General features: G+C 42.5%; 6 protein-coding genes, 2 pseudogenes and 1 gene segment (V, D, J or C); 5 read left to right on the top strand and 4 right to left on the bottom strand.

Annotated features, from left to right (window-relative positions):
* Positions 1-24,118: 24,118 nt before the first annotated feature.
* LOC135541404 (casein kinase II subunit alpha-like) lies at positions 24,119-38,173 on the top strand. Of its 4 annotated transcripts, none has more exons than XM_064967620.1 (13): positions 24,119-24,222; positions 26,412-26,687; positions 26,855-26,966; positions 27,104-27,205; positions 27,303-27,353; positions 29,401-29,460; positions 29,771-29,854; positions 30,168-30,278; positions 30,599-30,700; positions 31,716-31,816; positions 31,937-32,085; positions 34,750-34,839; positions 36,678-38,173. In XM_064967620.1, exons 2-13 carry the CDS (start codon positions 26,587-26,589, stop codon positions 36,794-36,796), a joined length of 1,182 nt encoding a protein of 393 aa, XP_064823692.1. In that variant the 5' UTR covers positions 24,119-24,222; positions 26,412-26,586; the 3' UTR covers positions 36,797-38,173. The 4 variants fall into 4 exon arrangements, with proteins under 4 accessions (XP_064823692.1, XP_064823695.1, XP_064823693.1 ...); XM_064967623.1 differs by having other exon boundaries at positions 24,121-24,222; positions 26,551-26,687; XM_064967621.1 differs by having other exon boundaries at positions 24,126-24,247; positions 26,551-26,687.
* A 2,143-nt stretch (positions 38,174-40,316) lies between these two features.
* Positions 40,317-42,787, bottom strand: LOC135541025 (solute carrier family 2, facilitated glucose transporter member 10-like). Its single transcript, XM_064967166.1, has 2 exons — positions 42,782-42,787; positions 40,317-41,273 (listed from the first exon to the last, which is right to left on the bottom strand). Exons 1-2 carry the CDS (start codon positions 42,785-42,787, stop codon positions 40,317-40,319), a joined length of 963 nt encoding a protein of 320 aa, XP_064823238.1.
* Positions 42,788-44,140: 1,353 nt separating this feature from the next.
* Positions 44,141-50,788, top strand: tp53rk (TP53 regulating kinase). The gene is made up of 2 exons (XM_064967624.1): positions 44,141-44,404; positions 49,834-50,788. Exons 1-2 carry the CDS (start codon positions 44,179-44,181, stop codon positions 50,325-50,327), a joined length of 720 nt encoding a protein of 239 aa, XP_064823696.1. The 5' UTR covers positions 44,141-44,178; the 3' UTR covers positions 50,328-50,788.
* A 77-nt stretch (positions 50,789-50,865) lies between these two features.
* On the top strand, positions 50,866-61,211 carry LOC135541403 (Ig mu chain C region-like). The segment is given in 6 exon segments: positions 50,866-51,142; positions 51,928-52,269; positions 52,712-53,056; positions 55,202-55,543; positions 55,828-56,145; positions 56,648-61,211. Coding segments are annotated over 6 exon segments (1,761 nt in total).
* Positions 61,212-62,084: 873 nt separating this feature from the next.
* Positions 62,085-64,082, bottom strand: LOC135541465 (GTPase IMAP family member 8-like; annotated as a pseudogene).
* Positions 64,083-73,993: 9,911 nt separating this feature from the next.
* si:ch73-267c23.10 (serine incorporator 3) lies at positions 73,994-108,239 on the bottom strand. 4 transcript variants are annotated; one of them, XM_064967617.1, is made up of 12 exons: positions 108,166-108,239; positions 96,022-96,375; positions 94,696-95,861; positions 90,245-90,406; positions 86,129-86,322; positions 82,743-82,822; positions 82,328-82,465; positions 80,000-80,169; positions 77,684-77,774; positions 77,110-77,311; positions 75,967-76,203; positions 73,994-75,392 (listed from the first exon to the last, which is right to left on the bottom strand). In XM_064967617.1, exons 3-12 carry the CDS (start codon positions 94,732-94,734, stop codon positions 75,254-75,256), a joined length of 1,452 nt encoding a protein of 483 aa, XP_064823689.1. In that variant the 5' UTR covers positions 94,735-95,861; positions 96,022-96,375; positions 108,166-108,239; the 3' UTR covers positions 73,994-75,253. The 4 variants fall into 4 exon arrangements, with proteins under 4 accessions (XP_064823689.1, XP_064823687.1, XP_064823690.1 ...); XM_064967615.1 differs by lacking the exon at positions 108,166-108,239 and adding an exon at positions 99,814-100,114; XM_064967618.1 differs by lacking the exon at positions 108,166-108,239 and adding an exon at positions 99,814-100,114 and having other exon boundaries at positions 95,732-95,861.
* On the top strand, positions 106,018-113,724 carry LOC135541464 (CCN family member 1-like; annotated as a pseudogene).
* A 6,277-nt stretch (positions 113,725-120,001) lies between these two features.
* LOC135541401 (P2Y purinoceptor 1-like) lies at positions 120,002-122,524 on the top strand. The gene has a single exon (XM_064967613.1). The coding sequence runs from the start codon at positions 120,153-120,155 to the stop codon at positions 121,170-121,172; it is 1,020 nt and encodes a 339-aa protein (XP_064823685.1). The 5' UTR covers positions 120,002-120,152; the 3' UTR covers positions 121,173-122,524.
* A 13,210-nt stretch (positions 122,525-135,734) lies between these two features.
* LOC135541252 (fibronectin type III domain-containing protein 11-like) lies at positions 135,735-136,727 on the bottom strand. Its single transcript, XM_064967351.1, has one exon. It carries the CDS (start codon positions 136,725-136,727, stop codon positions 135,735-135,737), a length of 993 nt encoding a protein of 330 aa, XP_064823423.1.
* Positions 136,728-144,179: the final 7,452 nt, after the last annotated feature.

Raw genomic sequence — 144,179 nt, 5'->3', positions numbered from 1 at the left:
AGACGGGTCTGGACATGTACTGGCTTAAGTAGGGGGACACGTCTGGCACTGCAGGATTTGAATCCCTGGCGGCGTAGTGTGTTACTGATGGTAGGCTTTGTTACTTTGGTCCCTGCTCTCTGCAGGTCATTCACTAGGTCCCCCCATGTGGTTCTGGGATTTTCGTCACCGTTCTTGTGATCATTTTGACCCCACGGGGTGAGATCTTGCGTGGAGCCCCAGATCGAGGGAGATTATCAGTGGTCTTGTATGTCTTCCATTTCCTAATAATTGCTCCAACAGTTGATTTCTTCAAACCATGCTGCTTACCTATTGCAGATTCAGTCTTCCCAGCCTGGTGCAGGTCTACAATTTTGTTTCTGGTGTCCTTTGACAGCTCTTTGGTCTTGGCCATAGTGGAGTTTGGAGTGTGACTGTTTGAGGTTGTGGACAGGTGTCTTTTATACTGATAACAAGTTCAAACAGGTGCCATTAATACAGGTAATGAGTGGAGGACAGAGGAGCCTCTTAAAGAAGAAGTTACAGGTCTGTGAGAGCCAGAAATCTCGCTTGTTTGTAGGTGACCAAATACTTATTTTTGCAACATAATTTGCAAATAAATTCATTAAAAATCCTACAATGTGATTTTCTGGATTTTTTTCTCTCATTTTGTCTGTCATAGTTGAAGTGTACCTATGATGAAAATTACAGGCCTCTCTCATATTTTTAAGTGAGAGAACTTGCACAATTGGTGGCTGACTAAATATTTTTTTACTGTTTTTCTTTTTCTTTACGCAATTCAAAAACGTTCCATTATAAATTGCAAACTGGGTCAGGTGGGAATCATTTGAAAGCGTCTTATCTTGCCGATATGGTTATAAAGTTGGTTAACAAGTTATAAAATATGATCTTACAGTGTTAGGCTTTCAAATGGCACTTCAGACAAACATATTGTAAATTTGGGGCTTATAGAATGGAGTTATGACATGAGTGCATTCAAGTGTGTGTTCTGCAGCATGCAACATGACAAACATAGGCTCATTCTGTTCAGGACAACCCAGGCAGGGTATAACACATGGCAGTCATCCTTTTAACTGTGGATCAAACATAGCGATCATAAACGTTGATACTGTAAATTAAATTATTTTTCAAATATGGAAATGTGATGTGCACATTTGGACTCACGGGTGTGTGGTTTGCTTGTATGACATCAACGCTGTATTTATTATAATCCTCAATGTCTCATCTTTCAGAACACATCGACTTCTAAATTTACAGCATTTCCCTCAATCAGAGAACAACAAATGTGCAAAAGTGGCACAATTAGTGGGAGCGAGGGGGGGAGGGGGGTTGCTCAAATTTATATTGTTTGTTCGTCAAAAACCATACAGAACAGTGAAGCGGAAAACCGTAACTCTGACGTCATGTATAGCATGTTACTGTACAGCGACTGCGTTCCAATTTAGGACAAGATCTGCCATTTTCAACCCGTTTACGTGATGTCAGGAGTGGAAAGGGCTACCGAAATTTCTACCAACAAGGTGATGTAGTGAATTCTTTGAAGATAAAGTATATATGGGAATTTTAAGTACATACTTGAGCAATGCTAAGGAATCTCTGAAAGGAAGTGTGAGATGGGGCCTTTCCAAAATAGCTGAGCTGGCCGATTCTAAAGTGGCCAACCAAGGGCCCTTTGAGCCTAGTAAGGATAGGACATAGCAAAGTGTGTGAGGAAAACATTATTCACTCCCAATCATCATTCTCTGAATTTGCTGTACAAAGTTAAAGGGAAAACAGGAAAGGCAACATGAGTAGATCTATTGTCAAGACTAATGATTACTCATGGAAACCATCAAAACGTGTGGCACATTGCTGAACCGATGCCCAATATCAGGAAATAATGGTTCAAGGTAGTGAGCTGAACAATTGGTAGCACTTTAGTTAAAGCCTCCACCAACTCAGGGGCTTTTGGTTATAGTGTCCACCATGAGATTGGAAGGTTGGCACTTCAATCACCGGCCAAGTCATACAAAGACTGTACAAATGGGACTTGATGCATTTTGCCGGGCGCTCAGCATTAAGGAGATTGGGGGTAAGGCCCTGCGATAGACTAGCGTCCTATCAAATCAAACTTTATTTGTCACATGCACTGAATACAACAAGTGTAGACTTTACTGTGAAATGCTTACAAGCCCTTAACCAACAGTGCTGTTCAAGAAGAGTTAAGAAAATATTTACCAAATAAACTAAAGTAAAAAATAATAAAAAGTTAACACAATAACATAACAATAACGAGGCTATATACAGGGGTACCGGTACCGAGTCAGTATGCAGGGGAACAGGTTAGAATGAATTTGTAAATGTAGGTAGGGGTAAAGTGACTACGCATAAACAGCGAGTAGCAGCAGTGTACTAAACAAATGGAGGGGGGGGGGGGTCAAATGAATACTCCGGTGGCCATTTAATTAATTGTTCAGCAGTCTTATGGCTTGGGGGTAGAAGTTGTTAAGGAGCGTTTTGGTCCTAGACTTGGTGCTCCGGGTATGGTAGCAGAGAAAACAGTCTATGGCTTGGGTGACTGGAGTCTCAGACAATATTTGGGCATTCCTCTGACACCGCCTATTATATAGGTCCTGGATTGCAGGAAGCTTGGCCCCAGTGATGTACTGTGCCGTATGCACTACCTTGTGTAGCGCCTTATGGTCAGATGCCAAGCAGTTGCCATACTAGGCAGTGATGCAACCAGTCAGGATGCACTCGACAGTACAGCTGTAGAACTTTTTGAGGATCTGGAGACCCATGCCAAATGTTTTCAGTCTCCTGAGGGAGAAAATGTTTTGTGCCCTCTTCACGACTGTCTTGGTGTGCTTGGACCATGATAGATCATTGGTGATGTGGACACCAAAGAACTTTAAACTCTCAACCCGCTCCACTACAGCACCGTTGATGTTAATGGGGGCCTGTTCGGCCTGCCTTTTCCTGTAGTCCACGATCAGCTCCTTTGTCTTGCTCACATTGAGGAAGAGGTTGTTGTCCTGGCACCACACTGCCAGTTCTCTGACCTCCTCCCTATAGGCTGTCTCATTGTTGTCGGTGATCAGGCCTACCACTGTTGTGTCATCAGCAAACTTAATGATGGTGTTGGAGTCGTGTTTGGCCATGCAGTCGTGGATGAACAGGGAGTACAGGAGGAGACTAAGTACACACCCCTGAGGGACCCCAGTGTTGAGGATCAGCGTTGCAGACATGTTGTTACCTACCCTTACCACCTGGGGGCAGCCCGTCAGGAAGCCCATGATCCAGTTGCTGAGGGAGGTGTTTAGTCCCCGGGTCCTTAACTTAGTGATGAGCTTCGTGGGCACTATGGTGTTGAACGCTCAGAGCGTTCCCCCTGTATATACCCCCTGTATATAGGCTCGCTTTGTTATTTACTGCTGCTTCTTAATTATTTGTTTTTGTTATCTCTTTCTTTTTTTAGGTATTTTCTTAAAACTGCATTGTTGGTTAAGGGCTTGTAAGTAAGCATTTCACTATAAGATCTACACCTGTTGTATTCGGCGCATGTGACAAATAACATTTGATTTGATTTAACATCGGCTACTGAGACCGATATCACACAGTTATCCAGAACAGCTGGTGCTCTCGTGATTGCTTCAGTGTTGCTTGCTTCGAAGCGAGCATTAAAGGCATTTAGGTCGTCTGGTAGGTTCGCATCACTGGGCAGCTCGCGTCTGGGTTTCCCTTTGTAGTCCATAATAGTTTTCAAGCACTGCCACATCCGATGAGCGTCAGGTCCTGTGTAGTAGGTTTCAATCTTAATCCTGTATTGACTCTTTGCTTGTTTGATGGTTCATCTGAGGGCATCGCAGGATTTCTTATAGGCGTCTGGTTAGTGTCCTGCTCCTTGAAAGCGGCAGCTCTAGCTTTTAGCTCGATGCGGATGTTGCCTGTAAACCATGGCTTCTGGTTGGGATATGTACGTATGGTCACTGTGGGGATGACGTCGTCAATGCACTTATTGATGAAGCCGATGATTGAGGTGGTGTGCTCCTCAATGCCATTGGATGAATCCCGGAGCATATTTCAGTCTGTGCTAGCAAAACAGTCCTGTAGCGTAGCATCCGTGCCATCTGACCACTTCTGTATTGAGCAAGTTTTTGCTTGTAAGCAGGAATCAGGAGGTTAAAAGTATGGTCGGATCTGTCAAATGCCGGGCTTGGGAGAGCTTTGTATGCATCTCTGTGTGTGGAGTAAAGGTGGTCTAGAGTTTTTTGAGTCTGGTTGCATACTGTATGTGACATGCTGGTAAAACTGATTTAAGTTTGCCTGCATTAAAGTCCCCTGCCACTAGGAGTGCCGCTTCTGGGTGAGCATTTTCTTGTTTGCTTATGGCCTTATAGAGTTGGTTGATTGCGCTCTTAGTGCCAACATCGGTCTGTGGTGGTAAATAGACGGCTACAAATAATATAGATGAGAACTCTCTTGGTCGAGAGTGTGGTCTACAGCTTATCATAAGGCACTCTACCTCAGACGAGCAATACCTCGAGACTTTAATATTAGACATTGCGCACCAGCTGTTATTGACGAAAAGACAAACACCACCACCACTCGTCTTACCAGACATAGCTTCTCTGTTCTGCCGGTGCATTTCATATCCCTCCAGCTCCGAATTCTCCATGTCGTCGTTCAGCCACGACTCTGTGAAACATAGGATATTACACTTCTTAATGTCCTGTAGGTAGGATAATAGTAGGTCATCCATTTTATTTTCCAATGATTGCATGTTAGCAAGTAGGGGTTCATTTACCCCCACCCCCCTTTCTTTTTAAACTGTTACTACTCGCTGTTTATTATCTATCCATAGTCCCTTTACCCCTACCTACATGTACAAATTACCTTGACTAACCTGTACCCCCACACATTGACTCTGTACCGGTACCCCCTGTATATAGCCTCATTATTGTTATTTTATTGTGTTACTTTTCATTTATTTTTTACTTTAGTTTATTTAGTAAATATTTTCTTAACTCTATTTTCTTAAAACTGCATTGTTGATTAAGGGCGTGTAAGTAAGCATTTCACAGTAAGGTCTACACCTGTTCTACACATGTGACAAATAAAAGGTGATTTGATATGATTACTTGTACATCAGGCTGCCAAATGCTACAGAAACAGGAGAAGCTCGTGCTCCTATCAGTCATTCCAGCTCACTCGTGCAAGGCTACTTACTTAGTTAAAGCTTGGAGGTATAATTAAACAATAAGGCCCAAGGGGGTGTGGTATATGGCCAATATACCACGGTTAAGGGCTGTTCTTATGCATGACGCAACGCAGAGTATATATTGGCCATATACCACAAACCCCTGAGGTGCCTTATTGCTGTTATAAACTGGGAATGACCAAAACTACTTGTTTACTGTTCTATTTATGGTTAGAGTTTGGCCACTTAGCAAAATCTTGCCGGTTTGAAAACCCAAGCCGACAAGGTGACATTTTTAAAATCTTAATGCAAGAAGGCACCGCAAGGTAGTGGGAAAATAAAAACAGTTTCGCATTGTGCATAAGAACAACCCTTAGGGGTGATATAGTCCCAGTCGGTAGATAGAACACACGCCTGTGGGGAAAACAACCTGTGGTTACCCAGGTTACCCCATTGCCTCAGCAAAAACCTGACCTTTTTCAAGGTCAGGTTATATGAATACGGGCCTTGACTTCCATTTTTTTGTTGTATGCTTGTTTTAACCAATTACAAAACTACATTTTAAAAAAGTACAACATGTCTAAAGATGACTTTTCAACTTTGCCTTCTGCAGAGCATTCTCACTACTTAGAAAAAAACATAATATTGTAGCTTCTCTCATGCCCATTTTCATGATGTTGCTAGCAGCCATGTGAGTCCTTGCTAGCTACCGCCAGAACATTAAGCTAGACAAGACCAACAACACAAACAAACGGACTATACAACTACAAGTTGTAAGTGGAGTTACAAACGGACTATACTAAACAAGTTAAACGTCTTACCTGTGATGAAATGTTTCCCATACACATAGCTATGTGTAGACTACTTGGGCACGGGGTCCCTACATTTCCCACTCTCCCACCCCGAATAGCCTGAAGCCACAGGGCTCTTCTTGCAGGCTCTGTTTCCCTCCATGGGAGGATTGCGAACCAAAGGTCAGAATTTTTGACCTGGTTACATGTATACCACGGTTTTCAGCCAATCGGCATCCAGGGCTCGAATTGCCCAGGTTTATGATGGCCATTATAAAACGGGTTGGTTGAATCCTGGATGCTGATTGGTTAATAGCATCCATTCCTGAAAAATGTCATAATGCCATAATTCCATTTCAAGTATCAATGCACATCCACTGTTACTTCCCCATGCTTCTTCCATAGCATTGTGCCTTTCTGTATTTTGAAAGTCCTATATCTTGGAAACATGATTGGTGACATGCAACATTTGTTGGGACTATATCAACAGTGGACTAATGAAACAAATACCAAAATATTGTTTTTGAGTGGAACTTTCCTTTAAGTAAAGTGTTTTTAACTGAACAAATTACATGTTTGAGTTACAGATCCACAAGTCTATCAATTCTCAGGTCTGCAGTACATTGTACTTAGAGTAGAAAACCATTCAATGATTTTAGCTTAGAATGTATTGAAGCTGCATTTCAAGAGCTGCAAAGGATCCAAGTAAGCAGTAAGTTGCATGGTGTTCTTTGGCACTGGTGTGTTTCAGTGAATCTCATGGGCTTTTCATGCACATGTGCTATTGATCAGTCACACCTAATATCACCTAGCAGCCTGTGTCGAGCAAAACACAGCTGCTGATATATTAATGGTGTAAATCACAACTCTAGTCCCCGGAGCTGGAGCGGTATGGGGGGATGGGGTGGGGGGGTTAAGAGGGGAGTTGTTGCTTTGTAAGCACTTCTAAACTGGTGCAAGTTGTGATTTAGCCCTTTTTTTATATAATCATCTGTCATAAAGACAACTTATTGCTGTCATATTGACTTATATGTCTTTTCTCCATAACATACATGAGGTCATCTTGTTTGAATAGTTGGTTACCTCAACTCTGATAATATAAGGACAAAAAAAATCGATATTTGCAGTTAGTTAGTTATCAGATTATCAGATTTGGAATGTTGTCATGTCACCAAAATTACTACATTACTGTAAATGACAGGTGTCACAAAGTGGCATTGCAGTGGTGCGTTACGTTACAGCCAGTCCCACTCCCCTCTCTATCTGCTGTCCAACAGATGTGAGTTCAAACAAATTTCTAATACTGTAGCTGGGCTCAAGTGAGCTTGCCTGGTTGCAATGGGACCAATGGAAGAGTCCTAAACCACGCCCACCTGGCACACTAAAGCAAACACTCAAATATATGAACAATTTCAAATAGTATTTGAACCTGATATGCTGTCAAAACAAATCTAAATAGAAGCTGCTGCTGCCTGAGCTTATCCTGAAAGTCTGGGTCTTGGGCCCACAAGGGCCCCTTCAAATGGCTCCCAGAGGGCCCCAAGGCAGGAAGATGTCACGGAGGAACAGGAAGGAAAAGCCGGAGCAGCCAACACGGCAGAGGCCCTCCCTGTGGGGCCAGCAAGTGCTGGGTCAGTGCCAGTACTGACATCAGCCTGCCGAGCTGGGGTCCAGATGTCCAGCTTCTAATTTTAATTCCTGGGTGGGAAAACCTGGCATTCCATCATGTATTATACAAGTCTAGAGGGATAAACTGTAACACCAAGTCCCTAACAGCTGATAAGGTTACAGGAGAAAAGATGTTACACTGTAACAGTATGGCAACCTGTACTGTAATACCGCCAGACATGGAGGCTGTTGTTTTTATTGTTACTTACTTTTATTTTACCGAGTAAGTTGACAAAGAGCAGATATTTTCAGCAGCAACCTGTACGTCGTTGAGAACAGAACATTTAACTGCCATGGGGTTAAGACGGAATAAAAGGAACTGTAACGGAATTCCTCTTCTTCAGAGGAGGAGTAGCAAAGATCAGACCAATGTGCAGCGTGGTAAGTGTCCATAATGATATATTTAATAAATCAACAGAACAAAATAACAAAAGTACAAACAAACTGTTATGTACTTGAGTGAAGACCCAAAAGCAGTTTTAACAGAAAACAGAGTTCTTTAATGAAAAACAGGAATGGCATAAATCCTCTTCCAACGTTGTCAATGGAACAAAAAGAACGTTAGTATAATGCAGGATGCACCTGCCAGGCAGACTCCGACAGGATAGGACAAGGTGGAAGCAAACGAGACGACAGCTTGCTTCTGGCATCAAAAACACAAACAAGAATCAGACACTGAAAGTAGCAGGAACAGAGAGAGAAATAGAGACCTAATCAGAGGGGAAGAGAGAACAGGTGGGAAAGAGTGAATGAGCTAGTTAGGGAGATGTAGAACAGCTGAAGAATGAGAGACAGAGAAGGTAACCTAAAAAGACCAGCAGAGAGAGACAGAGTGAAGAGAAAGGACAGGAACAGACATAACAAGACATGACAGTACCCCCCCACTCACCGCGCCTCCTGGCGCACTCGAGGAGGAAACCTGGCGGCAACGGAGGAAATCATCGATCACGAGACGGTCCAGCACGTCCAAGGGAACAACTCCTCTCCTCAGGACCGTACCCCTCCCAATCCACTAGGTACTGATGACCACGGCCCCGGGCGCATGTCCAAAATCTTACGAACCCTGTAGATGGGTGCGCCCTCGACAAGGATGGGGGGGAGGGACGAGCGGGGCGCGAAGAACGGGCTTAACACAGGAGACATGGAAGACCGGGTGAACGCGACGAAGATAGCGCGGGAGAAGAAGTCGCACTGCGACAGGATTAATGACCTGAGAAATACGGAACGGACCAATGAACCGCGGGGCCAACTTGCGAGAAGCTGTCTTAAGGGGAAGGTTCTGAGTGGAGAGCCATACTCTCTGACCGCAACAATATCTAGGACTCTTGGTCCTACGCTTATTAGCGGCCCTCACAGTCTGCGCCCTATTACGGCAAAGTGCCGACCTGACCCCCTTCCAGGTGCGCTCGCAACGCTGGACAAAAGCCTGAGCGGAGGGGACGCAGGACTCGGCGAGCTGAGATGAGAACAGCGGAGGCTGGTACCCGAGGCTACTCTGAAAAGGGATAGACCGGTAGCAGACGAGGGAAGCGAGTTGTGGGCGTACTCTGCCCAGGGGAGCTGTTCTGACCAAGACGCAGGGTTACGAAAAGAAAGACTGCGTAAAATGCGACCAACAGTCTGATTGGCCCGTTCGGCTTGACCGTTAGACTGGGGATGAAAGCCGGACGAGAGACTGACGGAAGCCCCAATCAAACGGCAAAACTCCCTCCAAAATTGAGACGTGAACTGCGGGCCTCTGTCGGAAACGATGTCAGACGGAAGGCCATGAATTCGGAAAACATTCTCAATAATGATCTGAGCCGTCTCCTTAGCAGAAGGGAGCTTAGCGAGAGGAATGAAATGAGCCGCCTTAGAGAATCTATCGACAACCGTAAGAATAACTGTCTTCCCCGCTGATGAAGGCAGTCCGGTGATAAAATCTAAAGCGATGTGAGACCACGGTCGAGAGGGAATGGGAAGCGGTCTGACGGCCGGCAGGAGGAGAGTTCCCAGATTTAGTCTGCGCGCAGACCGAACAAGCGGCGACAAATCGACGGCGTCACGTTCCCGAGTGGGCCACCAGAAACGCTGGCGAATGGAAACGACGTACCCCGAACGCCGGGGTGGCCGGCTAACTTGGCAGAGTGGGCCCACTGAAGAACGGCCGGACGAGTAGGAACGGAACGAACAGAAGGTTCCTAGGACAAGCTCGCGGCGACGGAGTGTGAGCGAGTGCTTGCTTTACCTGCCTCTCAATTCCCCAGACAGTCAACCCGACAACACGCCCCTCAGGGAGAATCCCCTCGGGGTCGGTGGAGACCTCAGAAGAACTGAAGAGACGAGATAAAGCATCAGGCTTGGTGTTTTTGAGCCCGGACGATAAGAAATAACAAACTCGAAACGAGCGAAAAACAGAGCCCAACGAGCCTGGCATTAAGTCGTTTGGCTGAACGGATGTACTCAAGGTTCCTATGGTCAGTCCAAACGACAAAGGAACGGTCGCCCCCTCCAACCACTGTCGCCATTCGCCTAGGGCTAAGCGGATGGCGAGCAGTTCGCGAGCACCAACATCATAGTTACGTTCTGGCGGCGATAAGCGATGAGAGAAAAACGCGCAAGGATGGACCTTGCCGTCAGAGAGAGCGCTGAGAAAGAATGGCTCCCACGCCCACCTCTGACGCGTCAACCTCAACAACAAACTGACTAGAGATGTCAGGTGTAACAAGAATAGGTGCGGATGTAAAACGATTCTTAAGAAGATCAAAAGCTCCCTGGGCGGAAACGGACCACTTAAAGCACGTCTTAACAGAAGTAAGGGCTGTGAGGGGAGCTGCCACCTGACCGAAATACGGATGAAACAACGATAGAAATTAGCGAAGCCCAGAAAGCGCTGCAGCTCGACGCGTGACTTAGAACGGGCCAATCAATGACAGCCTGGACCTTAGCGGGATCCATCTTAATGCCCTCAGCGGAAATAACGGAACCGAGAAAAGGGACAGAGGCGGCATGAAAAGTGCACTTCTCAGCCTTCACATAAAGACAGTTCTCCAAAAGGCGCTGGAGGACGCGTCGCACGTGCTGAACATGAATCGAGAGAGACGGTGAAAAAATCAGGATATCGTCCATGTAAACGAAAACAAAAATGTTCAGCATGTCTCTCAGGACGTCGTTAACTAGTGCCTGAAAGACAGCTGGAGCGTTAACGAGGCCGAAAGGAAGAACCCGGTATTCAAAGTGCCCTAACGGAGTGTTAAACGCCGTCTTCCACTCGTCCCCCTCCCTGATGCGCACGAGATGGTAGGCGTTACGAAGGTCCAATTTGGTGAAAAACCTGTCTCCCTGCAGGATCTCGAAGGCTGAAGACATAAGAGGAAGCGGATAACGATTCCTAACTGTTATGTCATTCAGCCCTCGATAATCCACGCATGGGCGCAGGGACCCGTCCTTCTTCTGAACAAAAAAAACCCCGCTCCGGCGGGAGAGGAGGAGGAGACTATGGTACCGGCGTCGGCGAAACCGACAAATAATCCTCGAGAGCCTTACGTTCGGGAGCCGACAGAGAGTATAATCTACCCCGGGGGAGTAGTTCCCGGAAGGAGATCAATACTACAGTCATACGACCGGTGTGGAGGAGAGAAGTGGCCTTGGAACGACTGAACACCGTGCGCAGATCGTGATACTCCTCCGGCACCCCTGTCAAATCGCCAGGCTCCTCCTGTGAAGAAGAGACAGAGGAAACAGGAGGATAGCAGACATTAAACAGGTCACATGACAAGAAACATTCCAGGATAGGATAGTATTACTAGACCAATTAATAGAAGGGTTATGGCGCACTAGCCAGGGATGACCCAAAACAACAGGTGTAAAAGGTGAACGAAAAATTAAAAAAGAAATGGTTTCGCTATGATTACCAGAGACAGTGAGGGTTAAAGGCAGCGTCTCACGCTGAATCTTGGGGAGAGAACTACCATCTAAAGCGAACAAGGCCGTGGGCTCCCTAACTGTCTGAGAGGAATGTCATGTTCCCGAGCCCAGGTCTCGTCCATAAAACAGCCCTCCGCCCCAGAGTCTATCAAGGCACTGCAGGAAGCAGATGAACCGGGCCAGCGGAGATGGACCGGAAAGGTGGCGTGATCCAGAAGGAGAGGCCTGAGTAGTTGCGCTCACCAGTAGCCCTCCTCTTACTGATGAGCTCTGGCTTTTACTGGACATGAGGTGACAAAATGACCAGCGGAGCCGCAGTAGAGACAGGCGATTGGTGATTCTCCGTTCCTTCTCCTTGGCCGAGATGCGGATACCCCCAGCTGCATAGGCTCAGCATCCGAGCCGGCGGAGGAGGGTGGCAGTGATGCGGCAGGTGGCAGTGATGTGGAGAGGGGAGCAGGAGGAGCTCCCTTCCACGAGCTCGGCGACGAAGATCAAACCGTCGCTCTATGCGAATAGCGAGAGCTATTAAGGAGTCCAGACTGGAAGGAACCTCCCGGGAGAGGATCTCATCCTTAACCTCGCGCCCTCCAGAAAACAGGAGCAAAGCCGGCTCGTTCCAGTCACTAGAGGCAGCGAGTGCGAAACTCAATAGAATAATCCGTTATGGATCGATTCCCCTGACATAGGGAAGACAGGGCCCTGGAAGCCTCCTCCCCAAAAACAGAACGGTCAAAAACCCGTATCATCTCCTCCTTAAAGTCCTGATACTGGTTAATACACTCAGCCCTCGCCTCCCAGATTGCCGTGCCCCACTCACGCGCCCGTCCGGTAAGGAGAGAAATGACGTAGGCGATGCGGGCTGCGCTCCTGGAGTAAGTGTTGGGCTGGAGAGAGAACACCACATCACACTGAGTGAGGAATGAGCGGCACTCAGTGGGCTCCCCAGAGTAACACGGCGGGTTGTTGATCCTGGGCTCCGGAGACTCGGAAACCCTGGAAGTGGGCGGTGGATCGAGGTGGAGTTGGTGAACCTGTCTTGTGAGGTCGGAGACTTGGAGCCAGGGTCTCAACGGCATGTCGAGCAGCAGACAATTCCTCCTCGTGTCTGCCTAGCAGGATCTCGACGGCGGAGTGAAAAGGGTCCGGGCCGCTGGGTCCATTCTTGGTCTGATTCTTCTGTTATGTACTTGAGTGAAGACCCAAAGCGGTTTTAACAGAAAACAGAGTTCTTTAATGAAAAACAGGAATGGCATAAATCCTCTTCCAACGTTGTCAATGGAACAAAAAGAACGTTAGTATAATGCAGGATGCACCTGCCAGGCAGACTCCGACAGGATAGGACAAGGTGGAAGCAAACGAGACGACAGCTTGCTTCTGGCATCAAAAACACAAACAAGAATCAGACACTGAAAGTAGCAGGAACAGAGAGAAATAGAGACCTAATCAGAGGGGAAGAGAGAACAGGTGGGAAAGAGTGAATGAGCTAGTTAGGGGAGATGTAGAACAGCTGAAGAATGAGAGACAGAGAAGGTAACCTAAAAAGACCAGCAGAGAGAGACAGAGTGAAGAGAAAGGACAGGAACAGACATAACAAGACATGACACAAACAACCGAAACAGTCCCGTATGGTGAAAACACTAACACAGGATACAACCACCCACAAAACACAATAGAAAACAAGCTACCTAAATATGGCTCCCAATCAGAGACAACGACTGACATCTGCCTCTGATTGAGAACCATACTAGGCCAAACACATAGAAATATAACAGAACAAAACATAGGAAAACAACATAGAATGCCCACCCCAACTCATGCTCTGACCAACTAAAATAAAGACATAAAAATGGAACTACGGTCAGAACATGACAGTACCCCCCCCCCCCGGGTGGGCATTTACCGCGGTGGCGGCTCTGGAGCGGGACGTGGACCCCACTCCACCGTAGTCTCGGCCCACTTATGTGGCACCTTAGGAGTGGCAACCCTAGCAACGGGTCCCGAATGGACGGGAGATTCCGGCAGCACCGGACAGGCGGGAGACTCCGGCAGCTCCGGAGTGAAAGGCGATTCCGGCAGCTCCTGACTGACCGGCGGCTCCGGCAGCTCAGGACAGGAGGGAGACTCCAGCAGATCAGGACAGGAGGGAGACTCCAGCAGCTCAGGACAGGAGGGAGACTCCGGCAGCTCAGGACAGGAGGGAGACTCTGACAGCGCTGGACAGAAGGGAGACTCTGGCAGCACTGGACAGGAGGGAGCACCTGTAGGGAGGAGACGGAGAGACAGCCTGGTGTGGGGGGCTGCCACCGGAGGCCTGGTGCGTGGTGGAGGTACCGGATAGATCGGACCGTGGAGGTCTCGAGCACCGAGCCTGCACAACCCTACCTAGCTGGATACTCCCCGTAGCCAGGCCAGTGCGGCGAGGTGGAACAGACCGCACTGGGCTGTGCTGGTGAACCGGGGACACCATGCGTAGGGCTGGTGCCATGTACACCGGCCCGAGGAGACGCATTGGAGACCAGATGCGCTGAGCCGACTTCATGGCACCTGGCTCGATGCCCACTCTAGCCCGGCCAATACGAGGCGCTGCAATGTAACCCTCGCCACGACCCCATATTAGGGACCCTAGCAACGGGTCCCGACTGGACGGGAGATTCCGGCAGCACCGGACAGGAGGGAGACTCCGGCAGTGCTGGACAGGAGGGAGACTCCGGCAGCTCCGGAGTGAAAGGCGATTCCGGCAGCACCGGACAGGAGGGAGACTCCGGCAGCTCAGGACAGGAGGGAGACTCCGGCAGCGCTGGACAGGAGGGAGACTCCGGCAGCGCCAGACAGGAGGGAGACTCCGGCAGCGCCGGACAGGAGGGAGACTCCGGCAGCTCAGGACAGGAGGGAGACTCCGGCAGCGCTGGACAGGAGGGAGACTCCGGCAGCGCTGGACAGGAGGGAGTCTCCGGGAGCGCTGGACTGGAGAGAGACTCCGGCAGCGCTGGACAGGAGGGAGACTCCGGCAGCGCTGGACAGGAGGGAGACTCTAGCAGCGCTGGACAGGAGGGAGCACCTGTAGGGAGGAGACGGAGAGACAGCCTGGTGCGGGGGGCTGCCACCGGAGGCCTGGTGCGTGGAGGAGGCACCGGATAGACCGGACCGTGGAGGCGCACTGGAGGTCTCGAACACCGAGCCTGCACAACCCTACCTGGCTGGATACTCCCCGTAGCCAGGCCAGTGCGGTGAGGTGGAATAGACCGCACTGGCCTGGCTGCGGGGAGTTTCCAGCCAGGTAGGGTTGTCCTGGCAAACCAGGGACACCATGCATAGGGCTGGTGCCATGTACCCCGGCCCGAGGAGACGCACTGGAGACCAGATGTGCTGAGCCGGCATCATGGCACCTGGCTTGATGCCCACTCTAGCCCGGCAGATACGAGGCGCTGCGCTGTAACGCACCGGGCTATGCCTGCACACCGAGGACACCGTGCACCTCACGGCATAACACGGTGCCTGCCCGGTCCACCTCTCTCCACGGTAAGCACGGGGAGTTGTGGTGCAGGTCTCCTACCTGACTTAGCCACACTCCCTGTGTGCCCCCCAAATACATTTTTGGGGCTGCCTCTCGTCCCAGCCGCGCTGCCGTGCTGCCTCCTCATATCGCCGCCTCTCAGCTTTCGCTGCCTCCAGCTCTGCTTTGGGGCGGCGATATTCCCCAGCCTGTGCCCAGGATCCTTTGCCGTCCAGAATTTCCTCCCATGTCCATGAGTCCAGAGATTTCTGCTGCTGCCCAATACCACGCCGCATGGTCCTTTGGCGGTGGGTGGTTCTGTAACGGAATTCCTCTTCTTCAGAGGAGGAGTAGCAAGGATCTGACCAATGTGCAGCGTAGTAAGTGTCCATAATGTTATATTAAATAAATCAACAGAACACTGAACAAAATTACAAAAGTACAAACAAACAACAGAAACAGTCCCGTATGGTGAAAACACTAACACAGGATACAACAACCTACAGAACACAATAGAAAACAGGCTACCTAAATACGGCTCCCAATCAGAGACAACAACTGACACCTGCCTCTGATTGAGAACCATGCTAGGCCAAACACATATATAATATAACTACAGAACAAAAATATGGAAAAACATAGAAAAACAACATAGAATGCCCACCCCAACTCACGCCCTGACCAACTAAAATAAAGACATAAAAAAGGAACTAAGGTCAGAACGTGACAGGAACATATACATTTAGAAGTAAATTGTCTTGTCAACAAGTCCCAATGCATCAATTCCCATCTGCTAGACATTTGCTAAGGAAACCATGGGACAAATGCATGGGGCTAATATTGTGATTCAGTGCCCTCCACCATACTTCAACCAAAACAAACACTTATGCTGCTGTATCTCAGACAATCGAGCAGGGAGCTTGCCCCCCCCCCCATTCAACTTAAAGCTTCCTGGCCAACTTGCATGTCAGGAGAGCTAATCGCCATCAGACACGGCAGTGCGGCCCTTTCATGAGACATGGCTTTGGATACTCTGCTTCCGAGTTTTTATGATCCTTTTTCCATGGTAGGAGGGTGGGGAGCCACCCAATCCAGCCAAGCAGTCCCAACCAGAGCCAGACAGAGGGAGGGATACAATGTGTGCGTGCATGTGTGTGTGTGCGTGGCTGTGTGTGTGCGCGTACCGTAGAAGCGATACTGTTGACACACTCTCCACCCGACGGACACCCTGTGGGCTATTGTTTCTCTACAGTGTGAGGAAGGGAATGAATGCTCTGAGACATTAGCCCAGAGACAATGTCATTCTACCGGGGCCGGGCCCTGATTGCCATGTGTCCCTGGCTCCCGCTTCTGCCGCTGGGCCTCAGACCCTGGGTGGGGTCCTTAATGCAGAGGTGAAAAGACAGCTAATTTCTAGCCTGATTTCTTCCCTGTCAAATTGTTTAAAAAATATGAGTGCACAAGTAGCCCTTCAGGAGGAAGTTTTTTAATTTTATTTTTAATTTCACCTTTATTTAACCAGGTAGGCTAGTTGAGAACAAGTTCTCATTTACAACTGCGACCTGGCCAAGATAAAGCTTAGCAGTGTGAACAGACAACAACACAGAGTTACACATGGAGTAAACAATAAACAAGTCAATAACACAGTTGAAAAAAATAGTCTATATACATTGTGTGCAAAAGGCATGAGGAGGTAGGCAATAAATAGGCCATGGGAGTGAATAATTACAATTTAGCAGATTAACACTGGAGTGATAAATGATCAGATGAGCATGTGCAAGTAGAGATACTGGTGTGCAAAAGAGCAGAAAAGTAAATAAAATAAAAACAGTATGGGGATGAGGTAGGTAAATTGTGTGGGCTATTTGCAGATGGACTATGTACAGCTGCAGCGATCGGTTAGCTGCTCAGATAGCAGATGCTTAAAGTTGGTGAGGGAAATAAAAGTCTCCAACTTCAGCGATTTTTGCAATTCGTTCCAGTCACAGGCAGCAGAGAATTGGAAGGAAAGGCGGCCAAATGAGGTGTTGGCTTTAGGGATGATCAGTGAGATACATCTGGAGCGTGTGCTACTGGTGGGTGTTGCAATCGTGACCAGTGAACGGAGATAAGGTGGAGCTTTACCTAGCATGGACTTGTAGACGACCTGGAGCCAGTGGGTCTGGAGACGAATATGTAGCGAGGGACAGCCGACTAAAGCATACAGGTCACAGTGGTGGGTGGTATAAGGTGCTTTAGTAACAAAACGGATGGCACTGTGATAAACTGCATCTAGTTTGCTGATTAGCGTATTGGAAGCTATTTTGTAGATGACATCGCCGAAGTCGAGGATCGCTAGGATAGTCAATTTTACTAAGGTAAGTTTGGAGGCGTGAGTGAAGGAGGCTTTTTTAAGAAATAGAAAGCCGACTCTAGATTTGATTTTGGATTGGAGATGTTTGATATGAAACAGTTGAAAAGCATGCATTTGGTTTTACTAGCGTTTGGAGGTTAGATAGCACAGTGTCCAAGGAAGGGCCAGAAGTATACAGAATGGTGTCGTCTGCGTAGAGGTGGATCAGGGAATCGCCCGCTGCAAGAGCAACATCATTGATATATACAGAGAAAAAAGTCGGCCCGAGAATTGAACCCTGTGGTACCCCCATAGAGATTGCCAGAGGACCGGACAACATGCCCTCCGATATTTGACACACTGAACTCTGTCTGCAAAGTAGTTGGTGTACCAGGCAAGGCAGTCATTAGAGTAACCATCCATCACGGCGTAGTCATTCATCGTTGTCTTGCGCATGAGCATGGGCTCATTGGGGGGTCAAGTGGAGCTGCCCAACCATCAGGCCTGCTTGTATAATACCAGACACTAGGCACAAAGTCTCTCAGAGTAGGAGTGCTGGGACAGGAGGGTCAGGTTCCTCCTTTCCATGCCATCTTATTCATTACGATCTCAAATATTTGTTTTAATCCTAGATCAGCACTCTGAGGCGCTTTATGAATACGGGCCTTGACCTCCATCTACCATGAACTTAATGTTCTTTTCCTCTCTTGTAAACTTTAAGTGTATCTAATGGTTGCATCACCACAAAAGTGTAACTCTGTGCAGTACACTCATTGACCAACTCTTTTCTGTATATCCTAACTTCGACATTAGGTAGTGTAAATTACTTAAATGTGTAAAATTAGGTCGAAGAGCCTATAAATCTGATATTTTTGTTGTCACTCAGGACAGTGATGGCTGACTCTTTCCCACCAGTTCCAATGTGTGTGTGAGAATGTGTGTGTTTTATTTTTGTTTTTACAGTAGCTTGGAAACTCTTCTGGCTGGGTAGATGACTAGACATCTAAAACGTAAAGTAAGGTGGGCCACATTTCATTTTAACACCAGGAGCAATTGTTAGGAGGATATCCTCAAACCCCAAGGACCCAAAGACCGCAATGAATAGCCTCACTTCCAGAAACAAAATAAAACCCTACATAATGTGGGATAATTGCTATGAGGGTGCTTATTGTTGTTCTTAAGAATTGTCCGGCCAAACGTCTAGAGTATATCTGAAACATCTGCAAGCAGCATGGTGACATTTCACATGGATCCAGTCAAATCTAACCATTTTGAAGTGGGAAGTGGCCATCATAAACAAAAGGGGACAGCAACACAACACACATTTACAACTGTGTGTGGGCACAGCTAGGTTCAGTAGGCCGACTGCAGCCTACTTATAACTCACTGGCAGAGCATTCACAGATGCAAGTTCCATATTGCCCCCTTGTGGTGTAGCCTAAATAAAGTTTCTGTGGTGTTATATATAACATCTATCTATACTCTGGAGTGTGGTGTAAAGAAAATTGCACGTTTGTTTAATGCAACTATATTAGAATTATGTTTTTATTCATTGCTCTTTGAATTAATTACCATTTGACTGTTGTCTGTTAGTTGATGATACATGTCCAGCTGCCTCTTTTTATTTACATGTTTTATTTGACCTTTATTTAACCAGGGAGGCCAGTTGAGAACAAGTTCTCATTTACAACTGCGACCTGGAAAAGATAAAGCAAAGCAGTGCGACAAAAACAACAACACAGAGTTACACATAAACACACGTACAGCCAATAACACAAAAGAAAAGAAAAATAGAAAAATCGATGTACAGTGTGTGCAAATGTAGAAGAGTAGGGAAGTAGACAATAAATAGGCCCTAGAGGCGAAAATAATTACAATTAGGCATTAATACTGGAGTGACAGATGTGCAGATGATGATGTGCAAGTAGAGATACTCGGGTGCAAAAGAGCAAGATGATAAGTAACAATATGGGGATGAGGTAGTTGGGTGTGCTATTTACAGATTGGCTGTGTACAGGTACAGTGATTGGTAGACTGCTCTGACAGCTGATGCTTAAAGTTAAAGAGGGAGATATAAGACTCCTGCTTCAGAGATTTTTGCAATTCGTTCCAGTCATTGGCAGCAGAGAACTGGAAGGAAAGGCGGCCAAAGGAAGTGTTGGCTTTGGGGATGGCCAGTGCAATATACCTGCTGGAGCACGTGCTACGGGTGTGTGTTGCTATGGTGACCAGTGACCTGAGATAAGGCGGGGCTTTACCTAGCAAAGACTTATAGATGCCCTGGAGCCAGTGGGTTTGGTGACGGGTATGTAGTGAGGGCCAGCCAACGAGAGCATACAGGTCGCAGTGGTGGGTAGTATATGGGGCTTTGGTGACAAAATGGATGGCACTGTGATAGACTACATCCAGTTTGCTGAGTAGGATGTTGGAGGCTATTTTGTAAATGATATCGCCAAAGTCAAGGATCGGTAGGATAGTCAGTTTTACGAGGGTATGTTTGGCGGCATGAGTGAAGGAGGCTTTGTTTGCGAAATAGGAAGCCAATTCTAGATTTAATTTTGGATTGGAGATGCTTAATGTGAGCCTGGAAGAAGAGTTTACGGTCTAACCAGACAACTAGGTATTTGTAGTTGTCCACATATTCTAGGTCAGAACTGTCCAGAGTAGTGATGCGAATCGGGTGGGCGGGTGCGGGCATCGATCGGTTGAAGAGCATGCACTTAGTTTTACAAGCATTTAAAAGCAGTTGGAGGCCACGGAAGGAGTGTTGTATAGCGTTGAAGCTCAGTTGGAGGTTTGTTAACACAGTGTCCAAATAAGGGCCAGATGTATACAGAATGGTGTCTTCTGCGTAGAGGTGGATCAGAGAATCACTGGTGCCAGAGCGACATCATTGATATAAACACAGAAAATAGTCTGCCGGCGTTCAATGATACCGAATTCCTAGCTGCTGACTAGTAATTAATATCAAAGACTTGTTTTTATTCTGTCGGTATCGATAGTCTAAGAGTTTAACCACGTGGTATGGTTAAACGATTCAGCAATGGTCTGCATCCTTTCTACTCCCGTGATTGAGAGAAACATGGTCTACTGAGAATTTCTCAAAGTTGGGTTTTATTCGGAAATGCAGAAAAGGGGCTGTCCCAGGATGCCTGACCCTAACTGGGCTCATGGGCAGTCCTCTGATTTTAAACTCAAAAGGGAATTGGAATTTCCTTCATTAAACAGTCCAAAATCACATTACACAATTTTACAAACAGTATCATACTCACTCATTCATCTTATACAACAATTAGATGTAAACCTCATATCTGAGGCTATTATATAAACAGCGTTATGGTAATGTGGCCACACCGTCTCTCATGAGTTTCACCAATTGTACCAACCGGACCAGTTTGTAGCTGGATTCTTCACCGATCTTTTATACCTACTCCGGAACGTAAACGTTGTTCGGACCTCAAGTTCTGTGAGGTGGAAGAAATTCCTTTGTTCTCTATGAAACTTCACTCTATCTCTATGTAACAGATGTATATGTACTCTCCGTGCATTGTGTTTTCTCAAAATAAATCACTTCGGCCAGTGGTCCCAGTTGAGCATTTATTTCTGTTGTTAAATGGGAAACACCACGTTAGTTGTGCAGGGCTGAACGGTATTGATGGCTGTCGATGGCAAAATCCCTTGCATCACATTTTCATACTGGGCGAACAAAATACACAAATACAATACAAAATATAACATGTGTAAATACCTGTTGTTAAATGGGAAACAGCACGTTAGTTGTGCAGGGCTTAACGGTATTGTTAAATGGGAAACAGCACGTTAGTTGTGCAGGGCTTAACGGTATTGTTAAATGGGAAACAGCACGTTAGTTGTGCAGGACTTAACGGTATTGATGGCTGTCGATGGTAAAATCTGTAGCATGAAGACAACTGTGTTAGCGGTGGTTAATGTGACCATTACGTCGGTGTATGCTAGCGAACACACTTATTTACAACAATCATATGCCAAAGCACATCCCGGAAAGCCCCTCAATCCCTAACAGGTATGTCCTGGTTGGTGATCGCCGTTGCGGTCCTCCCCCTCTGGCGGTTTACCTTGGTAGGCTCTCTGACAGCGGGGCATGCTGCCACAAGGATGGGCCGTGGGTGTCCGGGTTTGGGGTCGCCGTCCCGGACCCGGCGTCTGGTCGTCGTCCAGACTGGAAGATCTGGGCAGTAATTTAGGCAGATGTTAACAACGCACACACACACACTCATGAAATATATATAATTACATTAATTCCCCAATGAGTGGCGTTGTGGCACTAAGTGATGGTTGTATGGGGACTTTGTTTATGGCTCAATCACTTCCTAAGTGTCAAAGGAACTGAACCGAAAAGGAATGAAAGCATGAAAACAAAAGATATACAAAATATAGTTCTCACACAAAAATCATCTAATTGGACTGTATTCTATATACGTCCAATGTTCTGGCAAAATGACTATCATGGCATTGTCTCTAATGCCATATCTAGGGTTTTCCTCATGGTGTGTTGCTTAGGCACTATCCTAAATTGATAAATATATGATAAGTTTACAGCTGTAAGGCACTAGTTTTGGGCAGTCTACAGGGATGACCTATGGACTTCTGGGAAGAAAACTGGTGAGTGCTGAAGAGTCAAAGGCCTAGAAGTAAATGTTCAACTTTACTAAGGCTGGTATTTTGCTTGGATCCTTACGTGATCCTAGCATAAATCCTAATTGGATGTTCCGTTGTGCATGTGCATTTATTCGTACACAAACGCGCAGGGTAGCCTAGTGGTTAGAGCGTTGGACTAGTAACCGAAAGATTGCAAGTTCAAACCCCTAAACTGACATGGTACAAATCTATTGTTCTGCCCCTGAACAGGCAGTTAACCCACTGTTCCTAGGCCGTCATTGTAAATAAGACTTTGTTCTTAACTGACTTTCCTAGTTAAATAAAGGTTAAAAAAATAAATAAAATAAAAATGTCAAGGGAAGAAAACCAAGTATCCTGGCATATTACAACTTGTTCAGAATGAGTCTGACGAAGTCGGGTAGTTTTCAGGTCAATGCCTGGAGGTCAGTCAGAATTGGTGTCGAGGGAGACTGTAGTAGTTTTTACTACAAGTCACTGTGTCTTCTATTGTAGTGGTGATAGGTATGAAGTCTATTTCATAGCTATGCTATCCACGGAGGACCTAACCTCACGATGGAAGTACTCTTTAAGTGTTGGACCAGTCGTACGTGGTGTGATCATGGTTAATGATTCTAATCATTTTCCTCCTGAATGGAGGATTCTATTTATTAGTGACGTGTGTGTTAACCATTGGAAGAGTGCACTGGAGATTCCCTTCCACGTGTTGCACTCTGAGTGACTCCTATGTCGCTATTGTCAAGGGTAATTTGATTGGTTAGGTCTCTAACCATCTCATTGACACTGCAATGGGGAAAATATTGGGCCTTTACAATAAGGTGTGGCAGGAAGGGAAACTGCCTGGAAGTTGGAAGCAGGCGGAAGTGGTGCCAATACGGAAACCTGGGAAAGACCCTACTAGTCCTTTAAGCTATAGGCCGATAGTGTTGACCTCTCACGTATGTAAACTATGAAAAGGATGATAACGGAAAGACTGACATACTTTCTGGAGAGTAGAGGACTAATGTCACCTGATCAAAGTGGGTTCAGGAAAGGCAGGGGAACAATGGATCCTGTACTGTGCCTTGAGTCAGTCATACGGAAGGCACAGGCAAATAAGGATGTGGTGGTAGCCATTTTCTTTGATGTAGAGAAGGCTTATGATATGATGTGGAAGAAAGGCCTATTTATCAAGCTGGATAACATGGGGGTAGGAGGAAGGGTTTTTAACTAGATAAAGGATTTCTTTTTGGATGCAATCAATACAACTGAGGGTGGAGAGCTCTATGTCAGAAAGCTCTGAGGTACCCCCCAGAGAAGTGTCATTAGTCCTTTTTTGTTCTCTATTATGATTGACGATGTGTTCTTAGGTGAGACCTGACATTGTGAGGTCATTGTTTGCGGATGATGGAGCGATGTGGAAGAGAGGTAGAAATATTACCCATACAGCCAGAAGAGTTCAAGAATCGATTAGTGAAGTAGAGCAGTGGTCCCTCAGGTGGGGCTTCAAGCTTTAATAAGAACAATGGTTAAAAATAATTGGCAAGAGTTGTGGAACAGGGAGAGAGAGGGAAGATCCAGGAAAAGGTGGGGGCGGGGAGGTCCTCAGGCTGAGAGAGAAGGGAGGAAAGTGTAGTCACAAGGCTGAGACTGGGACACACAAGTGCATTGCAATTGCTGCGGAAACATCCAATTGAGGAGGTGTGATCATTGTCAAGAGGAGATGGAGACAGTGGAATATGTTCTATTTCAGTGCCAGAAATATGTGAGAGAAAGGGAGCGATTATTATTTGATGTGAGGAGTAATGTGGTTGAAGAGCCAGGATTAAGTGAACTGCTGGGGAAATCTTCAGGGGATGTAGTATTTAATTATGTATTTTGTTTCCTTAGGGAGATGAGATTATTGGGTTGGATTTAGAACATCGCTGTCTCTGGTCCACATTCCAGTCCAGTTGGTGGCGGTTATGCACCTGAAAGTTGGTTGCCAACTGCCATATAAAATCCACAGAATAAGGAGGAGACCCGCCTCACACTCCAGTACAGTAGATGGCGGCATATGCACCTTTAAATTGGTTGCGATCCGCCAAAAGAAGAAGAACAGCCGTGAGTGGCGGTAGTCGGCCATATTGTCCCTGAGACAGCAAAAATCATACGCAAGTACACCGGTGAGAGGAAAGGAAGGGATCCTGCCTTCACTCCGCTCCTAAAAGAGGAGGTGGGTCACAGATTTTATCAAAGAGGTAACTAACTATACAATGGAAGTTTGGACTATGGTTCAAATTATTTTATGAAACAAGCAGTCAGTTAGCTATCTAGCTAGTTTTCACGCTTGCCATTGGGACTGGTGACTAACGCGTTAGCTCGCTGGGCTAGATGAGACTACCGGCAGCTAGCTACTGTAGTTGGATAACACAACTGTCCAATGTAGTTATTGCTGCCAAACTGCGCAAACCAGCCATGCGTTAGCTAGCTAGATATGTGAAAGTGCTAACGTTAGCTAGTATAGCTAATCTTTGAAGCAAACCCTCAGCGTTTCTTAATCTTGGTCTTGGGGACCCCAAGGGGTGCACCTATTGGTTTTTGCCCTAGTAGCACCACACAGCTGATCCAAATAATAAACTGATCGTTGAGCTTTGATCATTTAAATCTGCTGTGTAGTGTTTGGGCAAAAATCAAAACGTGCATCCCTTAGGATCGCCAGGAACGAGTTTGTGGATACGCTGCAACCCACAGTTAAATTGATTTCGTTAACGTTTTTATTTTAATGTTTTTATTTAACTAGGCAAGTCAGTTAAGAACAAATTATTATTTACAATGAAAGCCTACTTGTAAAGCCCCTCCGGCCAAACCATCCCCTAACAAGTACGACGCTGGGTCAATTGTGCACCGCCCTATGGGACTCTCGATCACGGCCGGTTATTGATACGGCCCGGGATTTAACCCGGGTCTGTAGTGACGCCTCTAGCGGTGGCTTAGACCGCCACTCGGGAGACGTTAGTCTAACTAACTAACTATCGTAACTACTCATGAGGCACTGAGCAAACAAACATTTCTTATTCCTCAAAAGCTAGATACACATGTTTGTTGTCAAACCTGGCATTAGCTACTGTTACCTACCGTTAGCTAGCTATATCTTAGCCAGAGGGCAGCAACACCACTTTTCCCCAAAGATGTCTTGCATCCATTGCAGAGAAGATGATTTATTGCTACATCTTTTTGGTTAATATAAAATTGAAATCTAAAGGCAACTGTCACTCAGTGGTTGCTAGTTGCTCGAAGCAGAACAAATGCACTCTGTTACAATGGTGTCGTGACCCGGATCCACAGTTGGGCTCTGCCCGGCTGCTGAGGTAACTTCAAGGAGTAGGAGGTTGGTCTTTATGATGGGTGGGAGTTTGAGACAAAATATCTAAAGGATCATATTATTAAACATACTTTCCAAATGTGGGTCTGTTGTAGACCCACTGCCTCTGCATACCTTGTGTCACTTCATAATGACCAACCATCCTGCCCACCAGCACAATAAGTTGAAATGGAATTGTATATGACTTCTAGTTTCCCACAGATAGTTGCTAAAAGCACTTACTTTAAGCCTAGGTCAGCTACACACTACATCACATCCGGCCACATTTGGGATTCCAATAGGGCGGTACACAATTTGCAATTTGCCCAGCGTCATCCTGGGTAGGCCATCCTTGTAAATAAGAATTTGTTCTTAACTGACTTGCCTAGTTAAATAAAGGTTTAAATAAATGAAAAGGCATACCTATGCCAACCTCCATACAGAGCTAGAGGATATCTTTGACAGGCACCAGAGTTATGACCGTTTGCTGTTGGCAAAGATAAGCGAAGGCTTGACTATTGCAGAGGAAATGGTCTATTGGCATGAAATATGGATAGATATCATTTATCAATAGAAGCCTATATATATATGAGTATGTATGAACATTTTTCTGAACACATGGGACCTTCTGTTACAGTATAAAAAGTCAAATGTGATAGTATTTTCACCCCTTTTTTTGTGTGTGTGTGGTGGTAATGAATTCCATCAAAATCCATCAAATGGATTTTGTATTTTAAACTAAATCAATAGTTGCATAGCTTATCCCCACCAGCTTTAGTAATTAAACATTGTCAATACTTTAGGGGTGATGCAGTGACACATTTTAAAACAGCCTGCTGGTAATCAGGCCTTTAATTTAGTTTGCAACAACAAATGCAGTGTTGTAACAGTGCATCAAATTGCATTACACACACACCTGTAGATTGATTGTCTGCACTGGTCATCAGTTCTGCAGGGAGTTTACACCCATGTCAATGATACATATTTGATCTGGCTGAGGTGATGGTCTCAAATATAACTGACATTGTCCCCCCCCCCTCCCTATCCCCCTGTTATCTCAGCTGTCCTCCCCTGTTGCCCCCCACCCTACAGCCAAAGCCCCCCCTTACCCCCTGCCCTGCCAGGAAGAGGCCCCTGACCTGTTACCCCACCTTTCCTCTTCTCCCACCTACTCTCTTCCCTCCTCATCCTTCTCTGCAGTAAGTGCACCCCCTCTCCTCTGCCAAGCTGTCGGACATGTCAGGACCCGTGCCGAGTCGGGCCCGCGTGTACACCGATGTCAACACACAACGGCCCAGGGAGTACTGGGACTATGAGTCCCATGTGGTGGAATGGGGGTATGCAGCGACCACACACACACTCCCAGTCTCTAAATTAAGTCCGAAAATGTTGGTTGGTGCTTGCTAAACAAACTGATGACTTTCTCTTCTTTGCACATTGAAACTCTGCAGTCTAATTCCAATTTCCTTGAATTGTGTAATTGACAAAACAATTCTGACCTCAGAAATCAAGATGACTTCCAGTTGGTGCGGAAGCTGGGACGTGGGAAGTATAGTGAAGTGTTTGAAGCAATCAACATCACCAACAACGAGAAGGTTGTGGTGAAAATACTCAAGGTAAGGCCACGATGAGAAATCAATATCATTCAGATCATAGATTTGCCATTCGATACACTCACATTGGCTTGTTGGAATCATATTGAAGTAGAACCACCCCGACAATCAATACAATTGGTCTTTAATTGTGTCCATAGCCTGTCAAGAAGAAGAAAATCAAGCGTGAAATTAAGATCCTGGAGAACCTCCGCGGAGGCCCCAACGTCATCTCCCTTGTAGACATCGTCAAAGACCCAGTGGTGAGTAGGAATGGTGGGGAAAGAGGTGTGAAAACTCTATTACGCTTTTAGAGGGGCTCCCATGACTTTAATGCAACAACCCCTTCTTTTCTTTCAGTCTCGGACTCCGGCCTTGGTCTTTGAACATGTCAACAACACAGACTTCAAGGTAAGATGGAGCATCCGTTTTAACCCCGGGGTCGTAATCATTAGACCACACCGCATCAAAACGTTTTGCGTTTCTTACAAGTTCAGGTAGTCCGTCCTCGTTGCAGTCTGTTTTCTTCTGTTTCTTGACAGTGTACATCTCTATTCAGAAACAAAGCCCTATGAAACCTTTTTTGGCGTGCATGTTGTTTCCCCGTACTCCAGTGTGTACATTTGAAGTCGGCGGTTTACATACACCTTAGCCAAATACATTTAAACTCAGTTTTTCACAATTCCTGACATTTAATCCTAGTAAAAATGCCCTTTCTTAGGTTAGTTAGGATCACTACTTCATTTTAAGAATGTGAAATGTCTTAATAATAGTTGAGAATGATTTATTTCAGCTTTTATTTCTTTCATCACATTCCCAGTGGGTCAGAAGTTTACATACACTCAATTAATATTTGGTATCATTGCCTTTAAATAGTTTTAACTATGGTCAAACGTTTCGGGTAGCCTTCCACAAGCTTCTCACAATAAGTTGGGTGAATTTTGGCCCATTCCTCCTGACAGAGCTGGTGTAACTTAGTCAGGTTTGTAGGCCTCCTTGCTCGAACAGGCTTTTTAGGATTGAGGTCAGGGCTTTGTGATGGCCACTCCAATTCCTTGACTTTGTTGTCCTTAAGCCATTTTGCCACAACTTTGGAAGTATGCTTGAGGTCATTGTCCATTTGGAAGACCTGACTTCCTGACTGATGTTGTTTCACTATATACACATATTTTCCAGCCTTATGATGCTATCTATTTTGTGAAGCGCACCAGTCCCTCCTGCAGGAAAGCACCCCCACGACATGATGCTGCCACCCCTGTTCTACACGGTTGGGATGGTGTTCTTTGGCTTGCAAGCATCCTCCTATTTCCTCCAAACATAACGGTGGTCATTATGGCCGAACAGTTATTTTTTTGCTTCATCAGACCAGAGGACATTTCTCCAAAAAGTACGATCTTTGTCCCCATGTGCAGTTGCAACCGTAGTGTGGCTTTTTATGGCGGTTTTGGAGCATTGGCTTCTTCCTTGCTGAGCGGCCTTTCAGGTTATGTCGATATAGGACTCGTTTTACTGTGGATATAGATACTTTTGTACCGGTTTCCTCCAGCATCTTCACAAGGTCCTTTGCAGCTGTTTTGGGATTGATTTGCACTTTTTGCACCAAAGTACGTTCATCTTTAAGCGGCAGAGCGCGTCGCCTTCCTGAGCGATATGATGGCTGCGTGGTCCCATGGTGTTGATACTTGTGTACTATTGTTTGTACAGATGAACGTGGTACCTTCAGGCGTTAGGAAATTGTTCCCAAGGATGAACCAGACTTGTGGAGGTCTACAACAAAAAAACATTTTTTGGGGGGGGTCTTGGTGGATTTCTTTTGATTTTCCCATGATGTCAAGGTAGGCCTTGAAATACATCCACAGGTACACCTTCAATTGACCTCCACCTCCAATTGACTCAAATGGTGTCAATTAGCCTATCAGAAGCTTCTAAAGCCATGACATAATTTACTGGAATTTTCCAAGCTGTTTAAAGGCACAGTCAACTTAGTGTATGTAAACTTCTGACCCACTGGAATTATGATAGTGAAGTAATCTGTCTGTAAACAATTGTTTGAAAAAATACTTGTCATGCACAAAGTAGATGTCCTAACCTACTTGCCAAAACTATAGTTTGTTAAAACAAGGCATTTGTGGAGTGGTTGAGAAACCAGTTTTAATGACTCCAACATCGGTGTATGTAAACAGGTTCAGTGCTGTCTTTGGGGGCCAGGATGTTTCATGTCTTGTGGTTCTATCCTCAATCACTGGTACACGATGATGCATTGGAATGGTTGCGTCAAGTTTGGTGTTCCGTAATAGGCCTAAGTGTTACCAGATGCCCAAGTTGATAGCTTGTGATTTGAATAATATGTGAACTCTTTGTATTAGATGATGGTTTCAGGTTGGTTAGACAGATATATGCATGGACTCTGCAGGGTTTGGTTAAATCATGGTATTGATTCATCCGTTTTTACTTGCAGCAATTGTACCAGACCCTAACGGACTATGACATCCGGTTCTACATGTTCGAGATCCTCAAGGTGGGTCTCGTAATGTTGTAATTTGGGTGTACTACCCCATTTCATTTGTGCTCTTAAAATGTATTGGAAGGCCCAGAGACTGCTAGACATGAGTCAGCATTTTCCTCTCCCAAAACAAGACTATTCGGGTGCTTAGAGTATAAGCCCCTTGTTTGTCTGACGGTTACATATTAATCGTCTATTTGCCCATCAACATGTTTGTGCGCCCACACAGGAAGAAAACGTCTGTTTTGTCATCTGCATTTCTTTGTTGATTAAATCCCCAGCCTCCTTGTTGTTAATATGCAGCCGTTTTTGGCTCTGTCTGCAGGCCCTGGACTACTCCCACAGCATGGGAATCATGCACAGGGACGTGAAACCCCACAACGTGATGATTGATCACGAACACCGCAAGGTGAGTGTTTATGACCAATGCAGCAGAGGCACTGTTATTTTCCCTCCATCCGATTTGCCCATAGACGAGACCTTTGTCATTTTAACATTTAATGTGGCAAAAAAAATACGCTAGTTTAAATGTAAATATTTTAACTCTTGATGAATCATGTTATGATGTATTATTGGAGCTGCAATACAAGCAGATATTGCACAACATTACAATGTCCAAGTAGTCCCTCCCCGTTTGTCTCTTTATTTATGTTTGTTGTCCTAATGAACACAACCCTGTTTGCTCCTCTTAGTATCGACTGTCTGTGTTTGTGTTCTTCCAGCTGCGCCTTATTGACTGGGGTCTGGCTGAGTTCTACCACCCGGGACAGGAGTATAATGTCCGAGTGGCTTCTCGCTACTTCAAAGGACCTGAGCTTCTGGTCGATTATCAGGTATGTTGTCCAGCTACTGTTCTTCATTGTCAAGCTCAATCTATATGATTTTCTGTTGTGTAGATCACAGCTACATGCACACATACCCGTTTCACACTATTGAACCAAACTGCTGAGCTGGTTAAGCATCCACCGTAGTTACAGGAACCATGCTCAACACGGCAATGTGAAAACTAAACAGGCAAATCTCCCATTGGTCATTCAAATCCATTTCATTAGATGGTCCCAATATTTCCCTAAGGGGCTGTTGCAAGCACCTCCTAAATTCTGCCATCTTGGCTTTTCTCTAACTCACTGATTTGACTGTCTTCTTCTTCCAGATGTATGACTACAGTCTGGACATGTGGAGCTTGGGCTGCATGTTGGCCAGCATGGTCTTCAGGAAGGAGCCTTTCTTCCACGGCCACGACAACTACGACCAGGTAAACACTATCCAGGTAAACACACTATCCAATACGTTGTACACCAGACTCGTATCAAACATCCACAATCTAAAATCAAATCTAGAGTCGGCTTTCTATTCCGCAACAAAGCCTCCTTCACTCACGCCGCCAAACTTACCCTAGTAAAACTGACTATCCTACTGATCCTCGACTTCGGCGATGTCATCTACAAAATAGCTTCCAACACTCTACTCAGCAAACTGGATGCAGTTTATCACAGTGCCATCCGTTTTGTTACTAAAGCACCTTATACCACCCACCACTGCGACCTGTATGCTCTAGTCGGCTGGCCCTCGCTCCATATTCATCGCCAGACCCACTGGCTCCAGGTCATCTACAAGTCCATGCTAGGTAAAGCTCCGCCTTCTCAGTTCACTGGTCACGATGGCAACACCCACCCGTAGCATGCGCTCCAGCATGTGTATCTCACTGATCATCCCTAAAGCCAACACCTCATTTGGCTGCCTTTCGTTCCAGTTCTCTGCTGCCTGTGACTGGAACGAATTGCAAAAATCGCTGAAGTTGGAGACTTTTATTTCCCTCACCAACTTCAAACATCTACCTCCTCATGCCTTTTGCATACAATGTATATAGACTCTTTTTTTTTCTGTGTTATTGACTTGTTAATTGTTTACTCTGTGTAACTCTGTTGTCTGTTCACACTGCTATGCTTTATCTTGGCCAGGTCGCAGTTGCAAATGAGAACTTGTTCTCAACTAGCCTACCTGGTTAAATAAAGGGGAAATAAAAAAATAAATAAAATGTTTCAATGATCTACTACGACCAGGTAAACACTCCAAAACGTTGTCCACCATGCCGCAAGGGCCCCATTCATTACAAGTGACGAGAATCACCTTGTTCAGGAGGGTGATAGGTTCCAGAACATTCCGATGGAAATGGATTGTATACAACAGATTTTATTATGTCAGGTACTATAGGGAATCCTGTCAGTTCTATTCATGAATGGTATTTCTCCATTCCCCCCCCTTGTCAGTTGGTGAGAATAGCCAAGGTGTTGGGAACGGAAGACCTGTACGACTACATTGACAAGTACAACATAGAGTTGGAGCCTCGGTTCAATGACATTCTGGGAAGGTAGGTGGTTGTCTGTCTTTTACTAATGTGTGGTTTTCTGCACTTGTTTTGGGCACTTAGTAAAACCAACTCCTGAATCTAAACACACACAGCTGCTCTTAACCAACTCTCCCCTTCCAGACACTCTCGTAAGCGGTGGGAGCGCTTCGTCCACAGTGAGAACCAGCAACTGATCAGTCCTGAGGGTCTGGACTTTCTGGACAAGCTGCTGCGCTATGACCATCAGGCCCGGTTGACTGCCCGCGAGGCCATGGATCACCCCTACTTCTGTGAGTGTGGATGTTGAAGGTTTTTAAAGGTAGACTCAGCAATGCATGAAGTAAACGGCAATATCGGGTTGATTTCCGCAACAACTAAGAGTGTTGAAGTGCAAGGCTAAATTCCTTCGCTGTTCTGGTCCTGTAGATACCACGTTGTAATGACGTGAAGCGTACATGGCCAGATAATGTCTGGCTGTATGAGATCACAGTTTCGCATCACGCTCATTTGAATGTCTGCGGTGCTGTTCATGACTATGTCATAATGCTGAGTCTCGGAAAGTTGAGAAACTTAACTTTTTCTTTTTTTTAATACATTTTTTCTCACATTCTGTGAGACAAATTTCTAGGTTGGTGATGATCTTAGCATATTCTCTGAAAGTTGCCCACATAATAATGATTGGAATGGAACTGCTGTGGGTTTGTTGATTAGATGAGAAAATGATTTAGTTGTGGCTGCTGCTGACGGGAAAGATGGTTCCAACTGTAACCCTGTGTGCTTTGTTCTGTGGTGTTTTTATTATGTCTTTGAACCTGTGGTCCTCTATATGGCTCTATAGGCCAAGCTGCAGTTACAACAGCAAATAAAAGGCTTGTTATAACTGGGGTTACTTCGCATTGCAACAAGGTTTCTCTTTAAAAGCAACTCACAGCTTGAACAGTTTTTAAGGGAGACGGATGTTCTGGTCTCTTCACATTTAGTTGGCTTTGATATCGTTTGTTTGTGCTAATCAGGGTCGTGTTCATACGATGGTTTGAGCAGAGAGTAGGATTGTCCTACTTAAATTAGCTTTCAAAGATAATTAGCACAACGTTTTGTAGTAGCAAAGAAAAACAAATGTTTCTTCTACCTCGTTTTACTCAGTTTTCATCCATTTTGTATCTCATGAACATGGCCAAGTTCAAGGTGGTCATTAGTAGTTGCTTATGACTATCCACTTGCAGTAGCTGGAGGCTAGGGACTCAACTGTTGTCGTGACTTGACTATTGTCGTGACATGACTAATATTAATCTGATTACTTATCTAATCAACTAACTATGTTTAATTGTTACCCTATTTTTAAAATAACTCATCAGGATTTGAAGTTCTTTAGAGTTACCATCTCCTGAATTAAACTCTAAAAGGTCTTTACCTATCATATCTATAAACAGTCAACTTATGAATCGTAACCTTGTATCATATTATCATTCTGAACAGTCGTAACCTCCTTGCATCTGCAAAAACCAGAGCCTTGTGATTCAGTACTACACAAATTGGTTTATTTATTTACTAGCTAATTAAATGGTAACACAATAAACATACACACTTAATATGTTAAACAGGTCCCTAGTGGAATGACAACAATTTGGCTGCTTGTTACAAAAGATGGGATTGGTGGGGGGGGGGGGGGGGGGGGTTAGGGTTAGCTTTGGTACATTTAGGCTGTATCACAACCGGCTGTGATCGGGAGTCCCATAGAGCAGCACACAATTGCCCCAGCGTCATCCGGTTAGGGAAGGGTTTGGCCGGGGTAGGCCGTCATAGTAAAATAACTGGCTTGTCTTTTTTTAATTACAGTAATCATATACTTTGCACACAATTGCCTCCCTCTTTGAGTAAGAAGTCATGAATGTGTTTACGTGAAATGCCTTGGTTCGTCGAGTATCTCTCTCGGAACCGGGCCGCCTTGGAAAGGGGGTTGGGCCTGTTCACGGCACGCTTGTAAGGCACTGATTGTCCAAAAATGGTTCCAACAAGTCTTCTACTGTTCTTCTCTGTAGTTGTCCGGTATCTGGTGACTTGTCGTGTAGTACTGAACAGAACTACAGTTTATTGTCCTTCCATTCGCTCCTGAAGATGATACGTAGAAGATGGGCTAGCCAGCTGGGTCGATGGTTCCCAGTGGGGGGGTGAGAGTAGCGTAATACGATGGTTTGAGCAGAGAGTAGGATTGTCCTACTTAAATTAGCTTTCAAAGATAATTTTACTTAGGACAGCTAATCAGCCGTACCGGTGATTGTCCGGGAGTTGAGTTTATCGTCTCTATCACTTGTTGAGATTCAGAGTTCAGACCACTTTAAAAGTGCGGCTTCACGCTTTTCTGGTCTAGTAGGTTCATTCTTAGCTCATAATTCTATACAGTTTGTTCAAAAGCGCCGTTCCGTCAGGTTGACATGCTCTCTGACCTTACTCGGGTGTGACAGTTTGTAAAACAATTATCTTATGGCTCCTAAAATCACATCCCTCTCTCAACAAAAACACGTTTTATGCACGACACATAGGATGGACACTTCACACATGTAGTGGGTAATCTTTCCAGGTTACAGTATTTCCTTTAACATTTTTAATGACATCACAAAATAACAAACAAAATGGCATTAGTGTTCTGTAGATCGCCTCTGACATTCCCTACGTTCTATGTTAGAAATATTGTTCCAGTATTTGCTTTTGAACATGTTAGTTTCAGCGGGAAAAGGTCTGTTGAAACAAAGGACGTTCCTTTGGTGAACATTGAAGGAGAACTGAATCTTCTACCTTGATCTACAACAGGGCGTGAGTTGTTAACCCCCACCAGTCCCCCCCCCCCTGTGTGTGGGGGGTCTGGTTGAAGTCATTCATTGCAAACCTGATCTGACCTATTTGGATCAGTCATGACACTAGAGGTTTGTTCAATATGTGTTTTCTTGTCCACACAGATCCCATTGTGAAAGAGCAGGGTCGCATGCCTGGGTCGGCTAACCTACCCTGTGGAAATACAGCCGTGAGCACAGCCAACATGATCACTGGTGAGCGCGCACACACACCAATCAGCCTGAATGCCCTCCCGGCTTCTCGTCTGATCTCCCATTACTCAGTGTTGAGGAGGACGTTTTGTCAGTGGGAGGCCGAACCCGGAAATGTAATGGATTCAAGAAGCTAACTTGGTCTGTGTAAAGATTTGATGAAGCTTGGTCACCTGCTATATTTTTCCAGGCAAATGCCCTCAGTATGCCGTCATTGATGTTAGTAATTCCTCTAAAGGCCTTTGTAGACTGTACGTCAGATTCTATTTTTTTATACGATTATAACGTCACACTGTGCAATGTTACCAAATTAATATCTTTATCAACCTGGCCAGATTGTACGATTTGATCTAGTTCTATCGTCACATTATGCAATTGGCTTGAGAGGCTAGGTCAACTGCTGCTGTGTGTTTGATCTGTGCATCTGCCAGCAGAGCAAGCCTCTGTTTATGCACGAGTCAAGTGAGTTCGGGAAAAACTGAAGTATGCATCTTAGAAATTGTTTTCACATACAAACTTTATATGTCCAAGTTCAGAAGCAGCTGCCCCAAAATAACATGATCACTGTGGTAGAATGTTTATTTTGATTGTTGAGTTTTTCAAAATCCAATCAGGTAACCTGATTTCAGATGTTATGCAAGCAAGATTATTAGGGAAATCGTTCTTCTTGCACAGCATGGAAATGAATCGGACTATTCACAATGATCGTATTATTGTGTGCCGGGTGTGTTCCTATTGATCAGTTACTGGGATCGGCTCAACACCGGCCACACATGGCTACGGCTGCACGTAGTGTTACTTACAGGCTGACTACACTGCTCCTGTGGCGTGCGCTGCAAAATACATTTAGATCTATATTATTCAATTATTGCACCCACTCTGCTCGCATGCGCCAATTAGCGTCTTGTTGCCAAGGGCTAAAATAGTAAGTTCCATTTCCGGCGCAAATCGCGCTGCAAGTCCTGCCTCTCCCATCTCCTCATTGGTTTATTGAAGCAGGTACCCACGTGCCATCTCATTGGTTATACCCACGTGGGTGACCGAACGAGGTCAGTGGCGATAATGCATCTAATTTATGAAAGTTGCCAATCGCAATATAAAGTCAGGAGAAGAAAAGGCCTGGAAGGAAGAGAGATGACTAGAAACGATTCGGTTGACCGTTTTATGTGTGGATTAATTGTCGGAGTAGAGGACCTTGTGCATGTTAGGTAACATAACAACTCAATGTTTATATCCCAGGAGAAATTAGCTAGCAACAGCAAGCTAGCAAAATAGGACAAATTAGCCAGCAAGTGCAAGCTAGCTAGCTAAATTGCCATAAAGGTTTAATGCTTTTTGACCTGTCCCCAAATGAATGTAATTGGTTCAGAATTTGTTTTGATATTTTAACCTGCGTTTGGTGTGGGGGGACAAAATAAATGTATGCACGATGGCGCACGCTCGCAGCCGGTTTGGGTTCTGTGTTACTTAATCGGCAGACATAGACCCTGTCACACTGATCAAGCCAAGACACCCAACTGTTGTTTATGACCCAAGAACTTGCCCGCGGCGTGCACATTTTTTCCCGGGGTGGCATAAGATGGCTAAAATCGTATTTTCAGCAAAGGCCTTTAAAGATGGGTAGTAAAATAATGACTCACATTGTCATAATTGACATACTGTAATTTAAAGCAATACATTTCAGAAGAGCTCAACTCTCACCATATTTGAGTGCATCCATTGTTATCTTTCCTATGTAACTCATTGGTTAATGTGGTCACTGCATCATCAGAACACCCTTGGAGTGTTTTCTAAGTAACCCGCATGCTTAGTTAAGCTAAATTCCCTGTCTTTCACTCTAGGCATCTCTGCCTTGCCAGTCGCTACTGCCCTGGTCACCCTCACCGGCTCGCCCGTTCTCTCTGCTGCCACCAACGCCCTGAGCGTCCCCGTGCCCGCCGCTGCTGGTCCCCCCCAGTGATTGCAACCAACAGAAGCCACTCACTCTGCCGGCCCGCGCCACCACCTCTACTCACTCACAGTCCAACTGCCCTGAGATCCAGGAATGCCAACCTCTGAAGGCAGTCTCATCTGAACAATGTTAGTTTGTATCTCCTTTAATGAACATGAGGCAAACAGACATATGAAATGAATGTTCTGTGTAATTGACACATACAGGTATTCCTTTCATATTGAAGTGACGGTGTGGCTGTGTGTGTGTGTGGCTGTGTCTTATGTTCACAAGCCAATAATAAGTTACGAATCCACTGGTGATGGGGGTCCCTCCCCTTGCAACACGTTTTGTTTGTACATCACTGACAATGGTCACGTGAAGTAGTTAGCGGAAGGCAACAGGAAAGGACTGTAACATTCATACCAAAAGGAGCAGAATCTGTAGTTTACTAATGCAATGTTGTCAAACAAGACCTGGCTAGAACACCTTAAGCAATCCCCTGTGTTTAGGTCAATCCAGAACTCAATACCACCATTATAAAGACTCTTCCCCACGGCATTTGAAAGTGTTTGGTGCTGTTCTGTGCTCCAGTCGTGTGTTGAAACACTGAAGCCGCCTCACTCCACCTATACTAATGACACTTTAGTCTGAATAGTATGTCTTGCCTTTCTACCGAACTGGATACCTAGTCTTTTTGATGTAAGGGTTCCCTGACAGTTTTCTTTTTTTGTACTGAAATGCTATGGTGCTGGATGGGTTTAATTTGCTGTGGAAACGGTTTGATGTCAGTATTGTCATCCAAACCATTCGAAATCCAGACAAAGCCATCCGTTTGGTTAATTTGAAACGTTTCTCTCAAACTTGCTGCTTTACAGTTCCTTGAATTAATTCAAGTTGTAAAAAACCAAAGTTTACTCAATCGTTTGGAAAAAGAGGAGACTGGCCAAACCTTCGTTTTCTTGGAGTTACACTGAGTTATGTGGAGATAATATGGGGGAGAAAATATTTGTTAGATCACAACAGAATAAGAAAGCACCGGAGTCCTGGTTAAGTTGGCTTGAAATGTTTTCTCTGCTGTTCCAACCTGAGGAATAGTTTGTTTTGTATTTAGTTTGTTTCGAGGCTAAGTTTCTTGATCGATCATCTGTTTGGCTAGACACTGAAGGATGTATTGAACTTGAACGGTTGAATTTTTCCTGTGTTAGTGCCAGAAATGGGAATCTTGTTTGAGTTATAGCTGTACATATGCATCCTTTTTTCATTTGAAATCTCACAACGTATGAAATACATACATACATCGACATAATGAAGTTGTATGAGTCCTTACATCACTGTATATATTTTTGTCCGTATGTAGACTAGTATTTGAAAATATTTGTGTAAATAAACACATTTTATCAAGTATATCTGATTTGAGTTGGTATGTTCACACAGATTGTCTCCTGATTGGAAGGTTTTACGAAAATCAATTTCCTTAATTATTGTATTATTTTGACATCACTTCTACACTATGCGTTTTTGCTATGTTTTTAAATTAATTGTAACGGTGATAAGAACTGGTTGTTTGGATGCTGATTGCGGTCTAAGGCACTGCATCTCAGTGCTAGATGCGTCACGACAGACCCTGGTTCGATGCTGGGCTGTATCACAACCGGCCATGATTGGGAGTCCCATAGGGCGGCGCACAATTGGCTCAGGGTCGTCCGTGTTAGGTTATGGCCGGGGTAGGTCGTCTTTGTTCTTAACTGACTTGCCTAGTTCAAATAAATTGGACGAGCAGCGTGTTGGCTGTCACACCTTTGCCTGCTAACAGTTCCATCTGAATGACCACTGCCCCTCCATAAGAATATCATGTTTATGTTGCTGTCTGAATCATCTCCTGTATTTCACTGAACTAGAATATCATGTTGCTGTCTGAATCATCTATATTTAGCTCAACTCGCACATTTCCCCCTGCTTCCAGCCTAGCATTTATACTGAACAAAAATAAACACAACATGAAACCATTTCAAAGATGTTACTGAGTTACAGTTCAAATAAGGAATCATTCAATTGTAATAAATTAATATAGGCCATAATCTATGGATTTCACATGACTGGGGAAATGGATATGAATCTGATCACAGAAACCTGGGGCTGTGGATCAGAACCAGTCAGTATCTGGTGTGACCATTTACCTCATGCAGCGTGACATAACTCCTTCGCATATAATTGATCAGGCTGGTGATTATGGCCTATGGAATGTTGTCTTACTCTTCAAAAGCTGCGTGAAGTTGCTGGATATTGGCGGGAACTGGAACACGCTGTCGTACACTTCGATCCAGAGCATTCCACACATGCTCAATGAGTGACATGTCTGGTGAGTATGTAGGCCGTGGAAGAAATCTGATATGTTCAGCTTCCAGGAATTGTGTCCAGATCCTTGCGACAACGGGGCTGTGCATTATCGTGGTGAAACATGAGGTGATGGCGGTGGATAAATGGCACGACAATGAGCCCCAGGATCTCATGGTAGCTGTGCATTCAAATTGCCATCGACAAAATGCAATTGTGTTTGTTGTCCTTACCATAAACCAACCGCCACCATGGAGCCCTCTGTTCACAATGTTGACATCTGCAAACCGCTTGCCCGCATGACACCATACATGCGGTCTGCCATCTGCCCAGTACAGTTGAAGCCGGGATTTATCTGTGAAGAGCACACTTCTCCAACGTGCAAGTGGCAATCGAAGGTAAGCATTTGTTACTGAAGTCGGTTACGACGCCGAACTGCAGTAGTCCATTAGCTGCTGCAGATGAGCATCCCTGAGACGATTTGTGACAGTTTTTGCAGAAATTCTTTGGTTGCGGAAACCCACAGTTTCATCAACTGTCTGGGTGGTTGGTCTCAGACGATCCCACAGGTGAAGAAGCCAGATGTAGAGGTCCTGGGCTGCAGTTGAGAGGCCGGTTGGAAGTACTGCCAAATTCTCTAAAATGACATGTTAGAGAAATTAACAATTAATTCTGGCAACAGCTGTTTGACATTTCTGCAGTCAGCATACTAATTGCATGCTCCCTCAACTTGAGACGTCTGTGGCATTGTGTTGTGTGAACATTTTAATTGCTTTTTATTGTCCCCAGCACAAGGTGTATTGTGTATTGATCATGCTGTTTATTAGCCTCTTGATATGCCACACCTGTCAGGTGGATGGATTATATTGGCAAAGGAGAAATGCTCACTAACATGGATGTAAAAACATTTGCTCATGGGACCAACACTTTACATGTTGCGTTTATATTTTTGTTCAGTGTAGATAACAACAATTTCAGAGTTTTATAATGTAGTGCAGAATGTGCCTGGTTTAGAATTCTAGTGAATGTGCAAGTTTAACAACATTGACTGACTGATTAACTGAGATTGCCAAGAATGAGTATTAAACCCCATCTGCTCAGGAGCTTCAGCTTCCTGACCCCTGTGTACAATGTCTCTTGGATTAAATGGAAAATGCAAATTATTTTTCATGCAGATTTGAAAGTTAGTAGGATGGCTGTATACCTTTTAAAACTATTGTGCTTTATTAGCATTTTCATCTGTGAAAACGTTATCCCCAGCACTACAGGGTGTCTTGGTGTTGACCACCGAACGCCTGCTCAGAAGTCCTATGGTGATCAAACACACAGACATTACTGTACATCCACCGATGAGCAGAGGCCTCCTGCCAACCCTATTGGCAAACACCATGGAGACCAAGGTGGCGATCACTTTGACTACCTCCATGCCCACGGATGCCAGCACTGCTGAGGCATTACTCTCAAAGCCCACTGAATGAAAGACGGTTGAGCTGTAGAAGAGCACGTTGGGCTGACCGGTGAACTGATGATAGATCACCAAGCCCAGCCCTATCATAGTCCTGGTCCTCATGTTATCCAGCCGTTGTAAGAGGTGCACAATGCTGTACTGTGCGTTATCAAGTATGTTGGAAACGGTTGCTGAATTCTCTACTTCGTGATCCTCAATGAAGCGAATAAGGCCTCTTTGGCTTCGAGCGCCTGCCCTTTGGCATTTTGCAGGTGCTCCAGCATTGGATGGGAGGAACCAAATGGAGACGAACTGAGCCAAAGTCAGCACGATGGCTGACCCAAACAGATATTTCCATCCATGTCTGGTATCAGACAGGATATAGTTCATGGCATAAGCTCCCAGAATGCCCACGGTGATACAGACTTCGTTGGGTCCAAAAAAAAACCTATGCTTGTCGGTGACCATCTTCAACACAAAGACACAGCAGGACATGGAGGAGATGCATATGGCGAAGCCCACCGTGATTCTTCCCACCACCAGCGCTAAGTAAGAGGTGCTAACCAGGACCAGACTCCCTGCCAGGATAAGGACGTTGCTGAGGATGATGGAATTCCTTCGGCCATAGCGGTCAATCAGCCACCCGCCGACCAGGGAAGCCTGCAAGGCCCCAATCAGAAGGGTACTGACCACCGCCTCCTGCTGGACACAGGTGAGCTGGAACTAGGCACAGGTGAGCTAGAACAATGCATTTCACTCTACTTGTGCACATGACAAAACTTAACCTTGGGAAGAAGAAAAACATTTGGAGTATATGAGTTTAACATGTTTTGTGTGAGTATAGGATTCATTTAGTCTACATTTGAATGATCCTTGGATGATGTGACACAATTGATCATGGTTTTGACCTCAGGTAAAAATTTCAAGGTGCAACAGAATGTACTAATTTGTGTCTATTTTCATATGTGTGCCTATATGGAGGAAATGTATATAGTAAAGCAGCTAAAAGAAAATGCTAATTTGTTTATCATAAATATATTCAATGTCCCATATAAAACATTAGCTGTTAAAAACTACATTCATGTTTGGAGAGAGGTCATAAACAATATATATTCTTCATGTACATATATACATGTTTGATATGCAATATATTGCTAATGAATCTGGCAAAAATCCAGGATAATGTGTAAACCCTATGTGGTCTCTTTAATGATTATTCAGGCTTTATTACAGTTCTGCAGATGGCAGACTAAAACATTGAATAAGTATTGCATATTATTTTAGGCCTACTGTACATCAGTGGTGGCTCAGAGGAGGAAGGAGGACCATCCTCAGTGGAATTCATAACATTAAAAGGGAAAAAGTTATCATTTTTAGATAAAACTATACTAAATATATTCACATGTCAATTATGTCCATCTCTGGGTACTTTGACTTCAATACAAAACCTAGGAGGCTCATTGTTCTCACCTTCTTCCATAGACTTACACAGTTATAATAACAACTTCTGGAGGATGTCCTCCAATCTATCAGAGCTCTAAATTATGTTAAAGTTGTTAGTGGTCATCTATTTAGGCAAACGTATTTGTATGTACAGTGCATTTGGAAAGTATTCAGACCCCTTGACTTTTTCCACATTTTGTTACGTTACAACCCCTCAATCCACACACAATACCCTATATTGACAAAGCAAAAACATATTTTCAGAAATGTTTGCATATATATATACACACACACACACACACACACACACACACACACACACACACACACACACACACAGTGGGGCAGAAAAGTATTTAGTCAGCCACCAATTGTGCAAGTTCTCCCACTTGGGGTGGCAGGGTAGCCTAATGGTTAGAGCGTTGGACTTGTAACTGGAAGGTTGTCATGTTCAAACCCCCGAACTTGCAAGGTACAAATGTCGTTCTGTTCCTAGGCCGTCATTGAAAATAAGAATTTGTTCTTAACTGACTTGCCTAGTTAAATAAAGGTTAAATTAAATTAAAAAGATGAGAGGCCTGTAATTTTCATCATAGGTACACTTCAACTATGACAGACAAAAATGAGGGGGAAAAATCCAGAAAATCATATTGTAGGATTTTTAATGAATTTATTTGCAAATTATGGTGGAAAATAAGTATTTGGTCACCTACAAACAAGCAGGATTTCTGGCTCTCACAGACCTGTAACTTCTTCTTTAAGAGGCTCTTCTGTCCTCTACTCGTTACCTGCATTACTGGCACCTGTTTGAACTTATCAGTATAAAAGACACCTGTCCACACCTCAAACAGTCACACTCCATACTCCACTATGGCCAAGACCAAAGAGCTGTCAAAGGACACCAGAAACAACATTGTAGACCTGCACCAGGCTGGGAAGACTGAATCTGCAATAGGTAAGCAGCTTGGTTTGAAGAAATCAAATGTGGGAGCAATTATTAGGAAATGGAAGACATACAAGACCACTGATAATCTCCCTCGATCTGGGGCTCCACGCAAGATCTCACCCCGTGGGATCAAAATGATCACAAGAACGGTGAGCAAAAATCCCAGAACCACACTGGGGCCCTAGTGAATGACCTGCAGAGAGCTGGGACCAAAATAACAAAGCCTACCATCAGCAAGGGCATTGAAGATGAAATGTGGCTGGGGCTTTCAGCATGACAACGATCCCAAACAACGCTAGGGCAACGACGGAGTAAGAAGCATTTCAAGGTCCTGGAGTGGCCTAGCCAGTCTCCAGATCTCAACCCCATAGAAAATCTTTGGAGGGAGTTGAAAATCTGTGTTGCCCAGCAGCAGTCCTAAAACATCACTGCTCTAGAGGAGATTTGCATGGAGGAATGGGCCAAAATACCAGCAACAGTGTGTGAAAACCTTGTGAAGACTTACAAAATACTTTCCCGAAGGCACTGTATCCATGTTGCAGTGCTTGTTTACGGAAGGTAGATGGAAGCAACCACCTGTACTAATTAGCTATCTATGGTGCTCAAACACCTGTGAGTAAGTGTAACTAGGGAGGAAGTGTAGTTCGTCGGCTAGAGGCACACAGCCATATGGATCTGACCTTTTACAGTAAGTGTATCTTTTTTATTTAAATTACTATTTTTGCTAATATGAAAGATAAGTTCCATATGTTTCAAAAACCATATTGCAAGTGATGGTTATTTATGATCTGTTTTAACATTTAGAAATGTCAGGATTGTAGTTCACATGGACCCACTGTAAGCAGTGCTTAGCTGAGAACCCTTGGGATAAGAATTCTTTCTTAATGCCTTGCTCTTGAGAGCAACAAGCAGGCTAAATAAAAACCCTCACAGTAGTATATGTAAATTATTGGCTGCAAAGCCCATATAAATGACAGAAGTAGGGAAAAGCATGTATAGTGTGACATAAACATGTTCAGTCTAATAACTAACCTCACAGTAGGCAGTATGGGCTATCATTTCCAGTTGTGAATTACATGTTTGATGTGACCTGGCTTGCGTTATCACCAATCTTTTTACAGATTTCGACTGATGGCATGAACATGATCCTCGTCAATTTTACGCCGAAACAGAAGGTGGCAGCAGTTTTAAATATATGTAATTGTGTCAACTGTCAGGAAGATACAACGATTTGTAAACATGGCTGTTGAGGGGAACAGCGTGGCCCTACCGCAGTTTCTTAAGAAAATAGAGCTGATAAAACAGGGTGCAGAAGCTCGTGTATATCGAGGGTCATTTTTGGGCAAGCCAACCATTGTAAAAGAAAGGTTTCCGAAATTGTATAGACACCCGTTGTTGGACGAAAAACTCACACATCGCAGAACCGTGCAAGAGGTGCGCTCAATACTTCGCTGTCGAAAAGCTGGTGAGTAGCGTTAGCCCAAGATGTAGCTGAGGAAAGCTTAACTCAGTTCTCTTAAATCAAGGCGGAGTTGAGTATTGATAACTGGTCGCGCGAAATTCATACTTTAATTTTAAAAAACGTACCAAATACGTTTTTGGAGACGTAGCGGTCTTGACCAACGCCTCATGTCCACCATATGTATTGCGTTCCGTCGGAAGTCATTAATTGTCAATGGAGCAGTCCGCAAAACAACTCGTGCGTTGCTTTACCTTGCTGTGGTACAAACGGAAGTACACAGACTCCACCTTGCTAGCTTTTAGCCAACGATTTAAAAAAATAATAACTTACCCAAGAAAGACCTAGAGACTATAGGATGTCGTGTCAAATGGTAGCATATTCATCATAGTGGGCAGAACAAGCAAGGAGTTGGGCAGAGCCATGCACGAGTTTGTGAGATCCTATTGGCGCATTCGAGCATTCAGTTGCATATTTCCGTTATGGAATGTCTGAAGTTCATGTGTGCATTAACGTAATTCGATTTTGCACTCCTAAACGTAATTTTTTGAAAACTTTCGCAAAGGGTAAAGTCTTGGAGATTGTAGTTTTGGAAACATAAAACTGTATCGACATCAAATGTTTAATAATTTAGAAAATGTGTCTGCCAAAATCCATCTCGTTCCATCTTCTCCAACTGCCTGCCACTAAGCTTTCTCTCATCACCATATTTTGTAGTGAGTGGAAACGCCAAGTGGATGCTTCACATTTAGCCTATACAGTGCATTTGGAAAGTATTCAGACACCTTACTTTTGTTTTTATAATTCCCCCTCAAATTTACACACAACACCCCATAATGACAAAGCGAAAACAGGTTTTCAAAAATGTTTGCACATTTATTAAAAATAAAAAAGATACCTTATTTACCTAAGTATTCAGACCCTTTGTTATGAGACTTGAAATTGAGCTCAGGTGCATCCTGTTTCCATTGATCATACTTGAGATGTCTACAACTTGATTGGAGTCCACCTGTGGTAAATTCAATTGATTGGACATGATTTGGAAAGGCACACACCTGTCTATATAAGGTCCCACAGCTAACAGGGCATGTCAGAGCAAAAGCCATGAGATTGAAGGAATTGTCCGTAGAGCTCTGAGACAGGATTGTGTCGAGGCACAGATCTGGGGAAAGGTACCAAAAATGTCTGCAGCATTAAACGTCCCCAAGAACACTGGCCTGCATCATTGTTAAATGGAAGAAGTTTGGAACCACCAAGACTTTTCCTAGAGCTGGCCTCCCAGCCAAACTGAGCAATCGTGAGTGAAGGGCCTTGGTCAAGGAAGTGATCAAGAACCTAATGGTCACTCTGACAGAGCCCCAGCGTTCCTCTGTGGAGATGGGAGGACCTTCCAGAAGGACAACAATCTCAGCCTCACTCCACCAATCAGGGCTTTGTGGTAGTGACCAGATGGAAGCCACTCCTCAGTAAAAGGCACATGACAGCCCACTTGGAGTTTGCCAAAAGGCATCTAAAGGACTCTCAGACCATGAGAAACAAGATTCTCTGGTCTGATGAAACCAAGATTGACCTCTTTGGCCTGAATGCCAAGCCTCACATCTGGAGGAAACCTGGCACCATCCTTACGGTGAAGCATGGTGGTGGCAGCATCATGCTGTGGGGCTTTTTTTTTAAGCGGCAGGGACTGGGAGACGAGTCATAATCGAGGGAAAGATGAACGGCGCAAAGTACAGAGCGCTCAGGACCTCGGACTGGGGAGAAGGTTCACCTGCCAACAAGACAATGACCCTAAGCACACAGCCAAGATAACGAAGGTGTGGCTTCGGGACAAGTCTCTGAATGTCATTGAGCGGCCCAGCCAGAGCCCGGACTTGAACCCGATCGAACATCTCTGGAGAGCCCTGAAAATAGCTGTGCAGCGATGCTCCCCATCCAACCTGACAGAGCTTGAGAGGATCTGCAGAAAATAATGGAACTAACTTCCCAAATACAGGTGTGCCAAGCTTGTCGCGTCATACCCAAGAAGACTTGAGGATGTAATCGCTGCCAAAGTTGCTTCAGCATAGTACTGTTATATTTCAGGTGGGCCTACTTCTGTGGTACTCAGTCTCCCGCGCTCCGTCTACATTAACAGGACAGAGAAAAAAGACGTGCTCATTGCTGACGTGGAGCACGTAAATGATGGTCTGAAATAAACCAACACGTGTTTCTCACAAGTGTAGCAGGTTCCTCACTCTGCAAATAACGTTTCCACTCCGAAAATGAAAACGAAATTACTGTAATTAATACATGCATTAACAGAGAATAATGTAGGCTAACCAAATGACAGGGATTAATGGTAAATTTGTCTGTTTTTACAAATGGTAGGTTACCACATGGGTATTCATAAAAACGCATTGCGTGCCAACACTGTATGGCCTAGGCTACTATTATACTTTGCGGGGTTATGATGTGTGACAGAAAAATGACATATTTACCTGATTTGTTGGATATTTAACAATTATTTACTTCACAAACAGTGAGATATTTCTGTCCTACTAATGCTGTGTTTTATGGTCTCAACTGTAGCACCCTGCAGCTAATCTGGGTGTATGGTTTTACTAGAGATAGCTTGAGTGTGCAGGCTTCATTATTGCAATAATAGACACTATTAAATAAAGATGATTGTTTGATGAAATGTCTCCCTCAGTATGAATTTCCATGACAGATGGCAGCATTTTTCTTGTCTCGCCTAAAACGGCATATTGGCCAGGTGTGTGTGTGGGCCAGGACCGGGCATGATCATTGTTGATTAGTCTATAAATTAAGAAAAGATTCCATATCAAATTATACCATGCCAGGTTCAGCAAGCAAGAGCAAGCCTGCATCTCTCCTCCAATAGGCTATTAGTAGGCTAAAGAAAATTTGTCGAAATAAGTGTCTAACAAGCGTTTGTAAAGTCTGGCTTTTCCTGGGACTGTACAAGATTTAAGAAGAATAGCCGAGGCAGCGGAGAGGCATAATTGCGCAACAGAACAATGAAGACTGATCGGCTCGAGATGAATAGCCTAAATTAGAATCTTATGCATATTAGCCCATAATTCATAAACTCAATGTTAGGCTTAATACTGCTGTGAATAGGCCTATATCCAGTCTTAACACTGATAGATTACATCCTGACAAAACACACAATATGAATGGTCTGCTAATGTATTTTTCTGGACCATTAAAACCTTATAAACTGTCAAGAATAGACCCAAATTGTTGCATAATCAGGCCTAGACTGTAGGCTATGCAGTTAGTTCGGCCGAAACAAAACAGGATGTTTGAGTGGTTATTGAAATTAGACTACATCACTGCAGTTTATAGCCTATAGACAATTGTGCACTCACTTGATAACAATAATACAATCCTCATTTCACTTTGTTGTAGCACTGGTAGAATAATGTTCTTCAAAAGTGGAGATTTGCTGCCTGGGGACCAGAGTGGCCTGGAGGAACTCTCCGATCTGCCATTTCATAATCTGTCAACTTTATTTTCAGGCACTTTCACAGATAAACATTTAGCCTATGCACTAATATTTAGCTAATGAAAGAACTAGCTTAACTTCTTACTTCAGTTACACATCACTATTCTCTCCCAGATGTTTCCGTGCGCAACAGTCTATAGGCCTATGCACGCCTCTCCGCAGTAGGCAATTCCTCTTCTCATGACATCCCAGCAAAAGCTATAGGACATTTAGTTTTCTATTAGACCTAATAGTTTATTCGGGAAGAGAAGCAGGCTTGCTCTTGCTAATTGCTGAATGTAAAACAGGCCTACAGCATAGGCCAAATTAACTGTGGTATGCAGTCCGCACTGCCATGAATGATTGCTCCCTCTGATTTTCAGTTGAATCTTTGGACAAGAGGTAGTGAGTGACGACAGGGGTTCTATGCAATCATTTTAAATCTTGAAATATATGTTAATTACAGAGCTGCTTCTCACTGCACAGGTGTCCAGAACTGGACAGCTGTCAAATCTTTCCAATACAGGATGTTGATGATTGCTAGGCCTATACTGTTCTAGCGCAGATCATACACTATATATACAAAAAATGTGGACACCCCTTTTATGAGTGGATTCGGCTAATTCAGCCACACCCGTTGCTGACAAGTCTATACATTTGAGCACAGATCCATGCAATCTCCATAGACAAACATTGGCAGTAGAATGGCCTTACTGAAGAACTCAGAGACTTTCAACGTGGCACCGTCATAGGATGCCACCTTTCCAACAAGTCAGTTTGTCAAATTTCTGCCCTGCTTGAGCTGCCCGGATCAACTGTAAGTGCTGTTATTGTGAAGTGGAAACGTCTAGGAGCGACAACTGCTCAGCCACGAACTGGTAGGCCACACAAGCTCACAGAACGGGACTGCCGAGTGCTGAAGCGCGAAGAGCGTAAAAATCATCTTCTGTTCCAACACTCACTAGCATTTTGCTACACTCTCATTATCTGCTAACCATGTGTATGTGACAAATAAAATTTGATTTGATTTCACTACCAAGTTCCAACCTGCCTCTGAAAAGGTCTGTTCATTGGGAGCTTCATGAAATGGGTTTCCATGGCCGAACAGCCACACACAAGCCTAAGATCACCATGTGCAATGCCAAACGTTGGATGGAGTGGTGTAAAGCTCACCGCCATTTGACTCTGGAGCAGTGGAAACACATTCTCTGGAATTGTGAATCGTGCTTGACCATCTGGCAGTCCGACGGGCGAATCTGGGTTTGGTGGATGCCAGGAGAACGCTACCTGCTTGAATGCATATTGCCAACTGTAAAGTTTGATGGAGATGGAATAATGGTCTGGGGCTGTTTTTCATGGGCCGAGTTAGGCCCCTAAGTTCCAGTGAGGGGAATCTTAACTCTACAGCATACAATGACATTCTAGACGATTCTGTGCTTGCAACAGTTTGGGAAGGCCCTTTCCTGTTTTAGCATGACAATGGCCCTATGCACAATGCGAGGTCCATACAGAAATGGTTTGTTGGTATTCGGTGTGGAAGAACTTGACTGGCCTGCATAGAGCCCTGACCTCTACCCCATTTAACATCTTTGGGATGACTTGGAACACCGACTCTGTGCCAGGCCTAATCGCCCAACACCAATGCCTGACCTCACTAATTCTCTTGTGGCTGAATGGAATTCCCTGCAGCAATGTTCCAACATCTAGTAGAAAGCCTTCCCAGAAGAGTGGAGGCTGTTATAGCAGCAAAGGGGGGACCAACTACATATTAATGCCCATGATTTAAGAAGGAGATGTTAGAGCACGTGTCCACATACTTTTGGCAATGTAATGTACATATCAGATAAGATACAAGCCTGTATATCCCTGATCTGTATTAGTGTCTAATTATACCCCCCCTTCTCTCTCATTCCCACCAATATATCTCTATCACTCTCTCTCTCTTCAGGCATATCTGCACCAGTCGTCTACTTTGTAGACTACACCTCCCACTGCATCTTCCTTGAAGACATTGTCGGCTCCATCACCGTACGAGACCACATCGCCTTCACACAGCTCTCCTCTGCCCAGAAAATCCCAGAGGAACGCCTGGACCAGCTCGCTAAGAAGATGGGTCAGATTCTGGCCAAAATGCACGATGAAGACGTTGTCCATGGAGACTTGACCACTTCCAACATGCTGTTGAAGGCGGGCACTGAGAGCGGAGAGACAGAGCTGGTCCTCATTGACTTTGGCCTGAGCTACATATCGGCGCTGCCTGAGGACAAGGGAGTGGATATGTACGTGCTGGAGAAAGCTTTCCTCAGCACCCACCCCAACACTGAGGCTCTGTTCGAGAAGCTGCTGAAAGCCTACGCAGCCTCATCCAAGAAGTCCCACGCTGTCATCAAAAAGCTTGATGAAGTTCGGTTGAGAGGGCGAAAGAGGTCGATGGTCGGTTGAGAGGGAGAAAGTGGTCGATGGTCGGTTGAGAGGGAGAAAGTGGTCGATGGTCGGTTGAGAGGGAGAAAGTGGTCGATGGTCGGTTGAGAGGGAGAAAGTGGTCGGTTGAGAGGGAGAAAGTGGTCGGTTGAGAGGGAGAAAGTGGTCGGTTGAGAGGGAGAAAGTGGTCGGTTGAGAGGGAGAAAGTGGTCGGTTGAGAGGGAGAAAGTGGTCGGTTGAGAGGGAGAAAGTGGTCGGTTGAGAGGGAGAAAGTGGTCGGTTGAGAGGGAGAAAGAGGCTTGGGTCGGTTAAAGGAAACCATACGAGATAATCTGTGCATATGCATTTATGATGACATGCCCTGTTTGGCACTGATTTGTTAAATTCTATTTGATATTTGTATGGAAGCATAGAGACTGTCAGTGCCACGATTTTATGTTACTAGAAATATTTGTTTTTGAAATAAAAGACTGCTCGCTTTATTGGTTTGTGTTCTTTCTGTTTAGTTTAGTATGCTGAGAATCTAGAATGTGGTTCCTCAGTCAGCCCCACACAGTATGCAGGCAATGATTTCTCAATACAATTTCTATTGCGCCAATCACAATATTCACTGTTACGTAACGATGTCCATATTTGGTAACTTATGAGCTTTCCTGTGGCTCAATTGGAGCATTGGAACACACTTGACTGAGATCTGTGTCAAAGTTTACTTTCAGAATTGCTCTCCAGTCTCAATGCACCTGTCACAGTAAACAACCCAAAGTGATTACCAATGAATAGTAGCTGGGATATTAAAAATGTCACTACGATTCTGCTCATTATTTTGCATTGTAAAGGTAAGAGGAAAAACTGATCAGTGTTTTGATTGTCTTTGTATTCTAACTACAGGTTTCTTAGGAGTAGTGGGACAAAGGTCAAAGTCAGTCCTAGTAGAGGACAATAGTATTTGCCTTGGCTACGAAACAAGTTCTTAAACATTTTTTCACGTCTAATCTTTAACGTTGCATTACTACATTTATGGGAAGATATCTTACAGTAGCTGTTTCTGCTATGCATGTTTTTTATGTAACAGCAGAAATAAGCTGTTTCATATCCGGCTGTGATTGGGAGTCCCATAGGGCGGCGCACAATTGGCCCAGCGTCGTCCAGGGTAGGCCGTCATTGTAAATAAGAATTGGTTCTTAACTGACTTGCCTAGTTAAATAAATACATAAAATAAAACATGTCAGTTTTAATTATGGGGCAGCGGTCGAACCCCTAAGCTGCCTGTGGGGAAATCTGCAAGGAGTGATCTGGTTGTTGGCTCTTATATCCCTGTATACTACCTACCCCTTGAGCAAGTCACTTTACCCCTAAGTGCTCCCAGGGGCGCTGCTCCCAATGTGTCCGGTTGGGTATGGTGACAGCAAAAAAAATGTAAGCATATCTGTGAAAATTGACCAAAAACATATTGTATCCTACGATTGTGAGTCAGGGTGATATCATAAAATACCTGCCAGCTACATGCTGCAGTCTCATGTGAACATTTTTAATATTCAAATACTGCAGCAAGGCACTCAACCCCAAACTCTCATGACTGACATAAGATATTACCCAAACTGGTTTGTGTTTTGGACTATAGGTGCAAACGCCCAGTCTACAAAGAAGATTGCCATCTTAGCTGGCACGGATGTTACCTTAAACTGCTCTTTCAAGAAGCCTGAACATGTACCGCTGAAGAAAATCACGGTTGAGTGGGGGATGATGGTGGATAAAGAGACCATAAAGCACCTAGTGTATACGTTCCAGAACGAGAGTGCCAAGGTGCATCGTGAAGGGTCTCGAGTCGACCAAACGGGGTTGCTTCAGGGCAATGCATCCCTTCGTTTGTTCAACATGACCGTGGCTGATGAGGGACTCTACCGCTGCAGAGTGATCATCACTCCCAACACATACAAAGTTTCCTCACAGCTGGAAGTATCAGGTGCTGTCTGACATTCTGTTTGCCCCTTTTGTACATTTTATCACCAGAACATTTTTGCCCAGCAGAAAATGAAGCAATGATAGGCAGTGGAGGCTGTTGAAAAGAGACCGGCTCATAGTAATGAGTGGAATGGAATGTGCTTGTTACTGTTCCAGTCATTACAATGAGCCGGTCCTCCAATTTTACTGACACCATCCTCCACTGATGCTATAATCGTATTTGTTATTGCTGTGAAAGTAAGTGGAATTGTTGAGAATAGGCCTCCAGTAGTATCCTAATGGATGTATCTTATTATTTACATAATGACATGGCTTTACCTTACACACACACATGCCTAGTTCACAACTTCACACTCCGTGTGTACAATGTATTTAATTGTGTGTGAACTAGGCCACAGTGAGGGAAATAAATTCACACTCTTTACTCCATCTTTTCCCTACAGCCAGACCCTCAGTGTCCCTCCCAGAGACCGCCATGGTGATGGAGGGGGAGGAACGGACATTGATGTGTGACATCACAGGATTCTACCCAGAGAATCTGGCCGTGACCTGGCTGATCCAAAATGGCTCCCGGGTGGCCCGCGAGAGCATGGCTCGCGGGGCCATCTCGCGTGATGTGTGCACTGGAATGGCTGTGCCCAATCCAGACGGCACCTACAGTGTCAGCAGTCACATCACTGTCCAGGCTTCAGCCGTAGGGAGCGGAGGAGCCATGTACATCTGTCACATTGAACATAGGTCCTACCCTGATGGAAAATACAGCAAAAGCATATTGTTGACTGTGCAAGGTGGGAAGCCAACACACCACTCTATCAGCTTTATATTGGGATTCATAACAAATTATGGGGAAATGTAGCTTGCGGCTCTGAGCATAAATGAAAATATTTAATTAAGCATACAAAAGACATAAAACAAATACAGATAAATACAATGAGAATAAAAAATAAAAAATGCAATTGGGTGTTTTAATAAGGATTCAACTGAACACTACTATAAACATAGTGTAATTCAATGGACTGAAAGTCAATTTCAGTGTATTTCTAGTGTATTTTATCAACATGTACTTCTAACTCCTCTCTCATCAGATCCAGGGTTTAATGCTGTAACGCTGATGGTAGTTACTAGTCTTGTGAGTGTTTTTCTGGTCTTCTCTGTCATCGGTGGTGCAATGGTCTTCTACAGGTATTTTTACACGGGTACGTTTACATCCAAGAAGTTATTATTAGATTCAGGTGTGTTTTGTTGTGCTGGAACAAAAGCCTGCACACCTTGTAGAATGGTGACTACTGATGTAGCATGGGGACTACTGACAGCATTGTGAATACTAATGTAGCATGGTGACTACCGACGTAGCATGGTGACTACCGATGTAGCATGGGGACTACTGACAGCATGGTGACTACCGACGTAGCATGTTGAATACCGAAGTCGCATGGTGACTACTGACAGCATGGTGAATACTAATGTAGCATGGTGACTACTGACAGCATGGTGAATACTAATGTAGCATGGTGACTACTGACAGCATGGTGAATACTAATGTAGCATGGTGACTACCGATGTAGCATGGTGGCTACTGACAGCATGGTGACTACCGATGTAGCATGGTGACTACTGACAGCATGGTGAATACCGACGTAGCACGGTGACTACTGGCAGCATGGTGACTACCGACAGCATGGTGACTACTGACAGCATGGTGACTACTGATGTAGCATGGTGACTACCGATGTAGCATGGTGACTACCGATGTAGCATGGTGACTACCGACAGCATGGTGACTACTGATATAGCATGGTGACTACTGACAGCATGGTGACTACTGATGTAGCATGGTGACTACTGACAGCATGGTGACTACTGACAGCATGGTGACTACTGACAGCATGGTGAATACCGATGTAGCATGGTGACTACCGATGTAGCATGGTGACTACCGATGTAGCATGGTGACTACTGACAGCATGGTGACTACTGATGTAGCATGGTGACTACTGACAGCATGGTGACTACTGATGTAGCATGGTGACTACTGACAGCATGGTGACTACTGATGTAGCATAAGGAATACTGATGCAGCATGGTGACTACTGACAACATGGTGAATAATGATGTAGCATGGTGACTACTGATGTAGCATGGTGACTACCAATGTAGCATGGTGAATAATGATGTAGCATGGTGACTACTGATGTAGCATGGTGACTACCGATGTAGCATGGTGACTACTGATGTAGCATGGTGACTACCGACGCATCACGGTGACTACCGACGTAGCATAAGGAATACTGATGCAGCATGGTGACTACTGACAGCATGGTGAATAATGATGTAGCATGGTGACTACTGATGTAGCATGGTGAATATCGATGTAGCATGGTGAATAATGATGTAGCCTGGTGACTACTGATGTAGCATGGTGAATAATGATGTAGCATGGTGACTACTGATGTAGCATGGTGAATAATGATGTAGCATGGTGACTACTGATGTAGCATGGTGAATAATGATGTAGCATGGTGACTACTGATGTAGCATGGTGAATAATGATGTAGCATGGTGACTACTGATGTAGCATGGTGAATAATGATGTAGCATGGTGACTAATGATGTAGCATGGTGAATAATGATGTAGCACGGTGACTACTGATGTAGCATGGTGAATAATGATGTAGCATGGTGACTACTGATGTAGCATGGTGAATAATGATGTAGCATGGTGACTACTGATGTAGCATGGTGAATAATGATGTAGCACGGTGACTACCGACGTAGCATGGTGACTACTGATGTAGCATGGTGAATAATGATGTAGCATGGTGAATAATGATGTAGCATGGTGACTACTGATGTAGCATGGTGAATAATGATGTAGCACGGTGACTACCGACGTAGCATGATCATTGTCATAATATTTGTGTATTTTTCCTCAGTTCATCCCATTATCTCTGACATCATCAAACCCACCATCGTTTATGCCATGAAGCCGACCAACTTAAAATGCACCATTGAAAGAGTACGACTGAGAGAGTTCAAAGTGAAATGGTACAAGATAACAGCCAATAGCGACTGTAACGCAGCTTCCAATAGCCAATCAAAGTCACTGTTGAGCCACAAGGACCTGAGAGACCAGGCTAACATCCACTCTGAGAGCACGCATCACGTGTCCACCCTGCCCATCTGTCTGTCAGTTAAGGAGGACCAGGCTACGTACCAGTGTGTTGTGCTGTACAGAGGCAGGATGATCACCAAAGAGACCACTGTGAGTGTAAAAGGTAATGTAATAATGTCATGGAATAACTATAATAATGTAATAACGTAATGTAACCAGTACGTCATGCTGAACTGTTCTGTGTTCAAAGTCAGGTAGTAGTACAAGCTTGAAGTGGGTCTTGAGAGCAATACAAATGAGTGGACTTATTAACATTATATATAATATTTTATATACACTGTCATTCATAAAACACAACCAAAAAAGTCCATCCAACTGAATCTGTACCAATATCTAGAAATGTGCCACTTTTGACTTAACACACTGTTCCCTTTTCATTTTCCCCAGTGACTCCATCGTTCTTTCACATCTCCAGCATGCCTCAGATCCCAGAGGTGAAGAGGTTGCTGGTGCTCTGCTGTCGGGTCGAGAGGTTCTACCCGGACAACCTCCGTCTCGAGTGGTCGAGAAATGACGGGGAGCAGGTGAGGACAGCCACTAACTATGGACCGTTCTCTGACCACGAGCGGATGTACAGCATGTGGAGTAAGATCGAACTGACAATTGCTCAGGAAGACGAGAAGGCGGTCTACACATGCCGCTTGTATCACTCCAGTTTCGCCGGGCCAGGATACAAAGACGTTCTTTATCATATTAACACACAAGGTAACTAATCAAAGACATGCCCTTCTTTTTAGCACAGGGGTCACAAACTCTTTTTTTCAAACTGGGTGGGGCCTCTAACTCTATTTTAGTTACGTTTCTACATTTATCTCACAAATGTATTCAGACAAAGCTAGGCTATATGGTGGTAATTATCATAATGTGTAGATGAAATATGAGTTAGAGGGCAAGTTTACATCCTGGAAATGGAATCCTATTTGTTAGTTGTCCTAATTTTGCTCAGAAGGCATCAACAGACAGAATATAACTGATGGAGCTGTTATTCAAGATAGTCTTCCTCTGATAAGTTGATAGTGTCTTCTGATAACTTTTTTGTGTGTGTCATCAGTTATGTTCATTTGGGCTTATCATAGCAAAACTATTTTTGCAACTGAAAATGATCATTTCTTTTCAGACAAGTCCAAGTACTCCCTCCCTGTTTCAGGCAATTTATTCCATTTGATGCCTACTGTAATGAATAGGACCCATGTGTCTTCTTCACCAGGTACTCCTCCAAGCGTGATGTTCATCAAGTGTGAGCCACAACTCCCTCTGCTGGATAAGGAGTGCACGCTCAACCTCTGTGTCAAAGACTTCTGTCCTGAACAAGTGTCTGTCACATGGTTTAAGGACGGACAGACGGTCCCCGACAGCCAGTTCTTCAACTCCCCACCCAGCCTCAACATCAATGGCCTCTACTCTATGTGGAGCTTCCTCAAACTGAGCAACACCTCGGAGGACTACGGCTCAGAGTTCAGGTGCCGGGTGGTCCACAGTGCCCAGAAGGAACCGGAGGAGAGGGTGTTCACACATCAGATCTCAAAGTCACCTAGTCAAGGGAAGTCAGACCTTTGATCAAATACTGTGTTTGCACTTTTGGGACTTTTCTAATGGTTCCATTACAATAGGAAAGCTCAATAAAGGACGGCTCAAGTATTTGAAATGATTTCAAGTAGTATTTGAACCCAGGTCTGGGATGTATATAAGGATATTACCGCTAAAGTATATAGTATACCTAAGATTATTTTTGTAAATGAATTTGATGCATTTACACCTGTTTTGTTAATTCTGTTCACTTTATCTTCTGATAGATTGTAAATATTGAACTGAAAAAGGTGCTTGCTCTGAACTGTCATAGCATACTAGATATGCTCATGAGATGTGGGGCCTAAACTAGGAAAAGTGTCAGTACTACACCTTTTATATTGAGGTAAGTTAATCTAACAAACACAGGTTCGTAACCCTATATACTTACATCCTGCATACGGTATGAAAATGGCAGATTGATCACTATAAACACTTCAATTGGGGCGGCAGGTAGCTTAGTGGTTAGAGCATTGGGTCAGTAACCAAAAGGGTGTTAATCGAATCACCGAGCTGACAAGGTAAAAAAAAATCTGTCGTTCTGCCCCTGAACAAGGCAGTTAAACCCACTGTTCCTAGGCCGTCATTGTAAATAAGAATTTGTTCTTAACTGACTTGCCTAGTTAAATAAAGGTTAAATATTATTATTATGATTTTAATAATAATACAAATATTAATAAATATTTCTAATATATTTTTTAATAGTAACATACTTTAAGTCAGAGTTCTGGGTCTTCAGTTTATGTATTAGGGACAGACAAATTAAATCATCAATCAGTACCTAGATGGGTTTTAAAATGGTAAAAAAAAGACAAGAAAACAAGAACTAAATCAAAACAAACTGCCAAAGCAGCAGATATTCTTCCTGGGGTCCAGCAAAATTAATGCAGTTTATACAATTTTAAAAACTTTACAATACATTCATAATTTTCACAACACACTGTGCCCTCAGGCTCCTTCACCACATATCTACAATACTGTATAGTGTGTATGTTATTGTATGTGTTTGTGCCAATGTTTGTGTTGCTTCACAGACCCAGCTGTTCCATAAGGTGTTTTTAAAAAATCTAATTTTACTGCATTACAGTTACTTGATGTGGAATAGAGTTCCATGTAGTCATGGCTCTAAAAGTCTGTCCTGGACTTGGGGACTGTGAAGAGAACTCTTGTGGCATGTCTTGTGGGGTATGCATGGGTGTCCGAGATGTGTGCCAGTAGTTTAGACAGACAGCTCAGTGAAGTGGTTATTTCCTTAATTTACTTAAACAGTTTTTTCACTTTCTGTGTGTAACATTAATACCCACAGACATGACTGCTCAAGGCAAGGGTTGCAAAACGACCAGTAATTTATTTAATTAAAACAGGTAATTTATACTTGAATGACTTAAAAAAAAAATATATTAATTTAAAATTTGTCTTAATCGGGCCTCCCCGGTGGCGCAGTGGTCTAGTGCGCCACCCGGCTGTGCCATTAGAGACTCTGGGTTTGAGCCGCGCTGTGACCGAGAGGTCCATGGGGCGACACACAATTGGCCGAGCGTTGTCCGGTTTAGGGAGAGTTTGACCGGTATCCTTGTCTCATCGCGCACTAGCGACTCCTGTGGCGGGCCGGGCGCAGGGCACGCTGACCAGGTCGCTAGGTGTACGGTGTTTCTTCCGACACATTGGTGCGGCTGGCTTCCGGGTGTTAAGAAGCAGTGCGGCTTGGTTGGGTTGTGTTTCGGGGGACGCATTGTGACGGCCCTGTATTTTTCTGAACCGTCTCAGTGCAGCTCCTTCCAATAGGGCGCTTTCCCTTTAATTCCCAATTAAATAGCCAGCATCAGCTGCGCAAAAGTGGGGTTGTGATAGAGACGTGAATGAGGATGTGGTCAACCCTCAGTTCTCGACGCTTCGCTATTCCGTTAAACGTGTGTTTTGTAGCCTAATAGAGTTTACCCAGGATCGGATCCACTCTTTGCGTCTCCGTTCTTCGTGGCCTTTCTCCGCTGGAGATCTATTGGTGGATTGGATTGTCTGACTGACCGACTACCTTTTATTATACGGTATTTCATTTGTTTTGATGTCATGTATACGGTGATGATTTATGTAGTTAGTTGTAGTTGAGGACTTAGTAAGAGTTGATACGCTTTAAAGTTCTGTGGTAAAATAATTGTTATATTGATTGTATGATTAATACTGGGTTTACGCTCCACTTGAATGAACGGACAAACATTGCGTGACTAAGGTCACCGGAGTTCCCTGAACTCTTTTACCGGGCTGGACTCTTTTTAAGCCTGAGGTACAGGACATTTCGAGAAGAACCAGAACTCATTGTGATATAATATATGTGTGTGTAATCATTGATGTTGCTAATACAACCCACGCTTTTGAAGTTCTTTCCAATGTTTTAAGGGTTTATGAAAAGTTTATTTCCATCCTGACTTTTGCACAAGTCCTTTTGTATTGGTGTAGACTTGACGGACCAGATGGGACTCATTCCCTCCCAAACTAAAAGGAGAAACCAATGTTTTCTCTGGTAGGCACAACCTACCTGGCACCCCTATAAATAATAACCTCAAGTCAAAACCGTTACAGCATGACTCTCGACCTTGGCTCTCCCGAGCCCATACGGGAGTTGTAGCGATGAGACAAGACAGTAACTACTAACAATTGGATACCACGAAAAAGGGGGTTCAAAAATACATTTAAAAATTGTCTTAATCTTTACATGTTGTCCATGAGTTTGTAGTGGATAGACCATATGGTTCAAGGGAAAATACCCTACCTAATGAAAATCCCGAAACCCTGATAATGTGTTACAGCGTTGTAATTCTATTTTTTATTTTTATATTAACTTCTTTTTTATATATTTTACATGGACCTAAAATCCTTGAAAGTTTAGACATTTCTGGATGTACAGTTGCCAGAAAATGAGTCTTTCCAATTGATTCTAACACACTGAATTCTGTCAGATAAATATGAATCCATTCATGTTAAGGCATTGGGAGAGAAATTAAACTTTGAATGTTTTGAAAGTAGAACACTGATTTACAGTATAAAATACTTGTTGCAAATCTAAAAACACAGGTCCTACCACTCCCCTTTTGTTAAGTTAATATTTTATCTTAAAAATAATATAAAATATCTTGCACAGTTGCCCCTATCAGCTGGATTTTGTAGTGGCTTTTTCCCAGTAAGAAAACCAAATGTCACTCAAACAGAAGGAGGAACTACCAAAAAGTCACCGACCACAACCAAAATGAAACAAGTGGGATTTTAGCAGTGGTGTTACGTACCTAAGTAAAAATACTTTAAAGTACTACTGGGTTGTTTAATATAAGGAATTTTAAATTATTTGTACTTTTACTTTTGATACTGAAGTATATTTAAAACCAAATATTTTTAGACTTTTACTGAAGTAGTATTTTACTGAGTGACTTTCACTTGAGTCATTTTCTATTAAGGTATCTTTACTTTTACTTAAGTATGACCATTGGGTACTTTTCCACCACTATTTTAGGAGGGGTTCTGAAAGACTCATGGGGGTGTCCACTGAAAGTTGACTAGCAACAACAACTGGAACCTAAGACACCCACCATGAGCACCCACTAAATTTGCAGAAGAGGCAATTGTTACGGATACAGGTATCCTGTGTGTGTGTGTATCCTGTGTTTGCTCTCCATCTCCCCTCACAGGTGAAAATCATCACTCCCCAATCAGTCACCAATCAATCATCAATCAGAAGACACACCTCCTCCTGTTTTCCTACCCCATCACAGTTCCTTTCCCTTGGTTTAAAAACCCTGTCAGTTGTTTGTTCTAGAGCTCAATCTCTCTCTGTAAATGCCATGTCTGTAGGTCTCTGTTTCACTCTCTCGTTGTGTATTAACCTCTCTTTTGTTTGAGCACCTCCATCGCACTTTGTCATCACCTGTGAGTATTGTTTTGGTTATGGTGTTTGTTTGATTTCTGGTGGGAAAAGGGGAAACCAAGACAAGTTGCCCATGGGCATACACTACCCGTAGGTAGACTTTGTTAAATACACTAGTTAGAACTGGGCGGACCACCCACTTTATTTTTGGTTAGTTAGTTAGCTGTTGTTAAAGTAGTCTAGCTTAGGTTTTTTTGAATACTTATTGTTTCTTTCCTTGGGTCCAGCTCAGCCCCTTTTCCTGCTCCCCCCATTACCGTGTGTTTTCAAATAAACCCAGAGTTTGACGGTAGATTTCAGTTGTCCTGGTTATTTCGTTCACACTTTTGCTTTGTCATTATTATAATTTGCATGAGTTATGTTACGGGTCTCATTACCATCCCCCCCCTAGACTGTCGGGCCAAAAAGGGATCCGTAACACAATCAAAAGAAAAACCTACACCAAACTGAAAGACAGGAAGCAGATCAGAAAGTTAAAATTAAAACGGGGAAGATCAGACAAAGGAATGTTTTTCTAGAAATCAAATGGGGAGATATTTAGTTAAATGAGAACCAATGTTGCTCAACCTAATCACAATGGTTATAAAATAAACATAAGAAATATCATTTTCATGCTCAATACATTTTGGATAGATTATATCAATGTTAAGAAAATTTCAGATTACCAGAACTATACTCTGCATGGACGGGGGAAGCCACTTCATACTGTCAGCTTTCCTGATTGATGCAGACCGCTGTATTTTCCTCTGGATATTGAGCTGGTCTCAGACCCCGTTATGAAACTCATAGAATTATTTTGACAGCCTCTCAGAGACTGGCTATGAGATCTGTCATCTTCATTCACTGTGGAACAACACAATAAGATGGGGAGTTGGACACCGGAAGTCAGAGTAAGATAATATAAATTAAGTTACCAGCTTATAGCTTACTGTTAGGAGGAAGCCACTGATAGTTCTATGCTCTCTTTCTGGTTTTGTCAGCATCATCAGTCGTCCATTTCCTCCAGTGGATCCTGAACTTATCTCAGATTCAGCTATGGATCTCAGGGAGCCATATGCAGAGGTTCTCTGAAACTGGCTGTCAGATCTGTCATCTCCACTCACTGTGGAATAAAACAAGAACATTAATTAGAACCAGATTTGATCAACCTAATCACAATGGTTATAAAGTAAACAAAATGACAATGTTCATGCTGGAAAAATTGTTATTTGAATTTTGGATAGATTCTACATGTTTTTATCAAATGTCAGATTCGCAGAAATATACGCTGCATAGACCCCTGTACATCTTAGTCAGAATTATTCTTACTGTTTGGAGGAAGCCACTTCATACTATCAGCTTTCCTGATTGTTTGATCTGATCAGGAAACATCTCCACTGTTTCCTGCCACCATCTCTTCTATCATCTCCAGCAGCTCTGTGACCTGAGTGCTATCACCCTCCTTGACATTGTTAAGAACATGATATCTGTTTCTACATTTCTCAACAAGCCACTGGAGGGCCTTTCCCTCACTTTCAATGTGCTGTTTAATGGCTGTGTTTCCCAGACAGTCCCCATAGGTGAACAGCACTATAGTGTGACTCCAGACTGTCTCACTGAGAAGCTCCAGGTGTTCCTCTATTTCTTTTCTTTCTCAGTGAATTAAATGACCAGGAGGAGAGTGTGGGGTCCTGGGACACACTGACCCACACTGTGCATAATCTCCTGTTTAACCATTCTAGGAGTGAACTCTATGTGGAGATTTCCCCACCAGCCTAGAGTGTCTACCACAGGGAGCTGCCTCCCTGCTACTTTTGAGCACCGAGCAGCTACCCTCAGGCACTCCTTTCTGCCCAGGATGGTGTTACCTGCTGAACTCTTCCCAGATAATCTAGCCCCGAGCAGCACAATCCTCAGCACTGAGAGATGGACGGAGTCACCTGGCAGAGAGAGAGAACAGACTTTTTAGGTGATGACATACATGACAATAAGAATGAAATGGCCATTGTTCGGAATAAACTGTTTGCTAAATTGATATTCCATTGACTGTTGCCATGTACATGAGACATACAGTATGTTGTAAGGCACATGCCTTAGCTCTGTGACAGAAATTATAGTATATTGTGACACAGAGCAAAATAGGTACGTTTTTCAGCTAAATAACTATAAAACGTGCAAAAATTGACAAGCGTCATTAACGTCAGATAAACATCCCCATTAGTCTCACAATGATCTCTCTCTGTTGCTGCACCGTCATCAGTCTTCGTTTCACTCCCTCATCCTCTGCTTTCCTTCTGTCTTCAATATGTTCTAGTATCCCTCTCTTTAGCTTATAAAGGCCTCTGTTCACTGTCACCATCTTCACTATCTTCTCCAGCAGCGCTGTGACATCTCCCCTGTTCTTAGTGTTAAGGACATGATACCTGTTATCACATTTCTCAACAAGCCCTGAAGGGCCTTCCCTTCTCTCTGAATATGCTGCTCAATGGTCATTTGTCCCAGTCTTTTCCCATATGTGATGTGAAAGGCGCTATAGTGTGACTCCAGACTCTCACCGAGAAGCTCCAGGTGGTCCTCTACTGCTTCTCTGTGTTCCTCTGTGAATGAATCACCCCCCCCCCCTTTATGACCAGGAAGGAGAGTGTGTGGTCATGGGGGACACTGAGACACACTGAGCACAGTCTCCTGTTTAACCAGCTCAGGAGTGGACACTACAGGGTAATTTCCCCACCAGCCTGGGGTGACGACCAAAGTGACCTGCCTCCCTGCAACGTCTCTCCGTCTCTTCACACACTGAGCAGCTCTCCTCAGGTCAAATCTCTGCCGAGGATGGTGTTTCCTGCTGAACTCTTCCCAGCTAATCTAGATCTCAGCAGGAAAATCTGCAGTTCTGAGAGATGGGGAAAGTTACCTGGCAGCATGATTTTTTTTAAATATATTTTTTTAACATGTTAGCATTCATTTTTCCATGTATTTGTTCAGGGCAGCAGTGCATTTACATTTATCTGGGAACTAATTTATAGAAATGTGTAATTTCATTCGTAACTCAGTTCTTTAAAAATACTGTATTTTTTTTTTTTCATGCAAAATCCAACATGAATAATAAGTTTCACATGAAGTCCCAGGCATATTATTCACAACAATTTTTGATTTCAATGTATCGGTATGTACAATTTATGATCAAATCAGGCCCCTGATATTTATGATATAATTGCTGTCAGTAGATGTTTTTGTCAACTTACTATTTTCAATGTAGTTGGGTATCGTTATACATTACATTTGCAAATCTGGTCATTTATATTAATAACTGCATTTTGGCAGTCAATATCTATATTATCTCTATTATTCCATGTTCAGTACTTACAATAAACACCTACAAGGCAACAGTAAACATGTCTCCCCTCCACCTTGGGCCAATTACTGACAAAGTTTCAAACTAGACTACAGAGCCCCACAGTGGAGGTGTCATAATATCCTAGTGGTCAAACAGGGAAAAGGTTCCAATCATTTTTCCACTTCTGAATTTTTTTATTTTTTTTACATCTATTGTCTGTAATTTACGTTCCATTTCTGCAGTACAGTTGATAACCATTGCTATGAACGCTAAGAAGCCAACCTTACTGAAGCATAAATCACTCGTATCCCTCTGTGCTGGCACAAATCTAATAATTACTGGGATCTTCTCAGGATGTCTCACCCTTGGCCCATACTTCTCTATTTTCTTCACTGCCTCAGCATATGTCACCTTTTGCGCTACTCTGACTCTGGCCGCTTCAACCTGCCTCTCTCGCACCAGACACTCCCGATCCCCAGCAACATGGACACCCCTACAAATCAAATTACATTTATTTATAAAGCCCTTCTTACATCAGCTGATACCTCAAAGTGCTGTACAGAAACCCAGCCTAAACCCCAAACAGCAAGCAATGCAGGTGTAGAAGCACGGTGGCTAGGAAAAACTCCCTAGAAAAGCCAGAACCTAGGAAGAAACCTAGAGAGGAACCAGGATATGAGGGGTGGCCAGTCCTCTTCTGGCTGTGCCAGGTGGAGATTATAACAGAACATGGCCAAGATGTTCAAATGTTCACAGATGACCAGCAGGGTCAAATAATAATAATAATCACAGTGGTTGTCGAGGGTGCAACTGGTCAGCACCTCAGTAGTAAATGTCAGTTGGCTTTTCATAGCCGATCATTCAGAGTATCTCTACCGCTCCTGCTGTCTCTAGAGAGTTGAAAACAGCAGGTCTGGGACAGGTAGCACATCCGGTGAACATGTCAGGGTTCCATAGCTGCAGGCAGAACAGTTGAAACTGTAGTAGCAGCACACACACAACTTCTTCCCACCGAAACAACACAAGCCACCTGTCCCAACTAACATTTACCCGGCCCCCACCACCGGTGGACATTTATCATTGTTACAGCTGTTAATATGCATATATTATTCTTATGTATATTATATATATTTTTATTATTGTTTCCTTAATTCATAACAATATCTAAAGAAATCCACAGACTCTCACACACGCACCCCTATTGTATATATTTTCAATCTCTCCTTGTCCCAGTCTATAATCCCAAAATGTTTAAAACTGACCACAATTATCCCTGTTCCCAAGAGCTCCAATGTAACATGAATAAATGACTATCGCCCTGTAGCACTCACATCTGTAATGATGAAGTGCTTTGAAAGGCTGGTCATGAAACCATTAACACCATCTTCCTAGACCCATTCCAATTCGCATACCACCCCAACAGGTCCACAGATGATGCCATCGCAATCACACTGTACTCTGCCCTATCCCATCTGGACAAGAGGAATACCTTCGTAAGAATGCTGTTCATTGACGACAGCTCAGCATTCAACACCATAGTACCCTCCAAGCTCATCATCAAGCTGGAGGCCCTGCGTCTCAACCCCTGTGCAATTGGCTCCTGGAATTTCTGACGGGCCTCCCCCATGTGGTGAAGGTAGGAAACAACATCTCCACTTCGATGATCCTCAACACTGGGGCCCCACAAGGGTATGTGCTCAGCCCCCTCCTGTACTCCCTGTTCACCCACGACTGCGTGGCCATGCACGCCTCCAACTCAATCATCAAGTTTGCAGATGACACAACAGTAGTAGGCCTGATTACCAACAACGACGAGACAGCCGATAGGGAGGAGGTTAGGGCACTTGGAGTGTGGTGTCAGGAAAATAACCTCTCACTCAACGTCAACAAAACAAAGGAGATGATCGTGGACTTCAGGAAACAGCAGAGGGAGCACCACCCATCCAAATTGAAGGGACAGCAGTGGAGAAGGTGGACAGTTTTAAGCATACACATCACAGGCAAACTGAAACGGTCCACCCACACAGACAGTGTGGTGCTTCAACATCAGGAGGCTAAAGAGATTTGGCTTGTCACCCAAAACCCTGACAAACCTTTACAGATGCGCAATTGAGAGAATCCTGTCAGGCTGTATCACAGCCTGGTACAACAACTGCACCACCCTCAACTGCAAGGCTCTCCAGAGGGTGGTGCCATCTGCACAACGCATCACCAGGGGCAAACTACCTGCCCTCCATGACACCGACAGCACCTGATGTTACAGGAAGGCCAAAAAGATCATCAAGAGCAACAACCACCCGAGCCACTGCCTGTTCTGCCTGTTCATACCATCCAGAAGGCGAGGTCAGTACAGGTACATCAAAGCTGGGACAGAGAGACTGAAAAATAGCTTCCATCTCAAGGCCATCAGACTGCTAAACAGCCATCACTAACTGAGATATGCTGCTGCTGCCTACATTGAGAACCAATCCCAGGCTACTTTAATAAATGGATCAATTGTCACTTTAAACAATGCCACATTGTATGATATGAGTGATGCCACTCGGCCATCACTCATCCATATATTTATATGCACAGTCGTGGCCAAAAGTTTTGAGAATGGCAAAAATATTAATTTTCACAAAGTCTGCTGCCTCAATTTGTATGATGGCAATTTGCATGTACTCCAGAATGTTATGAAGAGTGATCAAATAAATTGCAATTAATTGCAAAGTTCCTCTTTGCCATGCAAATAAACTGAATCCCGAAAAAACATTTCCACTGCATTTCAGCCCTGCCACAAAAGGACCAGCTGACATCAGTGATTCTCTTGTTAACACAGGTGTGAGTGTTGAAGAGGACAGGGCTGGAGATCACTCTGTCATGCTGATTGAGTTTGAATAACAGACTGGAAGCTTCAAAAGGAGGGCGGTGCTTGGAATCATTATTCTTCCTCTGTCAACCATGGTTACCTGCAAGGAAACACGTGCCGTCATCATTTTTTTTAACAAAAGGGGTTTACAGGCAAGGATATTGCTTCCAGTAAGATTGCGCCTAAATCAACCATTTATCGGATCATCAAGAACTTCAAGGAGAGGGGGTAAAGTAATTTTCTCTGACGAATCCCCTTTCCGATTGTTTGGGGCATCCGGGAAAAAGCTTGTCCGGAGAAGACAAGGTGAGTGCTACCATCAGTCCTGTGTCATGCCAACAGCAAAGCATCCTGAGACCATTCATGTGTGGGGTTGCTTCTCAGCCAAGGGACTGGGCTCACTCACAATTTTGCCTAAGTACACAGCCATTAATAAAGAATGGTACCAACACATACTCCGAGAGCAATATCTCCCAACCATCCAGGAACAGTTTGGTGACGAACAATGCCTTTTCCATTATGATGGAACACCTTGCCATAAGGCAAAAGTGATAACTAAGTGGCTCGGGAAACAAAACATTGATATTTTGGGTCCATGGCCAGGAAACTCCCCAGACCTTAATCCCATTGACAACTTGTGGTCAATCCTCAAGATTTATGAAATGCTTGTAATTATACTTCAGTATTCCATAGTAACATCAGACAAAAATATCTAAAGACACTGAGGCAGCAAACTTTGTTAAAAATTAATATTTGTGTCATTCTCAACTTTTGGCCACGACAGTGCATATTCTCATTCACCCCTTTAGATTTGTGTGTACTAGGTAGTTGTTGGGGAATTGTTAGATTACTTGTTACATATTACTGCACAGTCGGAACTAGAAGCACAAGCATTTCGCTACACTCATGTTAACATCTGCTAACCATGTGTATGGTTACACACTCTCTCTCTCTAACACACACACTCTCTCTAACTCTCTCACTCACTCACACTCACACTCTCACTCACACTCACACTCACACACACATATATATATATATGCATCCCCATTGATTGCAATTGGTGGTTCAGGTTCTTGTCAAACAGCATTACATATGTCCGTTGCCTGGACAACTCTCTGACTGTGAGGGACTTGAATGAAGTAAGGTGCGAGCCCAAATGTACTGAGATATGCACATATTATTTCGCCGCATGCAAATCTCCATGCAATTTGACTGTCCGGGAGCATGGTTGGGAAAACGAGGCTCGTGTCTACACATGACTTATAAGAATAGTGTGAGTTCGCCACTTTCAGAGCCCACGATACTCCAGCAGCTAGCATTTCATTCTTGTTTACCACAATCAATGTTTGCTTGGTAGCAGAGGAGGTGGTTGGCACGGCAGATGACTCCGGGTTGAAGAAGCTCGTGATGAGGGTAGAGGTCGTCGTCACGTGCAACAGCACGGAGGTATTTTTTTTCTCTTTCATGTGGGAAGTTAGCTCTGCCTCCCCATGTTCCAAACGTTGAAATCTTTGCTGCACATCTTGCATCTTGCACGTCCTGTTTTTAATTAAAACATTTTTTAAACTTTAGCCAACTACAACTCATACTTCGACGTGTGTAGCCAAGTATTGTTGAAGGAACGTTTACCTGGCATAGCTAGCTATCTTCTAGCTTGCTAACTATGGAGGCTAGCTAGTCCAACATACAGTCCAACAAATGTGAGAGAGGGCAAATGCAGGGGGGGTCCCGACATTATACAAAAAATACAAAAACCATCCCACTCCTTCCCACTCCACAGTTCAAATCACATCCCTAAACAGGCTCAGGTGCCTGTGAAGATGGAGCATTCATCAACAGGATTCCTTGTAATGCCTCTACTGTAAAATCCCTGAGTCCCAAAAACGGTGCCTATTTTTCCAGATTTCCTCTCTGTTTGCGCTGTGCATGTTAAGAAGGTCGACTGTGTAGCAATAAATGCCACAAAGTTCACCGTCTTAACATGCAACATGTCAGGGTCCCTCTTTTGACACAGAACATTATCTGGTGTTTCTACTGCTACTACCATTAGTTGTTCAACTTTACTCCTTTCTTCCCTTATTCTCACCACCTCCTGATAGGAGACATGCTGGACAGCCCTTATTCTCAACACCTCTTGATAGGAGACATGCTGGACAGCCCTTATTCTCAACACCTCCTGATAGGAGACATGCTGGACAGCCCTTATTCTCAACACCTCCTGATAGGAGACATGCTGGACAGCTCTTATTCTCACCACCTCTTGATAGGAGACATGCTGGACAGCTCTTATTCAGGTTCATGTTCACCACCACAATTGCAGCATTTAGGCTCAGCTGGCATACGATTCTCCTCCCGTCTTCATATACTTGACACATGATCAAATAATTTGCATTTGTCAAACTGCATGGGTTTGCGGACGAAGGCTCTCACAGGGTATCTCATTAAACCCAAATATACGTGAGAAGGGAGAGACTCTTCATTAAAAAAATCATAAAACCATGCAGGTCAGTCGGTGTGCACCAACCACTTGATCCAATTCATCACGTACTGCAAATCCTTTTAATTTACTTCTAGCGCCACCCCAGAGTTAACACTCTTGATTGGCGCCCTGCTTCAAAGATCCACACAAGACACAATTCAACCCTGTATCTTCTTGAGGTACAGAGCACGCTCCTTCTGTTGCATAGATACACAACAAAAATAATAATAAGCCCACCGTTAACTCACAGTGATTTCTGCCAGCAGAGGAGAAGTGGGTAGCTGCAGTTTAATGTGGCGGCTGGGGTATGTGTGAGTATGTGTGAGTGGGTGTGAGTGGGTGTCTAAAGGAAAGCAGTGGGCATGTGGAAAGGAGGTAGTATGTGTGAGTATGTGTGAGTATGTGTGAGTGTGTGTCTAAAGGAAAGCAGTGGGCATGTGGAAAGGAGGGGGTGTGTCGAAAGCGCTCTGCTATTGGTTTTAATTGAGTGGTGTTTTTTTCCTGTTTCTTACCACTCAATTACTGGTACATTGAACTACCATACTGCCAGAGCTTGGACTTGTGCTTTGAAGCCAGAGGATGAGTCATATTTCACTGTTAGTTTAACACAAATAATTTTAGATTTTCAGTTATAAAACTGAAAATATTTTTTTATTTTATTAAAAGTACTGATGACTGGTGTATTACTGCTGCTTCATGCGTTGTATGAATGTGTTTACCATGACTGTCACCATACAAGCATTTCTCTACACTCTACACTAACCATGTGTATGTGACCAATAACATCTGCTAACCATGTGTATGTGACCAATAACATCTGCTAACCATGTGTATGTGACCAATAACATCTGCTAACCACGTGTATATGACCAATAACATCTGCTAACCATGTGTATGTGACCAATAACATCTGCTAACCATGTGTATGTGACCAATAACATCTGCTGACCACGTGTATGTGACCAATAAAATGTGATTTGATACTAGGTAGCTACTTCCCACGCTGTTGCTGCACAGTAGTGCTTGTCACGCAAACAGCTCTGTGTCCCAATGTTGTTGCCCTTCATGCCCTCCACATTGAATATACTGTATGCGCATGTACAAGGTGATGTCTAGATGGTTATCAATATTAGTTATTGATTGTGTGGGCTGCTATCCTACTTGAAATCAAATCATGGAAGGGAATAAAATGGCCACACTAGCTACTGCCGACAACATGATTGTGATATGATCAGGTCTCAGGCATGGCTATACAACACCTGTGCTCTGGTCGCCGGCTTATAGACTTGTTGTGCAGCCCAATCGGCTGCGCAAAACGGGCTTGAGTGGCAACAAATCTGCCCAATTAGCTGATTCGAATTCCATACACCCACTCACCCATACTCTAGTTGCCATACTGGGCTGCAGCTACCCATACTTTCAGCAGAAGGCAAACGAGTAAGTGCAATGTCAATGATGGTCAACAGAAATGTTTCTTTAAAATATATTTGTAAACACCATTTAATTTATTCAATTGCAATCTGAGCACCTTTCGTTGACTGTTCCATTTAGTCAGAATATGGCGGAAATGACATCTGTAGTCCTGTGATCTGCGTTGTCCTGTCTGGCTAAGTTAGTTCAAGGTTGGGCGCTCGGAATGCCAGGGTTGTGTTTAATTCCTGCTGAGTTGCCAATACATACAATGTAAGTAGGCCTACTCACTGTTATAAGTTGCTTTAGATACATGTATCTGCTCAGTGGCATATATTATATTTATATACTATTTAACTCCGCGACCAAGTCACTATTCACTTTACATTTGGAAATACAGTCATACTTGCCATAGCACATGGTAGTGTGTCTGATAAGCAAAATGGTGAAATAGTATTACTGTTAAACAACAGGAAATATTACATACATTTGCACCAAACTTTTGTAACAAAACATTCTCTTTATTTATCCTACATAGCATACAATATTTTTTAGAGTCGCAGTTCAAATGGGAACTGAAGCCTGTTCCACAAGCAGACCCTCATCACAACTGCAGTTGTGATTTTTATTAATATCAGAATGGCAATGTTAACCTATAAACCATCATGTTCCAATCAGGTGCATCAACATATTTCGTATTTGTGGTCATAATTATGTCATATTCACCAAATATCCGGTAACAATTTGTGGTGTGTGCATATAACACACAATTAATTTGGAACTGAACCATAGGCCTAAATGCTAACCATACATTTAATGAACATAAGTAGATGGGCTTACAGTATAAAGGCCTACATTCTATGTAGGGGTTTTGGTTGTAGATACCTTTTATTTTCACTCACGATAGCAACATGCAAAATATGCTTCAGTTCCTTCAGAAAGCATGCCTTCAGCCTTTTGATTGTCATTTACATTCATCAATTTCCAAGACACTAAACAAACATAAAGATTACACAAATACTTGGCAGAAGCATAAACACTTGAAGTAGATTGTTGAAATATATGTTTTTGGAAAGCAATCCACAAACACTGATAGCTACACTTTCATGTTGCTCTCAATTCAAAGATTCATAATACACAATTTACAGATACATTATGAAAGGCATTGGAAAGGGGATGGCAGCTTACTACACTATTAAATCATGTTAGGATAAACCTATGAAAACTCAATTACTACTGAACAGAATTGGCTATAACTAAATAAGCGTCTGTAATACGGAACTGAGAGTAGTTGAAAATGCCTTTGGCATCCTCACTAACAGGCTGAGGTTGTTTAGGTCCACCATTTACCGTGAACCAGACAAGGTTACGAAGATCACCATGGCCTTCCTCTGCATACACAACTTCCTCATAGAGCGTAGGTCTGAGGCGTACACGCCATCAGCATTTGCAGACTGGGAGGATGCTGACCACTGGGTCATCGAGGGAGCCTGGAGGAGACATGGACTGTGGAGCCTGGAAGGAGATGTTAACCCCACAATCAGTGCAAAAGAATAACGCAACCTGCTAAGGGATTATTTTGTATCACCTGCAGGTCAGGTTCCATGGCCGGAGGATCACATTTAAGTAAGTCATGGACGCAATGGCTGTGTTCATATTCTGTTGGAAGGCAGCCATGCTTTACTGTGTAGCCTAATGTCTAAGAATGAATGTAGTTACCACTATTGAGTCTTGACTGGCAAATGTGATGACAGCTGTACTTTCTTTTTCAATACAGTAATTGAAATAAAGTTATATTAAAGGCATTTTCAGTAACATGTTTCAAACATTTATTGAAAGTAGTTCCAACCTGCAAATGACACATTCTAGTGTACCTACACCACACTTAACTTTTAGAACATTCCACCTGAGCTTTCAAAACACACTAAACTGAATACAAAACAGAACAACCATAAAACTAGGTCAACATTCCTTTCTTATTTACACCTTAAACTATAAAAATGTAGTCGTCCAGTACCAGTGTAAACATTTTGAAAAGAATTTGAGTACTTCAGCACCAGAGGCGACATATTGAAAACTGAGTGCCAGTCACATTCGATCCTGAAAAGGTTACCTCTGCAAAGGCTGTCCTCAGAAATGCATATTGTAAAAAATTGTGTAGGCTATTTGTAAACACAAGTACAAGCATGGGGCCTTGCAGCCCAGTCAAAACTGTTCGCTGCTCTGGCCCCCCAATGGTGGAACAAACTCCCTCACGACGCCAGGACAGCGGAGTCAATCACCACCTTCCGGAGACACCTGAAACCCCACCTCTTTAAGGAATACCTAGGATAGGATAAAGTAATCCTTCTCACCCCCCCTTAAATGATTTAGATGCACTATTGTAAAGTGGCTGTTCCACTGGATGTCATAAGGTGAATTCACCAATTTGTAAGTCGCTCTGGATAAGAGCGTCTGCCAAATGACTTAAATGTAATGTAAATGTAACTGAGGACATACTGTAAGTGGAAGCAAAACGATTACTGAACATCATGTCACCTAGTCTCATACGAAGCGACTTAAATATAACACTAAAGGGAATTGTCCTGACTTGACTTTAACATTAATCGGAAGACTTATTTATCTGATCTAATTTATCTAACTAACTATGTTTAATTGTTACCCGATTTAAATTAATCATGTAACAATTAACTCATTAGGATCTGAGGCACCACAAGAGCGGTTGTTTAAAGAGTTACCATCTCCTGAATTAAACTCTAAAAGTTCTTAAACAGTCTATAATCTATAAACAGGCAACTTATTAATCATAACCTTGTATCATATCATCATTCTGAACAGTCGTAACCTCCTGCATCTGCAAAAACCTGAGCCTTACTTATGAATGCATGACTTGTCACTGCAAAGTTTATGTAAAACAATGATCTCTAATGGCTCCTAAAAATCAAATCCCTCTCTTAACAGAAATACTTTCATCATTTTTCATATTACATGCACAACACAGGATGGACACGTCATATATGCAGTGGGTATACTTTCCAAGTTACATTATTTCCTTTATAACAATTTTAATGACATCACAAAATAACAAAGTGAACATTCCCAAGTTATATGTTAGAAATATTGTTCCAGTATTTGATATTTGAATGTGTTACCGAGTTTCATCTGGAAAAGTCTCTGGAAAAAAAAGGCACATTCCTTTGGTGAATTTGGAGAGGGACCTGAATCTTCTCTCCTTGATTAACAACAGGTCATGAGTTGTTAACCCCCCTAGTTCTCTCCTTCCCACTCACTGCGGGTGAGAGGGGGTCTGATTTAAGTTATTCATTGCAAACCTGATCTGACCTATTTGGATTCTTGTGGACAGTCATGACAGAATCAATGCTTTAAAGCAAATAATTCAACTCATATGAAGCAATTAATCTGACGTAGTCAATATATATGTAATTATAAGTGCTAAATATACAGTACCAGTCGGTTGGAACCAAAATCTCAAATTTGGACTCATCAGACCAAAGGACAGATTTCCACCCGTCAAATGTCGATTGCTCATATTTCTTGGCCCAAGCAAGTCTCTCCTTATTATTGGTGTCCTTTAGTAGCGGTTTCTTTGAAGCAATTTGTTCTTGCCAAAATATGGACTTGGTATTTTACCAAATACGGCTATCTTCTGTATACCACCCCCACCTTGTCACAACACAACGCATTCAACACCTTGTAGAGTCCATGCCCCAGCAAATTGAGGCTGTTCTGAGTCCAAAAGGGGGGGGGGGTCCAACTCAGTATTAGGAAGGTGTTCCTAATGTTTGGTATACTCAGTGTATATTTACTCAAGAGATAAAGGATCTTACATTCTTATAGTTGGTTTGGAATGTTAGTCAGTCAAAGATTAATTTACATTGAGAGAATGTACAAAAAAAAAACATAAATATTTGACATAAAGGTCAACCATCAATCCACGATTTGGTCAATAATTGCACAAAATTACCAAAAAACACATCTGTCAACCTTCAAATGCACCAACAAGGTTAGCGATTTAACACCAGGTTCATATGTGAATATATTTCTTCTAATGCATCTAAAGGCCAACTAAAGAGATTGTTTAATGAGAAACCATCAACATCTAATACACAAAACAAAACAGTTCATTTTGACAGGAAATCATTTGAAATCTAGGCCATATGGTCAATGTCTATGTAAAACACACTTCTTTTTTTTTACTAAATCAGGAATCACAATAAAGGAACGTGAAAAGAAAATACTGCGTTGGTGGAACCGTTCTCAGCTAAAGTCCCGGTTGGTGAGTATCATTGGTGCGACCACGGTCCAGGTATAGAGGGTAAGGCACACCCAACTGGAGGAGATCTTCACCCAAACCGCCGGCCACTTGCTGGTCATGGCATTGTAGTCTGCATCAGGACTGTATGGGGAAAAAAATAAGATTTGTATATATAGTCATATCTGAACAATTGTTACGATGTGAATCTGTAAGAGAAATATCCATGGAAGAAGTATTGCGTTGCAGCGTTGCTTTGTGGCCACTTTCATTTTAGAGAGATGGAGCGGTCTCCATTGAAATATAAAATGTTGAACTATAAAAGAACACAACGTGTAATTCATGTTATTTCCTCTTTAGTGTCAAAACATTGTGGTTCCTCCCTATTTTTGACGTACACAATGGGATCACAAAAGAGGAGTTCAACTTCACCTCAAAATGTGCACGACCAAGTTTGACAACATGGCCGTGTCTGAAAATGTCACTAGCTGTCAAATCCTCGCTCCCTCTGTCCTTATTTTCTCAATTACCTTCAAAGCTCATTGGAGGAGGTTCTCAGAGTGAGGAACCTTGGATCCTCTCCAAGGTGTACCAAGAAGAAATCCTCAAAGGGAATTAAGGAAACAAGGACGGAGGAAGCAGAGACTTGACAGCTAGTAACGTTTTCAGACAGAGCATTTCACAACGTTGGTCATCTGTGTAGTTGGGCCATACTGACCTGTACCAGTTGGTGAGAGTCATCATGATGTAGAGCGAAGCGAGGAAGAGCATGAAGTGGAAGAAGAAATAGCTGTACTGGACCGTGTCCCTCTCGTTATCCTCCACACGCCTGGGTCCCTTGCTCCCCGTCCCTCCCTCCTCGTCCGGGGTGCCTGCTTTACTCTCCTCCAGGATCACTGTGTTGTTAGAGGCCATGGTTAACTTATTCACCTGGCTGGTGTTGGACGAGCGGATGCTGCAAGGAAGTACACATTTATAGGCATTATAATAAGCACTATCATTTCATTAGCAATTATAACATAACATGTAAAGCATTTATAATGATGGGTTCTGACTAACTTTAAATATGAAATATCCTTATTCATGTTACTGAGGGAGAGAGGAGAATGCAGAGAGTTAACATTCTGTCAGAACATGTTGTTGTTAGATATTAGGTATCATATGGAGAGGAGAAGGGCAACAGTCTGGTTTCAGTTGTTGGGTTGTAATTTGAAATACTTGCTACACCAGACGTTAATGGTTATCTGTAGGAGGAATGTATATGGTGGGGTCAATGGAGGTTGGATATGAGCCAGGAGCTTGGAATGTTACTGAGTAAATGAAAAGGCAATCACATGGTTTTGGTCACTGATAAGGGTGGATAGCTCTGGATTAGTGAGGAATGGGGGCTGAGGTCAGGTCAGGTCACATGAAGGAACAGTTTATTACCCATATCACTTAACTTCCTGCCAAGCAACAGAGATGTATTGGCTGTCTCACCATACGAGGAAGGTTTAAATACCAGTTCTTGTGTAAATGTGTTTTTGTTTGTTCAGCTGTCCGACCCATTAGGGGAATACACTTGGTTTGAGCTTTTCCTAGTTGTCTATTTTACTCTATTTATTTATAATCTAACAATAAGCATGGGTAAGCATTTATAAGTATTTCTAATTATTGTAATGCTTTAATAAAATATAATCAAAGTGGATTGCATTAGCGCTTTCAGAGTGCTCAAACTGCAAACTGAAATTCTAATTATGTGAATGAGGGAGTCACCACATCCACTAATACTGTGAGGGACCGACAAATGTACATGACTTATATTCCCCAAACCACGATGTGCTGTAGCTGTACCCAAGTCTGCCTTGCTGACCAATCACACCTGGAATAGAGGATGCAGAGGATGAAGATGGCCAATCCCACAATGCTCTGGGTGTCCCACCACTGTAGATAGGGGGAGGAGAGGATGGGCTCTTCAGTGTCGATGATCACCACAGTCGACTGGTTCTCGATCTCCAGTGGGGCCAGCGTGGGCACCAGTGTCTGCTGGAAGATGCTCAGCAGGCTGGGGTTGCATGTACGGTCTAAAGGGGGCCCGGGGGGGTGGTTGCCCAACGGGAAAAAATGTAAGACTTTGAGATTACATTTTTCTCCCTTTCATTTTTATAGATATATTTTAATTAGATGTAAAGCATTATTATATCATTAATCCATGAGAGGGGGTGGTGATTTTTCAGTTTGACTCGAGCTGAATAGGTGAATTTACAATTTGCTTGGGCAATGTAGAGTTTAAGCAAGTACGTGTTTGTAATTGAGAATTTATTTGATAGTACCCAGTAATTAGTCATATAGAGAAGCATTTAAACTATTGGTTAATTAAGTATGAATGAATAATGAACAATAGATGAACAGGTAAAGGATGCTGTTGGGGTAGCAGCTATAACAGTGTCTCTTACCAGGCTCGTTGGTCATGGCCGACCAGGTCAGATACATGGTGTACATAGTCATGAAGGAGGACTGGAGTAGACCGGATCGGGGGTGGAATTTCTAAAAATAATTAAACAAAACTGATTTACAAACGGATTCCAAAAATGTGTTTATTTTCTTCCATGATTTTATTATGATCGATATCAGGGTTTCTCAAACGCGGTACTGGGGCAGGTTTTTTTTTTTAATGGAAAAATCACATTGATTAACTCTTTGGTCCTATCACTGTTCACTTACTTACTAATGGCACTGCCTACTCCAGACTAAACATTTTTAAATCATATGAGCAATAAAAAAACACCTACATTTTATTTGGAATGCTAAGCCAGACAGAATTAAACATGCCTACTTATATAATGAATGTGAGTTTGGGGGGCTAAAATGATTAAATATTAAATCTTTAAACCCCTCACTAAAAGCTTCACTCATACATAAATTATACTTAAACCCCAAATAGTTCTCCAGTAGATTATTAAGAAAGGCTCATCCTTTGTACAAAAATGGCCTTTTTGTCTTTATACAGATTATAATTATATGATGAAAATTACAGGCCTCTCTCATCTTTTTAAGTGGGAGAACTTGCACAATTGGTGGCTCACTACCATAATTGCTGGACTATTAAGCACACCTGAATATAAACCGCACTTACTGAATTATTAAAAAATATGAATTTTGTACATAAATAAGCCGCACATGTCTATAAGCCGCAGGTGCCTACCGGTACATTGAATGAAATGAACTTTACACAGCCTTTAAACGAAACACGGCTTGTAACAAAAATAAATAGGCTTTAACGAAACACGGCTTGTAACAAAAATAAATAGGCTTTAACGAAACACGGCTTGTAACAAAAATAAATAGGCTTTAACGAAACACGGCTTGTAACAAAAATAAATAGGCTTTAACAAAACACAGCTTGTAACAAAAATTAAAACAGTAGCCTACCAAGAAAGTCATTGGTCACTATCATCCTCCTCCTGTGCACTGAAACCACTGAAGTCATCTCCTTCGGTGTCGGAGTTGAATAGCCTCAGAATTGCTTCATCCGATGTTGGATCGTTTTCATTGTCGCTCTCGTCACTTTCACCTGGAGGCAAATACTCCGCTGAGCTCATGCTGCCCCTTCAACACGCAGCAGTCCAGCCTTTCAAAACCCGTTGATGATAGTGGATTTTTGACAATGCTCCATGCTGTCAGGACCCACTGGCAGACTTGACCATAAGTTGCTCTTCGCAAGCGGCCCGTTTTAGTGAAGGATTTCTCCCCACTTGTCATCCAAGCCTCCCACTGAACAAGGAGCGCCACCTTAAATGCACGATTTACACTGATGTTGGGTGGCTGCAAATACTTTGGGCCATCTGCTTTTCTTCCCTCTGAAAGCTTTTGTTGTCTTTTTGCACTGAGTCAGTTCCTCACGCTGCTGTTTCCAACGTCTTATCATTAAGGCCAAGCTCCCGTGCAACAGCTCTATTTCCTTTTCCAACAGCCAGATCGATCGCCTTCAACTTGAAAGCTGCATCATATGCATTTCTCCGTGTCTTTGCCATGATGAGGGTGACAAAATTACTACCGTAATCAGAATGATGGGAAGTTTGAGCCCGCTCGATTTACGTCACATTATGTGATGGTGCTCAGTTTTTTGGCGGCATGAATCTTGTGAAAGCGGGAAAAAAACATAAATTAGCCGCGTCATTGTATAAACCGCGAGGTTCAAAGTGTGGGAATAAAGTAGTGGCTTATAGTCCGGAAATTACGGTAAATACTTTCTAGCCCCCTGTGTGTGTGTATATATATATATATATATATAAAATAAAGAAATAAAAAAGAAATAGAAATAAAAAACATGATGAAAGTGACATCTGAGTATGCATCAGTGGAGGTTTCTCCAGGTCGGAAAGGGAGGATGGATTCAAAATCCTCCAAGGAATAAATATACAAACGTCACCAGCCGCCACCCACTGGTAGACATGTGTTATAATTAGGAACTGAATTTGTTCTTAAACACAAGTCTTTTAAGACGTACTTCAATCCTTATCCCCGAGGCGTCACTGCAGGCAGTTAACCTCAGCAGTCACCAGGAAATCAATAAACAGGTGGGTCACACTCATGATTAAAGTTCAATGGCAAAAGCAAAGCATAAACATTTAGCAGATAAAGGTTCAGCCTGCGCTCCCCAAACGCTAACCTTAACCACTACAAGGGCAAATGCTAAAAACTGACCTACAAATGAAATGATGAATATGAACGTTAAATGAGCGTTTAATGAACACCGAACGAGGGCTTACCTGTACTCTGGGCAGGATGGACACGACAGAGGCTACAGCACAGAGAATCATGTTGAAGCTGATGAAGAACTTGTTGAGCAGACAGCCCTTTGACTGAGTGTAGAACAGGTACATCAGGACAACGGCGATAAATGACATGATGTAGTTGAGTCCAGTTACAGCGAGCAAGGCTGGACAGAAGAGGATAGAGAGAATCAGATTCTAGTTGCATTGTTTTTATAAAGCAGGACAGATTCTGTCATAGAGCATTATATAGTGTCAGCACTATTGACACCTGACCTTATGATACAGTTCACCATGTATTTACCTGCTTGAGTTGATATCACATACTTTACTAAAAAGTACCAAGTGAATACTTGCTAAAACAGGACTTGAGTTTGAGTTGATTTAAATCTTTACAGGTAGAGTGCACATGAATCAACGTTTCCGTAAAAGTGCGGGTTTTAGCAGCGGCTAATTTTCAACAGCAGTACCTGGGCAAGTTATTAAAAACTATTACAATAACAATACAAACAATGAGCAGTGAGCACATGCAGAGCAACATAGGACAAGCAACATGTAGCACGCAGACAGGGAAACATAGGACAAGCAACACTTAGCACGCAGACAGAGAAACATTGGACAAGCAACATGTAGCACGCAGACAGAGGAACATAGGACAAGCAACACGTAGCACGCAGACAGAGCGACTTACAAATGACTTAAATGTAAATGATAGGACAAGCAACACGTAGCACGCAGACAGAGGAACATTGGACAAGCAACACGTAGCACGCAGACAGAGGAACATAGGGCAAGCAACACGTAGCACGCAGACAGAGGAACATAGGACAAGCAACACGTAGCACGCAGACAGGGAAACATAGGACAAGCAACACTTAGCACGCAAACAGAGAAACATAGGACAAGCATCACGTAATACGCAGACAGAGAAACATAGGACAAGCAACACGTAGCACGCAGACAGAGAAACATAGGACAAGCAACATGTAGCACCCAGACAGAGGAACATAGGACAAGCAACACATAGCATGCAGACAGAGAAACATAGGACAAGCAACACGTAGCACGCAGACAGAGAAACATAGGACAAGCAACATGTAGCACCCAGACAGAGGAACATAGGACAAGCAACACATAGCATGCAGACAGAGGATCATAGGACAAGCAACACGTAGCATGCAGACAGAGGAACATAGGACAAGCAACACGTAGCACGCAGACAGAGGAACATAGGACAAGCAACACGTAGCACGCAGACAGAGGAACATAGGACAAGCAACACGTAGCACACAGACAGAGAAATATAAACCAAGCAACACGTAGCACGCAGACAGTTGAACATACACAAAGCAACACGTAACACACAGACAGAGGAACATAAGACAAGCAACACGTAGCATGCAGACAGAGAAATAGCACAAAAAAACAACAAAACAAAATACATTAAAGCAACAAGGAGAATGATGGAGTGCTGCATCAGATGACCTGGCCTCCACAAAAACCCAATTGAGATGGTTTGAGATGAGTTGGATCCGGGGTGAAGGAAAAGCAGCCAACAACTGCTCAGTATATGTGGGAACTTCTTCAAGACAGTTAGAAAAGCAAAGCTGTCATCAAGGCATGTGGCTACTTTGAAGAATCTAAAATATATTATGATTTGTTTAACACTTTGTTGGTTACTAAATGATTCCATACGTGTTATTTCATAGTTTTGACATCTTCACTATTATTCCACAATGTAGAAAATAGTAAAAAATGAAGAACAACCCTTGAATGAGTAGGTGTGTCCACAAACCTTTGACTGGTACTGTATATCACTGTATCATCTGCATACATTTGAACTTCAGACCCAGTACAGACAGAAGGCAGATCATTAATGTATAGAATTAACAGGAGGGGGCGCCAGTATTGACCCTTGGGGCATGCCCACATCATAGCTGAGAGTGGGCGACAGCTTATTGCTCACTCTGACACACTGAGTTCTTCCTTCAAGGTATGATTTCATCCATCTCAAGGCATTGGGGTAAAAGTTAAACTTGGACAGTTTTGTGGTGAGAACCTCATGGTTAACAATATCAAAAGCTTTCCTTAGGTCTAGAATAGAGCCCCAACAACTTCAAATAAAACATCACATCAGCATCTCTAATCAGCAAAATGATTTAGCCAATCATAAACACTCGTGTGTTGATGCTCTTTTATTCTGCCCTTTCTTTTCTCCTCCATTGTATTGTTTGACTGCTAACTACGTGTGTTGCGATTGTAAGTGGATTTAATATAAAGTTGGATTTGATTTGACTTCCTTAGCAGAGGGTCAGGCAGACTCACCTGCATACCAGCCCCTGGAGTTCCCACTCTCCATGTTATCCACCCAGGACTCATTCCAGGAGTGGGCAAAATCCACCAGCAGAACCAGCTGGATCAGGATGAAGAAGAACGCCCCACAGGTACCCACCACGAACCACACTGCACACACACAAAGAGACCATCATCGTATCACAAATATCCACAAGCACTGCTAAGTATAAAGTTACTAGTATATTACAATTACAACTAATTCAATGATTAATTGCGTGTATCAACAATGAATTTTCTTAATAATCCAATAAATTGTAATATCAACAATTAAAAGTATATCACTAATGTTTATGCGGATTGTGCCTGGTCAAGTGCTACATCGGTAAATCATAATAAATAGACAAATGTTATGACAAATTCTTTATTTAAATTGGGTCAATCTTACGGTGAGTGAAAGGCCCCTCAGGGATATAAAAGGCACCGACTGTCACTGCAACCATGGTGGCAATCTTAAAAAACCAAAACCTGCATGGGGGAAGGAAGTCATTCGTCAACTGAATCCCTTTTGATAATGTTTTGATAGACTTCATGAATCATTATAAAAAGTATGAAAAATAACTATGAAATAAAAAATAATAATAGTATGATCTTTCAATAATGCCACTCTTGTTTTGGTGTACAGATAAAATACAAAATAATATAGATTGACAGTATCAGCATTTTTCAAAACGCACGTATTATATGGTTATTTTGTTGCATGGTTATACCTAGTAAATATACATGAATAGGCTTATGATGTACATGTCTGAAAACCTGTTATTGCTTTGCCATTATGCGGTATTGTGTGTAGATTGAGGGAAAAAAATAAAAAATTTAGAATAAGGCTGTAACTAGGGATGCACCAATGTTATTTTTGGCCGATACCGATATCCAATATTTTCCTTGCCTAAAAAACAGTACCGTTACCGATATTTACAATTTTAGCGGCCTTTTAAGCATTCTTAAGGCACTGCATCTCAGTGCAAGAGGCGTCACAACAGTCCCTGGTTCGAATCCAGGCTGTATCACATCCGGTCGTGATTGGGAGTCCCATAGGCCAGTGCACAATTGGCCGGGTTTGGCCGGGGTAGGCCGTCATTGTAAATAAGAAATTGTTCTTAACTGACTTGCCGAGTTAAATAAAGGTTACACACACACACCACACTGACCCAAAATGTATTTTGTTGGCATTTACGTATGTCCCCATTACTAGTAAAACATAATCAAACCTATTTCTTTCACTTACTTGCTGTGCTGTTTTGTCGTTCATTTGTTCAGTAATTTCTTTCTCAAACAGGATTTCATCATACATATCAAGCAGTGAAGTTTCAGCTGTCAGTGCGCACCGAGGAAGAGAGGCCACGGACAATCAATGTGTCCATTTCCATCTTGTCCAGCCATGTCTGTAACATTTCACGTAAACCCTGTTTCTTGTCTGCATCGAAGTAGCGGTCCTTGTACCTGGCATCGAGCATGGTGGTGACACAGTAAAGAGGCTCAGAGGTAATGCCACTGAATCGCTTGTTCAAAGTCTTGAGTACTTATGTAAGTTTCAACCAGACGGTCTGTGTCGGCAGTTTTGTTGAGCAGGCGTTTCAATGCCATGACAGAGGGTATCACATCTGCTGCAGACGCAGTTGATTAGCTTATTTCTCGAGACAGTTGTTCGAATGGAGCTAGGAGTGTTCATGTTTCCAAGTTTCAAACATGTTCTCAAATGCCATTGAAATGGTAGCAGCGGTATGAGAAAGAGCACATTCTTGAGCATGCAATACGGCTTTCCTCAGTACAAAATCCTCGTCGACCCACTGTGCCGTCAGACTCAGCAAACTCATGTGGCTGACATTGCTGGTCCAAATGTTAGTCGGGAAGCTAATAGCAGTGACGCCCATAGCAAGTAGCTCATGGATGTGAGTGTCAACAACACTGTGTAACTCCGGTAGGGCAACATCTGAAAAATAGTGTGTACCGGGGCTCGATCAGTCGGTGAAAGCCAACATCATCCACGACAGAGGACGGTTGATTGTCAAGGGCAATGAATTGTATTATCTTGGCGTTAATGGGTTTGGCCTTTGAGTTGTCTCGCTGAAATGTTCGTACTTTTTCAAGTGACTGCTCGACTTGAACTTGTTTAGTTGTTGGAAGTGTGCGCTTAGTATTTTTCTGCTTTTGTTCTGTGTAGCCTGTATTTTTCATGGCGTCATTACATCATCTACCTATGGTATATAGGTATACACGTCATCTACCTACGTTATATAGGTATGCACGTCAGCTATCTACATTATATAGGTATGCACGTCATCTACCTACGTTATATAGGTATGCATGTCATCTACCTACGTTATATAGGTATGTACGTCATCTACCTACATTATATAGGTATGCACGTCATCTACCTACATTATATAGGTATGCACGTCATCTACCTATGGTATATTGGTATACACATCATCTACCTATGGTATATAGGTATACACGTCATCTACCTACATTATATAGGTATGCACGTCATCTACCTATGGTATATTGGTATACACATCATCTACCTATGGTATATAGGTATACACGTCATCTACCTACGTTATATAGGTATGTACCTCATCTACCTACATTATATAGGTATGCACGTCATCTACCTATGGTATATTGGTATACACATCATCTACCTATGGTATATAGGTATACACGTCATCTACCTATGGTATATAGGTATGCACGTCATCTACCTATGGTATATAGGTATGCACGTCATCTACCTATGGTATATAGGTATGCACGTCATCTACCTATGGTATATAGGTATATTGGTATACACATCATCTACCTATGGTATATAGGTATACATCTACCTATGGTATATAGGTATATTGGTATACACATCATCTACCTATGGTATATAGGTATACATCTACCTATGGTATATATCTACCTACATTATATAGGTATGCACGTCATCATATGGTATATTGGTATACTCATCCTATGGTATATAGGTATACACGCATCTACCTATGGTATATAGGTATGCACGTCATCTACCTATGGTATATAGGTATGCACGTCATCTACCTATGGTATATAGGTATGCATGTCAACTACCTATGGTATATAGGTATGCACGTCATCTACCTATGGTATATAGGTATGCACGTCATCTACCTATGGTATATAGGTATGCACGTCAGCTTTGACATCGGTTTTGCATATCGGCGTTAAACTAGACATCGGGCTGATGCAGATGTTGGCATTTTTTGCCAATATCGTCCAATTCCGATATGCTCACCGATATATTGTGCATCCCTAGCTGTACCTAACGTGACAAAATGTGTATAAAGGGAAGGGGTCAGCACACTTTCCAAATGCACTGTATATGAATAGGCTTATGATGTATTGCTGTTACTAAAAGTTCTAGTGCAGTTATTCTCCTCTGTTTCAGAGAGGCACGGGGTGGTCTAAAGCTAGTTAGCTCAGTGACCTGTTGTGTAAGAGATTATTTTATTCATATTGCCAATAGTTGTTGTGACAGTGCCTGTAGCAGTGTGATAGTCATACTGTATGACAGAAAATAGTCAACAAACAAGGGTGTCTTACCAGTACCTCATTATGACATTAGTTAAGTTACAAGCAGTGTACATTTTCAGTTAATTAATAATAATAACAAAGGCTATTCACCTTAATACTGACTTTTAAGTCAAATTTGTCGTAGTAATAAATATGATTACATCTAGGCCTTTACTTTTTTATTTTTTCATGTATTTTTTTTAGGTGGTGCATCATGTGATGGGTGGTTACCCGTTGTGGATGGCAGAGCGTGGGTCTCGGCTGTTCTTGACGTTGATCATAATCAGAGCGAACACCAGGAAACACATGCTCATGCCGAAGCACACCCGGTACACGGCTTTATAGCCCACAAAGATCTCACAGTTCATGTTGGCATGGATTCCTGGGATAGAAGAGCCTGCTCCGTCTTCACAGAACCCAGGAATCTACAAGCACAGATAGACATTCTCACAAACCATTCAGGCCAGTCTAATCTACTGTACAGAGTAGACAGCATTATTATAGTCTAGCTGTGTGATTCTGTATTCAATAACCTAACATTTTCACTTTGGTCAACAACAAGTTGGCTATTATCATGAGAGACTGTACCACAAAAGTCAACTTTTCACATACAGTATTATAACCATTCATACAACAGTGCTCATTTAGTTAGGTCTTAATTATATTATAGTCAAAATGACTAAGACTTAGTCACATTTGTTATTTGAATAATGATTTAGTGTAGTTATTGTCAAAATGACGAAAACAGTGGGACATTTTTTATCAACTAAATGCCCTTTCATTTTAGTTCCATCATATTTGTATTGCCTCACCTTATAGTGAACATAAATAACTGACTTCCATGAGCACAAACATACACAGCCTTGTCTTACCTATATATTTTTCTGCATAACATCCAATTATCTTCCCAACGCAGAAATATGACAAACATATGCAATAATAATAATAATAATAAATGACAGAAGATTTATCTGGCCATGTAAATTCCTAATTCAGCCGACATACATATTACACATTACATACAAAACAGACGAGAGAGAGAAGCACAATCACCAGATGGTGCTGCAAAGTATTGGCAAAGTACAGTAGTATTTTGCATTTCCTTCACTGGGTCGCATCATTGCCATTGTTATCAACGCTCCAGAAGCTGCAGCCACATTGTTGTCCAAAAGAACAGGGGCTTATGGATGTAAAATGCAGGCCGATGTGGCTCAACATCAATTATTTTTTTCTTTGATTAGCTATAGTTTTTTTCTGGATCTATTTAGTCAGTTATTGTCACGGCAACTGCCACGGAAAAATATGTGTTTGACGAATATTTTTGTCATTATTTTTGTTGACGAAATTAACATGGTCATAAAGTCATTCAACGTTCCCAGGTAACTGCAAAAATAAAGGAAACATGAGTAAATGAGGGAGACAAAGTAAATTGAAAGCATGTGCTTCCACACAGGTGTGGTTCCTGAGTTAATTAAGAAATTAAAACATCCCATCATGCTTAGGGTCATGTATAAAAAATGCTGGGCAGCCCATTATTTTGGCTACCGTGACTAGAAGAAGAGATCTCAGTGACTTTGAAAGAGGGAGCATAGAGGGTGTAAAGGGTTTGTGTGTCTCAGTCACCAGATCTCAACCCAATTGAACAGTTATGGGAGATTCTGGAGCGGCGCCTGAGACAGCGTTTTCCACCACCATCAACAAAACACCAAATTATGTAATTTCTTGTGGAAGAATGGTGTCGCATCCCTCCAACAGAGTTCCCGGACACTTGAAGAATCTATGCCAAGGCGCACTGAAGCTGTTCTGGCAGCTCTGGTGGCTCAACGCCCTTAAAACTCTATGTTGGTGTTTCCGTTATTTTGTCAGTTACCTGTATATGTACATTTTTAAATTTAGAATGACAGTATACACAGAGTTGCAATGTTAATGCAGCCTCAATATGCAGTAAGTTGTATCTCTGTAGGCCCCTACTGTTCTATACTTTGTGTGACTTAACCCTTCCCACCAATAGCCTCCCCAGGTATTAAAGCATTACTAAAGCAACCATTTACCATGTACACAAACATCTACTATGACACATCATGGCTCATCATCTCATGCACACACACACACTGGGTGTTTCTCAATATGCATACTAGCGCACTCCGAGCACGCAATCTGGAGCACGGGAGTGTTGGAGCATGAGTCCAAATCAAAGTACGCAAAACGGAGCTTGGAGGGAACTTCTCTGATGCGTCCCCCTGCTGAACACATTTCGAAGCATGCATTGTTATATTTGGTGCATGTGACAAATCAAATTTGATTTGAACGAACAGTAATATGATGCAACCAATAACAAAAAAACAACACAACACTTGTTGACATTAATGGCGGCCATTACATGAGCTGAAGTGAGAGAAAATAAACTGATTTTCGGAATGAAATGTTGCCCAATCAAATCTAATGTTACCTGACTACAATATTGTATCTTGAAAACATGAATAAATACATGCTGTGTTAATTTTGGCATGTTTACCTACTTACAATACCCACTGTAGTGTGCGTAGATTGCAAGCCCATAGTAAGTCAATAGGGCCAACTGGCTAACTACGACTAAATATTGTTATCTTGTTTTGTCTCTATTGTCATTGTCCTGCCTAGAAGATGGTTCAGTGAATGGGGAGGTGCAGCGTGTGTGAGGTAATACCTTAGGGGGAGTGTGAGTGCTTCTCAAATGTAATGTATTATGCGTTCTCCACACTCGCCCTCACAAGAACGGACTCAAGAGAATGTCCTCGGAGCATGAGAGTGTGGTGAGATTCGATTTATTTGTATTTATTTCACCTTTATTTAACCAGGTAAGCTAGTTGAGAACAAGTTCTTATTTATGCGACCTTTATACAACCTCATTCATGCGACCTGGCCAAGATAAAGCAAAGCAGTGCGACAGAAACAACACAGAGTTACACATGAAGTAAATAAGCGTACAGTCAATAACACAATAGAAAAAAAGAAAGTCTATATACAGTGTGTGCAAATGGCGTGAGGAGGTAAGGCAATAAATAGGCCATAGTAGCAAAGTAATTATAATTTAGCAGATTAACACTGGAATGATTGATGAGCAGATGATGATGTGCAAGTAGTGATACTGGTGTGCAAAAGAGCAGAAAGGTAAATAAAAACAATATGGGGATGAGGTAGGTAGATTGGGTGGGCTATTTACAGATGGACTATGTACAGCTGCAGCTATCAGTTAGCTGCTCAGATAGCTGATGTTTAAAGTTAGTGAGGGAGATATGTCTCCAGCTTCAGCGATTTTTGCAATTGTTTCCAGTCACTTGCAGCAGAGAACTGGAAGGAAAGGCGGCCAAATGAGGTGCTAGCTATGGGGACGACCAGTGAGATATACCTTCTGTAGCGCGTGCTATGGGTGGGTGTTGTTATCGTGACCACTGAGCTGAGGTAAGGCAGAGCTTTACCTAGCATAGACTTATAGATGACCTGGAGCCAGTGGGTCTGGCAACGAATATGTAGCGAGGGCCAGCCGACTGGAGCATACAGGTCGCAGTGGTGGGTGGTACAAAGGGCATTGGTGACAAAACGGATGGCACTGTGATAGACTGCATCCAGTTTGTTGAGTAGAGAATTGAAACTATTTAGTAGATGACATCGCCGAAGTCGAGGATCGGTGGGATAGTCAGTTTTACTAGGGAAAGTTTGGCGGCGTGACTGAAGGAGGATTTGTTGCGAAATAGAAAGCCGATTCTAGATTTGATTTTGGATTGGAGATGTTTGATATGAGTCTGGAAGGAGAGTTTACAGTCTCGCCAAACACCTAGGTATTTGTAGTTATCCACATATTCTAGGTCAGAACCGTCCAGAGTTATGATGCTGGTCGGGCGGGCGGGTGCGGGCAGCGAACGGTTGAAAAGCATGCATTTGGTTTTACTAGCGTTTAAGAGCAGTTGGAGGCCACGGAAGGAGTGTTGTATGGCATTGAAGCTTGTTTGGAGGTTAGTTAACACAGTGTCCAAAGAAGGGCCAGATGTATACAGAATGGTGTTGTCTGCGTAGTTGTGGATCAGGGCATCAAGCTAACTCCCCCCCCCCTTTGGCAGTTCTATCTTGACGGAAAATGTTGTAGTTGGGTATGGAAATCTCAGAATTTAGAATTTTTGGTGGCCTTCCTAAGCCAGGATTCAAACACGACAAGGACATCAGGGTTGGTGGAGTGTGCTAAAGCAGTGAGTAAAACAAACTTAGGGAGGAGGCTTCTGATGTTAACATGCATGAAACCAAGGTTTTTTCGATGACAGAAGTACGGTAGTATGTATACTGAAAAAACACATTGATTGGCACACCTCGTACCTTTTTTAGCTGCTCGTCCACTCCCGGTGACAGCATGATGCAGGCTATAATGGTCCCTAGCAACAGGATGAAGGCGTAGATGACTCGCGTCACCGTGGAGTTCTTGCTCTGGGGACAGCACCTGCACAGCAAGCATGTCGCACTGCTACACAGACACGGCACCTAGAGGGAAAGAGATAGGGAAAAACCATTGCCAAACATTCCTGAAACATATTAGGTCAGTTAGGGACAAGCCAGTCGATGCAGACTGATTAACCTTAGTATTGGCACTTGGAGCAATGTGGTAGTAGAGAGGAACCGAATTCAAACGCAATCAAAACAACCCAATCAATTATTATTATTATTTTTTTAGATTTATTTCAAATTGCCCTGGGTGCGAGTCTGAGAAATGTGCTTCATCTTCTCTGAGAGGTCTAAAATCTGAGGACAAACTTGTCAACTCCCTCAAATGCTAATATATATATTTTTTTTTAATTGGCGGTGTTGGTTGTGTAGTGGTTGTGGTAGTTGTGGTGTGGGTTTTATGGGTAGCATAGCATATAGGTCTTGGCCAACACTTATTACCTGGGCCTGAGACAAAGAATGACCGTATAACTTATCACTGAGCTGTGCCCAAAAGAGGACCAACGCTCTTTTGTCCTCTTGTTGTTACAGTATGATATTGTGTTCGAGGCCCTTGGCTATATGACAAAAAACACTGTGTTGCAAGAGAAGTGACACAATTTCCCTAGTTAAAAGAAATTCATGTTAGCAGGCAATATTAACTTAATATGCAGGTTTAAAAATGTATACTTGTGTATTGATTTTAAGAAAGGCATTGATGTTTATGGTTAGGTACACGTTGGAGCAACGACAGTCCTTTTTCACGAATGCGCACCGCATCGATTATATGCAACGCAGGACACGCTAGATAAACTAGTAATATCATCAACCATGTGTAGTTAACTAGTGATTATGAATGATTGATTGTTTTTTATAAGATAAGTTTAATGCTAGTTAGCAACTTACATTGGCTTCTTACTGCAATAAGAATGTGTTCTTAACTGACTTGCCTAGTTAAATAAAGGTGTAAAAATAATAATAATAATAATAAAATGTAAAAATTTGGCGAAATCTGTGTCCAAAAATACCGATTTCCGATTGTTATGAAAACCTGAAATTGGCCGTAATTAATCGTCCATTCCGATTAATCGGTCGACCTCCATTTGTAACAATAAGAAAAATAATTGCATTTATTTATATTATCAATGTGAGACTGAACATGGGAGAGAAACAGAAGGAGAGCCACCAGAGGAGGATCAAGGGGACCAAATGCTTCGAAATCCAGGTGAATGACTAGGCTTGGAAGAAGGACAAAAGGAAGGCGAGACCTGGGAAACCTTGCTGCTTTTTCACTGCCATCCGTTAAGGTGAATATAAACATCTCTGAGGATAACTATTTGCATTTGCCTCACCGTGGTGGGCTGCAGCGCCATGCTGTCAGCAGTACCAATACGGGCCCAGGGGTTTCTCCAAATAGTCAATCTCAAGGCTAACCACTGGGACTTGTTAAGTAACCACTGCTTCCAGGCAGGTACTGTTAAGGTGTATGACTCCGCCCATCCCTTACCTCCCTCATCAACCCCACTGACATAAAAAATTAGACAGGTATCCTTTATTTTCTGTCTGCCATTAACATTATTGCATGTCTAATCAAACATTTCAATTAAATCATTCAATAACTGTATTTTTACATAGATATAAACAAGCAAACACACAGGTTAATCAGCTATCTCCTACCCTGTTCCCTTTAACTCTGCTCCTGTTCTCCAGGACCTAGGGTTTCTGCCCAACACCCAGACATGGATCCACCTGATGTCCTCCATTATCAACCACCCTCCAACTTTTCATTACATCAGCTACTGTTATTGTCATGTTGTCATTATCTGCTAAGAAAGAGCAAGAAAACTATCATACTGGGCATATCATGTGAGATACACAGATGAAGTAAAAACACTAGCACTGCAAACACTCAGAACAAAGAGAGCCGCAGCAACTTTGCAGTCTCCCTCTTCGAGTTCCCCTTCTGAGACTGACTGCCTGTTGAGAACAAGTGACAGGCAGAACCTCCCATCCACACCTCCTTTTCTCTATTCTAAACAACAGAATTCAGTAGTTCAGTCTGATTGCCATTTGAGTGTACAAAAAAATCTGTGAAAGTAAATTTCACACATGTAAGAAAAAAATATGGATGTTTATATATTTAAATCTAAAATATTGCCAGATTGGTTTTCACAGCTGTTTCACAAGGTGTTCATTATTGTAAATTGTAAAGTATCCCTTGATGGTATTTGTTAGTTCAAAATTATGCATTGTTGTATCCTAGGACATAGAATAGATATTTATTATACCACAAGGGTGTACTAATGAGCTATGATTTAAAAAAAAATCATAATATAGGACTACTGAAATAATATTATTTCAGTGTAGATAAGGGAAGGCCTGTTAAAAATGAAAAGATGCCAGCCAGACAAGCCAGTGTATGAATCAAATAAATTAGCATATACATGTATTGGAAATTAACTGACTTTGAGATCTATAAGGCAAGTAACAATGTGTGGGGGGACATCGAAATTATATAATTGTTTACCTCCCGATGCCTGTTTATTCATAAAAAGCAGAAGATGGTAAATAACAATAATCGCAATGGTTAGCCTATGCAAATTAATAGGAAAACAAAAAGCTTAGTAGTAGGACTACATTTATCCTAATTGGTAACAAATATAACATGAGGAAAAGTCAGGATCCTAGTCAGGCTATTGTTTGTCAAATCCAGATTAAATATAGGTCTTCATGTGTATCAAATCTGTAGGCGACAGTGGGTTACCTCAATGACAAACAGCTGAAATGTTCAGGCTTCATCATTGTCTGTTATTAAAACAGGCTGGAGTGTTTTCAGTTCTGTTTCGGCTAACATGCATTCGGGCACCGCCCCCCAGAAGGGGAGAGAGCGGGTCATCGACGGAACGTGGAAGAGCTAGACTAGCAGTAGAATTTGAATGGGTTAAACTGATGCAAGAGTTGGGGATAGAGGATGCATATGTCATTAGTAATGTTGCCAAGATAATCCATCCACCTGACAGGTGTGACATATCAAGAAGCTGATTAAACAGCATGATCATTACACAGGTGCATCTTGTGCTGGAGACAATAGAAGGCCACTCCAAAATGTGCTCGCCACAAGGTTAGAATATGACTCAGCGCTAAAGTCCTGAAAATTGTATATAAAGGAGAATGCCTTCCTTAAGAGGGCATGATAGTGCTACTTGAATTATCACCGACAGACAGCTTGTGAAACTTCAACTATCATCAGCCTAAAAGGTAATATCTGACTTTCATACTGTAGAACAATTGTATCTCTTGACTTCTGAACGAGACATACTGAGACAAATACCCTCCACACCCTCGTGCTGAATAAATCCACCTCCTAACCAAAGTGGATGATTTTTTTTTCTTTTACTTTTATTTAATCAGGCAAGTCAGTTAAGAACAAATTCTTATTTTCAATGACGGCCTAAGAACAGTGGGTTAACTGCCTGTTCAGGGGCAGAACGACAACCTTCTGGTTGCTAGTCCACCACTCTAACCACAAGGCTACCCTGCCGCCCCAAATAGCAACAGTGGTGTTATAAGGGGGTTTTGTCTCTAACCGTTCTCTTCACTAATCAGTAAATCATAGTACAAACTTCTAGTAGGAGAAACAGATTCTAAGTGATTTGATAAGCCTCTGGAGAAATTGTGTGGAAGAACATACTCTTTGGGGACCAACCAGGTCAACCTGCGCTAAGGTAATTCCACACAATTTCTTCAGACGCTCTCGAGCAGTGTGGGTGCAATAATTGAATAACATAGATTCCTAACTTTATTTTGCAAAGCCCTCGGTGTAGTCAGGGTATTAGAAAAATACTTGTCTCCATTGACAGTCCATGTTAATTCATGGCAGTACATTACAGCACAAGGAAAACGTTAGGTAACTTGGTGAGAGGCATCACGAGGCTCAATTCTGGCACTTATCACCCCCCCATACCGGTCATCCTACTGTCTCTGATCTGGCGGATTCACTAAACAAACATTTGTTTGTGAATTATGTCTGAGTGTGCCGTCTGGTTTGCTTAATAAAGAATTTGAAATGATTTATACTTTTACTTTTGATACTTAAAACCAAATATGTTTTTACTTTTACTCAAGTAACGTTACTATTTTACTGGGCAACGTTCATTTTTTTCTGTTAGGGTATTTAGACTTTTATTCAAGTAGGCTAATTGGGTACTTTTTCCACCACTGATCCAAGCAAACCTTGTATGAGCTCACCTCAGCTGCACTTGCCTGGGATACTCAGCCATTCTTTCATACATGTCAACCTGGTTCTTGTTCACACATATGGTCGTGATGATATACGAGAAGCACCTTACCCAGCTTGCGACAGAAAAGGCCCCAAAGACAGCTCCCATAATGTTCTGATTTCGGCACAAGATTTGCACTCAATCTCTTTAGTGGTTTTCTTCCTGGAACGGTACACGTTACTTTCCTGTCCTGGACTCTCAGTGTAGATACAATTTGAGTACCAACTTTTGAAAATACAAAATATTTTAACTAAATTATTTTGTTGTCGTGCTGTACAAGCGTTTGCTAGACTAAGTCCTCAACTGTGCACAATCTTGTGATTTCCTTCCGTTTAACGTTGTTTCTCAATGCGTCACACAGGATGATGTCACTACTTTCAGATAAGTACAGTCTATACAACGTTGCTGCTACGGTCCAATCGGTTTCATCTCTTAATGCTGTCATTGGTCTAAAATCAAATGTTTGAATTCCAACCTCAACATACAGTATAAGCTACAGTTTATTTAGTAAACTGCACACACAAAAATCTGTCATCAAATTTTTTTTTTAACATTATGAACATATTCCTTTGAGTAACAGTCGGATCTAATTTACATTTTTGATAAAAAATAAAACTTGGCATTCAACTTCCCATGAAAAAAATAAAAACAATATATACATTATGTTGTCATCTTCAGGAAACAAGTTATATAGGTGAACACAGAATGTACCTTGGTAACACTTTATTTGAACTGTACATCATAACAGTGTCATATTATGGTCATAAACAAGACATAACAAATGTCAAAAGATGTAAAGGCATCTTATGTCACTGAATGTCAAGTGACAAGGCAGTGTCATTTTTCATGTACTGTAAACAGTTAAAGGTGTAATGACATGTTGACATAGTTCATGTAACTTATTATGAAGCTGTCATGACGTACAGTGTTACTCATTTATCGGTCATGACGTAAAATGCTGTTCAGATATCCATTGGCATGGCATAACCTCCAAGAAATAAGGTAGCTATATCGATCCAGTACGAGTAGGTAGATGATGTTCAAGAGAAACTCTCGCACCCCCCTGTAGCAATATACTGTATCGTACATCCATAACATCCCATACCGTAGCAGAATCAAGAGTGATGCCTCTGTAATATGGCTGGACAACTCAGTCTCCTGTCCAACAGCTCCCTGGTGTGACCACATTCACAACAACACCTTTGACCAGCCGAGGCCCTATACTCCTTCAAAACCTAATAAAAGAGAGAAGTCATTAACAAAACAGATATTTCTCATCCAAGCAAAAAGGCCACCTTTACAGAAAGAAAGGTAATTTTCGGTAACCATTACAGTGGTCACTCAGAGTAATGCAGCTCATGGTCAGGTCAGGATTTGGAACAGAGGACCACTCACAGTGCTCACCTCCCTTGCCTCTCTGTCCTGCATCTCCATACTCTTCTTCTGTAATTTCACTGCCCACGGTGAAAGGCTGGAAGAAGACTGCTCAAACTTGACTCTGCCGTTGGCGCTCTTGGCACTGCCAACTCTGTTGGCCCCATTGCGGGTGGCGAGAGCAGCCGGGGCAGACCGGGACCCCCTAATGGACAGAGGGACGATGGAAGAGGAGACTGAGGTGGAGGGGAGCGTTTGAGGCCTCGTAGCGCCCCTCTGGCTTAGCCTCTTGTTCATGACGAAGGCAAAGGTCCTCTGCTCCTCGTTCAGCTGACGCATGCAGGTAAGCTGCTGCTGCTCCAGCCTCTTCAGAGTCTGAGAAAGAGAGACAGCAAGGGAGGAAGTCACTAAATGGCCATGTTGGAATGGACACAAGTAGCAGTGTCATTTGATCTTTTGAGCAAGTGCATGAGATATTTGTTCTTTATGTTGTCAGTTCAGATTCAAACATATAATCGTCTGTTCTCTATTCATGGAATTAGTCCACTGCACCACCAGGATGGAGCTAGCGTGCCATGTTTTTTTACAAAGCTGGTCATTTTAGTATTTTTCAAACAGACCACATATCAAAGGAAACAAGAACTCGTTAAGATCGGTTGTGGCCAATTAGTGGGTGCGACCAACACACCTGAATTAACTTAACAAAATACAGGATAGAGGGAGTTTTGTTGATGCTGAGAACAGAATGTATGTTCTTAAATAACATTCTTAGAATGTTCTCTGAACATTAAAGTTTTTTTTTTTTAATGAAACGTTTTCTTAACGTTCTCTGAACTATTTGGGAACATTCCCAATATCGAACCAGTTGGAGAACGTTCCTAGAATATGACCAAAATTGAAATGAAATGTAACCATGTTTGAACTGTTATGAAACATTCTGGTAGCCCTTTACACTCGTAACCGTGTACGGTTTGAACATGGGCAATTTGGGCACTGATAAACGCCTGAATTGGAGAGCAATTGCTGTACAGTAACATGCTATACATGACATTAGAGCTCTGGCTCGGTGCTTCACAGCGCTGTATGGGTTTTGACTGACACTCTAACCGTTGACTGAGCACCTCTCGCAAGTCACTGGCTTACTGGGGCTCTTTCATACCGTCCCTGGCAGGGGTACATCACCTGAGTGGGTTGAGTCACTGATGTGATCTTCCTGTCTGGGCTGGCGCCCCCCCTTGGGTTGTGCCGTGGCGGAGATCTTTGTGGGCTATACTCGGCCTTGTCTCAGGATAGGAAGTTGGTGGTTGAAGATATCCCTCTAGTGGTGTGGGGGCTGTGCTTTGGCAAAGTGGGTGGGGTTATATCCTTCCTGTTTGGCCCTGTCCGGGGGTGTCCTCGGATGGGGCCACAGTGTCTCCTGACCCCTCCTGTCTCAGCCTCCAGTATTTATGCTGCAGTAGTTTGTGTCGGGGGGGCTAGGTTCAGTTTGTTATATCTGGAGTACTTCTCCTGTCCTATTCAGTGTCCTGTGTGAATTTAAGTGTGCTCTCTCTAATTCTCTCTTTCTCTCTCGGAGGACCTGAACCCTAGGACCATGCCTCAGGACTACCTGACATGATGACTCCTTGATGTCCCCAGTCCACCTGGCCGTGCTGCTGCTCCAGTTTCAACTGTTCTGCCTTATTATTATTTATGAACATTTGAACATCTTGGCCATGTTCTGTTATAATCTCCACTCGGCACAGCCAGAAGAGGACTGGCCACCCCACATAGCCTGGTTCCTCTCTAGGTTTCTTCCTAGATTTTGGCCTTTCTAGGGAGTTTTTCCTAGCCACCGTGCTTCTACACCTGCATTGCTTGCTGTTTGGGGTTTTAGGCTGGGTTTCTGTACAGCACTTTGAGATATCAGCTGATGTACGAAGGGCTATATAAATACATTTGATTATGTACAGTATTTTGAAAGATGAAATGCACTTCACATTTCCATCATAAAACTCTTGCCATACGCAGTGTCAACAATTATGATCACTATGTTTGATGTACAGTTACAAGATGATATGGCATACCCTGGTTTGTTCTGAACAGTCGTGTTGGCAATAGAACAACCTATCAACTGATGCACACTTGACCCATATTGCGATTTATAATGGACGTTTTTGGATTGTGTAAACAACAACAGTAATTGTGTGATTGCTGGGATGCAGGGTTGTGTTCGAGACAAAATAATGAAAAGTGTGCTTGCTCTAGTTCCTCAACAGCACAGCTGGGAGAGCTAAATGAATGAAACTAAGATTGAACTCTTTGGCCTGAATGTCAAGCGTCACGTCTGGAGGAAACCTGGCACCATCCCTACGGTGAAGCGTGGTGGTGGCAGAATCATGCTTTGGGGATGTTTTTCAGCGGCAGGGACTGGGAGACTAGTCAGGATCGAGGGAAAGATGAACGGAGCAAAGTACAGAGAGATCTTTGATGAAAACCTGCTCCAGTGCGTTCAGGACCTCAGACTGGACAACAACCCTAAGCACACAGCCAAGACAACAAAGGTGTGGCTTTGGGACAAGTCTCTGAATGTTCTTGAGTGGCCCAGCCAGAGCCTGGACTTGAACCCGATCGAACATCTCTGGAGAGACCTGACAATAGCTGTGCAGCAACGGTCCCCATCCAACCTGACAGAGCTTGAGAGGATCTGCAGAGAAGAATGGGAGAAAGTCCCCAAATACAGGTGTGCCAAGCTTGTAGCGTCATAACCAAGAAGACTCAAGGGAGTAATCGCTGTCAACAGTGCTTCAACAAAGTACTGAGTAAAGGGTCTGAATACTTACGTAAATGTAAGATTTCAATTTTTTATTTTTAATACATTTGCTCATTTATAAAAACGTAAAAGACAGTTCTCGCTTTATAAATCTACACATACCCCGAATGACAAGGCAAAAACATTTTTTATTTTGCAAATGTATAAAAAACAACTGGAAATATCACATTTACATAAGGACTGTAATGTAACAAAATGTGGAAAAAGTCAAGGGGTCTGAATATTTTCCAAATGCACTGCAGTTGAAGACTCTTATTTGAGTTATAAAAGTGCATTGAAATTACTTAGGAACTGTGCACACTTTGCAGAGGTTTGTGGCCACAGAGACATGAATTAGTCCTCTCACTCAAACTCTTGCCTAGCCCACATTTTCCAGGAATATACTTATCATGCTACTAAGTGTATCTAGAGTATTTTCAGATTTCACTATCAACAAATGCAGCAAAAAGTAAAGTTAATGTAAACTGCATATAAAATCAACAGTGTAATGTTTGGATTCTGTTTTGTGTCAGGTGAACTGTTGTGTCCTCACCTTTGGTCTAATAATTTCCCCATAATCTCCAAACTGTTCCCTTTCAATTGATAACATTGTTATCCAAAAGCTTTTCATATTTCTTCTGTAAGAAACATTTCAATTTAGCCCTATCCATATTGGCTAATTTCCACGAATGTAAAGGGTTAAACTGAAAATGAATAAGTCACCATCTAGTCTCACTGCCTAGACAATTATTTACAAAGTTAACAGAGCAGTAACTGGAATTATTAAAAGTCACGTGATGCTTCTAACTTTCAATGAAAAGTGAATATATGCTTACAGGAACATGAATAGGCTTTTTTTATTTTACTTGTAAAATATACAAGCCCAGTAAAAGATAGCCGACAATTGTATGCTATACGTTAATAAGATAAAACATAAGTCTAAATATGTGGGTTATATTCAAACAAGCGAATCGGAAGGAACATTTGAAAATACAAAATAACAATAAAAAGCAGAACGTTACCTTCATAAGTTGCTTCTGTTCCTTTATGAAATTATTGTTCACAGTTTGAGAAGCGGTCATTAAATCTGAGGCACAGAGGGAATAAATTGGATCGCTTCTGTAAAGACATGCCAGCGAGAAGGATGGATTGGCATCCATTTCGTATCTAAGAACTATCAACGACAGGAATCAACTGTACTTTTTAACTTCAAATAGCCTATTCCCAGTTGATAGGCAGGCTACAAGTGCATGCGACTGTAAGCGCAACAATACTTGAAGCATGCAGTCTGCTGATTCCCGCATTCGATCGAAGGCTATTGCCCCCACCAGCATATCATCAGCAACACTAAAGTAGTACTTCCGGGTCAAGGAATTTCGGAACTGTTCAAAATAAAAGTCTCTCCACTTAATAGTAGAAAAGTGCCTTTAACCTGCATTTATTCAGGATGTATAAAAATCATTAACAGTTATTTATATTTGTTCATATTTTCGTGACGTTTACATTAAATGTGGGGTTTAGGTCAAATAAATGGCCCCAATGCAAATAACGTGCATTATTGTCTTATAGAGAAACATGTGTATTTGTGCTGATGTTAGTGGGGTGGGGAGTACTCAGTACGGTCTGTAGAATGGTGTCATTTCATGGGGCTCTGAATAATATATGTTACTGGGGTTTTACTCTGGGTGACTGGTCTCAGATTATCCCGTAGGCGAAGAAGCCAGATTTGGAGGTACTGGTCTGGGGTGGTTACACGTGGTCTGCGGTTATGAGGCCGGTTGGAAGTACTGCCAAATTCTCTAAAACAACGTTGGGGGCAGCTTATGGTAGAGAAATTAACCTAAAATTCTCTGGCAACAACTCTGGTGGACATTCCTGCAATCAGCATGCCAATTGCAAACCCTCTCAACTTCTGTGGCATTGTGTTGTGTGACAAAATTGCACATTTTGGAGTGGCCTTCTATTGTCTCCAGCACAAGGTGCACCTGTGTTTAATCAGCTTCTTGATATGTCACACCTGTCAGGTGGATGGATTATCTTGGCAAATGAGAAATGCTCACTAACAGGGATGTAAACAAGCTCATCAAACATGGGGCAAACACTTTATATGTTGCGTTTATTTTTTATCTTCTGTATACTGTACATCACTATTTTCTGAATGCAATAAGTGATTACTTAGAGCTGATCAAGTGAAACAGTCTCCTCACTTTAAGGCCATTTCACAGTTTGAAGCATTGATTTCAGGGACATTTTCACAATCCATGGTTCATAAACAACTTAATTACAGTGGTGTAAAGGACATAGTTTAACGTTTTGTTCAGGAAATTCTACCTACAAATTTCTTGGCAAATTATTGACGATACATTCAGACTCTATGTTAAAATCTTTCCAGTAAGTGTGATGCCCAGGCAGTGTATGGCCAGACTACAAAACAACTGATAGTAGAACTGAGGGACATTTCTACAGACAGCATGGACCAATACCTTGTTGGTTTCAATCAAAATCAACAGAACAGAGCATGTGATATATCTAAGAATTCAAAGGGCTCTCAACATTCAAGTTGTTATGTAACCTATGCACCACAGCCTGCTTGTAAAATGGACATGGCTAGGATCAAAAGACCTAGAAGCTTTATTCTATCTTGCATATTTAGCAAACATACATATACTACTTCCAGTATAGTTACATTTTCAGACGAATACCCATTTGAGAAATTGCATTCAAGTCATGGCCAGCTTTGGCACGTAAACTGCACTGAGACATCAACATTGTCCATGGGCTATAGTTTAGAATTACTCAACAAATTTCTGTACAAAGACACATTTTGTCTAGTTGCATATGACAGGATAAGTAGAGTAGAGGTCCTCCACTTCAAGTCAAATCAGATTTCATTGGTCACATACACTTTGGTCTGAAAGAAGTCATTTACTTACGCACTGTCGATTTGAAGGACTGTGATTCCTCTCACCATAAAGACATTTCTAAGCCAACTCAGAGGAAACTGTTTTCAGTAACCACTGAGGATCTTGATAAAATAAGCAAAATGGCAATTGGTTTAGTGATAAGATAATTGATTTCGTGTCATACGATTAGCATTTTACCACAGACTTTTAAGACTTCCGAAAACCGGAAGTCTGAATGTGCTAGTGTTGCTGCGTGATGCTACTCCTATACACCTACGTAGGATACCCAACCCCCGACCACTAGAAACTTTATTTTCTAAAAATAAAAATAAAATAAAGTTCTATGAACGCACCTTTGCACCATAGCCTACTTTTTGGTTGTATATGTTTTTTCAGTGTCGCACCAGGAAAATAAATAGGCCCATAAAAAGAACTATTCTTCCCCAATGGAAATTCAGTAGAAACTTGATTTCAAAGTGTTACAATTGCTCCATCTTGAGGGGATATAATAGAATGTTATTCAAGATTATAAAAAATATATATTGGGATTATAATTCAGGTTTTTCTACTATCAAACAGTTGTTGATACATTTGATTACAATTACTGCCCAGGAGCAGGTGTTGTTGGGGGTTACTTGCGCCATGTTTGTCTTTCTAAATGTTTTTTTTAAAGTATAATTCTAAAGCAATGACTTTTATCAAAAGTAAAATCTGAAAAAGCTTTAATTTAATAAAATCCATAACTTAAGTCAATTATAACACATTTCTGATTTTCCACAAAAAGGACGTGTGTGGATTTTACATCCCTGCAGATGTTGTAATTGTCAAAGTATCTAGAACGATGGACAGTGTCCACAGTGGCAAGGTTGGTCTAAGCTCTGTAGGTTTTTGCCTTCTCTGTGAAAAACACATGCGCCGAATACAACCTTACCGTGAAATGCTTACTTACAAGCCCTTAACCAACAGTGCAGTTCAATAAATATTTACTAAATAAAATAAAGTAAAATTAAAAAGTAACACAGTAGAATTACAATAACGAGGCTATATACAGGGGGCCTAGTAAATGTGCGGGGGTACATGTTAGTCAAGGTAATTTGTACATGTAGGTAAGGGTAAAGTGACTATGCATAGAGGATAAACAGTGAGTAGCAGCAGTGTAGGGGGGGGGGGGGGGTCAATGTAAATAGTCCAGGTGGCCATTTGATTAATTGTTCAGCAGTCTTATAGCTTGAGGGTAGAAGCTGTTAAGGAGCCTTTTGGACCTAGACTTGGCGCTCCAGTACCGCTTACGGTGCGGTAGCAGATAGAACCGTCTATGACTTAGGTGACTGGTGTCTTTGACAATACTTTGGGCCTTCCTCTGACACCGCCTGGTATATAGGTCCTGGATGGCAGGAAGCTTGGCCCGAGTGATGTACTGGGCCGTACCCACTACACTCTGTAGCGCCTTACGGTCAGATACCGAGCAGTTGCCATATCAGGCAGTGATGCTCTCAATGGTGCAGCTGTAGAACTGGTAACTGCTGAAATAAAGGAAACACCAATGTAAAGTATCTTAATAGGTCATCGAGCCACCACGAGCCACCTCGGCAAAGATTTTACAGAGAGAGAGAGAGAGAGAGAGAGAGAGAGAGAGAGAGGAAATTGGGTCCCCTCTTGTCTCAGCCTCCAGTATTAATGCTGCAATAGTTTGTGTCGGGGGCAAGGGTCAGTCTGTTATATCTGGAGTATTTCTCCTGTCTTATCCAGTGTCCTGTGTGAATTTAAGTATGCTCTCTCTAATTCTCTCTCTCTCTTTTTTTCTCTCTCTCTCAGAGGACCTGAGCCCTAGGACCATGCCTCAGGACTACCTGGCCTGATGACTCCTTGCTGTCCCCAGTCCACCTGGCCGTGCTGCTGCTCCAGTTTCAACTGTTCTGCCTGCGGCTATGGAACCTCGACCTGTTCACCGGACGTGCTACCATGTCCCAGACCTGCTGTTTTCAACTCTCTAGAGACAGCAGGAGCGGTAGAGATACTCTGAATGATCGGCTATGAAAAGCCAACTGACATTTACTCCTGAGTTGCTGACCTGTTGCACCCTCGACAACCACTGTGATTATTATTATTTGATCCTGCTGGTCAAATAATAATAATCACAGTGGTAGAGGGTGCAACAGGTCAGCACCTCAGTTAGGTTTCTAGGTTTCTTCCTAGGTTCCAGCCTTTCTAGGGAGATTTCTACACCGTGCTTCTACACCTACATTGCTTGCTGTTTGGGGTTTTAGGCTGGGTTTCTATACAGCACTTTGTGACATCAGCTGATGTAAGAAGGGCTTTCTAAATACATTTGATTGATGATTGATTGAGTAGCAGGAACGTGGAATTAGAACTATTTTTGATTCCTGTCCAGTAACTATTTATATTATAGTCCACCATCTGTGACATCAGAAGGCAGACTTTATAAATTAATGGACAGAGGCAGGCAGTTTGCTAACACACCACCATAAATGGCATTGCAGCTTTCCTGAGATAGAGAGAGAGAAGAAACTGGCTAACCCCTGATGATGGACCGAAGAGACGCTATGCTCGTTAGTTCCTTGTTGTTATGTATCGTCACTCAGTTGAAGCCTGACAAACTCAGGAATTTCCTCACGAATTCAAGTTATCAATCATCTTAAAATTGTTTATCTTGTTCTTGGAAGAAAATGGACAGTTGATGGAAAGTTCAGCCTGATCGCCAGCTTTAGGCTGGTGAGAATAGTATAAGGTGGTTCACAAACTGATACTAAACGTTCTAAAACTAGAGCAGTGTGGTAGAGCTGAAAGCACACGACTGGATGTTCGCGGTCACAGGGATGCTGGGGGTTGAGGTGCTCTATGGTGAGACGTTGGGGAGTTGTGTATTGCATAACATATCTTTGACGGCAGGAGGCAAAAGATTGAAGACCTCTAGGCTATACTGCACAGAATTAGCAGAACTCCTTGGGGTTATGTATTTTGTCTACACAGCAACAGTCTAAAGGAAATTACAACAGCACAAAGGTGGAAGTGATGCTGTAAATGACCAGCTTATGTTTCATGTGGGTAATATGTGTGCAATACATCCTGTGTGACGATCATGGTGTAATTTACTGACGGGGCTCGGTGGAACCTACCACAAATCTTTTTGTGTTGTTTCCCATGAGAATTAGCACATCTAGTTCAGAATCCTGGATTAAATGATTTGCAATCGAAATACACCACCCCAAAAGTTTGACCATCATTGTTTTACTGTATTAGTAGGGTTGCAAGCATTCCCGAAACTTTCCAGAAATTCTCAGTTTTTCAAAAAAAATCCTGGGTTTAAAATTCCGGTAGGAGGATTCCTTTGTGGCTAATTCCCTGCTGACTCCAGAAAGCCTCAAACCGGAAGTTACATTACAACCCTGTAAGTGTTACGCCTCCACCCGCTCTCCCTGGCTCTCGAGGGCGCCAGGCTGCCCTTCATTACGCACACCTGTCACCATCATTAGTGCTCACTGGACTCACCTGGACTCCTTCACTTTGTTGATTGCCTTCCCTATTTCTGTCTGCTCCGTTATGTGTTCATGTCCAGATGGTGTCCTGTCCTGTTCCTTGTCCGTTGCTAATGAAATGTTCACTCCCTGTACCTGCTTCTCGTCTACCAGCGTCGATCCTTACAGACTGCTGACACCACTAAAAGAAGCATCAGGGAGTTTTTGTTTTTGTTTTGGTTGGTGAAGTCGGATCCGAGTGCCATTGCCGAGGGAACCGGGGGTGCCTCAGCTTGCTCGTCAGGCTTCCACTCCTTAGCTGACTCGAGAGGCGCTCACCCCACGTCATACTTCAGCTGGCCCATCAGGCTCCCACGTCTCAACCGGTTCGTCGAGAACCCACGCGTCAGCGGGATCATCAGGCTTTCATGCCTCAGCAGGATCGTTAGGCTCCCATGCCTCAGCTGACTCTCCAGGCTCCCATGCCTCAGCTGGCTCTCTAGGCTCCCATGCCTCAGCTGGCTCTCCAGGCTCCCACGCATTAATGTCATTATATGTTCATGTCCAGACGCTGTCCTGTCCTGTTCCATATCCGTTGCTAATTCAATGTTCACTCCCTGTACTGGCTTCTCATCTACCAGCATCCAGCCTTGCAACAAGTTAATCAAACAAATATACACAAAAGTACAATAAGATATACAGTACAGTCGCACACAAAAAAGCCTTACAGCGTACAGTCAACAAAAGGCAGCTGGATAAAACCTTTCTTCCAAACACGTCACTGCAGTTCATCCTCCTACTGTAAACCCCTCTGTGTTAGGTGTGGTGCCAGCTGTGCAGGGGTCCCATGCCACAACTGCCCCTGGCCCGTGCCACGCTGCCCTCCAGAGGTGCCCACGGTGCTGGACAAGTTGAGCTACTGCTAGGTGTGTGCCAGGCAGGAGGTTGAAGGCTGAACAGAGAGGTTTATGTGTGACAGTCAAATGTCTTCCATTATGTGACCATGATAATGATAATAAGAGCTCGATTGGAGAGAGATGTAAGACTGTATCCCATTTTTTCATGCACAGCAAGTCTTTGACTGAGACCAATGTTGATTACCCAATTCCATAAATAATAGGAACATAGCCTAACTACTTCCAAATTCTCTTGTATTGTGAACAGCAGCCAAGGGTAATAATCCCACAATCTCCTGACGGACACAACAAGTATTATCAGCATAGATGTTAATAGAGGGCAGCCATACTGTATCTTCTCCCTAGACCACATACACTATCCATTTGCCTCACGTACTAAACTGATCAAAGTTCACTCTTCCCCTCCCCGTCTCACGACCTGTCTACTCCTCTCTCTGTGCCTAGGCTGGAACTCGCTGGGCTGTGAAGTGTACGGAATGCGCTTTGAGGAGGGCCAGACATTCCAGCAGTTGTGTGCACAGCTGTGCCACTGCCTGGTTGGTGGGGTGACCTGCGTGTCACTGTGCAGTAATGACCTCCAGGTGCCTGCCGCAGCCAACTGCCCCAACCCCCAGCTAGTGCACCAGCCAGGGAGGTGCTGCAGGGAATGGGTCTGTGACAGCCTAGGCAACAACATTTACCCAGACACCATAGCAGTAGGACAGTACTCAATAGGCGAAAGGCAAATAAGACTTCAACTTTTTCCTATTTGAATGAGTAATTGGGTGACACACGTTTAATTAGCATATTTCCAAATGCACGACCAAGATGCAGGGCTCATTTGCTCATCAAAATCATGACATTCTATGGTCCAACTTTAACTTGCAAAATGCAAGAACCTCTATGGTTCAGTCAAGGCATAACACCTGTGAGGTTAAGGTTAGCATAAGGCTGTAGGAAAGCTTAAAATACTGTAGAAAAACAGAAACAATGTTTTGAGAGCCTCATGGGAAGCAAACTGGCGATGTTTTATCACCACCTCCGCCGAAGTCGGCTCCTCTCCTTGTTCGGGTGGCGATCGTCGGTCGACGTCACCGGCTTTCTAGCCATCGCCGCTCCATTTTCCATTTGTTTTGTCCTGTTCCCTGCACACCTGGTTTTCATTCCCTAATCACACTGCCTGTATTTATTCCTCTGTTCCCCTCCATGTCTTTGTGTGAAATAATTTTTGTTACATGTTCGTGTTTACACGCCAGGCTGGGGTTTTCCCGTTATTCCGTTGCTTTTCACGAGGGATGTTAATTGTACAACATTTGCTACATTTTTGTAAATGTTTCGCGCATAGCAGTTTTACCTTTGGCTGGATTTTTTGATCCAGTGGCGTCTGTTTTATTTGCCTCTGCCTTAATAAAGTGTGCTCCTGTTCACAACTCTCACAACCGTGACAGGTTTGGAGTCTAAGCCACAGTTCACGCCCTTTACCCACCCTGCCACAAAACCATAGCAAGCAAATCTGCTGCAATTTGCTAATACACATTCTACTACACATTTGTTGACAAATGCCACACCTCCCAACCAATGTTCCCTCTAATTTTGGAGGGCAAATTTCTGGTCTGCTGAGCGCAAACGAACATTGTGAAAATTCTGTGCAACTTCCAGTGCGCATTTACTGTGACTGAGGTTGTACCCGCTTTAAATTACAGTTTTAACAGTGGCTGAGTAGGCTACTTTGGCTATTTGATTACAATGTAGGCCTACCAGAGTGACCGACCATCAAAAGCAACTGAGAAAATGCATCCCATAACATTTTAACATGGAAATAACTGTTCTATCATTCAGCCTACAGTAGCAGCCAATGTGTAGAGTTCAGACAACAAGGTGACTGAACATGTTTTTGTGTTACTTAATGCAAGAAACCACAAATAAAATGAATCATTATTCCCATACCAGTGTTACAGAGAATCAGACAAATTAGGCTTTCCTCTGCCTATTGGCTACTTAGCTTACAAATACTTGACTCAAAATACAACACTGACCCTTTAAGGCAAAAAAAAAAGCTCTTTACCTGACTTTCTTTTCAAAGATGTCTAGAAATGTACCTGTTTTGTGCTCTTGTAGGACGCAATCACTCCCCCATTGCTGACTACAAATGATATAGAACTGGGCTAATAACTCACTAACTAGCAAAGAATATGAACAAAATGTGCACGTGGCTACATGCAGCTCTTGCTTTCACCACAGCTCTCAAAACAGTCCAGTTCAAAGTAAACGTCTTAGATCCATATATGGCAATGGTCTAATTGCATATAGGCCTACTGCAGCTCTGATTGGTTATGCTGCACAGGTCTGTGTAGAATACAGGCTCAGCCTTGGCCATGACAGAAAATGCATCCTATGATTGCTGATTAGAAGTAGAAGTAGAATTAATTTAACCCAGAGTTCTTCAAAGTGGCAGATAGTGTGGTCCAAAAGAGTTACTTCACTAAAATTCTTTAATAACATACTATGATCAGTCAGTGTCTCTACCTCGGAATTACAGCTCTCTCTCACACACACACGCACACACGCACACACACACACACACACACACACACACACACACACACACACACACACACACACACACACACACACACACACACACACACACACACACACACACACACACACACACACACACACACTGGAGAGATTTGGGTCACTCTGTTTTCATGAATATATCATCTGGGTCTATAAGTGTTAAACATACAAATCAAATCAAAAATCAAATTCATTTATATAGCCCTTCTTACATCAGCTGATATCTCAAAGTGCTGTACAGAAACCCAGCCTAAAACCCCAAACAACACACAACGCAGATGCTCGTTGGTGCGCGCGAGCAGTGTGGGTGCAATAATTGAATAACATGGATTTCTACATTTATTTTGCGATGCGCATGACGTGTCCGGTCTGGTCAGCATGTAAGCATCCAATTACCCACATTTTAGTGTAATCTCAATCTTAATTACAAATCCCCATTGTCATGACTGTACCTTAAAATCAACTACCAGCCTAAGTTACTAGTTAGATCATGGCTAGCCCTACTCTACAGTAAGTAACTTAGCTAGCTATCATTTCTTACACCTTCACGATAGCAAACGGGCAATCTGCAAATTGTGGTCATCTTTTGAATAACAGTAACAGATTGATAATAACACTTGTTTGTTTTGAGTTAAAGTTCAAAAATCTAACTGAGTTTTTTTATTTTATATTGCTGAATGTCAACTTTCTGAACACTGACAGCCATAGCCTACTAGTTACCCCACATTAGCTAAACATTCGTCTACTGTAACTTACAACACTACACTGTATATGCGTATATTACTAGCACAGATGCAAACATAAGCAACAAAATACACAGAGAACTGTATCCCTTGGTCAAAATGTTGAAATGTAGTAACTACTTGCTTAAAGTCTTGAAATAACGTAGGTGCTGCAAAGACATGTACTGCTTGTTTGCCATCACAAAACATCTTGAAGTGCAAAACACAGAGGAATTAGGATGCATTTCAGATATTTCCTGTTTGACAAAAGGGAGCAGTTCAATTGACCCTGCAAGGCAGTATTTACACAGTAGCATTCCAATGGAGTAATAACATCATTGAAAGTTAACACTTTCATTGAACCAGGTTTTACATCAAGCATTCATAACACCTTTATGAAAGCAGTCATAACAGTTTATGAAGGTTACAGTATCATTCATAACGACGTTCTTAACACATGTTATGACTGGTTTTGTACGGATACCCCCTTCGAGTAAACTATTGCCCGTCCTTGCAGCTAGCCTACTGTAGATGCTTCAAAGGTGTGGAGTGTGTGCAAGGAGACCAGTAGTTACAGCACAGCAGTAGACAGGCTGTATTGAATCCTGCAGTTAAATGTAATAAAGCATTTGAAACCACAATATTCACATTTAAAACCTCCTAGATGTAAAGACCCTGCTTTGGGGACCTGCATGGTTCCGGTACCGGTTCCGACCAGCATTTTTGCTTATAAATCGATCTGTGGACAGCATATATTGAAATGGCTTGCATTGAGCGGTCACCCTGATTCTCACGGGCACAGCAGGATGTGAAATCTGACACCACTTGAAGCTGGGATGTCGCTCCTACCATTTCCATTGGCTCTTCAACTCCAGGCTGAACCCTACGTCACAGCCACTAATAGAATCCTTACTTCGTAGTGCAGCTGGAGAGAGAGGTTTCGTCGCTGTAGCACACGCAGAGATCGATTTATAGCCAGCAATTTTACATTTTAAACAAAAATCCTTTCTGTTTGTCATTGACGGACAAGGTTAATTTGAGCTAAAAGGCGAGTTCCTAACGAGTTCAGGGAGACAAGCTAGAGATCTGTGAGGCGTCCACAGAGACAGGGATAGACGCTTTGCTCAAGAGAGACCATTACATGTTGACCACACCGCTCGCATCATGTACGTGAGAGTTGCAAAATACATTTATACATACATGTTATTCAATCATTGCACCCACACTGCTCGCACGAGTCAATGAGCGCCTGCATAGCCAGGTGCTAAAATAGAACTTGGTTCTATTAGTGATGCTTGACGCCTTGCAAATCCTTCCTCTCACATCTCCTCATTGATCTTTAGGAGCATATACCCATGTGGGTGATTGAAAGATGAACTGGGGTCCACACTCCAGTCCAGTTGGTGGTGGTAATGGCCTTTGTCAGAGCTTTTGCATTATACTATATTAAGAAAGAATATAAGTCATTCCAAGCCTTATTTATACAGTTTTGTTGAATAGGAAATACATAATATAAAATATTTGATACTTTTATCATATTTGTACTGTGTACTGGAGCTTGTGTCCTGTGACTACACCTCAGCAGTTTATAGTTATTTTTACCAAAAATGTGAGATTTCAGCCTTTCTTGGAGTATGCAACATTACTAGTTATTGTTTATGGCCCTCTCATGGTAAATAATTCCTTTTGGGGATTATTTTGATTACATTTTTTAAATTAAATGTAGTTACATTAAACTGGTTAATGAACAATACATGTTTTTAATTAATTATTCATAAAATGTCCTTTGTGTGTATTAGCAAAGCCATATCCAACCACAATAACGTCACATGCCAAACCCCATGAGTATACAAAATGCCAAAAGGTATCACATTGCCCTTGTCTTTCAACACGACCCAGTGGAAAGACCACCAGAGAGGGAGAGGTTGCATCAGGACTTTGGTGGTGATGCAGCTCACTCTCAGGGTTAAGTACCTGAGCTACAAACTGCATCAAGCAGATCCCAGACTGGAGCCTCTGCTCCCACAGCTGTGGTCCAGGTGTCTTCACCCGCAGCTCAAACCAGAACTTGGCCTGCCGCTCATAGACCCAGACCAGACTGTGCCACTTTTCTTTACCTCAAACACTTTGCAAATACTCTTACTGCTCAAACTGTCTGCCGGATTTGTTTTAAGGTTGGTTCAGGTAGGATGGATTGCCACTCCAAATGGTTGGTTCAGGTAGGATGGATTGCCACTCCAAATGGTTGGTTCAGGTAGGATGGATTGCCACTCCAAATGGTTGGTTCAGGTAGGATGGATTGCCACTTGGTTGGTTCCACTCCAAATGGTTGGTTCAGGTAGGATGGATTGCCACTCCAAATGGTTGGTTCAGGTAGGATGGATTGCCACTCCAAATGGTTGGTTCAGGTAGGATGGATTGCCACTCCAAATGGTTGGTTCAGGTAGGATAGATTGCCACTCCAAATGGTTGGTTCAGGTAGGATAGATTGCCACTCCAAATGGTTGGTTCAGGTAGGATAGATTGCCACTCCAAATGGTTGGTTCAAGTAGGATGGATTGCCACTCCAAATGGTTGGTTCAGGTAGGATAGATTGCCACTCCAAATGGTTGGTTCAGGTAGGATAGATTGCCACTCCAAATGGTTGGTTCAGGTAGAATGGATTGCCACTCCAAATGGTTGGTTCAGGTAGGATAGATTGCCACTCCAAATGGTTGGTTCAGGTAGGATAGATTGCCACTCCAAATGGTTGGTTCAGGTAGGATAGATTGCCACTCCAAATGGTTGGTTCAGGTAGGATGGATTGCCACTCCAGATGGATAGACAGTTTGTGCATTTCATTCTCGTACCTCACTTTTTGGCAAATGGGAATAATTACTTGATATGGTTTACAATTATACCTTTACTTACATTGACCATCAATTGATCATACCATCAGAAAAATTGTGTTATGAAGAACAGCAGTGAAAGTTATCGAAATATTTCATAGTTCATATTGATCAAATACAAGTTCATGCGAGAGATCAATCAGAATCATTCAATGTTATCAATTTTTGAATTTTTTTTATTTCACCTTTATTTAACCAGGTAGGCTAGTTGAGAACAAGTTCTCATTTACAACTGCGACCTGGCCAAGATAAAGCATAGCAGTGTGAACAGACAACACAGAGTTACACATGGAGAAAAACAATTAACAAGTCAATAACACAGTAGAAAAAAAAAGAAAAAAAAGGGGAGTCTCTATACAATGTGTGCAAAAGGCATGAGGAGGTAGGCGAATAATTACAATATTGCAGATTAACACTGGATTGATAAATGATCAGATGATCATGTACAGGTAGAGATATTGGTGTGCAAAAGAGCAGAAAAGTAAATAAATAAAGACTGTGGGGATGAGATAGGTGAAAATGGGTGGGCTATTTACCAATAGATTATGTACAGATGCAGCGATCGGTTAGCTGCTCAGATAGCTGATGTTTGAAGTTGGTGAGGGAGATAAAGGTCTCCAACTTCAGCGATTTTTGCAATTCGTTCCAGTCACAGGCAGCAGAGTACTGGAACGAAAGGCGGCCGAATGAGGTGTTGGCTTTAGGGATGATCAGTGAGATACACCTGCTGGAGCGCGTGCTACGGATGGGTGTTGCCATCGTGACCAGTGAACTGAGATAAGGCGGAGCTTTACCTAGCATGGCCTTGTAGACGACCTGGAGCCAGTGGGTCTTGCGACGAATATGTAGCGAGGGCCAGCCGACTAGAGCATACAAGTTGCAGTGGTGGGTAGTATAAGGTGCTTTAGTGACAAAACGGATGGCACTGTGATAAACTGCATCCAGTTTGCTGAGAAGAGTGTTGGAAGCAATTTTGTAGATGACATCGCCGAAGTCGAGGATCGGTAGGATAGTCAGTTTTACTAGGGTAAGCTTGGCAGCGTGAGTGAAGGAGGCTTTGTTACGGAATAGAAAGCCGACTCTTGATTTGATTTTCGATTGGAGATGTTTGATATACAATAACTGTCTGATGCCCACTAGGCTAGGTACAGTATGTCTATTCAAGGGAATGGATACCTGCAAGAGCAGCTATAGGTCTCCTTTACCCATTCGTCTGGAGCACCAGGGCTGTATCAGCACGCAGGTCTGTAGACCCCGGTTCTGTGGCCTACAGTGTCCGGACGGCCGCTGCTGCAGCCCATACTGCACCAGGACTGTCCGCATGGCCTTTCATTGCCCCCAGGGCCAGAAGAGCCACTAGCAAGTGATGATGATTGAGTCCTGCTCCTGCCACCACTACAACTGTCCCCAGTCACAGCCTACAGGAGAGCCATACCCTGGCTTTAACGTACAGGACCATGAAGAGTGAAACAGCCCCAACGCCAGAGGTAGGCCCTGTCAGTGAAGATACTCAAATCAAATCAAATTTTATTTGTCACATACACATGGTTAGCAGATGTTAATGCGAGTGTAGCGAAATGCTTGTGCTTCTAGTTCCGACAATGCAGTAATAACCAACAAGTAATCTAACTAACAATTCCAAAACTACTGTCTTATACACACAAGTGTAAGGGGATAAAGAATATGTACATAAAGATATATGAATGAGAGATGGTACAGAGCAGCATAGGCAAGATACAGTAGATGGTGTCGAGTACAGTATGTACATGAGATGAGTATGTAAACAAAGTGGCATAGTTAAAGTGGCTAGTGATACATGTATTACATATAGATGCAGTAGATGATTTAGAGTACAGTATATACGTATACATATGAGATGAATAATGTAGGGTATGTAAACATTATATTAGGTAGCATTGTTTAAAGTGGCTAGTGATATATTTTACATCATTTCCCAACAATTCCCATTATTAAAGTGGCTGGAGTTGAGTCAGTGTGTTGGCAGCAGAGATAGAAGCTGTTTTCAGTCTCTTGGTCCCAGCTTTGATGCACCTGTACTGACCTCGCCTTCTGGATGATAGCGGGATGAACAGCAGTGGCTCGGGTGGTTGTTGTCCTTGATGATCTTTATGGCCTTCCTGTGACATCGGGTGGTGTAGGTGTCCTGGAGGGCAGGTAGTTTGCCCCCGGTGATGCGTTGTGCAGACCTCACTACCCTCTGGAGAGCCTTACGGTTGTGGGCGGAGCAGTTGCCGTACCAGGCGGTGATACAGCCCGCCAGGATGCTCTCGATTGTGCATCTGTAGAAGTTTGTGAGTGCTTTTGGTGACAAGCCGAATTTCTTCAGCCTCCTGAGGTTGAAGAGGCGATGCTGCGCCTTCTTCACGATGCTGTCTCTGTGGGTGGACCAATTCAGTTTGTCTGTGATGTGTATGCCGAGGAACTTAAAACTTACTACCCTCTCCACTACTGTTCCATCAATGTGGATAGGGGGGTGTTCCCTCTGCTGTTTCCTGAAGTCCACAATCATCTCCTTAGTTTTGTTGACGTTGAGTGTGAGGTTATTTTCCTGACACCACACTCCGAGGGCCCTCACCTCCTCCCTGTAGGCCGTCTTGTCGTTGTTGGTAATCAAGCCTACCACTGTTGTGTCGTCCGCAAACTTGATGATTGAGTTGGAGGCGTGCGTGGCCACACAGTCGTGGGTGAACAGGGAGTACAGGAGAGGGCTCAGAACGCACCGTTGTGGGGCCCCAGTGTTGAGGATCAGCGGGGTGGAGATGTTGTTGCCAGGGTCTCGAGCTTGATGACGAGCTTGGAGGGTACTATGGTGTTAAATGCCAAGCTGTAGTCGATGAACAGCATTCTCACATAGGTATTCCTCTTGTCCAGATGGGTTAGGGCAGTGTGCAGTGTGGTTGAGATTGCATCGTCTGTGGACCTATTTGGGCTGTAAGCAAATTGGAGTGGGTCTAGGGTGTCAGGTAGGGTGGAGGTGATATGGTCCTTGACTAGTCTCTCAAAGCACTTCATGATGACGGAAGTGAGTGCTACAGGGCGGTAGTCGTTTAGCTCAGTTACCTTAGCTTTCTTGGGAACAGGAACAATGGTGGCCCTCTTGAAGCATGTGGGAACAGCAGACTGGGATAGGGATTGATTGAATATGTCCGTAAACACCAGCCAGCTGGTCTGCGCATGCTCTGAGGGCGCGGCTGGGGATGCCATCTGGGCCTGCAGCCTTGCGAGGGTTAACACATTTAAATGCTTTACTCACCTTGGCTGCAGTGAAGGAGAGTCCACATGTTTTCATTGCAGGCCGTGTCAGTGGCACTGTATTGTCCTCAAAGCGGGCAAAAAAGTTATTTAGTCTGCCTGGGAGCAATACATACTGGTCCGTGACTGGCCTGGTTTTCTTTTTGTAATCCATGATTGACTGTAGACCCTGCCACATTCCTCTTGTGTCTGAGCCGTTGAATTGAGATTCTACTTTGTCTCTATACTGACGCTTAGCTTGTTTGATTGCCTTGCGGAGGGAATAGCTGCACTGTTTGTATTCGGTCATGTTTGCGCTTTCAGTTTCACGCGAATGCTGCCATCAATCCATGGTTTCTGGTTTGGGAATGTTTTAATCGTTGCTATGGGAATGACATCTTCAACGCACGTTCTAATGAACTCGCACACCGAATCAGCGTAATCGTCAATGTTGTTGTCTGACGCAATACGAAACATATCCCAGTCCACGTGATGGAAGCAGTCTTGGAGTGTGGAATCAGATTGGTCGGACCAGCGTTGAACAGACCTCAGCGTGGGAGCTTCTTGTTTTAGTTTCTGTCTGTAGGCAGGGATCAACAAAATGGAGTCGTGGTCAGCTTTTCCGAAAGGAGGGCGGGGCAGGGCCTTATATGCGTCGCGGAAGTTAGAATAGCAATGATCCAAGGTTTTGCCAGCCCTGGTTGCGCAATCAATATGCTGATACAATTTAGGGAGTCTTGTTTTCAGATTAGCCTTGTTAAAATCCCCAGCTACAATGAATGCAGCCTCAGGATGTATGGATTCCAGTTTGCAAAGAGTCAAATAAAGTTCGTTCAGAGCCATCGATGTGTCTGCTTGGGGGGGAATATATACGGCTGTGATTATAATCGGAGAGAATTCTCTTGGTAGATAATGCGGTCGACATTTGATTGTGAGGAATTCTAAATCAGGTGAACAGAAGGATTTGAGTTCCTGTATGTTTTTGTGATCACACCACGTCTCGTTAGCCATAAGGCATACGCCCCCGCCCCTCTTCTTACCAGAAAGATGTTTGTTTCTGTCGGCGCGATGCGTGGAGAAACCAGCTGGCTGCACCGACTCCGATAGCGTCTCTCCAGTGAGCCATGTTTCCGTGAAGCAAAGAACGTTACAGTCTCTGATGTCCCTCTGGAATGCTACCCTTGCTCGGATTTCATCAACCTGTTGTCAAGAGACTGGACATTGGCGAGAAGAATGCTAGGGAGTGGTGCACGATGTGCCCGTCTCCGGAGTCTGACCAGAAGACCGCCTCGTTTCCCTCTTTTACGAAGTCGTTTTTTTGGGTCGCCGGCTGGGATCCATTCCGTTGTCCTGGGTGAAAGGCAGAACACAGGATCCGCTTCGCGAAAGTCATATTCTTGGTCGTACTGATGGTGAGTTGACGCTGCTCTTATATTCAGTAGTTCTTCTCGACTGTATGTAATGAAACCTAAGATAGCCTGGGGTACTAATGTAAGAAATAACACGTAAAAAAACAAAAAACTGCATAGTTTCCTAGGAACGCGAAGCGAGGCGGCCATCTCTGTCGGCGCCGGAAGTTCTATTCAAGGGAACGGGTACCTGCAACGCTCTAAGCAGCGAATCGAAGGGTAGGATTAAATCAAACTTGCACTGCGTGGTTCCTGCACTGTTGAAAAAGCACCATTAATTTTTACCCTGGAAACATGCTCAAATTCTTTGCATTACTTCAAATACATTTGAATGTGTAATAACAATGTTAATTTTTGACCAATGGTTGGGTCCCTTTAATTGAAATTTCTTCAAGATTCTTAGAAAATGTTTGTGAGAGAGAGAGAGAGAGAGAGAGAGAGAGAGAGAGAGAGAGAGAGAGAGAGAGAGAGAAAGAGAGAGAAAGCGAGAGAGAGAGAGAGAGAGAGAGAAGAGAGAGAGAGAGAGAGAGAGAGAGAGAGAGAGAGAGAGAGAGAGAGAGTTAGAAAGAGGGAGACAGAGAAAGAGAGAGAGAGAGGGAGAGAAAGAGAGAGAGAGGACAACTAATTGATGGATGATGGTGGATGCTGAGGTGGAAGTCTATTGCAGCTGTGTCAGTTACCACAAAGTAGACACGGAACTGAAACTACAGTAGGTAGTTACTGTAAGTAAGAATAGGTTACTGTGGATTCCAAATTACCTTTGTCTGCAAGCTTAGCTGTGAGTCATAATTCCTATAGAATGTTATCAATTACAGTTGAACCAAATACATTTAAACTCAGTTTTTCACAATTCCTGACATTCAAACCTCGTAAATAATCCCCTGTTTTAGGTCAGTTAGGATCCCCACTTTATTTTAAGAATGTGAAATGTCAGAATAATAGTAGAGAGAATTATTTATTTCAGCTTTTATATCTTTCTTCACATTCCCAGTGGGTCAGAAGTTGACATACACTCAATTAGTGTTTGGTAGCATTGCCTTTAAATTGTTTAACTTGGGTCAAACGTTTCAGGTAGCCTTCCACAAGCTTCCCACAATAAGTTGGGTGAATTTTGGCCCATTCCTCCTAACAGAGCTGGTGTAACTGAGTCAGGTTTGTAGGCCTCCTTGCTCGCACACGCTTTTTCAGTTCTGCCCACAAATTTTCTATAGGATTGAGGTCAGGGCTTTGTGATGGCAACTCCAATACCTTGACTTTGTTGCCCTTAAGCCATTTGCCAAAACTTTGGATGTATGCTTGGGGTCAGTGTCCATTTGGAAGACCCATTTGCGACCAAGCCTTAACTTCCTGACTGATGTCTTGAGATGCTACTTCAATATATATATCCACATAATTTTTATTCCTCATGATGCCATCTATTTTGTGAAGTGCACCAGTCCCTCCTGCAAAAAAGCACCCCCACAACAGGATGCTGCCACCCCATGCTTCACAGTTGGGATGGTGTTCTTCGGGCTTGCAAGCTCCCCCTTTTTCCTCCAAACATAACGATGGTCATTATGGCCGAACAGTTCTATTTTTGTTCTATCAGACCAGAAGACATATCCCCATGTGCAGTTGCAAACCGTAGTCTGGCTTTTGTATGGCGATTTTGGAGCAGTGGCTTCTTCCTTGCTGAGCGGCCTTTCGAGTTATGTCGATATGGGACTCGTTTTACTGTGGATATAGATACTTTTGTACCTGTTTCCTCCAGCATCTTCACAAGGTCCTTTGCTGTTGTTCTGGGATTGATTTGCACTTTTTGCACCAACGTACGTTCATCTCTAGGAGACAGAGCGCGTTTCATACCTGAGCGGTATGATGGCTGGGTGGTCCCATGGTGTTTATACTTGCGTACTATTATTTGTACAGATGAGCGTGGTACCTTCAGGCGTTTGGAAATGGCCCCCAAGGATGAACCAGACTTGCGGAGGTCTACAATGTTTTTTCTGAGGTGCCCACGCAGGAAGTGGGCGCTCAATGAGCAAAATTACATTGAAAATACATATTTTACAATTAATTTCCAGAATTTTGAATCAGGTTCATTTTAGGTGTGTTATACGGACATTGAAAATATGTAACTTACTGATGTTTGAAGATACATATTTTACAGACATTGAAAATAGGTATTTTACAGATGTTGAAAGACGTCCTTTTTTGGTCATTGTTCCTATGGCCATCTTTAAATCATACATACATTCACTTACATTTATACTGAACAAAAAAATAACGCAATATGTAAAGTGTTGGTCCCATGTTTCATGAGGTGAAATAAAAGATACCAGAAATATTTCAGACGCACAAACAAAAAAATTGTCTCAAATTTGGTGCATTCAAATTTGTTTACATCCCTGTTAGTGAGCATTTCTCCTTTGCCAAGATAATTCATCCACCTGACAGGTGTGGAATATCACAAAGTTGATTTAACAGCATGATCATTACACAGGTGCACCTTGTGCTGGGGACAATAAAAGGCCCCTCTTTTGTCACACAGCACAATGCCACATATGTCTCAAGTTTTGAGGAGCGTGCAATTGGCATGCTGACTACACGAATGTCCACCAGAGCTGTTGCCAGAGAATTTGATGTTAATTTCTCTACCATAGGCTGCCCCCAAAGTAATTTTAGAGAATTTGACAGTACATCCAACTGGCCTCCCAACCACAGACCACGTGCAACCATGCCAGCTCAGGACCTCCACATTCTTCACCTGTGGGATCGTCTGAGACCAGCCATCCGGACAGCTGATGAAACTGAGGAGTATTTCTGTCTGTAATAAAGCCCTTTGGTGGGGGAAAACTTATTCTGATTGGCTGGGCCTGGCTCCCCAGTGGGTGAGCCTTGCTCCCAAGTGGGTGAAATCAAGACCAAATTTGAACCAAATATGGATGTCTATAATTGGTTCAGATTTGGTCCGGAAGTCTGTGGACTTTGAAATCAATACCGGTCTGGACCAAAAAAAACGACATTTGTGGACGTTAAAATCAAGGCCAGACGCGTATGTCTTTTCAACGTCCATGGACTTCTGTACGCACTGGGTGTAATATCTTTGGTTTCACCATGCTCAACATGATGGTGGACGGCTGCGATTTACGATGTGTTTCCATGACCAAGTTTGATTTCATTCACTTCTGGGCGTCATCGATTCATATTATATAGCTTGTGTTTGAACTTCACTTTGATCAAAAAGACGGGGAAAATGTCAGATGACAACAGCACACACGTTCTCAACATGACCGCATGTGAAGGAATTAACCTTCGTTTTACGCACAGATTTTTACCTGCTGTGTTCATGCTGGTGTTTGTCGTCGGGACATTTGCAAACTTCTGTGGGTTAAAAACTGTTTGTACAAGCTGGAAGAAAATTGGGAGTATAAACATATTCATTCTCAACCTTGGAATAGCTGACTTGCTGTACTTATTTACCTTACCATTTCTGGTTGTCTATTACGCGCTAAACAGTAAATGGATATTTGGACAAACATTCTGCAAGATCACCAGATTCTGCTTCAATTTGAATCTCTACGGCAGCATTGGGTTCCTGACATGCATTAGTATCTATCGATACCTCGGTATTGTGCACCCAATGAAAGTGATGGGGAAAATCCACACTCGCCACTCAGTGGCAATAAGTTTTCTTGTCTGGATTTTGGTTTTCATTCAGATACTTCCCGATATGTTCTTTGACAAGACAGCGCAAAATTCCTCATATTCGTGCTATGACTCAACAGCCGACGACTTTATCAAGGATTACCTTCCGTACAGTATTGGCTGGACCATTACCGGATTCGTTATACCATTACTGATCATTCTGGCTTGCTATGGACATATAGTAGTGGTCCTTGCCACCAAAGCCAATGTCAATACTTTGTTGAAACAACGATGTCTAAAACTAGTCATCATCTTGACTGTGTTGTTCTCAATTTGCTTTATCCCTTATCATGTTTTGAGAAATCTAAATTTGAAAATAAGGATTTTGAAAATGGAAGGCACCTGCAAAGCAAGCTTCGATGATATTTATGTTGCTCATCAAATCAGCCGCGGTCTGGTTTGCATGAATAGCGCAATCAATCCGTTAATTTATTTAGTTGGAAATGATGATTTCATCATGCGTTTTCATAATCTCAGCAAACAAGCCAGGATGTCTCTTGTTCAATGGACTGGTGCTGTGATTTACCGCAATACACCCGAGGCAGATCCAGCAACAGAAGAATCTTAACCAGTAAACTTTGACCAGCTAGTTATTTAAAACCTAAACTTGACTGTCAGCTATTCTAGCATTTGATGTTGTCTACGCCATTATTGTACCAAAGTCCTGTAAGTATGTACATATGCTATTCTTTACACTTTATGTATCATTCTCAGAGTATTTTATTGTGTAAACGTGAGATCCTTTTTGTGGTTGAATGCCCTTGTGTAAAGTGAAATAATGTGCCATGCATTTAGTCAGTGATATGCAGAGCTAACTACTGGTTTCCATAACTATTTTAGATACAAATGTGTAAATACCCTTGTGTAAAGTGAAATACTGTTCCATTAGATTAGTCAGTGATATGCAGGGCTATGTCACTAAAATAAACATAAACTCAATATGCATTTCAGATATTGCATAATAATTCCATGCATTCCAGCAGTTTATTACACATAGCCTACCAGATGGATTATTTATCTCTGTTGTCCATAAATAATAAAAAGGTATCAAGCTCAAAGGACTGTCCATCTTACCTTGTGCTTGAGATAATATCTACTCCTCCACAAGTATTGTCTTCCCAGGGGAAACAGAAGATTTGAACTCATTCACTTAAGGGGAACATTCCCTCAACACAAACATGCACCGGGAATGTATGTCCTATATGTTTATTAATGTCATATGACTGGTCAGTTGCTTTTCAGGTGCGGGTTACAGAACGGGGCCTTGAGGCTCACTTTATTGAGAGGACTGAGCAAACATAGTGTTAAAAAATAAATAAATTAAAACCTAATGGCAAATAGAGCAGTGAAAATAAGAGAACAACTACTAGTTTCCAGAGCTATCTTATATAAAAATGTGTCTACTCTCTCTAAGCAGACAGACATGTTTTCTCTCATCCTTACATAAAAGAGGGAGACTGTTTGACTGGCTAGGATGATAGCAGTTTATACCCTGGATAAATAACTTTCATGTAAGAACAGTTGATAAAAACAAAACAAACCACAAGACTGCTAGCATTCGAGTACAATGAGTGGCTTGTCAGCACAAAACAAGTCTGTTTTTAGGCTAATGTTAGTGGCATTGTCCACTTAGACTTATGAGCAGGAGTAATAGTAAATAGTGAATGACTGAATCCTCCAAGTCAAAGTTAGAGATTGATGATAAATAATCTAATTTAATTAAACCAGGCGTATTCAGAAGTCTCATTCTCCAACAGCAAAAGCATGCAGTGATATTTCTCTCAGCTCTGTCACTTTCACAGACCACTGAGAGAATTTCTGAGGGCGCTGGGGTTGACATTAGTGCAGGCCTAGTGGATGACTGTTTGTGTTATGAGAAAACGGTGCCAAAATAAATCTAATTTAATTTGAAGTCTGCAGTGCAATGACTGGAATCTACGGCATTGATCATTTATAGCTAGGGAATGACTTCACCAGGTCAGCAGGTTAAGAAAACCATCAACCTACAATTTGCTATTAAATCAGATCAAAGTTTATTGGTAGTGTACTCAGTTTAGCAGGTGTTATAGTGGGTGCAGCAAAGTGGTTATGTTACTAACTTCTAACAATCTAGTCAAATGTCAAACAATTCAAATGAAGGGGGAAGAAAATTGAAAACGGAAGGACCAATCTGATTAACAACCCAAATACACTGTAGCAGTAATCAAATGCAATCTACATGACATGTAGATTCTGTACATTGTACAGAACCAAACAAAAGTTTGAACACACCTACTCCTTCCAGGCTTAAATTTTTTTATTCTTACTGTTTTCTACATTGTAGAATAATAGTGAAGACATCAAAACTATGAAATAACACATGTGGAATCATTTAGTAACCAAAAAAATGTTAAACAAATCAAAACAGATGTTATATTTGAGATTCTTCAAAAGCAGCCACCCTTTGCCTTGATGACAGCTTTGCACACTCTCTGTCCAAACTTTTGACTGGTACTGTATGTACACCGAGGGAATTTACACAAGATCAGCTAAGAATAACAGTATGACAATGAGTAACAAGGAGTTGACATGATCGCACAAACAGATCTGTGACCAAGCTATGGAACTTCTATCAGTCACACATACTGTACAACAGAGTACAATGTACTCATTTATCTAAAAAAACACTTGTTAAAGTGGCGATCAGCAGTAGAAACAATAACAAAGCGTACTCCACGCCCATATTTTGGTAAAAAGCTGAGGGATGTTGCTGTAGAACATTTAGTTTGTCACATGCTTCGTAAACAACAGGTGTAGACTAAGCCAATAGCTTAATTTAATGTAACCACTCTTAAATTCATAGACATAGCTATGGATGCAAGGACTGACCATCCATTATATAAAACCTGTCTTTTTAATAATGTTTGAGGCTATATTGTGTTTGTTTACATTTACTTGGTGTAAACATTGGAGTAAGAAGCTTATATTTGGGGTTTTGACGGGGTTCGATAGTTGAACTAAGCTCATGAGGCATTTATACGTTATATTCTTCAAGAATCGGTGGCTACATATCATTAATTTAAGTCCAGAAATGTATGTAGCAACTGCTGATTGCCCTTTTAAAGCCTTACCACAATACACCAATTTCAATAATACACTGGACAAGTGCCAAGGACAGAGGCATGCTGTAGAGTGTGTACAGTGTACAGACTCTACGTGTTTCATGATCAGGGCTGGCCATGCAAGACAAGGGAAACTCCAAACACCTGCTTGTCTCCAGCGGTGACTGTAAATAAAAGTCAAGATGGTATTTTCATTTAATCTGAAATTAAAATGGCCACCATTTACAAGAACAGACCTGATAAAATATGTTCCCCTCACAACAGCTGTTTCTAGTAAATAAAACAAGCAACCCCACCCTTCCCTCCAAAACCCATTAATCACACAAAGTAAAACAGGAAAGTGTGTGGAGATAATGAGGGGGGAAAACCCATAATGACTGCAAAATTGTCATTAATTCTTTTTGACTTCTACAGCATCTCTGTCATATCCTTTGTCCTGTCCAGTAGACCTGGGTTCAAATGCTTTTTGAAAATCAAGTTAAAGTATTTGAAAGTTTTTGAATGATTTCAAAAAGCATTTGAACCCAGGTCTGATGTCCAGCCATGGCAGTTTTGAATACAGATGTAGGATCTTACTTTGTTCACTCTTTTGTTGCTGAGAATGTTCCTGCACAGCAGGAAATGCAAATGTGTAGTGTATAGATAGATACACACATGGCGAGGCGTGACTTAACGTCATTCTATAAACATTTTGGGTATGCATGGTTGGTCATGTTTAACATACTGTACTTCCATCTAGTCTTAAAGTGGAACTGACAGGGTTTTAGCAACATGAAATCTTATTAAAGAAGAATATTACATCTTTTTTTAACATTCTCTGACAAGCGAGAACTGATATGGTCATTTTCATGTGTTTAGAAATTCATAGAATGTTTGGGAATGATGTATAGTAAGGTATTTGTGAAAATTCTATAGTAATATAGAGTAGGAAAGTGGCCGTGCGTTTGGACAATTAATAGACACTGCAGTAAATAAAACCTAATAAAAACATTGGTCTTGTCCAGGACAGGAGTCTGTGCAGAGCGGTGCGCCAAAGCCAATCAGAGCTACTGTAGGCCAATATGCAAATAAGCCATTTCCCACACGATGCTGCTATCATTTACTTTGAACTGGACTATGAAACTTGTCCTCCTGCAACTTGCCTGCCCGCCCATTTGATCAATGCCAAATACATTTTATTGACAACTAAGAGATATGCTAACTGTGGATAACAGTCGTACAAGTTCAGCATAGCTAGCAACATGATTCACATTTCTTGCTAGCTAGCCAAATGACACCTGCATCTCGAGCTGTAGTCACCAAAAAACGATATGAGGGGAAAAAAATCGGTCGCTTACCCACTCCTCCAATGACATAGCATCCTCCCAGCAGATAGCTAGCTAGCTAACGTTAGGCTCCATGTTTCTAGCTTGCTAAATAAATAGCTAGATACATAAATATATACGCTAGCCCAGGGGTGTCAAACGCAATCAGTGCAATGGCCATATTGAAAAAACATAACTAATTCGAGGGCCAGACATAGCCTATTTGGTTTTACAAAATAATGTGCAACTGAGACACAAACTGGACATTGTTTTATTAGAAACAATATGTTCCTTTATAAAGTCCACTTACTGTACCTAGACCAGCATCACCAACCTTTTCTGATTTAAATCACTTTCTGGGTCAAAATGCAACCCAAGATCTACCGCTCAGATTTTCATAAAAAGAGGACTTAAACATTGCACCATTAACCAATTAAAAATAGTTCTGCAGCAATGAGGTTTGCGCAGTAGGCTATCACTACATTATCACTGCATATTGGCTATGCTTGAATTGCCTTGCCAATGTTGTTATTCTCAGACCATTTTGAAATTATATTTACAAATGTTAGGTATATGATCACACTGGAAATAGATCATTTGTTGTATTACTTGTTAGGCACAGCTGAGTGAGCATAATATATATATATATATATATATATATATATATATATATATATATATATATATATATATGTTTTTTACTGGACTGATGGCCTGCATCTGCTGGTCAGTCTGAGGGGAGGGAGCAGCGGTGAGGCTGCCTCTCACCTGATTCACCATCCCTCCTCTCTCCCTCCCTCTGCTGAAGGGACACAGTCTTCCAGCTGATGGAGAAACTTAGTCACACTGCATTATTTCTGCCTCGTGCACCAATTCATGTTGTTACTCCTATGACCAGAGAAAGTAAAATATTCCTTGATATAAAAAAAGACAAGACACAAATTATAACAACGCAAGTTTATTGAAACACTTTGCTATCATTCATAGCACCTGCTGTTCTAGTTGTAGCGTGAATGGAAGTAGGGAGAACACGCATTTTATGGCATATAAAACTGTTGAACAAAGTGTTGACAGTGCTGAATAACAAGTTAAATATTAGCTTACTCATATAAACAGCAGCTCATTGCTGTATTCATTGAGTCTCTCTCTATTCATGGTTTTAAAAGTGTCCTGTGTGTTCAAGACTTATTTTCAAAGTCTATGGCATGACGAAACTGTGCAGACAGCTATCTGATTGGCCAGCGGTAGACCTATAGGGGCACTTGATTAGTCCTCTTGGCCTGCCGGGTAGGCAGAGTTCTACCTTCAGACACTCAGCTGGCCCATCCCTGGATTTCTGTTAAATGCTCTACAACAAAGCTTTCTTATTGTCCAACAAGTTTTCTCTGCCCTTAACCTTGTTCTGAACACCTCCAAAACAAAGGTAATGTGGTGTGATTACCTCTGAGGGTTTAGAGCTTGAGCTCGTCACCTCATACAAGTACTTGGGAGTGTGGCTAGAAGGTACACTGTCCTCTCAGCACATATCAAAGCTACAGGCTGAAGTTAAACCTAGACTTGGTTTCCTCTATCGTAACCGCTCCTCTTTCACACCACGTGATTCAGATGACCATCCTACCCATGCTAGATTACGGAGACGGAATTTATAGGTTGGCAGGTAAGGGTGCTCTCGAGCAGCTAGATGTTCTGTCATGCCCTGGCCTTTGTTATCTTTGTTTTCTTTATTATTTTGGTTAGTTCAGGTTGTGACATGGGGGATTTATTTTTTGTCTGGTCTAAGGGTTTTGTATGTTTATGGGGCGGTTCCCTGTCTAGGTAGTTTTGTATGTCTATGGTTGCCTAGATTGGTTCTCAATTAGAGGCAGCTGTCTATTGTTGTCTCTGATTGGGAACCATATATAGGCAGCCATATTCTGTGGGTACTTTGTGGGTGGTTGTTTCCTGTCTTTGTGTTCTCTGCACCAGATAGGACTGTTTCGGGTTTTGCCACGTTTGTTATTTTGTATTTGTAGTGTTCACGTTATCGTCTTTTATTTAACATGTTGAACACAAACTACGCTGCATTTTGGTCCTCCTCTCCTTTGACGGAAGAAAACCGTTACATGTTCTTTAGCATTCGGCCATCAGATTTGTCACCAATGCTCCTTATAGGACACATCACTACACTCTATACTCTGTAAATCAAATCAAATTTTATTTGTCACATACACATGGTTAGCAGATGTTAATGCGAGTGTAGCGAAATGCTTGTGCTTCTAGTTCCGACAATGCAGTAATAACCAACGAGTAATCTAACCTAACAATTTCACAACACCTACCTTATACACAAGTGTAAAGGGATGAAGAATATGTACATCAAAATATATGAATGAGTGATGGTACAGAACGGCATAGGCAAGATGCAGTAGATGGTATAGAGTACAGTGTATACATATGAGATGAGTAATGTAGGGTATGTAAACATATAAAAGTGGCATCTCGATACCCGTCACAAGACCCACTGGTTGATGCTTATTTATAAAACCCTCTTAGGCCTCACACCCCCCTATCTGAGATATCTACAGCAGCCCTCATCCTCCACATACAATACTGGTTCTGCCAGTAACATTCTGTTAAAGGTCCCCAAAGCACACACATCCCTGGGTCGCTCATCTTTTCAGTTTGCTGCAACTAGTGACTGGAATGATCTGCAACAAACACTCAAACTGGACAGTTTTATCTCAATCTTCACTCAGACTCCATCATGGACACTCTTACTGACAGTGGCTGCTTTGCGTGATGTATTGTTCTCGATCTTCTTGCCCTTTGTGCTGTTGTCTGTGCCCAATAATGTTTGTACCATGTTTTGTGCTGCTACCATGTTGTGCTGCTGCCATGTTGAGTTGCTACCATGTTGTTGTCATGTTGTGTTGCTGCCTTGCTATGTTGTCTTAGGTCTCTCTTTATGTAGTGCTGTGTTGTCTCTCTTTATGTAGTGCTGTGTTGTCTCTCTTTATGTAGTGCTGTGTTGTCTCTCTTTATGTAGTGCTGTGTTGTCTCTCTTTATGTAGTGCTGTGTTGTCTCTCTTTATGTAGTGCTGTGTTGTCTCTCTTTATGTAGTGCTGTGTTGTCTCTCTTTATGTAGTGCTGTGTTGTCTCTCTTTATGTAGTGCTGTGTTGTCTCTCTTTATGTAGTGCTGTGTTGTCTCTCTTTATGTAGTGCTGTGTTGTCTCTCTTTATGTAGTGCTGTGTTGTCTCTCTTTATGTAGTGCTGTGTTGTCTCTCTTTATGTAGTGCTGTGTTGTCTCTCTTTATGTAGTGCTGTGTTGTCTCTCTTTATGTAGTGCTGTGTTGTCTCTCTTTATGTAGTGCTGTGTTGTCTCTCTTTATGTAGTGCTGTGTTGTCTCTCTTTATGTAGTGCTGTGTTGTCTCTCTTTATGTAGTGCTGTGTTGTCTCTCTTTATGTAGTGCTGTGTTGTCTCTCTTTATGTAGTGCTGTGTTGTCTCTCTTTATGTAGTGCTGTGTTGTCTCTCTTTATGTAGTGCTGTGTTGTCTCTCTTGTCGTGATGTGTTTTTCCCCCCACAGGAGGCCTTTTGTTAGGCCGTCATTGTAAATAAGAATTTGTTCTTAACTAACTTCGCTAGTTAAATAAAGGTTAAATAAAATAAATAAAAAGACACATGAAATGGTTCAAAATGGGAATACTTCACCTTCCCAGCACTAGGGCTGCTGAATCAAGTGCCCCTACCACCAACAGCACTAGGGCTGCTGAATCAAGTGCCCCTACCACCAACAGCACTAGGGCTGCTGAATCAAGTGCCCCTACCACCAACAGCACTAGGGCTGCTGAATCAAGTGCCCCTACCACCAACAGCACTAGGGCTGCTGAATCAAGTGCCCCTACCACCAACAGCACTAGGGCTGCTGAATCAAGTGCCCCTACCACCAACAGCACTAGGGCTGCTGAATCAAGTGCCCCTACCACCAACAGCACTAGGGCTGCTGAATCAAGTGCCCCTACCACCAACAGCACTAGGGCTGCTGAATCAAGTGCCCCTACCACCAACAGCACTAGGGCTGCTGAATCAAGTGCCCCTACCACCAACAGCACTAGGGCTGCTGAATCAAGTGCCCCTACCACCAACAGCACTAGGGCTGCTGAATCAAGTGCCCCTACCACCAACAGCGGAAAACATTTTAATAAATAGGAACGCAAGGTTTTATCATTGTTGTTTTTTACAGAAATGTTTGATGAGTCACTAGAAATGGCTTGGAGATTGACCAGTTGATCGAGATCGAAGTAGTTACACGAATTAGAACAAGATTAACTTCTCCAGCTAACGTCAACTAATTGGCAAAAAAGCTAGAGGTGAACAAACTGTGACGTCAGTATAATGTGACAGCTTTACAGGCTTCACTGTCAGTGTTAGCAGGTCAGGTAACAAATTAGTGTCATCCAAATGATTTGTTGTTGTAACATCCAAGTATGTTAATAATGACACGTGAGGCAGCTGAAAGCGTTTATTGAAACAACAAAAAAAGTGTCAGTTTAGGATGATGCCAAAGTTAGGCTAATTACATGGGAGTAACAGGAGTACCCTATGGCTGTAGGCTACATGGGGGCATGGTCACGTTTTTATTCAGGGTTTAAGAAGGCTTCAAATGTGTCATTTCCACTTTAAAATGTCAGACTTGATTTTCCCAAATTAAAAATGTATCAATCGCTACAAAAATGTCTATTAATTACAATGCCCAGAATAATTCACATTTCCTGTTGCTGCAGGATTATTTGCTTGCTGTAGCAAACTGGCTCAAATTAAGATCATACATCTGTAGGTGGTATACAGCTATGACCTGAAGTTACTTATTTGGAGCAGGTTAGGAGATTTAACATGGCAGGTTAAGAGAATTAACATGGCAGTTTAAGATAATTTACAAAGCAGGTTAAGATAATTAACATGTCAGGTTAGGATAATTAACATGGCAGGTTAAGAGAATTTACGCAGCAGGTTAGGAGAATTAACATGGCAGGTTAACCTCTTGCGTCGAGCAATCCCGTATCCGGGAGCGTAATCATAGCCTCAAGCTCATTAGCATAACGCAAAATTAACTATTCATGAAAATCGCAAATTAAATGAAATAAATATATTGGCTCACAAGCTTAGCCTTTTGTTAACAACACTGTCATCTCAGATTTTCAAAATATGCTTTTCAACCATAGCTACACAAGCATTTGTGTAAGAGTATTGATAGCTAGCATAGCATTAAGCCTAGCATTCAGCAGGCAACATTTTCACAAAAACAAGAAAAGCATTCAAATAAAATCATTTACCTTTGAAGAACTTCGGATGTTTTCAATGAAGAGACTCTCAGTTAGATAGCAAATGTTCAGTTTTTCCAAAAATATTATTTGTGTAGGAGAAATCTCTCCGTTTTGTTCATCACGTTTGGCTAAGAAAAACCCCCGAAAATTCAGTCATTACAACGCCAAACTTTTTTCCAAATTAACTCCATAATATTGACAGAAACATGGCAAACGTTGTTTAGAATCAATCCTCAAGGTGTTTTCACATATCTATTCGATGATAAATCATTCGTGGCAGTTGCCTTTCTCCTCTGAACCAAATGGAAAAGTGGACGCAGCTGGAGATTGCGCAATAATTTCGACGGAGGACACCAAGCGGACACCTGGTAAATGTAGTCTCTTATGGCCAATCTTCCAATGATATGCCTACAAATACGTCACAATGCTACAGACACCTTGGGGAAACGACAGAAAGTGTAGGCTCATTCCTGGCGTATTCACAGCCATATAAGGAGACATTGGAACACAGCGCATTCAAAATCTGGGGCATTTCCTGTATGAAATTTCATCTTGGTTTCACCTGTAGCATTAGTTCTGTGGCACTCACAGACAATATCTTTGCAGTTTTGGAAAGTCAGAGTTTTCTTTCCAAAGCTGTCAATTATATGCATATTCTAGCATCTTTTCGTGACAAAATATCTTGTTTAAAACGGGCACATTTTTTTTATCCAAAAATTAAAAGAGCGCCCCCTATATCGAAGAAGTTAAGAGAATTTATGCAGCAGGTTAGGAGAATTAACATGGCAGGATAAGGGAATTATGGTTAGGATTAGTTAAAATGGTCTCCTAACCTGCTACGTAAATGTAATTCTGGTCTTGGCTATACTCCATCTAGTCACAAACAGCTCTGGCCCCTTGTGGTCAACATGTCCTGTCTTTGCAGTAATCAACAGGATCTGGAAGCTGCTCATTCATTAATCTGCAGTCCATGACACACAGCACTTCCTCTCTGGTTTGCATTTTGGCTCATGACACGGCAGTAAACAGGATTACACAGTTGAAGAGGAGGATGTGATATGATAGCACAAACAGATATGGGACCAGGCTAGGGAAAGACAGAGTAACCCCCTGGACTCAAGAACTTGAACTTGAAATGAACTGGAGAAATTTCCGCACAATAATGCTGCACTTTAGTGCCCACTGCCCTTCTGGTGAAATAATTGACACATAGCCAATATGACACAATGTAAAAACTAGGAAGTATGGGTGTGTTCTTGGGCTTAATGCTGCAAGGTTCTTATGCACTATGTTCTGTTATAATCTCCACCCGGCACAGCCAGAAGAGGACTGGCAACCCCACATAGCCTGGTTCCTTTCTAGGTTTCTTCCTAGGTTTTGGCCTTTCTCTGGAGTTTTTCCTAGCCGCCGTGCTTCTACACCTGCATTGCTTGCTGTTTGGTGTTTTAGGCTAGGTTTCTGTACAGCACTTTGAGATATCAGCTGATGTACGAAGGGCTATATAAATACATTTGATTTAATTTGAAATTTGATTTGACTATAAACATGCACATATTTCACAATATCCTCTTATCTGTCTGGTACGTGGGAGGCCAGATATGAGATTGACTGTGAAAGAATGGAGAGGACGACAATTGAAACTTCACTTCAACTTCTTTAATGTCATGATGTACACTGGAGAACATGACAGAGTATTATAAACCCATAGATTTAGGAGAAGGTCGTAGAGAGTTACTCCTTTTATTGTCACACAAGACTGCCACTTGAACAGTTAATATAGAACAGCGGATAGACAGTATGCAAAATAGAAATGACGTTTTTACATAGACAGGAGAAGATTAATCATGTCTGGAAAATGAATCATTGAAACATATCAATCTTACATCTGCCGGATACCAGGCAGGCTAAACCATGGGATTTGTCGAATAAAACGAAAAGCAGTTTGCAGCTGCTTGATAATAATGAACAATGGAGTATTTTAAAGGATCTTCAAAACAAGCCTGTTCGCTCTGGGAAATATACAGTATGTGAAGAGATACATTCTCTGAGATTCACCAGTGTGAGTGAAATGCATATCAATGATCTGTCATCACATTTATATTGCTTTCTGCCTATTTTAGACAATTTGCTCTTCTGTCTCAGCATACCTGTACATGTTGCTTTTGTTTCTAAGTGTTAGTGTTTTCTGTATTATGCTGGTTTTGAAAGTTTGGGTTCTTAAGGCCTCATAAGAATTGTTATTGGTTGGTTATCATTGGTCATAGTCATTAGTTACCCAATTAATATAGGTCATTCTTAGTACAATAATGGGTGCATTCGTAAATTCAATCTGGAGTGCCAGAGAGGGAATAGTATAGGGAATAGAGTGCTATAGGGAATAGTATAGGGAATAGAGTGCTATAGGGAATAGTATAGGGAATAGAGTGCTATAGGGAATAGTATAGGGAATAGAGTGCTATAGGGAATAGTATAGGGAATAGAGTGCTATAGGGAATAGTATAGGGAATAGAGTGCTATAGGGAATAGGGTGCCATTTGGGATGCATACACTGTTTTGTCTAGGGCTTACTAAGGCCTCACACGTGTTTTCGTAGATAAACAAATTATAAATATTAGCATTTTCCATTTGTTAGTGGAGAATCAATCCCTACTGCTCATTTTTATTTATTAATATTTTTTTCACCTTTATTTAACCAGGTAGGCTAGTTGAGAACAAGTTCTCATTTACAACTGGCGATAAAGCAAAGAGTCTACAACAGTTACACATGGAATAAACAAACATGATTTTTAGCAGTCTACTGTATATACAGTGTGGGAAATGCAGATAAGAACTGGAAATAAATAGGCCATGGTGGCAAAGTAATTACAATATAGCAATTAAACACTGGAATGGTAGATGTGCAGAAGATAAATGTGCAAGTAGAGATACTGGGGTGCAAAGTGAAGATAAATAAATAAATACAGATGGGGATGAGGTAGTTGGATGGGCTATTTACAGATGGGCTATGTACTGGAGCACGAAGGAGATATGAGTCTCCAGCTTCAGTGATTTTTGCAGTTCGTTCCAGTCATTGGCAGCAGAGAACTGGAAGGAAAGGCGGCCAAAGTAGGAATTGGCTTTGGCGGTGACCAGTGAGATATACCTGCTGGAGCACGAGCGCGTGATTTATCGGTGGTGACAGTGTTTCTTAGCCTCAGTACAGTGGGCAGCTGGGAGGAGGTGCTCTTATTCTCCATGGACTTTACAATGTCCCAGAACTTTTTGGAGTTTGTGCTACAGGATGCACATTTCTGTTTGAAAAAGCTAGCCTTTACTTTCATAACTGCCTGTGTATATTACTCCGTAGCTTCCCTGAAAAGTTGCATATCGCGGGGGCTATTCAATGCTAATGCAGAAAACCACAGTGTGTTTTTGTGCTGGTCAAGGGCAGTCAGGTCTGGAGTGTTCCTGGTTCTCAATTTTTTGAATGGGCATGTTTCTTTAAGACGGTGAGGAAAGCACTTTTAAAGAATAACCAGGCATCCTCTACTGATGGAATGAGGTCAATATCCTTCCAGGATACCTGGGCCAGGTCGATTAGAAAGGCCTGCTCGCCGAAGTGTTTTTTCAACGGTGAGAGACTTGTTTCTGGAAAGGTGGATTTTTAAAAGTAGAAGCTCAAATTGTTTGGGCACAGACCTGGATAGTAAGACAGAACTCTGTATGCTATCTCTGCAGTAGATTGCAACTCCGCCCCCTTTGGCAGTTCTATCCTGTTGGAAAATGTTATAGTTAGGAATGGAAATTTCAGGGTTTTTGGTGGTCTTCCTAAACCAGGATTCTGACACGGCTAGGTCATCCGGGTTGGCAGAGTGTGCTAAGGCAGTGAATAAAACAAACTTAGGGAGGAGGCTTCTAATGTAAACATTCATGAAATCAAGGCTTTTACGGTTACAGAAGTCAACAAATGAGAGCGCCTGGGGAATGGGAGTGGAGCTAGGCACTGCAGGGCCTGGATTAACCTATACATCACCAGAGGGACAGAGAAGGAGTAGGATAAGGGTACAGCTAAAGGCTATAAGAACTGGTCATTTAGAACGTTCGGGACAGAGAGTAAAAGGAGCAGGTTTCTGGGCATGGTAGAATAGATTCAAGGCATAATGTACAGACAAAGGTATGGTAGGATGTGAATACAGTGGAGGTAAACCTATGCATTGGGTGACGATGAGAGAGATATTGTCTCTAGAAACATAATTTAAACCAGGTGAGGTCACCGCATGTGTGGGAGGTGGAACTAAAGGGTTAGCTAAGGAGTATTGAGCAGGGCTAGAAGCCCTACAGTGAAATAAGGCAATAATTACGAACCAAAACAGCAATGGACAAGGCATATTGACATTAGGGAGAGGCATGCGTAACCAAGTTATCATTGGGTCCAGTGAGTAGCTGGTTGAGCTGGTCATAGTCATTAGTTACCCAATTAATATAGGTCATTTTTAGTACAATAATAACCAATATGATTGCATAAGCACAGTGTATTAAGTTAAACAGCAGTGTATTAATTTAAACAGCAGTGTATTACGTGAAACATCAGTGTAATAAGTTAAACAGTGTATTACGTTAAACAGTGTATTAAGTTAAACGTCAGTGTATTAAGTTAAATGTCAGTGTATTAAAGTTAAACATCAGTGTATTAAGTTAAACAGTGTATTACGTTAAACATCAGTGTATTAAGTTAAACATCAGATTGTTTGATTGTGAGTAACCTTGACCACAGAGATACTATACCATACAAAGTGCACAAAAAAAATTGTTTTCTTCACCGTCAAAGCACTGCTTGAACGCAAAGTATCAACAGTGTATTTCATCTGCAATGGCAAAATTGCATAAAGATGGTGGGATTCAGATATGACTTCATTGTTCTAGCATAATCCACAGAGTTATGAAACTACGGTGCACAACATGGTTCAATATGCCAATATACTGTATCGTTTTTCTTTTTATTCCACGGTCTTGGAGCTAAAATTGGGATCATGTACAGTATACTCTGCTAAAGACAATGCAAAGAAAAAAAAGAGATCAATGTACAATACGGCGAACAAGGCATTTGTGACAAGTGCATGGGAGCCGCCATAATTATGGACATCCGCTATTATATTGAATATGAAATGTCCATGTTTATGCTGCTATTGGAAATGAAAAACCTTCTTCACTCTCTCCACAGTTATGTCTGGTATGGCCATATGGCTAGGTGGCAGACATAACAATGCCATAACAACATATCAGACACATTCTCAAGACAATATTTGTTTTGCTCTGTATCATGATTAAAGGACTAGGCTCGAATCCCCAAAATCTTGACAATGTCTTTTATTAGAGAGATAAAAAAAATTAAAATGTCTTTATTTTCATATTGCTATGCACTCACGCCACACTAGCCCTTTACCAGGGGAACAGCCTCCTCCTCTTCTCCTGGCTCCCGGTGAAGCCCCCTGGGGATAGTGGCATGGTTCTGAGCACCATGGTGTCATTCCAGAACCCGTAGACCAGGCAGCAGGCGTCAGCCCGCTTCACTGTGAACTCATAGCACCTTTGCGGCAACAGGTTGTTGACCTGTATGCAGTAGGAGTTGCAGGTCACCGTTCCTAGCTGGTTCCCTTCCTCCGTGTTGGTCGGCTGGAGGAGCTTGTAGCGGATCTCAAACTGTTCCCCAGGCTCCTGCTGCTCCTGCCCGGCCATTTCCCAGTGCAGCCGGGCGCAGTCAGCCAGAGCCTCCGAGCGTGACGTGTCGAACATCACAGGCATTTTGACGGACAGCCTCAAATGGATCTGGGGTACCTTGGCGTTGCCCGTCTCGGAGATGAGCCGGTGCTTTGTGTGCAGCTCCCCGGGCATCAGTGTCGAGTCAAAGTCCGTGAACGCCTTAATGAGATGCGCTATCCTCCCATTTATGTGGGCGACCTCTTGATCGCCATAGTCGCTCTGGCTGGCTATGGCCTCCATTTCCACTTTGCCCTTACAGAACTGCTCGTAGAGCTCTTCCAGCAGGCTCAGCTGGATCTGCACCTGGCTGTGGCCCAGCTTCTTCATCCGCTGGAACTTCCAGGGATCGATGAGGTGGAGGATGGTGGAGTTGGACAGGTAGTTCTGCTGCGGGTCTGGTTGGTGGAGTGTGTCCTGGCGCATGACCTCCAGGTAATAGGAGCACTTATTGAGGATGTCCAGTTTGGACTTGCACTGCTTGATGTTACAGGGGTTGAGCTTAGTGGAGAGCAGCTGCGTGACCCGGTCATGGAGGTCTTTGAAGGTGATCCATTTTTTCGGGTCCATGCCGGGGCTGTCACCTCCCTGGCCACCAGCGCAGTGTGTCTTCATGTGGTGGCGCTGATCGCTTACGTCACAGTCATCGCTAGGGGGGGTCATCATTCTTTTCATGTCAGCTGCAAAACACACAAGGAGATTTTCCTTCGTCATATAATTAAACATCTCTGTCTGTATTACTTTGGCGAGCTACATGTTGTTTTCTCTCTTATGTAAAGATTAAACTGAATGAAAAAAACATGTTTTATTGTCATACACACCGGATAGGTGCAGTGAAATGTGTTGTTCTACAAGTTCAGCTATAATAGTACAGCGCTCCTGGAGCAAATGAGGGTTAAATGCCTTGCTCAAGGGCACATTGACCAATTTTCCACCTTGTACACTCTAACCTATGGGTGAAATTTGTATATATAATTGTGTATGTGAGCACTCAGCCCGTTTGACCTGTAGAAGATTTATGTGGATGGAAACATCGTCAATAAAGGTGGTAATTGGACGCATACACAGTGTGCAGGACTTTCTGTTATTTTTAAGTATACTTCATTAGCCAGGCGCCTACTTTTTTTAAGGATGAGCATATGACCACAAACTTTTCTTTACAATGAATGTACTCTGAAGATTGATAAGCAACAACAAACTTGGCTAGTTATTTCTTTGTTCAGGCTTTCCATTGAAGACAGATTTGAGACTTCTTCTTTCAAGAGAAAAGCCACAAACTGTCAACCTGTAAAGAAAAATGTTGAGGTTCACCACTTGACAGTTGAAATTATGCAACATTAAGGGAAAAAACGAATAGGCTAGAGATCCAGGGTCTTCCGGCAGATGGTGTTATTCTAACGTGAAAGCTGTCATGCCATCTGACCTAAGATAATGCCTGAAGTCATGAAATAGGCCTAAGTACAGGGCCTTCAGAAAATATTCATACCCCTGGACTCTTTCCACATTTTGTCTTGTTACAGCCTGAATTTTAAATAGATTAAATGAATATTTTTTTGTCACTGGCCTACACACAATACCCCATAATTTCAAAGTGGAATTTCTACAAATTAATTTTAAAAAAGAAAAAAAAATGAAATTTCTTGCATCAGTAAGTATTCAACCCCTTTGTTATGGTAAACCCAAATAACTTCAGGAGTAAAAATGTGCTTAACACGTCACATAATAAGTTACATGGACTCACTCTGTGTGCAATAATATTGTTTATCATGATTTTTTAATGACTACCTCATCTCTGTACCCCACACAATTAAATGTAAGGTCCCTCAGTAGAGGAGTGAATTTCAAACACAGATTCAACCACAAAGATCAGGGAGGTTTTCCAATGCATCCCAAGAAGGGCACCTATTGGTAGATTGGTAAAAACAAAAAATCAGACGTTGAATATCCCTTTGAGCCTGGTGATGTTATCAATTACACATTGGATCATGTGTCAACACACCCAGTCACAACAAAGATACAGGCAGCATTCCCAGTGGTGGAAAAAGTACCCAATAGTCATAATTGAGTAAAAGTAATAGAAAATGACTTGAATAAAAGTGAAAGTCACCCAGTAAAATACTACTTGAGTAAAAGTCTAAAAGTATTTGGTTTAAAATATACTTAAGTATCAAAAGTAAATGTATAAATAATTTCAAATTCCTTATATTAAGCAAATCCGACAGCACAATGTTCATGTTATTTTAATTTACAGATAGTCAGGGGCACACTCCACCACTCAGACATACTTTACAGATAGCCAGGGGCACACTCCACCACTCAGACATACTTTACAGATAGCCAGGGGCACACTCTACCACTCAGACATACTTTGCAGATAGCCAGGGGCACACTCCACCACTTAGACATACTTTACAGATAGCCAGGGGCACACTCTACCACTCAGTCATACTTTACAGATAGCCAGGGGCACACTCCACCACTCAGACATACTTTAGCAGATAGCAGATAGGGCACACTCCATAGACCAGGGGCACACTCCACCACTCAGACATACTTTACAGATAGCCAGGGGCACACTCCACCACTACTTTACAGATAGCATACCACAGACATAGATAGCCAGGGGCACACTCCACCACTCAGACATACTTTACAGATAGCCAGGGGCACACTCTACCACTCAGACATACTTTACAGATTAAGCATTTGTGTTTAATGAGTCTGGCAGATCAGAGGCAGTAAGGATGACCATGGATGTTCTCTTGATAAGTATGCGAATTGGACCATTTTTAAGCATTCAAAATGTAACGAGTACTTTTGGGTGTCAGGGAAAATGTGTGGAGTAAAAAGTAAATATTTTTCTTTAGGAATGTAGTGAAGTAAAAGTTTTCAAAAATATAAATAGTCAAGTAAAGTACAGATACTCCCCAAAGCTACATAAGTAGCACTTTAAAGTATTTTTACTTAAGTACTTTACACCACTGATCCTTCCTAACTCAGTTTCCAGAGAGGAAGGAAACCGCTCAGGGATTTCACCATGAGGCCAATGGTGACTTTAAAACAGTTACAGAGTTTAATGGATTTGATAGGAGAAAACAGGATGGAGCAACTATATTATAATTACTCGCAATACTAACCTAATTGACATAGGGAAAAGAATGAAACCTGTAAAGAATAAAAAATATTCCAAAACATGCATCCCATTTGCAAAAAGGCACTAAAGTAATACTGCAAAAAAATGTGGCAAAGCAATTAACTTTTTGGCTTGAATACAAAGTGTTATGTTTGGGATAAATCCAATACAGCACATTACTGAGTACCACTCTCCATATTTTCAAGCATAGTGGTCGCTGCGTCATGTTATGTGTATGCTTGTAATTGTTGAGGACTGGGGAGATTTTCAGGATAAAAAAAAAATGGAATGGAGATAAACACAGGCAAAATCCTAGAGGAAAACCTGGTTCAATCTGCTTTCCACCAGACACTGGGAGATTAATTCACCTTTCAGCAGGACAATAACCTAAAACACAAGACCAAATCTACACTGGAGTTGCTTACCAATAACAGTGAATGTGTCTGAGTGGCAGAGTTACAGTTTTGACTGTAATCTGATTTTAAATCTATAAAAACACCTGAAAATGGTTCTCTAGCAATGATCAACAACCAATTAGACAAAACTTGAACAATTAAAAAAAAAATAATGGGCAAATGTTGCACAATCCAGGTGTGGAAAACTCTTCGAGACGTACCTAGAAAGACTCACAGCTGTGATCCCTGCCAAAGGTGATTCTAACATGTATTGACTCAGGGAGTTGAAAGTCAGTAAGTAAGTAAGTGAGAATGCTTTATCTTATCAAGATATATTAGTGTTTTCTTTTTCATGATTTTTTTGTACAAATGGTAGAATTTTTCTTTCCCTTTAACATGATCATTTCCATCACAATTGCATGCCAGCATGTTTCACATTCAAAATATTGGAGAGCTCCAGTTGTATAGAAGGAGTGTGAACAATTCCAGATCCAAAGGTCAGACTGAGATATAGGCTAGACCAAACAGAGCACATTAACACCTGTACAGCAGGTAAGAAGTGGGCTTAGCCAATGATCAACGTTAATGTTTTTCCGCCCTCAAAACAAATACAGCAAGACCGAAAGTAAGTTGGACAACGTTTGGCCTTTTTATAAAAAACAGTTGGCTACCTGCTTGAACAAAAAATCCTAAATGAAATCCAAAATGAAATTAAATAATACATTGACAGCTTGTTGGTTAAAATACAGTGCCTTGCAAAAGTATTCGGCCCCCTTGAACTTTGCGACCTTTTGCCACATTTCAGGCTTCAAACATAAAGATATAAATCTGTATTTTTTTGTGAAGAATCAACAACAAGTGGGACACAATCATGAAGTGGAACGACATTTATTGGATATTTCAAACTTTTTTAACAAATCAAAAACTGAAAAATTGGGCGTGCAAAATTATTCAGCCCCCTTAAGTTAATACTTTATAGCGCCACCTTTTGCTGTGATTACAGCTGTAAGTCGCTTGGGGTATGTCTCTATCAGTTTTGCACATCGAGAGACTGACATTTTTTTCCCATTCCTCCTTGCAAAACAGCTCGAGCTCAGTGAGGTTGGATGGAGAGCATTTGTGAACAGCAGTTTTCAGTTCTTTCCACAGATTCTTGATTGGATTCAGGTCTGGGCTTTGACTTGGCCATTCTAACACCTGGATATGTTTATTTTTGAACCATTCCATTGTAGATTTTGCTTTATGTTTTGGATCATTGTCTTGTTGGAAGACAAATCTCCGTCCCAGTCTCAGGTCTTTTGCAGACTCCATCAGGTTTTCTTCCAGAATGGTCCTGTATTTGGCTCCATCCATCTTCCCATCAATTTTAACCATCTTCCCTGTCTCTGCTGAAGAAAAGCAGTCCCAAACCATGATGCTGCCACCACCATGTTTGACAGTGGAGATGGTGTGTTCAGGGTGATGAGCTGTGTTGCATTTACGCCAAACATAACGTTTTGCATTGTTGCCAAAAAGTTCAATTTTGGTTTCATCTGACCAGAGCACCTTCTTCCACATGTTTGGAGTGTCTCCCAGGTGGCTTGTGGCAAACTTTAAACTACACTTTTTATGGATATCTTTAAGAAATGGCTTCTTCTTGCCACTCTTCCATAAAAGGCCAGATTTGTGCAATATACGACTGATTGTTGTCCTATGGACAGAGTCTCCCACCTCAGCTGTAGATCTCTGCAGTTCATCCAGAGTGATCATGGGCCTCTTGGCTGCATCTCTGATCAGTCTTCTCCTTGTATGAGCTGAAAGTTTAGAGGGACGGCCAAGTCTTGGTAGATTTGCAGTGGTCTGATACTCCTTCCATTTCAATATTATCGCTTGCACAGTGCTCCTTGGGATGTTTAAAGCTTGGGAAATCTTTTTGTATCCAAATCCGGCTTTAAACTTCTTCACAACAGTATCTCGGACCTGCCTGGTGTGTTCCTTGTTCTTCATAATGCTCTCTGCGCTTTTAACGGACCTCTGAGACTATCACAGTGCAGGTGCATTTATACGGAGACTTGATTACACACAGGTGGATTGTATTTATCATCATTAGTCATTTAGGTCAACATTGGATCATTCAGAGATCCTCACTGAACTTCTGGAGAGAGTTTGCTGCACTGAAAGAAAAGGGGCTGAATAATTTTGCACGCCCAATTTTTCAGTTTTTGATTTGTTAAAAAAGTTTGAAATATCCAATAAATGTCGTTCCACTTCATGATTGTGTCCCACTTGTTGTTGATTCTTCACAAAAAAATACAGTTTTATATCTTTATGTTTGAAGCCTGAAATGTGGCAAAAGGTCGCAAAGTTCAAGGGGGCCGAATACTTTCGCAAGGCACTGTATGTCTGAATAAATTAAATATACAATGAAATCGCTATTTACAGATCGATGCGGCACAGTTGAATGGAGCAGAATGTTCTGTTTAATTTTTTCAAAACTGGTTGAATTGTTATTTTTCCCCTGTAGGCACCTGCAACTTACCACATGTGAGATAAATTATGCAGTAAATGAGAATAACTGCCTCCAACTAAATTCATCAGAATTTATCATTTAGTCCAGGACATTTTTGACTTTGAAGTGAAAAATCTAAATTTATGTTGAGATTTTTTGATGCTTAGTCCTGTGCAGTTGTATGTCAAATCAAATCAAATGTTATTTGTCACATGCTTCGTAAACAACAGGTGTAGACTAACAGTGAAATGTTTACTTTTGGGCCCTTCCCAACAATGCTTTGAGAAAGAAAATAGAGAAATAACAGATTCAGATTATTTAACAGTCACATGTACAGGGTTGCAGGTGTGAATGCAGGGTACGTTGAAAAAGTAAATATGTAATAATAAAAGTAATAATAAATAAACAAAGAGTAACAATAACTTATACACAGGGTACCAGTACTGGGTCAATGTGCAAGGGCACAAGGTAATTGAAATAAAAATGTACAGTACATATAACTAGGAATAAAGTAACAAGTTAAACAGATACACATGTAAACACCAAAAGATTTTTCAATTTCAATGTACAGTACCAGTCAAAAGTTTGGACACACCTACTCATTCAAGGGGTTTTCTTATTCTTTAAAACTATTTTCTACATTGTAGAATAACAGTGAAGACATCAAAACTATGAAATAACACATATGGAATCATGTAGTAACCAAAAAAAGTGTTAAACAAATGAAAACATTTTTATTTGAGATTCTTCAAAGTAACCACCCTTTGCCTTGATGACACTCTTGGCATTCTCTCAACCACATTCAAGAGGTAGTCACCTGGAATGCATTTCAACTAACAGGTTTGACTCGTTAAAAGTTGATTTCTGGAATTTCTTTCCTTCTTAATGTGTTTGAGCCAATCAGTTGTGTTGTGACCAAGTAGGGGTGGTATACAAAAGATAGCCCTGTAAAAGACAAGTCCATATTATGGCAACAACAGCTCAAATAAGCAAAGCGAAGCGACAGTCCATCATTAATTTAAGACATGAAGGTCAGTTAATTTGGAAAATTTCAAGAACTTTCTTCAAATGCAGTCACAAAAACCATCAAGTGCTATGATGAAACTGGCTCTCATGAGGACCGCCACAGGAAAGGAAGACCCAGACTTGAATCTGCTGCAGAGGATAAGTTCATTAGAGTTAACTGCACCTCAGATTGCAGCCCAAAAAAATGCTTCAGAGTTCAAGTAACAGACACACCTCAACATCAACTGTTCAGAGGAGACTGTGTGAATCAGGCATTTGTGGTCGAATTGCTGCAAATAAACCACTACTGAAGGACACCAATAAGAAGAAGAGACTTGCTTGGGCCAAGAAACATGAGCAATGGACGGATATTAGACTGGTGGAAATCTGTCCTTTGGTCTGATGAGTCCAAATTTGAGATTTTTGGTTCCAAACGCTGTCTTTGTGAGACGCAGAGTCGGTGAATGCATGAGTGGTTCCCACTGTGAACCATGGAGGAGGAGGTGTGATGGTGGTTTGCTGGTGACACTGTCAGTGATTTACTTAGAATTCAGGGAACACATTCTGCAGCGATACACCATGCCACCTGGTTTGCGCTTAATGGGACTATCATTTGTTTTTCAACAGGACAATGACCCAAAACACCCCCAGGTGTATAAGGGCTATTTGACCAGGAAGGAGAGTGATGGAGTGCCGCATCAGTTGACCTGGCCTCCACAATCACCTGACCTCAAACCAATTGAGATGGTTTGGGATGAGTTGGACCGCAGAGTGAAGGAAAAGCAACCAACAAGTGCTTAGCATATGTGGGAACTCCTTCAAGGTTGTTAGAAAAGCATTCTTTATGAAGCTGGTTGAGAGAATGCCAAGACTGTGCAAAGCTGTCATCAAGGCAAAGCGTGACTACTTTGAAGAATCTAAAATATATATTTTGATTTGTTTTAACACTTTTTTGGTTACTACATGATTCAATGTGTTATTTCATAGTTGTGATGTCTTCACTATTAATCTACAATGTAGAAAATACTAAAAAATAAAGAAAACCCCCATTTGAGTGGTACTGTATTTTAAAAGAAATTGTGATTCATACAAGGGTCAGTCTACCA

Source organism: Oncorhynchus masou, chromosome 6 (genome assembly GCF_036934945.1).
Source record: "Oncorhynchus masou masou isolate Uvic2021 chromosome 6, UVic_Omas_1.1, whole genome shotgun sequence".
Classification (NCBI taxonomy): Eukaryota; Metazoa; Chordata; class Actinopteri; order Salmoniformes; family Salmonidae; genus Oncorhynchus; species Oncorhynchus masou.
Note: the sequence above shows the minus strand (reverse complement) of the source record. Positions and strands in the feature narration are given on the sequence as shown.

Coding starts and splice junctions, on each gene's coding strand:
- LOC135541404 (XM_064967620.1), top strand. CDS start 26,587: ATGTCAGGACCCGTGCCGAGTCGGGCCCGCGTGTACACCGATGTCAAC. Junction 30,701..31,715: donor GCCACGACAACTACGACCAG/GTAAACACTATC, acceptor CCCCCTTGTCAG/TTGGTGAGAATAGCCAAGGT. Junction 32,086..34,749: donor CATGGATCACCCCTACTTCT/GTGAGTGTGGAT, acceptor TTGTCCACACAG/ATCCCATTGTGAAAGAGCAG.
- tp53rk (XM_064967624.1), top strand. CDS start 44,179: ATGGCTGTTGAGGGGAACAGCGTGGCCCTACCGCAGTTTCTTAAGAAA. Junction 44,405..49,833: donor ACTTCGCTGTCGAAAAGCTG/GTGAGTAGCGTT, acceptor CTCTCTCTTCAG/GCATATCTGCACCAGTCGTC.
- si:ch73-267c23.10 (XM_064967617.1), bottom strand. CDS start 94,734: ATGGGAGCTGTCTTTGGGGCCTTTTCTGTCGCAAGCTGG. Junction 82,823..86,128: donor CGCTCTGCCATCCACAACGG/GTAACCACCCAT, acceptor TCCCCCATGCAG/GTTTTGGTTTTTTAAGATTG. Junction 82,466..82,742: donor TGAGGGGCCTTTCACTCACC/GTAAGATTGACC, acceptor GTGTGTGTGCAG/TGTGGTTCGTGGTGGGTACC.
- LOC135541401 (XM_064967613.1), top strand. CDS start 120,153: ATGTCAGATGACAACAGCACACACGTTCTCAACATGACCGCATGTGAA.
- LOC135541252 (XM_064967351.1), bottom strand. CDS start 136,727: ATGAAAAGAATGATGACCCCCCCTAGCGATGACTGTGACGTAAGCGAT.